Source organism: Doryrhamphus excisus, linkage group LG5 (assembly GCF_037039965.1).
Source record: "Doryrhamphus excisus strain RoL-2023G ecotype Guam linkage group LG5, RoL_Dexc_Guam_v1.1, whole genome shotgun sequence".
In the NCBI taxonomy this organism is placed as follows: domain Eukaryota; kingdom Metazoa; phylum Chordata; class Actinopteri; order Syngnathiformes; family Syngnathidae; genus Doryrhamphus; species Doryrhamphus excisus.
Genome location: NC_136361.1, coordinates 2,113,108 through 2,243,822, shown reverse-complemented (window position 1 = coordinate 2,243,822; position 130,715 = coordinate 2,113,108). Strand labels below are relative to the sequence as shown.

General features: G+C 41.8%; 3 protein-coding genes, 2 long non-coding RNA genes and 1 other non-coding gene across 12 annotated transcripts; 5 read left to right on the top strand and 1 right to left on the bottom strand.

The window, feature by feature from the left end:
• Positions 1–22,564: 22,564 nt before the first annotated feature.
• On the bottom strand, positions 22,565–22,636 carry trnac-gca (transfer RNA cysteine (anticodon GCA)). The gene has a single exon. It is a non-coding gene; the product is annotated as a tRNA-Cys (tRNA).
• A 131-nt stretch (positions 22,637–22,767) lies between these two features.
• pomp (proteasome maturation protein) lies at positions 22,768–24,232 on the top strand. Its single transcript, XM_058060559.2, has 6 exons — positions 22,768–22,903; positions 23,166–23,263; positions 23,339–23,399; positions 23,598–23,699; positions 23,869–23,962; positions 24,041–24,232. The coding sequence occupies exons 1-6, from the start codon at positions 22,901–22,903 to the stop codon at positions 24,106–24,108; spliced, it is 426 nt and encodes a 141-aa protein (XP_057916542.2). The 5' UTR covers positions 22,768–22,900; the 3' UTR covers positions 24,109–24,232.
• Positions 24,233–27,147: 2,915 nt separating this feature from the next.
• Positions 27,148–29,920, top strand: LOC131109027 (uncharacterized). The gene is made up of 2 exons (XM_058060557.2): positions 27,148–27,624; positions 28,196–29,920. The coding sequence occupies exons 1-2, from the start codon at positions 27,429–27,431 to the stop codon at positions 29,683–29,685; spliced, it is 1,686 nt and encodes a 561-aa protein (XP_057916540.2). The 5' UTR covers positions 27,148–27,428; the 3' UTR covers positions 29,686–29,920.
• Positions 29,921–30,400: 480 nt separating this feature from the next.
• Positions 30,401–46,794, top strand: LOC131109083 (uncharacterized). 2 transcript variants are annotated; one of them, XR_009120638.2, is made up of 4 exons: positions 30,401–30,664; positions 30,774–30,887; positions 32,275–32,325; positions 46,343–46,794. It is a non-coding gene; the product is annotated as an uncharacterized LOC131109083 (long non-coding RNA). The 2 variants fall into 2 exon arrangements; XR_013627338.1 differs by lacking the exon at positions 46,343–46,794 and adding an exon at positions 33,406–34,225.
• Positions 46,795–59,947: 13,153 nt separating this feature from the next.
• Positions 59,948–104,834, top strand: mmp16a (matrix metallopeptidase 16a (membrane-inserted)). 3 transcript variants are annotated; one of them, XM_058060003.2, is made up of 12 exons: positions 59,948–60,203; positions 60,276–60,378; positions 71,658–71,806; positions 73,137–73,151; positions 73,471–73,593; positions 79,247–79,551; positions 88,764–88,925; positions 92,429–92,646; positions 96,509–96,647; positions 100,026–100,176; positions 100,843–100,958; positions 103,497–104,834. In XM_058060003.2, exons 2-12 carry the CDS (start codon positions 60,301–60,303, stop codon positions 103,829–103,831), a joined length of 1,791 nt encoding a protein of 596 aa, XP_057915986.2. In that variant the 5' UTR covers positions 59,948–60,203; positions 60,276–60,300; the 3' UTR covers positions 103,832–104,834. The 3 variants fall into 3 exon arrangements, with proteins under 3 accessions (XP_057915986.2, XP_057915984.2, XP_057915985.2); XM_058060001.2 differs by having other exon boundaries at positions 59,948–60,378; XM_058060002.2 differs by lacking the exon at positions 73,137–73,151 and having other exon boundaries at positions 59,948–60,378.
• Positions 104,835–110,628: 5,794 nt separating this feature from the next.
• Positions 110,629–130,500, top strand: LOC131108519 (uncharacterized). Of its 4 annotated transcripts, none has more exons than XR_013627336.1 (4): positions 110,629–110,705; positions 110,804–110,873; positions 127,971–128,525; positions 130,408–130,500. It is a non-coding gene; the product is annotated as an uncharacterized LOC131108519 (long non-coding RNA). The 4 variants fall into 4 exon arrangements; XR_013627337.1 differs by lacking the exon at positions 130,408–130,500 and adding an exon at positions 127,510–127,744 and having other exon boundaries at positions 127,971–128,808; XR_013627335.1 differs by lacking the exon at positions 130,408–130,500 and adding an exon at positions 127,510–127,790 and having other exon boundaries at positions 127,971–128,808.
• The last annotated feature ends 215 nt before the right edge of the window (positions 130,501–130,715 follow it).

The following is a 130,715-nucleotide window of genomic DNA, read 5'->3' as shown; positions in this document are numbered from 1 at the left end:
TTTGACTGCTTTTTCTTCCGGAATTCTAACAGTCATACGCAAGCGCTGGTAAGTCTTCCTTCTTTCACACGCAGTACATTTGTACTAACTCGGTGGTCCGCTTCAACTCCCTCCTCAGTGATTTACTCGAAAGTCCCAACTGTCCAAAATGAACTGTGGACCCTCAGAAGAAGTCGGTTCTCACAAGTCGCCAAAGCTGACCCCACACAAACACTCAGTTTCCCACAGCAAAAAAAAAAACGCTCTGAAGCACATGACCCAAACAGGACATCCTCCCAATCTTCAAGTTCCCACTCTAGGACTATAGTCCACCCTCCTTCCTACTTTTCTGCTGCGTGAGCACCGGCGGAGGAGCTGGCCGATGCGACAGCAGCTCGGTTATCTTCTCCTCCTTGGTCCAAGAGTGTCCAAACATCATATGAGATGATACTTTTGGGGGGAGAATAATTCAAAGTGTAGAGATTTACAGGTGGCACCATACGACTTCAGTCAGAGCTTTTCTTCCCGTCACTCACACACACCAGTGACCTGCAGAGATGTAGCATGAATGCTATAGAAAAGTGTCTCGCCGCTTCACTGTATGACGGTGTAGTATTCTACGCTGTAATGGTCCTGTAATGTCGGGTGATACACAAGCACCAGACATCATCTCCAAAACTGGCTTTTTTTGCAGGTTGGAATGAGCTCACAACAGGCGCAATAATCCCCAACACGGGCTAATGTTAGCTATAGCAAGCTAAAACTCACCTTTGAATCCCTGATTTCACTTCCTGTCCGCCCCTCACTCAGCTCCCCAAACATGGGAACACATTTACAGCACACACACAAGCACAAGTTCTAAAAACTAGCCTCCAAGTCCTCCAAAAACTAGCTTGATATTAGCGTTCCCCCTCCGATTTCAAATCAACATTTGCAATAAAAGTGACCGTTGTCATCACCGGTTCTGATTCAGCTTCAAAGCTCCCTTCGTCTCTCTTCAATTGCCAAAGTTTGCCAACCCTGCAGGAAAAGCGAGGAAGCACTATCCAGGTTTATGACCTTACGTATGCCTTATAAACTTTATTAAATTTGTGTTTCGGACAAAAAAAAAAATCAGCAAATTTGCTGCGTTCACTGTTTACGTATTTGCCTTCCCCTCCTCCTTTGTCCTTTCCCCCAGTGACCTCTGCAACCTCCTCTGTCGGACTCCCCGGCTCATCACACAGCTGCACTCAGTCATGGCGTAGAAAACAGCAACAAAGTCACATGCACACGAATGTCATCATCTTACTTCAGCTTTTGGATTTTTCACTCTATACTCTGTACTTTGTTTTTTATTTTTAAATGTCAGCTGCTCTATTGAAAATGTCAACATTGCCCTTCTGTATATGCTTCAAAAAAAGATGCTGCCAGAGATGAGATGTCATACATTTCATCGGAAAGCGGGTCATTGCCGTGGAGAATAAGCAAGCACAAAAGAACATGATGCTGTTACTGCTTCATATGTTTGTTCCAATAATTTCATTTAACTCCTTTTGAGTGACATTTATGAGGACAACATGCAAAATTAGGGCGTTTTAAATGTAAAATTAAATAGAATTCAAATTTGTCCTGCATTTACGATTGATTGTGTTCCTTTTATTTGGGTCCATCAGGCCAAGATGGCGCCTTTAAAAACCATGACACTAATGGGCGAAACTTTGACAAAACTTTTATATTTAAATTAGACCATCCATTATTAAGTATTGCCTGTCTTGCTATGACGAGCCTTTTGAGCCTCAGAAGTCGGTTTCACTTTTCCACGATGTCGCTTGTTCTATGACGGGCGTCGCATCCTGCTGCTGCGACTCAAAAGACAAGTTCCCTCCACGGGCTCTTCCTGTTTATGCACACGCCCACATTTGTACACGCGTGCTCCCTTCACATACATCAACCTGCTTCACAAACAAAAGCACACATGAGCGACACGCACCGCCCGCACCATGCGTGACCTCCCACAATGCACCAGTTCAACCGTCTCCATAAACAAGATTTCCTGTGACTTCACCGGTTCCTATTATATGAAGGCACACGGAAAGTGGAGACGTTCCCAGTCAAGGAATGCCAAGTGCTTGATTTATTGGAGCGAGCCAAGTGCTGCTTCGTATTGCACACTCATACCGGGCCCATCGGGGCTCCAGGACGGGGCGGATTAGAATGTAGGAGGGCGGCGAAGGATTAAGATGCAGCACTGCCGCCATGAAAATAAGTCTCGATTGCTTCGAGATTTAGGGAGAGGGGGAAAAAAGCGATGGAGGCGATTTCTTTTACATAACCAGGAAGGGTCAGCTGAGAGTCAAACAGCAAAGTGGAGACGTGGAGGTTCAACCGTCTAATTTCGTAGGAGGCAGTGTTCAATATCCCGCTGTAAATAATGATTATGATGTTGGGTATCGTGGCGATATCGTGATGCCTGGTGACATCATAATATGAAAATGAGACGAGTGAATTTACTTTATTATGATATATTATATTATTTACAGTATGTTGAGAGTCTGATCCAGTGACTAATTATTTCCAAAGAAATTATAATAATGCAAATACATATATCTTATGATTGTCTCACATCCCAACGCCTTAGTCAACTAAGAACGCGGAGACAAAGCACATCCAGCGGCTACTTCACTTGTCTCCCATAAAAGCCTCATAAAGCAAGCAAAACAGATGTCACGCTAAATACCACACAATATGATGTTTACTGTCACTCTGTAAGCTCTTCAAACAAATCCATCAGTGGTAGCGTGTGAGAAGTGTGTGTGTATGTGTGTATGTGTGTGTGTGTACTCTGGTGGCATCACATGTTTAGGCGTATCAAGGTCGTTATGTATGATGAGGAATATACACGAGTAGCCTGCAGCTTTTTTCATATATGATCCCATTAATGGACCGGTCTGCCTTTGTGTGTGTGTGTGTGGTGTGTGTGTGCACAGCAAAGGCACCGTGGTGGCTGTTGCGCAATTAGAGAACAGCCATGACCAACATTGTCTAAATTGCAATGTGGTGTGTCAGTGAATGCATCATTTTGACAATAAAGCTGAAAAGTGTAAAACAGCAAAAAAAAAAAAAGAGGTAGATTTCATCCTCCTGCGGTGTGAGCAGGGGCGTGGTGCATTCAGGCTGGTATTCATTCATACACAGCATAGAAATGTACAGATAATATTGGGTCAAACATGAATCGAAACGAGCGCTTCTCTATCCACGCGGGACTCCGTGTGGGTGTGAGAGTTTGTGTTTTGCCACTGAACAAGAGCTGACAGCTAAATGGACTTACAATGTTCACAAAAAGCCCTCCGCAACTCAGTCGAACAGCTCTGTGAATTATTGAACAGCAAATGCAACACGACTACACATGGAAAAAAAGGAAAAACTACACTTTTTGGGGAAATGTTGCCCGTTATTTACAATTCCTTATGAGACACAAACACATCTCTTGTCCTTCTAAAGATATAAAAACAGCTAAAAAGAGACAGCGAAGAATGCATGTGATGGGACTCACCTATCCTCCAAATATATTCTCCATTTACATCATGTGACGTGCATGTTAACCAATATTTTAATATTAGAACTAATATTTAAAATGACAAAATACGACAAAGTACTCTAAGTATTACATGTTGTGATACAGTAAATGTGCCTGTTGCTACATGCTCTCCAGCATGAAAACCTTGTTGGAGGCGTTTTAATCAAGCTAGGTGTGTCCCATTAATTAGCGGCCTTTTTTGTAGCTGTTTTTAATATTTTACTGTCCTATTTTCTCTTGTTATGTTGACTATATTGGTTAATAGGAGTGTAAATGGGACTATAGGGGTGTTATTTTATGCCTAGAGGGCTCTAATGTATAATATAATTCTATATTCCAATTATAAATTAGGAATCCTGCTTAATTGAAATTCACTTATCACAGTCAGGTCTAGAACCAATTAACTGTGATAAACGAGGGATGAGTAATTACAAACAGAGGTACCACTGCCTACTGATGTTCTTCTGACATTTTCATTTTTCACTCTTGATATTCGCTTGATCGTCACGCCAGCGGGCAGAAATGTCTAAAAATGAAGATAATCTAGATGAGTGTGGCTGTTCAGTAGACTTTAAATTTTAATGTGAGCATTATGCAAAATTTACCGACTGAAACTCAAGCGGTCTGCGTCTGACAAACCTAAAGAGCTTATCGTTCTCACTTTCTCAACTTATGAAACACACCAGACACCATAAACTCACCATCAGCCCGATAATCAAATTTATGGCATTCATAGCGGGAATAGTGGAAAAAAACGATCCTGCGGCCAATAAAGAGCTGCAGGATAAACAAAGAAGTACGCTTAGTAGCCTGAAGATGTCTTTCCTCATGTGATGAATCATATCTGAAGGCATGACGCAGATCCTCCCCTCTGCTGGTGGGGGCGGGGGGTGGCAGGTCATGGATGCTGTTGACCTCTTGTTGGTGACACGGTTGTGTTTATGTTGGATCCTTCTTCCATTTATCATGACTGGGCTCAAGGAAGCTCTTAGTGAATGATAAACACGCTTTTACCCTGCGGCGTATTTCAGTCCGCCTTCAGTCACACGTCTCTAGGAGCTTCTCTGGTCCTGGAACTTATATTTGAAAATACAAACAGGATACAATTTAAAGTTGGGGTGGTTTTTGGGGACACCTAGTGGTTTTTACACACATTTCAAGTATCTTTGACAATATTCTGCCATTTATTGACTTATTTATTATTTACTTTTTTGACATTTATTGATTTATTGTAAGGTTTTCTTGTATACATTTACTTAAAGTGGCACATATCATATTATTTTGTGTCTTTGTTCTTTGTCTTTTTTTTAATTACCGGTTCATTTTTGGAGGATACGATCAATTCTTTCAAGCCAAAATTCCAACCAATTCTGACTGTGAAATACAACATACATGTTCTCATATTGGTCAGCAATATTCTTTTACAGGAGTGGTATCATTTCGCCCATTCTGGCAAGATCCACGGAGCATCTGTTTGCTAACATATCCCATGCCAGATTTCCGAGCCAACAGTTTAGGATGCATAAGGATTTATTACATCAAACTGTGCAGCAGCAAGAAAACACTGAATTACACACTTACGTATCAAAAACTGTTTTTATGCACCTTTGGGATGTGGATTAAAAATAAACTAAATATGACCTTGAATCGAATCGGAGGCCTGCAAATTGGAAGCCAACCTGAGCGTTGTGATCTTCCAGAGGTTATTCCAGTAGGTCCTGGAATTTATCTACACGCATCCATACTTCCGTTCTGATCCTCCCTAGTATAGTACAGTAGTTGGGAAGGATGTTTGGCTGAATCTGGTGTTTGGGCTAAAGCTCCACTGGAGATGTGTGCTGTAAACACCCAGATAATGCTGTTTGCTTTGAGCATCCTGCCCGTGGAGGACTCGACCAGAAGAACACAATGGACCCCTGTGGAGGATCCACGGGGGTCCCACACTGCTTACCAACGCCGACCCCCCCATTCACCAACATAGAGCTGAGCTCGTTTGTGTTGTGTTTTAATGAGGCTACTGTACTGTCGGTTAATGTAATATTCTGAAGAGAATGGGAACGGATTAACGATGCTAACCACGATTATTTCAATGGGAATCTACTTCCAAATGATAGTATCTCCCTATGAGAACTCTTACTGAGGAAGTTCATTAGCAGCGGAACAGTTTAAAAGGTTGTCTCTGCCTCCTGGCATTGGAGGATATTTCCTGCTGAATAGGAGTTGGTGTTTGTTTGCTCTTTGCTCAAATTGAGTGCAAACAATGTCGGCATTGTAAGCGAACATTGTATGCATTGACACTGAGAAGTATGGCGAGCTGCAGTACCCAGGTGTTGCACTCAGCCTAACCTCTATCGGTAATTTCCATCTTGGTGATGAAGCAGAAGAGCAGGGACTGACTCGAGTGCATGTAATGCATAATTAAAAAGCAGAGAAGAAGAAAAAGAGGAAGCGGATAAATATTGCAGTTATTTCAGGCAAGTGCACATTGACAGTAATCAATATGAACACTGTCAAAATTTGCACAACTTCAAGTAGTACATGTGTTCCATAAGTCTAAATCCAGACATTTGCACTGCAGTAAGCATGCCAGGCCAGTAGTTGGTGATGTCGCTTTGCAAAGAAACACTTCCCTGTCTTCCAGGTCTTGCAGTGGAACCTTTGTTAGTGTCTAACCAAAACAAACACTAACCGTTACGTCTGTGTTGGGTCTCGCTGCCACATGGTGTCTTTGGGAACTCTCACATCAAGGATCACTTCTTCAAGTTCAAGGTAAATGCACCCTCTTGTATTCATTTAAATACATGAAGAGTTTGGGAGGACTGACATTAGTAGGCCTCCATGCAAAAATGTAGATCCTTCTTTGAAAATCATCTGATTCATTTTAATTGTTTGTGAAATGGATAAAAATGTTTGTGAAATGGATAAAAATTGTTTGTGAAATGCATGAAAATTTTTTTTTTTCTTTGGAAAAGTGGAAGACTATTAAGCATTATTCTTCCTATATCGAAGAACTTCTTGACAAATGTGCATTCTTGCCTGTTTTTGTCTCTCAATGCTGAACAGGCAGGATGAGAGTTCACTCTGTGCATCGGTCTCAGCACCTTAGCATGCTTGTTCCATAGAACAGCATGAATTACAGTCTCTACAGAGTCTCTACAGTCTCTTACAGAGCGCAGAAAAGTGTAACGTAGTAGAAATTATATTACTTGATGGAATATATTGTTTATATTTTTCATTGTACATTTCATTAAGTAATGTTAAAATGTTATAGTTCATCTGGTCTCATGAACGTGTCTCGTGACGCCCCTACAAAACACAAATATGATCGGAATCATGGATAAAATTGACTCCTGGAATGCACAAAGTAGAAGAAGCCAAGGGCAGGAATACAAAAGAAGCAGATAGCAAAAAGGCAACACGGAGAGGTTGCTGCTTTCCCATGAACATGCAGTATGGTATCCTCATCTACGGGCCCTGTGCAGTATTGGCATTTTGCTAACAGTCAAAATGTGCAGACATGTTCTTTTTCCTTCCTGTTTTGGGGAAGATGCATCAGGATGCAAGCCAGTTCTCCTCCTGGCTTTACGTGTGCCCTGTGCTTCCCTGGTGATCAGATCAGCTGGAAAAGGCTGCAAACCAGCGTTGATCTTGAACAGGATAAGCGCTTAAAAATGAATAAATGAAATAGCAGGAAGGTCAGGTCAGCTGAAAATGTCCTTGAGGGAACGCACCCTCACCCTCCTGCTGTGCGCTCAGCAGCACTTGCGGTTTAAAAATAGTCCGGCGTGATAATCCCGGTGCTCGCCAGTGTCACCTCCGCTTCACGGATCAGAAGGTGAAGTCAGAGATTGTAATCTTTGTAAACCATTGAAATATGAACTGATGGAGTTTGGAAGAGCCAGATCATTGGGAATTGAGTGAGCTTTTGCCAAGGACTCTCACTTAGCGGGGAAAATTAAACCCGCACCAAAGGAACGGGGAGCGGTGAGAAGATGGTTTTGTAACCTAGCAACCGTGAGCACGCGAGAGATAGAAAATGAGGTCGTGGACATAAGCACATCTGGTGCCTTCGTGCAAACAGTCCAAAACGTGGCGTCACCTCAGGAAAAACCCCTCTTGCATCATATTTGCCTTTGATGTGTTTTTTTTTAACATGAGCCCCCGCCCCCCCCACACACCTTAGCATCCATAACCCTCTTCATGGCCCACAACTAATACTATTTCATAGATGCACCAACAACAAACAATCAAATAAATCTGTCCAAATTTTGTCTTGACAGCTTATTATTAATATTCTCTCCTTTTTTTAATGTAATATTAAAAAACATTTATTATTGTGAATTATTTTTCCTCCTAATTTTCAGACTTTCCCCCAAAAATATATTACGAATAGTCTTAAAATAGTCTTTTTAAAATGACGTTTATCTCCTATTAGCATAACTACATCCTCCTGATATCTCAGTTTAAAATTTAATTTCCTTTTTTCTTCCATATTTGCTGTTATTTTGTTACTTTTCCTGTTTCATTTTCTTTCAAAAGTGCTGAGGGCCATTTAAAAAAAAAAACTGCGTTCAGCAAATGGTCCCCGTGCCGCACTTTGGACATCACTGAGTTAAGCTATGAGGTGCCTAAGAAATGCTTCATCCTATTAAATGATGGAGCAGTTCATATCTGTGTACACTTTATGCACCGAAATGCCATTTCTAGATCGGCTTAGCCTCCTGTCCACAAGGTCACGGGTAGCTGGAGTCTATCCCAGCATGTAATAAGGCAAGAGAGATTTACAGCCTGACCAGGTCACCCCTCGTGTGTGTGTTAGAAATAATGATGTCAAGTTGATGGAATTGCAGACTTTAGATGAAATGGTGTGGAGAAAACATTTTGGAAGTCTATGGAAAAATTTAAGCATCAGCTTAAAGCGTGTCAGACATAACGTCCTCAGACATGTCAGTCACGCCAAGTATCGGCACATACTTGGTACATAGTACATTAAGAGTCCGGTTCTTGCTTGTTAAATGTAGCTTTGTGCTACTCCACCTCAACAAGCAATCAGTGGAAATGTTACACGAGCGCCATAAGTCAATAAATCTATTCTGATGTCGTTATAGCCGAGGGAGTTTGGTGTGACGGTGGATTGCAGGATTCCTTGTGACTTGACGGATGTTTTTCTCCATTCAAAGTATCGATGTGGCCGAACGCTTTCTGCCTTCCCTCTATGTTCTGGTTGGTGGTCTTAACAATACATTAGCAATGCAATTGGAACAGGAGTTCTGGCTAAATCAGGGGTGGGCAAACTACAGCCCGGGGGCCACATCCGGCCCGCCAAGTGTTTGAATACGGCCCGCCCAATCTTTCCAAAGTATTTCATTTAAACTCAACATACAACCTGGCATCATGGCCTGAGCCAACCTTTTGATGGTTTTATCAATTTTGTTTTTTGACATGGTCTGTTGTTTACAAAGTGCTCCTGAGAAAAGGGACACAAGCACATAATAATAATAATAATAATAATAATAATAATAATAATAATAATAATAATAATAATAATAATAATAATAATAATAATAATAATAATATTAGTAATATTATTATTATTATTAGATTATTATTAGATTATTATTAGATTATTATTAGATTATTATAATTATTATTAGAACTATTATGGTTGTTATATTATTATATTAATGCTAATTATTATATTAATTATATATACTATTATTGTTATATTTGCATATTTTGCATAATAATAATATAATAATTATTATTTTAATTTTATTGTAATTGTTATAATATTTTATTATTTTTAAAATATTTAAATATAAATATAAAATAATAAATAATAATAGCAGATTGCATGACAATTTTACAGATACAATAATACCAGGTGGACTGTTACGTGTAAAATATATAGTCTGCCCCCCCCCGTAAATTTTGTCATATCAATGCAGCCCGCGAGTCAAAAAGTTTGCCCATCCCTGGGCTAAATAATATAATAATAATATACAGTTCACACTTCACGACGAAGCTGCAGATATCTGCTAGAGAAGAACATGCCATATTGGGTTGGTCCTGCCGCCAAACCAGTTGAGAGCGTGAAGTTGATGTCCGCCAATCGTCTACTTGAAGTGCAGGCCTTGGTGTCCCCGGTCAATAAGTCCCTGATTGTTCCAGTCTTTGCAATTGTGTTCGTCAGAAGGACCATCATCATCATTTTAATGCTGCGTATGAGGTTTTGCTATTAGCGTGTGTCGTCTATAACGTATTTACTCTCCGCCTCTTGTGTGAGGATGCTTTATTGACTTCCCAGACAAATGTGTATCATCTTGTTTATGTGATTAGATCATTTTTTATCAGAGCTGGATGAGCTCCACGGCGATGTCACGCTGTTTTGTAATCAACATCCACCCAGCATACATTACTGCAAGCGACTCGATACACTACCAGAAAAAGTCATTACTCCTTCACAAGTGTATTTAGTGAGCTTAAAAAGTACTTCTACTGTTGAAGGCGAAGCCTGGGAAAGAAAGAGGATGAGTTGTAAAAGTCGGGTTGCCACGAGTCGTTGGTATGCATCGAGCGTCGCCTGCAAGCCGCTGAAACTACTCTGTGGTGTGGAATTGAAATGTCCCATAAATCACCAAAACTTTTCTTTTCAAAGCTGCACACACTTTCTCTCCTGAAAGTGTCTCGTTTGGAATGGAGCGAGGGGGGCGGGGGGGTTAAAGACGTAAACGACAACATCAGTGTGGCTACCGCTTGTCCTTCAATGCATTCACAATCACACTAGACGTCTTTGTTTGTCTTCCAGATGATCTTGGAGTGAGCGCTACGGCAGGGGGAGGTGATCAATAACACCCCCCCCAGACCTATTTTGCTGTGCAGTCTTCTGGCAGAGAGGCAATATGAGCTAATTATTTTCCTGGGCTTTTCCTCAACCCGGTCTTGACCCGAGGTGCTCTCTGAAGCCACATCTTGGCCAGCACAATTACAGCACACAAAGAGCGGAACCTAACAAAGCATCGTTCCTTTTCTTGCCACGCACTTTTGTTACCGGCAAGCCTGACACGTTTTCCGGGAAGCGGGACGATGTTTGGAAGTTGACGTGTTAGACTTAGCTTAATAAAAGATCTTTTGGGATTAATGCCATCAAATCTTTCAAAATGAGGAAAAGTTGTTAAATTGCTAAAAAAGTGTTTCCAAACTTTTTTCTTGAGTCACGATTCATATTTAACGTTACAATTTTTTCATTTACTGTAATATTTTAAGAAAATACTGCATCTCAGCTTTGCTCTTTTTTCATACCTTTGTTTAAAAAAAATTAAAAAGAAATTTTAAGTTGAAAAAATGTATTTAGTATTTAGCATTTTGTCTGAATTTAGTATTTTCCTCTTTAGTATTTTCCTTTTAAATAATCTTTTTTTATATTATGACTTCAATCCGACTGCATGGTGGACAAGTGGTTAGCATGCAGGCCTCACAGCTAGGAGACCCGGGTTCGATTCCACCCTCGGCTATCTCTGTGTGGAGTTTGCATGTTCTCCCCGTGCATGCGTGGGTTTTCTCCGGGTACTCCGGTTTCCTCCCACATTCCAAAAACATGCTAGGTTAATTAGCCACTCCCAATAGTCCATCGGTATGAATGTGAGTGTGAATGGTTGTTTGTCTATATGTGCCCTGTGATTGGCTGGCCACCAGTCCATGTTGTACCTGGACAGCTGTGATAGGCTCCAGCACCCCCACGACCCTCGGGAGGATAAGCGGTAGAAAATGGATCCCATAATAACAGAAGCGGGCCGGCGGAGAGCTGATTCGGTTCGGCATGCTGACCAACCGACAGGCACCCAAAATGTTTGATGTTGTTGCCATGAAGACATCAATCTCGGGCTGCAGTGAAGGAGCCTCAGGCGTACAAAATGATGCATGAAGGGCTGGAGACGTAAAAGTCTAAAAATCTAAACAGTTCCTGCCTCTGATTTGAGAACTACTCCGCCCCCTTAGGACAACTCCTTATATGAAAAGCATCCATCACCAGCAGGCGGAATAATAGTGAGAAATGCAAATTCTTCTCCAGCGCTGTAGTATTATGGCTGCTTATTGCTGTATTCCATCACTGCTTCGTCATTTTCACAGACATTTCTATGTTTTGCTGCATCCAGTCGGGGCGGCGCCGTGCTTTTATAGGGATGCGTCCAAATGTTACGTAAACACAGAAGCACGCAAATATTCAAGAAACGAAAGAGCAGTGAGGCGGGAAAATATTTAGAAATGTCTTTCTAAACAAGCTGCTCTCATGTTCAAGTCCCGAATGTGACTAATATGGTAGTGAATGTTGAAGATGCAATTGAACCTTTTAAAAAAAAAGAGGACACGGCAATGCCGTGTTGCTCCACACGAGTACAGAAGGAAGATGCCTTCCTGGGCAAAAAGCCCTGGAAGACATGATGATCTTGACATCTTTCATCATGAAACCAAGCATGTCACTGGTAATCTGTCAAATGTCCATTTCACGTCCAGGTACAGTATCGGTGCTGCAGGAACGTATCCTGAGGGCATTCGGGACACGTTTCATAATATAAAATGACATCATTAATTAAAAGCAACTTGCTGCTGTTGTTTAAATGAACATATATCATAGTGATAGGTTAGCGTTGTACCCATGTGGATTCTATCCGTAAACAATGGACACATTTACAGCATGGTGGAACCAGACAGCAGCACACAGCAGATAATATCTAAAGCAGGAAAAAGATGCAACATTAAAGATAAAGGGGTCAGAGGCAATACCATGTCCAACGAGGGAAGACATTTTTCTTTTATTTATGATGTCTACTCAGGAGTGTACCAAATTATGTATTTTTCTCCTGTCTGGTGGTCAGAAGCAGACTTATGGGATGCATATTCCTGTTATAACGCCATTAAAATGTACATTTTTGGAAACCTGGAGACCATTAAATATGTGTTACAAACTACTATTATAAACGTGCATCCATTTTATCCTCATTATCAACATTAGATTAGTAAATTTGGGAAAAAAGTTGATTTATATGAGATGATCCGGTGTTAGTTGTATATAATAATATGATGTATAATATTCATAAATATCATATATGCTGTAGATTGGGTTTAAGATGTGTTTCTTGATCATAACAACGCCATAGTGTGTGACGACCATCCCTGTGATGGGGTTGATTGTCACATACTGTAACTCATAAGATGATATAAATCACATAGACAGGAGGCTGAGCTTATGATGTGTTTGCTGATCATAACAACGCCACGGTGTATGACGACCAAATGAACGTACATATACATTATATAAGATATATGTGGTCTTAAGATGCCTTTACGATGATGATAACGCCATAGTGTTATCATGATAATCCATCAGTCCTCCATCTTGGGAGCCTATCTTAGCTGTTTAGGGTCCAGGAGGCGGGGTACACACCGGATTGGTTGCCAGTCAATCACAGGGCTGTCACACAACTCATAGATTCACATATATGACATATAGAGTAGGCGGGGCTTAAAATGTGTATTAAAAATTCCTGGTATGACAACCTCATAGTGTGTGACAGTCATTCCCGTGATGGGATTGGTTGTCACAATGTGTCAGTGCATCTTTAGCAGTTAATTACTTTTTTGTTTGAATGAGTTGGAAAATGATATTTCCATCTTGTGACTTCATATTCATATTCATATAGGAATAACTACTTTGTTTTGATGAGAAATTCGTGCTGGAGCAAAACGTTTGACACCTAATTCCCTTCCTCCTTGATAATTAAGTGACAAAGCACCTTGGACAGCAACATAATGTTTTTGTTTCTTTGCAGGTTTGACCACATTTCACTTCCAAATCTCTTTCTATAAGTGCTGATATTTACTAGGACAGCTTTTCAAAGCCATCTGAATCTGTGTGATTGACTTTCTGTCAATCATAGCTCATTTTCTCCCGTTTCTCCTTGAGGGGAGCCACAAGGTGAAATACTTAGAGGACCATAAGTACAAAGCCTTCTTCCATTATCATCCTGTCTCTAAAGCAAACCTGACCTGATTGATTGCAAGTGACGCCAAGACAAAATAATGTAACTCATCTTTTTTTTACTTAGTTTTAAGAAAACAGACTCGGAGAATAGCGTTATGATGTATGGGAACATAATCCTTAGCAGACATGCTCGCCTCCACTATTTTGTCTTTCACACGTCAGCTTGAGTTGGAGTAGGAGGATTTAAGAGCACCGCTTTAGTCTGAATGTAAACCATCGCTTGCCGTGCGGCTCTGCGGCATCTCAAACTCTTTTCCAGTCAAAGAGTCCCAAACACAAACGGTTCTGAAATCCTGGCATGCTTTAATGGCTTCTTTAGCGGGGGAAGCGCCACCATTCCCATGCACTGTGCACATACAGGGCGCAACCCACTGACCTGGGGATAATAACCACTGGTTCCCTTTTGAGCGAACACCCTTTTTTTCATCTCTGCTCAGATGTGTGCTGATGGGAAAGTACAGTAATGAGACTGAAACAGACTCCTGCCGTTAAGGCATTGCATCCAAGTGTGTGTGTCGGGATGGGCAGTAATGAGTCAAAGTTTACCTGCTGAGTTTAGGTGACCCCTGCATAGCACCCTAGGGTATAGCGATGGAAGAATTAGGTTTTATAATAATAATAATACATTTTATTTGTATAGCGCTTTTCAAAATACTAAAAGACACTTTACAGAAAAATGGAGTTGAATAAAAACAAGTAAACAGAGTAAAAGATACGTTAAAATACAACATTCATTCGTTTATACACAATTAAAACATGAGTAAAAGTGGGGCAAAAAATGGTTGAGCAAGCTTCAAAGACTAGATAGGACAGCTCTAGTCCAAGATCTGAGTATTCTCTAAGGTACAAGTACGCCTGGACTATTTATTATGTTATTTTTAGCGCTTTATTGTTGATTTATGTGATGCATTAACTTGCTGTGGATTTGGTGTGTTTTTGTTTCGTCGCACCGTGAGCAAGTATGGTGATATGCTTGATGCCACCAAATTTTTTAAACCAATGTTGCCCAGCCCTGGTTTAGAACAAATAAATCTGATGCTAACTAATTAGCTCGGTGGTCCGGTGGCATGAAGCATCCTGTCAAGTGATTCCTTCTCAACTGGGCGTGAACTTCTCCTCAGTTGTACTCGCGCCATCGCTCGCCATCTAGTAACGCTTTACTGGAAGTGCAGTCGACTCCCAGTTGTGCACTGATTCGTGTGACGTGTCGCGTTATGACAAGCCAACAATGCCGCTTGCTGTGCCGAGCCCGCGTGTCAGACCTGATTCTTCTTCTTTTGGTGTCCTTTTCGACACATCCATAAATCCACTAGAACTTTGCTGTCTGATGATGGCCTTCAACCAAAATGATGATGAATCATTGGTAGTAATCCTTATATAGTAAACCCTCCTTTATCACAGCGACAAGTGAATTTCTGACAAGTATGTTTTCTTATTTAATATTTTCATGTTTTTTTTTACATTAGAGCCCCCCAGACATTGACTAACACCCCTAAACTCACATCTCTATTCCACCACACGTTCAGTATGTAAACTTAATTAAGAAATGACTCGGAAAAGTGGCATCCGTTATGTTTTACGGATTTTAATCATAAGTTTTGTGACAAAAACCAGCCTCCAACCACCTTCGAGCACTTTTAATTAATGATCATCGTGACGATCAAACCTCCCAGTGGGACTCATCGCTGCTGCATAACAACCTTGGGTGTCGAAATATGATGTGACGTGTCATTAAATCTGTTTTGTTTTGAATAAAAGGTTTGCCCTGACAGCTTTGAACAGGAAGTCTGCTCGCCGATACATTTTGATACTTTTAATTTATTAAAAAGCATGATTATAATTGATCAATTTTTGAATTATTGCATCAGCTCCTGAACTAATCACAATGCATTTTTAACCACAGCTCCCCCCTTGTGACGGCAGCACTCTTGTAGCGCCAGACCATCATACAGTACTTCCACCAGTAATGTAGGCAAGTTCAATTATCTTGCCGCTCCTTGCGTTGTCACCTAGACGATAATGTCTGCACGATTTTGACGCACGACTCCCCCGAAAATCATTAGCATTTTGGCCCATCAAATTTCACCCGCACAGATCAACTGTCTAATCAAATGTGTCCCTGAATGGCCCGCCCACGTCCTCATTTCCTCTGCCATTCTTAATGACAAGGTTAGAAAGTGATAAAAATGTCATGTTTTTCATCGCACCGCTAAAGAAGCTAATATTTTTTTTTGTTATTTATCCAGTGTCTTGTCTGTTGTTATGTCCCCATTATATTGCTGTGGATTGTTTTCGCACTCTAAGACACCGCAGGGACGACACGAGATAACGCCATGTGAAACAAAACAAAGCTTAATTGCAGAAAGAAAAGAAAACAAAGAGAAGGTGAAGATAATTATAGCAGATGGAAATGAGACTGGCGATATGCGGAGAACTTCCATTGACACAAGCTGGGGTTGTTACTGTTAATACATCAAAGTCATCTCTAATGTGTTTAAGCACGGAGGTTATTTGCACACTTTAAATGTGCAAAAGCACGAGACGGGTGTGATATGTCACCTCTTTTGGACTTTACTATGAAATAGCGGCTCATTTTATGGAAATGACACCAAGAGTACAACATCATCCTGCTTGCTTTCTGTGGGAAATACATGAGCTGTTTGGAGAAATTGCGTTTTGGAGTTATCACCTGTTTGCATTGTGACATGCTACATACCATCCATGCAGATTAGTGGCCCATCCATTAACCCCCCCCTGATATAATCCTGCTTTGTCCTCCGCTATGGTGGCGGTGCATTGTTGGGAGAGATTACTATGCAGTATGTTTGATATGATGTGGATATTCTGTTACCTTTCTATGTGCACAAAGGAGACGTGGCCGCATTAGCGGTTCGTATGCACGCTCGCATTGTGCATTGGGCGCCATGCATGCATGTCAGCATCATCAAACCCCTAAACAGTAAAATTGCAGAGCTCAGCTTGGCGTTGGTGTTCTATGGGCATATCAGGATATTTATACGATACGCACAATTTCCTTCACTTTGGACAAAGAATAACACGTAGCAGTCACAGTATTTTGTAATAATGTTTACCAAAGCAGGAGAGAGCACCGTCCGATTTATAGTCTAATATATGCAACGCTTTCTAATGAACCTTTGAGAATCTGAAAGGGCTTTAATCTGGTTCTTTTCTGGGTGAAATGACGGACAGGTTTGCTGACTGTATGCCTCGGGGGGGTCGCTCCCTTCACCGACTCTCCCCTTTCACTCCAAACTCATTAGGTGCAATAAAACTCCATTGAGTGTCCTTCTATTCAATTCCCAATTGGATTTCAGAACCACTTTGACCGCCATACACACACATAAATACACACAATAGGTGCAGGACCAAGGGTAGTGTGACTTTGAACTGTTTCCTTTATGTGTTAGTTCTTTATTTTTTATTTTATTTCACGCCCCGTTCACAAGGGGCGCACACAGTACACAACTGGGGTTCCTTTTTTTATGAATAAATACAGCTTTTAACATCAAAGTAAATGGTAGACCAATTAACATTAGAGCCACCAAGAAATAAAATAACACCCCTACAGTCACCTTTACACTCCTATTACCCAAGACAAATTATATATGCCCTGAACGCGTCTTCTGAATGCCTTATTATTTGTTCATTTAGCCATTTTTATGCTTGAAATTGCTTCATTGAAACAAATACAATTTTCTTAAATAACAGACTTTTGTACTATTATGGGCTGTATTCATAAATAAGGCAGGGCACAGACTCACATGTTAGCATTGGAAGCATTTTACTCCTTGTTCTTGATTGTACTTCCTGTAGTGGCTATAAATGCAACATTACTGACACCTAGTGACAGGTAAAAAATACTACACATCATGTATTTTTGAAAGTCTTCTGAATGCCTTATATTAGTGTTTTACTATGCTTGCAAATACATAAAGTTGGCTTAAATGTGCATATTTTCTATGTAATGGTCGTATTCAACTATGAAACCAAATCATTTATGAATGAATATGTTTTTGGAAATGATAGAGTGAAGCTGTTATTACTGTGCAGCTGTGCCTGGAGCGGCTGTGCCAAAGTGCGTTGGTAGACCTCCCTGACACCTTAAGAGCTGCGCTGGACCGCGATTTGATCCCTGGGCATATGTGGGGGGGCAGGGGGGGACCAGGTGTGCTACAAAATGTATATTCCAGTCAATTTTCCGTTGTTGTTAAAAATAATTGGAAGTGTACTCGTCATTTCCCAGGCCTTTTCCGACGTGACACTTCCTTCCTGTTCATTTGTCAAATCTTGATATTTTTCATTTTATTCTTTATACTTTCACGCAACTTCCCAATTGGTGGCCGTGGAGTGGAAGAAAACATTGTTTGCCGCTCCTGGATGCTGAGGTGACAGATGGACTATTTCTGCTATTTCAGTCGTTATCAAACCTCTCCAGCTTTGAGCAAGGGTGCTGATCTAGAACAATGGAGGAAAGCATGACTCAGGCCGCTAAAAATAACGAGTCTGGCCGCCACAATCTGGATGCCTGCGCTACCGATATGCGTAGATGTGAGGTCATTTTCACGGGGGGTAAAGGTCGATGCAGAAAGGCTGCAGAAAAAAGGAGGAAGCACCTGCCGTTGCTTTGCAAACACACAACATGCTCAAATGTGGAAGACCTCCTTGCCAAGTGTTTCCACTCCACTCTTTATACTGAATGGTTACACTGATGCATGCTGGGAATCCTTGTAAAGGACCGACGCACAATGTGACAACTTCATTTGAATTGAATAGAGAACCTGTTTATGATAAGACAAAATAAGACGTTTTTAACTAAATAAGTTTCTTGTTTTTGTTGTAAAATTACTGACACCTAGTGACCAATGTAAGACACTACATATCATCGTGAATTAAAAATAAAACTTGATTTACTATAAAAATTATATTTTATTAAAATACAAAATATTTAGCATCATCTTATAATAAAATATTGAATGTTTTCATCAGCTAGTGTTTTGTGTTTGTATTCTTCAAAATAAATACGACTTCAAGCTTTAATTTCTTCTTTACTGTGAAACCAAACACAGCTAAAAATAATGACGATAATTAAAATAATGTAAATAAAGGCTACGGCATTAGAGTGAAACATTACAAAAAAAGACTACTATGAATAACGTGGAATAAATAAAAACATGCAAGCAGCTAATGAGGCTACTTTGTTGACTGGCGGATATTTGTTTACATTTAATTACATCCTGCTGCAAAACAGGAAGGCTTTATCTAATGAAGCCCGGAATCCAGACAAGCGATTGTTTAAACGAATTATAAAATGATGAACCTTAAAGCTGCCTCGTCGTCTTCTCTCCACGTGTGTGTGCGTCGACGTAATCACTCTACGCCATGCTTAAAATTCCAAGCTCCCCCTCTTATCCTGATTGCAAACACTCTCTCTGGACTCCTGATGCGAACACAAAGACATGATCAGACACATAAAAGCATCGTTAGCGTGATTGCACTCAACTTGAATGCATGCCGCATGCTGCGATGACACTAATTAACAGGAAATGGCTGCGAAAAATAATAACGCCACGTGCTGTACGCCACCGATCACATTTCAGCAACCGTTTCCGTGACAGTTTTGCTGAAGCTGAACTGAAATGTCGAATGAACGATGAAGTAGCTTGGAAAATTCACTGACCGAGGATCGAACCAGCAACCATCAGGTTGGGAAACACCATTCTCCCTGAGCCATGCCGCCATGCACAGAAGCAGAATATTTTATTTTTACTTTTTAGCAAACAAAACATTTTTTAAATTTGAAAAAAATACATAAATGAGTGAATAAATGAGTACAGTGGGTTCAAGAATCAAAACAACTTCTATATCTTTAGAGCCGTAATGTAAAATGTAAAATGATTTTTCACCTGTAGGGGCCACCATTTCATTTGTCCAATCACATTTAGCAGACAAAAAAACAGATTTTAATTTTTTGGAAAGTTTGCAGAGCGAATATCGAAATGTATAAATAAGTTGAATGAATACAAAGGTGTTGAGCATCAAACCAGCAACCACCGGTAAGGAAACAGGCCGAATGCTTCAGTAATGTAAAGTGTAAAATGAATTCTCACCGCTAGAGGGCGACAAATTGCCTATTCTTTTTCAATGGGAAACCTCACAGAAAATCTGAAATTACAATAAATGTGGAAATTTGTGGGCAGGAGTTAGCGAGCAAGTTAGCGGAAGGAATGTTGAGGTGAATAAAATTCATGTATTGCAAAAACAGCACACATTGTGAAATAATTCACATAATTGATTGAGTAATTACATCCTGGAGCTTTCACAGTAGACACTATTGGGGAATTTACAGAGGAAATCTTCATAAAACACTTCCGGCAGTGTGGAATCGTACACACACTCATGTCATCGGCAAAATTAAAGGAAAAAATACAATGCAATGGTACACTAAACTTAATAGCTTTTCAACACGGACTCAGTCAGCAGTACCTCCAAAAGCTGACATTTTTTAGATACAGTCGCTAGTCAGCCCTGTCAACTTTATTGATTGTACGCTTATTCTATTTACATTTTATTCATCTTGCTGCTTGCTGCTTGTGTTTTTAGCTGTGTAGTTGCCCTCGTGTACAGCTTGTCTTGCCATTACTGCTTTTGTTGAGTTGATTTTACATAAGGCAAAGTGCTAGAATGCCCTGATAATACATGCAGACACTGGTGGTTAGAGGACTGTACCATTTACCCTTTTAAGGTCCTTTATGCCAGTGTTTACCATGGCATAAAAGAAAAACCTTGCCATCAAATGAAAATGGCTTTCACAGCTTCTGCGATGCTTTTGACATTTAACTTGAATCCATTGCTTAGATGTTTACCATGTTGCAAAACCGCAAAAAAAAAGATATAAATCTTAACTCCCAGCCTACTTTCCACTGAGCTTTTGTACACTTTCCCACAAAAATCAAACATGTAGTGCTTTTCTATATTCAAGGTACATCAATGCAGCAGCGGGGCCAAATGGAGTTCAATATCTTGGAGGAAGTCGCCTGCTGTGGCCCAGCAAAGTGGACTATATTCGGACACACAGCCGGTGTGCCGCTACGGATATCAGCAGAAGAGCAGGACGAGCCATCTGGTGTGGCCGAGAAAGGTGCACTGTATTCATGCACATGCACCGAGCACCGCTCTTTTGAAACGCCACAGAGTTGCCGTTTGAGGTGTTTTTTTTTCATCACAGAGCATTTGGTACAACGTATTTCCTCTTAGAGTGCATATTCGTTTACAAGTGAGCTCGGGTGAGGCTCGGGCCGTTAACATCACAGGCGGGAGAAAAAAGAACGCCTCATACGGGTAATCTTTTCTCATTTGAGCCTTTTTAAATGATCTCCATAATTGGTATATGTCATAATTCCTGATAATTATCAGGCACCCCAAGTAAATATGTAAACCGATGGAAGACATAATTAATAAGGACACATGCTCGAACAGGAAACATAATGAATGATTGAAATTACAGAGCGGATAGAGGTGTCATTAAAGGTGAGGAGGCTGTCAAGACACCCCCGCAGTAAGTAAGGTGGTGAAAAGAGGAGTACAATTATCTCTAGTGTGCCCGTTTCATTACTGAATGTGCAGCAGCATATGAATGAGTTGTCAAATTTAACAGAATTGTCTGTGAGGGGGTCCTTTGTATGCTGACTGTCAGTCAAAAATGAGCAGTATTGTCTACTTTATGGAGCCGCAAGTCTAATATATTTGCCAAAAGCTTATTAATTATGGGCATCCCTGATTGTATTGTGTGTTGTGTATTATATTGCCACAAATCTGGTTAATTTAGTGATTTTTTAAAATGTGAAAATCAAAGCCAGGTGAGGACATAATGGCTGCAGCTGATGGCAATTCAAAGCTTTAGCCTGGATTTGGGCCGCAGTAATCATCACATGACAAAAAAGGCAGATTTGCATGAAAAGTGTGCTGTCGTGCACTCGAGCACCACCGCTCTTATGACATGCGCACAACTATTGAATGCAAAATGTGCCTTTACGGGGATAATAATGCTCCGTTTTGATTTTTCTGATACTTTCTGAGATGGTTGAAAACTAAACTAAACTATGGTGCATCTCGTGTGTTAATCACAGTTGCGTGCTATGAAGAGATTGCAAGGAGGTCAGCGGCTCTGCTGGCCTGATTTCATTGGGCAGCTCATTGCTTGGGGTCTGTGCCACCTCTACTTTGCTTTTAATAATTCATTTAGTTGGGGATTATGCAGCAAATAAGCTGAAGGTACAACATGTGTGTTTTTGTGCACATATAAATGCTTCTTAAAACATTCCAGACGATGCAGCCTTTGACGTGCGTGCTCTGAGGTTGAGTGGTACTGTAAATTTTGATACAGTTGATATTGAATTATGTTGTGATTTGCCTTGAATTTGTTGATCATGATTGTGATCACAGTTCCTCTCTATGGAAGGACGACAGTGACAAGCACCTTGCGTGATGTAAACATGGAGAGAATTATTGCAACATGATTTGAGCCTAAATGAAAGAACTATCAGATGCACGACTGGCCATCACTTGCTGGCTCTATTTCACTACCCATCACCTTGTTATTAATCAGCATACTGCTCCACAATCTGCCTGCAGCGTCGCTATCGTGGTACTATGCTGCCCCCTGCTGTTTTGGTCTGTTAAATAACATTTTTGAGGCGCAAGCATCTCTACAAAGATATAAAATGACAAATATCATGTAAGAATAACAAGTTCAACTGTAAGTTTAAAGTTTAAAATCAAATGAGATGTAGAACACATTTAAAAAGTACAATAACTCGCCTAATAGTATTTAATATTGTTGTTTCCATGAGTTTCCTGATTTGCGTCAACAATTGTAATGTTTACATTAAATGTTACATAATATAATACAATTACATGATACAAAAGAAAAAGCAATCATTGAAAAAAGTGATTTGCACAATATGAGGGGGCACCCGGATTTGAACCGGGGACCTCTTGATCTGCAGTCAAATGCTCTACCACTGAGCTATACCCCCATGCCCTGACGTTGTTTGTTCTTAAGTTTAAATACTAGACACTAATACTGTATATCCGAACTAATCGTGCCAAAATGAACATCAACTACTACCAATCATTCATGCTCATCTAACAACAATCTTCGGTTAGACTCTGCCAATCAATTGTGGTCAAACGGGGGTCAAAGCTTGGCGCAAACCAGTGACGTCGTTGCCGGATATGACGTATTGAAACGGCGACACATTTCCGTATATTGAAAAGAAAGCTCGAATCGCCGTACCATAATGGTAATCAAATTCATAGTTTTGCTGCTGATTATTTCAATTAACCTCATCGCTACCCCACTTAACGTGGACTGTATGTTTCAGTGAATTGTTTATGACTCTGCTGTATCTTTCTATCACCTCTGAAGGCATTTTATTGTGAATATGATTAGTCACTGGAGCTAATGCTAGCCAGATAGCATGGAACCTAGCGACTTGGTTTCGATTTATAATACTGCAGCATAATTTAGAAATACTAACAATTTGCTCTTAATTTCCATGTCAGAATTCTCGAGGGGTCCAATCTCATATGAAAGACAGCGTAGCTGTGGAAGGCTTGCGTTCAAAGGGGGATTATGGAGTACATGATACCCTGCGCAGTGGGTAAGTCCGATATACAGGAATTGGACAGATAGTATGCTTAAAGTTGGACATTAACAATTGTGTTTTATTGATTAGCTTCACCAGTGTAAAGAATGACATCATTCCTGCTCACCCACTGGAGCTGGCAGAAAAAAATGTAAGTATACGAATGAAAAATAAGTATTACAATGTCATGTCAAACAATAAAATTGCAAGTTGGTAAGACGTTACAACGGCAAAGCCAAAACATAGCAGTAAAGTCACAATATTCATAGAAAAAAATACTTCAAATAAAAATACAAAAAACAAGAAACAGCAAACATGCATAACCTAAATTGTGTGTAATTTCTTTCAGTTTGAGCTGAACCAGGACAAGATGAATTTCTCCACCCTCAGGAACATCCAGGGTCTTCATGCCCCTCTCAAATTGCAGATGGAGTACAGAGCAGCCAGACAGGTAGCGATGCTTACATTGCGATATTCTGCTGGCAACGCTGCATTGGTCTCGTGTCTACTTGTGCATGTTGATTCCAATCGTGCAGAGTGGCCCCATTACATGCCCATTTTGTTGTAACCAGTGTGCAATGGCAATAATAGCTATTCCATTCTATTTAAATTTCCTCCAGATCCAGCGCCTGCCATTCTTACAGAGCTCTAACATCGCACTGGACACACTCAGAGGAACTGATGAAAACATCGGCTTTGAGGACATCCTCAACGGTGATGAGCACAGCACCTCGTTTGACGTAAATGTCAATGCATTTGTTGCTAAATCCTCTTGACTTTGTTTTCTTGCAGATCCAACACAGAGTGAAATAATGGGTGAGCCACACGTGATGGTGGAATGCAAGCTGGGATTGTTTTAGAATATGATAGATATGTAGGTTCTAATTTGTTTGCTTATTTGCCTGCATCTGGTGAAGCTGAAATGACATCTTTTCTATGATTCCAAACTGGTTGGCAACTGTAATAAACGTCTCTAAAAATGTTTCTTATTTTTTGGATTCAACTTTGTAGATGTAATTCTGTCTTTACACATACACATGACTCTTCGTTTGTTTAATCATATATTGTGTAGGTGATGACGCCAGATGGATACAGTACAGCCATGGCTCAGGCGCCGTCACCCAATTACAGTATAACTGCAAAATCTTACGGTGTACCATTTTACATTGGATGCATTTTCCACATAATATATTTTGTGATGCTAATTATTTACACAGTATTCAGATGGATTAAGCTAAATTATATTTCAGTAAATCACTCAAAAAACAGAAGTGAAACTTGACGGTGTGTTTGTCCCCGTTTTTACCTGATGACAGTATTAGTCTATGATTAATTGCTAAACTAATTGTGCTGCTGCGCTTGCGCATTACGCACTTACTCGGGCGTAAGAAAAAGTAGTTCCCACTGGAACCATTCGCTGTATCATTTAAACGTTATCTCAATAAAAAAAAACTTACTAACCACCGTGTTCCTCTTAATGGTGTTTATTACCTCAAATGGCTGAAGTATTGATATTTTGATTTAAAGAACTTACATTTACACTGGAATCAATCCGCAAGTCACGACTTCCGGGGGTAGCTTAGCATTAATACGCGGAAGTTAGCAACGCATGGCGACGCTCAGGGCTCCAGTGTGTGTGCGTGAAAATGAGTGTAGCTCAAATGTTGAGAATGTTGGTGAATCAGCGACTAACGGCGGCCGTTGAAGAAATATTTGTAGTGTTCGAAAGAACGATAGCAGACTACGAGGAGGAACTTTGTCGAACAAAAGAGGAGCTCGAGCGACAACGACAATTACTGAACGCTTTTTTTCATCCGCCTCAAGTTGTGTTACAAAGAGCAGGTTTGTTTCATTCTTTCTCACACGCTTACTAACTTAATATTCTACTGTTAGAACAATTCCTCAAGACATTGTCTAGAGCAAAGACACTAGAAATGAATAGGACTGTAAACTCGGCTTCCACTTCCGCCACGATGGCCGCCATGATGGTGAGCAGAATCCAAAAACATTGCATTGTAAGCACGTCCTCAGCACACTGTCTAGCTGTTTATTGCTCTAATAGATTGTCCGAAAGACCAGATTTGTCATTTTTCCAGTTACCCCAAAACAAAGACAGATATTTGTCATAAAAATAATGTAGATTCACAACTAATTTGGCGATGACATCACCCTTTCATTCCCCCTTTTAGCACAAAGCCAAAAACTATTCTATTTATTTTTGTTTGCTTTCATTTTTGTAAAGCATGTGTTTGTCCTGTGTCCTGTAGACGTCAATGAAGAACTTCTTCAGCACAAGGAGCCTGAGCCCCCCCACATTAAAAAGGAAGAGGAGCAGCCAGAAGCCCCGCACATTAAAGAGGAAGAGGAGGATCACAGAATCAGTCAGGATGGAGAGCATCTTGGAGGACTGGTGGAGTTTCCAGTGATTGGTGTCTCTGTGAAGAGGGAAGATGAAGACGAAGGTGAGGAGAAGAGAGAGGCGGAGCCTCCAAGTAGCAGCTCAACTGAGCGCATAATAGACCCTGATGGAGACCTCTTTGGAGGATCACAAGCAGACAACATCTCGGCTTTACTATCCGATAGTGACGAGGCAACGTCGCACTCTCCTGACACGGATGACGAAGACTTTAAAGCTGATCAGACGTGTCCTACTGACCACACACACTTGAAACGCTCTCCCTGTGATCAAACTTTTGAGCACATGAGAACACTCGCTGGAGAGAAACCATACATCTGCTCAGTATGCGGTAAAAGATTCTTTGAGAAGGTAGAATTGACAATCCACACAAGAATACACAATAGAGAAAAGCATTTTACCTGTTCTGTATGTGGAATAGGTTTCGGACGAAATTCTGATTTGATAAAACACATGAGAATACACACTGGAGAAAAACCATATTCATGTTCAAGCTGCAGCAAAAGCTTTCGTATCCGAAAAAGCCTTGTACAACACATGCGAGTACACACTGGAGAAAAACCATATTCATGTTTAAGCTGCAACAAAAGCTTTCCTGACCGAGCAAACCTCAAAAGACACATGATAATACACACTGGAGAAAAACCATATTCATGTTCGAGCTGCAGCAGAGGCTTTTGTAAACGAACAAACCTCATACAACACATGAGAATACACACTGGGGAGAAACCATTTTCCTGTTCAGTGTGCGGTGCAGGTTTTGGACAAAATAGTCATTTGAAACAACACATGCGAAGACATACTGGGGAGAAACCATTTTCCTGTTCATTGTGTGGTACAGGTTTTGGACAAAATAGTAGCTTAACGAAACATATGAGAATACACACCGGAGAAAAACCATATACCTGCTCAATCTGCTCAAATAGCTTTTCGCAACGAAAACCACTTTTAGTACACATGAGAACTCACACATGAGAAAGCGTTGAGTTAAAGTAAAGCTGGTTAGAACAACAGCAGTAAATGAAGCTCTAGGACTTCAAATAAATCGGCAAGATTTTGATATCTAACTGTCACCACGCATAACGTGTGTGACATCATTGTTGTGTGTAACCAGGGAACTTTCCAAACATTTGCTGCCTTGAGAACTTCTAACTTCCCCCCTATGTGACACCCCTATGTATAGCACAGCCTTTTTTTAATGTGTTGGTACCATTTAAATGCAATAAAGTTGTTTTTAAAAAGCTGTGAGTGGCAGTCTAGACTATAGAAAATGCTGTTCAAGATAAAACATTACAATTATTTTATCTTGATTAAGTAATGGCCAATTTAAATGAATGAACCAAGTAAACAGAAATTTGAGGAGCCAGTCGAGAGCCGAAAGAGTCGGTTCTCATTAGTGAATCGAGCCAAAAGAAACGTCTCTCTAAAAAGTGTCGGAATTTCCTTCGCTACTGTGCAGTGCGGCTGCGCCTACACAATACGCACATCCGGCGGAAGAAAAAGTAGTTCCCACTGCTGCCAACCGCGCATCAGTTAGACATTATCTTAATAACATACGTACTTTATACTGTGTTCCTTTGAATGGTGTTTATTTTCTCAAATGACTAAAATATCAAAGTATCGATATTGTGGTGTTAAGAACCTACATTTCTGTTCACGATCCGCACAGTTTAGCTCCGCACAGGCTAGCTTAGCTTCGAGACCCGGAAGTTATCATCAACGCAAGACCAGCAGAGATGAAGTGTGAGTGTAAAATGTGTGAAAATGAGCACAGTTCAAATGCTGACACTGTTGGTAAATCAGCGACTAACTGCGGCTGTTGAAGAAATATTCGTAGTGTTTGAAAGAACGATAGCAGAGTACGAGGAGGAACTTTGTCGAACAAAAGAGGAGAACGAGCGACAACGTCAAGAACTGGACGCCGTTTTCAATCAGCCCCGAGTTGTTTTACAAAGAACAGGTTTGTTTCATTCTTACTCACATGTTTGCTAACTTGATATCATACTCTTAGAACTATTTATAAAGAGGTTGTCTACAGCAAGGGCACTGGAAATGATTTGGACTCGCCATGATGGTGAGCAGAATCCAGAAACACTGAGTCGACATCCGTAATCATTTAGCGTCCTTGGTTGGTAGCAGTGCTGCTCAATTATTTTCTGTCACACCACAAGGGACAGACATTTTTTGCCCACCCCCGATTCGAAATACAACATATAAGCGTATTCAAGAGTCAAATTGCATCTAGAATATGATACATTTGTACATGTTGGCACAGGTTCACTCAAATGAAAGCCTCTGGAGTCCTGCGTCCACCAGAGGGAGCCCCACCCCACTATTTGAGAAGGACTGCTCAATAGGAAGTTGCATTGATTAGTGAGGAGTGTGGAACCATGAAAGTGTTGTTGCTGTTGCTTCATTCCCATTAAAACATCCGCATATGAATAGTTGTACGTGATAGGAAGTCTCAGAAAACATAGCTCAATCTGAATTACTGACTCCTTATTGTGAAGCAATCTTTTTGTGTCCTGCAGATGTCCGTGAAGAACATCTTCAGAACAAGAAGCCTCGGCTCGCCCACATTAAAAAGGAGGAGGAGAAGCTGGAAGCCCTTCACATTAAAGAAGAAGAGGAGGATCACAGAATCAGTCGGGATGGAGAGCATCTTGGAGGACTGGTGGAATTTCCGGTGATTGGTGTCCCTGTGAAGAGGGAAGATGAAGACAAAGGTGAGGAGAAGAGAGAGGCGGAGCCTCCAAGTGGCAGCTCAACTTGGCATGTGACAACAGAAGCTGATGGAGGATCACAAGCAGACAACCTCTCGGCTTTACGATCCGACAGTTGCGACGCAACGTCACACTCTCCTGACACGGATGATCAAGACTCTAAAGCTGATCAGACATGTCCTACTGACAACACACTCTTGAAATGCTCTCCGTCCGATCAAACCTTTCACTACATGAACGCACACACTGGAAAGAAACCGTATTCATGTTCTACCTGCAGCAAAAGCTTTCGTAACCGAGCAGTCCTTGAAACACACATTAGAATACACACTGGTGAGAAACCATTTTCCTGCTCAGTGTGCGGTGCAGGTTTTGGACGAAATGATCATTTGAAAAAACATATGAGTATCCACACTGGTGAGAAACCATATCCATGTTCGAGCTGCAGCAAAAGCTTTCATGACCAAGCAAACCTCGAAAGACACACGAGAAAGCACACTGGTGAGAAACCATTTACCTGTTCGGTGTGTGGTGCAGGTTTTGCACGGAATGATCATATGAAAATACACATGAGAATACACACTGGTGAGAAACCATATTCATGTTCGAGCTGCAACAGAGGCTTTCATGACCAAGCAAACCTTGCACAACACATGAGAAGACACACTGGTGAGAAACCATTTACCTGTTCCGTGTGTGGTACAGGCTTTGCACGAAATGACCATTTGAAAAAACACATGACAACGCATACTGGTGAGAAACCATTTACCTGTTTAATGTGTGGTACAGGTTTCGCACGGAGTGATAATTTGAAACAACACGCAAGAATCCACACTGAAGAAAAACCATATTCATGTTCTGGCTGCGACAAAAGCTTTCATGACCGAGCTAACCTGAACACACACATGAGAATACACACTGGAGAAAAACCATATTCATGTTCAAGCTGCAACAGACGCTTTGATCGTCAAACAACCCTTGCACATCACATGCGAATACACACCGGGGAGAAACCATTTTCCTGTTCAGTGTGCGGTACAGGTTTTCGAGAAAATAGTATTTTAAAAAGACACATGCGAATACACACCGGAGAAAAACCATATTCATGTTCAAACTGCAGCAAAAGCTTTCGTAGCCGGACAAACCTTAAAACACACTTGACGATACACAGTGGTGAGAAACCATTTCCCTGCTCAGTGTGTGGTAGAGCTTTTCGAGAAAAATGTGTTTTAAAAAGACACATGAGAACACATGCCGGAGAAAAAGCTGCGACAAAAGCTGTCATGGCCAACACATGAGAATACACACTGATGAGAAACCATTTCCCTGCTCACTATGTGATACAGGTTTTGCATGGATGGTTGTTTGAAAACATACAGAAGAATACACACTGAAAATAAAAAAAAACAATGGTTTGCACTGACATTTCTTACTTTACTTGCCAAGCTGGTCAACTTTTGATACATTTGGTATGTGGTCCTGAGATAGAAATACCCACCAAAGTCATCATCTTAAAGATATAATGTATAAGTGATCATAAGCCATTCTAAACCGTATGGATAGAAACATATTTAGTAATGTATAAAGATATTAGGTAACAGCAATAATAAGATGAATGCAGTGTAATGTTTCTGAAGAACTGTGCGCCAAAACAAACAACAAATTGCATTAAATTTACTTGGTCGATAGCAAAAGGCTGGTCAAGGCCGGCGGTGAGAGTGGGGAGAGAAGAAACGTAAGTTCTGTATTTCACTGTAGCAATTCACTGAAACTTCACTGCCATCGGACCAACCGGCATGGAGAGGCACCCATATATACTTATAGCCGTCATTATAAGAATCTATTTAACTTAGGGTTTAATTATTATTTTTTAATACTCCTTTCTCCATAGCATATTGCTTTGTAACGCTAATAATTTACACATTGCACTAATGGGGAAAGCTAATTAAGTTCCAGAAAATATTTTATCAATGCACAAACATAACCGCAATGAATGCTGGGAAATGACGTCACGGTACCGGAAAAGCTATCAAGTAAGAAAACACGCGGTAATATTCAACACAAAATGCGACCAGATAAACATAAATAATAAGTGTCGTACTTAATGAATCAATCGTTAGGCCTGAGTGTAAACATATAACCGTTTTCAGTGTAGTCAGTTTGCATCCTCTGTTTGTATCGGGAATATTTGCTTGTGTTGTGACTAGCACGTACAAAATAACGACAAAATTCACTATATGGAGCTGAATCAAGGGTCAACAAGTATATTGACAAAAGGTGAGTATTGTTTCAACTTCACGGTGTTGATATTACCTTTTGTAAAATGTTTTTTGTTGGCGTCGTGGCGGTGATACTTTGACGGCGTGTTTGTACCTCTCTCCACCAGATGGCAGTATTGCGCCATGTTGAATTGCTAAGGACTGCACCATAAACAAGTTGATGTTCAGACAGTCACCGCCTCAGGGGACTCAGCTGAGAGGTGCAAAGTCAGTTTTCATGTGTGAGTGGAAAGCAGCTTTACTTTGGATACTGTTTTGGACAACAAATAACATTCTCTCTCGGTCATCTCAAAGCAGAAGTATAATAATGTTCTACCTGGGGTCTCCAACTACTGGGCCGCGATCCAATACGGTTTATTGAACTTGTGCTGTCCTTTGTGCTGGAAGACAGACTGGACTTGTGTTTGTCACAAGTGTGTAGCGGTGTGGTAATTGCTGGACAGATCACAATGACTGCTGGAGGGGGCGGCGAGGCGGCAGACCTCATTGTTGCCATGGCCACGGCCACAGATGTACTTCAACTGGCTAAGAGCGGGATAAGTCTTAATTAACGCTAATGATCAACCAACACACACTCAGTGGCTGGAGCTTAATGATTGCACTTTTTCCTTCATAACAGCAAATCGATATCGCTCCCTTGCTGTGCGCGTTTTTTCTTGTAATATGATGACTTGTTTTCCCCAAATATTCCAACTTTATGTTACAACTTTTTTTCCCTCACTAGATTTTCCTCGTATTATAACTTTTTTTTATAATATTACAACATTATCTGTGTCATTTTAGGATTTTTTTGTGGTAATATTTCATTTTCCTTCTACTAATATAATCTTGGAATTTTTTTCCTCCATCATAATAATTATTTTCATAATATTCTAATTTTTACTGGCAATACTTTGATCTAATGCTCATAATATTCTGCCCTTTTGCATCGTATAACTTTCTTTTAAAATTACAACTTTTTTTGTAATATTATGACTTTCCTGTTTCATGAATTTTTATTAATATTATGAATAATATTGTGAATTGTTACCATAATGTTAGTGTTTATGTTTTTTGTCATAATTTGTCAAAACCTTTTTTTCAAATTTTCCAACTTTATTGCTGTATTGTATTTTTTTTACAATGTTATCAGCCATATTATTTTTAGAGTATCATCAAGACTCCCTCAGTTCAATATTTTCTTGCTAAGTCATAACAAGAATAACTTCTCTTCCCCCTGCCCCTTTTTATTTTACACCGTTTGACACTTGCATCCCACACACACCTTGTAAGCGAAAGCCCCCCCCCCACCCCACCGGCCCACTCTTTCGGCAAATGCCAAACACCCTCCCAGCGTTTTGCTTTTGTTTCCACGCGCCATCTGCCACTCGACACACGTAGGCATCCTCTTGTAGATTAACAAAATGTCATCACCTGCCTCCCGCTCTTTTTGGTTTTGTCTTGCAGGGAGAGAAAGAAATACCATCAATCCGACCCTTCTAACACAACTAATTATTACAGTTTCATTCCTTTTTTTTGCAAGATGAAGGCGCAATGCTTAAGTTTTTTGTGTATGGATATGAGCATATATTCCATGTTAACATTCTTCTTTTGTCCTTTCTCTTCCAGCAATCACTGGCAGCAAGAGAGTGAGCCTGCTACCACCTAATGGAGTGTGAGGTCAGTTGTTTTTAGTATTTCATTGATATTTAAATGCCGTCATCAGTATGCAAAGTGAACTACCGAGCTCCCACAGCGTGGGATGAAACCCGACTGCGAGTTGACTGTGAGCACAAAAATAGCATACTGTATGTACAGTAGTGGCATTTGGCTCACACCGCTAGTGAGAACATTCCCTCCCTGTTTGTAGTTACAGGTGAGATAACATACGGCAGACCAAACACGCAAATAGACATTCACGAGCCACAACATTGGTTCATCCCGCACAAGACGATATGCAAGTTTTACATGATGTGTGGTATAGTTCATCATATGTGTGTTTGTTTTTTATTACTTTGCGCTTCTGTCTGATTTAATTTTAATTTTAATTTTAATTTTAATTTTAATTTTAATTTTAATTTTAATTTTAATTTTAATTTTAATTTTAATTTTAATTTTAATTTTAATTTTAATTTTAATTTTAATTTTAATTTGTCTGTTTTTTTTAAATAAAATGTTTTAATATTTCTAAGAATATTTTTGGGCCAATAAAATAAAATGCAACTGGCCACCAAATTACTGCTCTTTATTATATATATATATATATATATATATATATATATATAATTTCTTTACATTTTTGTTGTCCTAAATATAGAATGTATTTTTTATGATTTTTTAGAATGTGTTTTAGAAAGTGCTGCGGGCCTTTTAAAAAATGTACAGACATTAAATAATACAACTAAATTTAATCCAATTTTAATAACATTTTAATAACATTTTTTACTGAATGCCACAATGTGTATATAAATATATATATTTAATATAAATAGAGCAGTAACTGCTGATAAATGGAATTTCAGAAACAAATATTTATTGTAAAAATGTAAACAGAAATGAAGTAAAAAAATGATTATCAATATTGATGAATATGGCATGCAACTGCACGCCAGACAGCGAGGAAGTGAATATTTATTTACTTATTGAACCATTTTGACCCCAATATTTTCCCTGGAAAGCATTCCCAAAGAGATGGGCTGTCTTATGATGACGTCATCATGAGGTATTTGACCAAACATGAATACTGTATTCATACTAAAGGTACGCTAGGACGGTGATCAACACCCAGCTGCCATTCAAAGTTCACCTCAGGTAAACGTACGTCTCAGCTGCCACTCCTGTTGACGTGGAGCCACCGTGACCTCATTCCCGTCCTCGGATGAACTTCCTGTGAATTGTCAGTGTGTTTCTCCCAGAGTGAACACTCGGATGTTGCTTTGTCTCCGCTGTTTGAAGTGATGCCGCGTCTGCATCGCTGACACGCACCTCGGGGCTGACGACCGTACTTTGCTTTGTGTTGGCTCACCGTCTTAATGCACACTCTCGCTTATGCTTATGCTTGTTCTTAGCATAACATCACATGGCACATATGACATCATTTTTTATCAAATTTTATCAAAAATATTGTTTCAAGGTTGAACACGGTCTGTTATTAGTCAAAAATAACAATAACAATTCTACATTGGTCACTAGGTTGCATTAATGTTATACTGATGAGACAATAGCTGCTGCAGGAAGTACTGTTCATAACAGGAAGTAAAAAAAAAAAACAGGAACTCTCCCAATGCTAATTTGTGTGAATATACTATGTCTTACATGTCTTTTTTTCTCATATTATGTCAACCATATTGGGTAATATGAGTTTAAAGATAACTGTAGGGGTGTTATATCATGTTTACAGGGCTCTAATAATGGGAAAACGTGTATTAAGAAAGTTGTTTTCAGTGCTCTAACTATATGAAAATATTTGATAAACTAATTTTTGTGAATTACTGATTATTAATTCACGGCGTATCTTTTAGTAGTTGCCAGTGTGGCGTTTAACATCCCGAGAAGAAGTTGCGAGCAACCGTGACGTTAAGTTTAATTTCAAGAAATGACTCTAAAACCACAGCTCTTCTTTCTATTTCTTTTTGAAAGCGTCACTCGAGCATCCATCTCCCCACAATGCCATGCTGCCTTGCCCATTGGTCTGGCTGCAGAGCAACACTGCAGTAGGCCTCTCATTATTTCTCCGCTGGCTTTCCTTTTGCAGCAATTAGTGAGGAAGCTCGAAACTCAAACGCGACCAAAGCGTTCCGGTGCACTTTTTCCGCATTTCCGTCCATCCAATGTCACTTTTGTTCAATTTCCCAGTCAAAATCCCCTCTTGGGTCCCTCATTCCGGTTAAAATTGCAGTGCCCGAAGATGTAAACACTCCTCCATCCTGCAGACAAAACCTGCTGCCTTTTTTACCTTTTGGTTATGGTGGCTTATGGTTTCCAACATGCAGCCCCAGTGTGATTCACCGGGGCGATGCGTGACATTATAACTGGTCCAAGTCAAAGTTTCCCATAAAGACCAGTGTGACATGATGGACGTCTGAGGTTTGGGACACTCGCAAAGGAAAAAGCGTTGTGGGTGTTCGTATGTTTTTGTGCGTGGCTGTGTCGTCGCGCGTGGGCATGAATATCGTTTTGGAAGCGGCGCGGATGACATCTTGACAAGTTGACAGCCGGCGCATGAAGCAAATCTGACAGGAATTTAATAATTTAAAAGAAATCATGGCTTGTCTTGATGATGTTGCTGCGAGGGAGCAGCCAAACTCTTGTCCTGTTTTTACAATTCCCGTGTTTTATCCGCTGTATTAAAAAAGCAAAAGAAGAGGTCTCCGTACTAAAATGTGGCACACTTCCACTCCGTAGAGATTTATCCCTCTTCTGGGGCGAGCGAACGTGGGAGTGGTTGTAAAGCTCGAGAGGCCAAAAGAGAAATAAAAGCCATCCTGTTGTGTGTGGGCGTCACCTGTGGGTTGAAAGTTCTTATTTTCATCAGCTCTGACTTACTGCCCGAAAAGTGACTCCCCTAAAATGTACAGTAAGCCGGCCCGGCAGTGTTTGTTTGGAAGGCGGTCGCCGTGTTGATCGATGTGCGAGCTAACCGTCATGACTGGAGTGTAAATCGCAGATGAGAGGACACAGGAGGTTTTTTTTTTTTTCCAGGACTTGTCATCTTGGGCGTTGGGTCCCGTCGAGGCCGAGGCTGTAATTTGTCATCTGCACACCCACTACGAAATAAACACGACTCTTGCTGAGCATGTTTGTGGAGAAAAGTCAGCATGCAGAAATACTGGTCACCTGAACGCACCATGACGCACAGTGTGAGATCCAAAACAGGAGCCGAATAAACAAAATATGCCTTTATAAACATAAGAATATAACATTTACGTGTTTATGTATGTTTCTATCATGTAATGTAGTGCAGGGATTCTAAATTGGGGGTTTAAGGACCCCCCCAAGGGTTCTGCAGAAAAACATTAAGCTATAGCATTTGGTTAAAAAGTGAATAACTAAGGATCGCTTACATTTTTAATGCATAATGCATTTATTTGCCCTAAAAATGGACTACGCCATTGCGATCCAAAACATTCAGTGCCCCCTGCTGGATGTAGTTTGCCCGCTATTGTGCCCTGTGAGTTCTTTCTGTCCTTTCCTCGAGGCGTGGAGGTGCATTCAGGCCACGGCCTTGATTGTGTTTGTCCCGATGACATAGATTGGAGATTCACCACAGGCTCTTCACAGATTAGTCATCACATCAACCCACACCCCACTAAGTGATCCTCTTAATCTTTCCCAAAGGTCTTGATGAGATTGAAGTCCTCACTCCGCTAAATACCACAAGCCTGGGGGAATTGGCAAAAGTTTGAATAAAAGGAGACAGAAAAGGAGAAAGTCAGAATGTATCGATTGCGGATAACACCTGGGAATTGCAGTCCAAGGAAACCTTTGGCTTTTTGGGGACTTGGAGGATAATCCATTAGGAGCAGACTTTCTGTGTTTGTGCTTTTCCTATTCTTGTCTCCGCTCTGTGTTTCCGTGGGATTATTTGTTTTCCAGGCAATTGAGATGGAGCTTTGACACGGTGACCTCTCCTCAGTCTATTCCAGCTACTTTTATTAGATAAGCACATCTGCGTATTCTCCAAGCAGCGGCGCGCGTGTCTTCCAGAACGGACGTGTCGACTGTTTCTGCCTGGGCGCCGTGAGCCCGCGTTCATTAACACGGACTTCTTCCAGCGAGGGCCACATAGGGAAAAATAACAGGATTTAAATTATTAGTATTACGATGTTTAAAAAATATCTTTTTTTTGTAATATTTTAGCTTACTACTACTAAAATAAAATATTTCTTCATTTTATTAACTTACTATTTATTACCATTTATTCTTGTAAAATTCTGTCTTTTTTCTTTGCAAAAATACAATTTTTTAAATTAATATTTAGACTTTTTTTTTAGTTTAGTGAATCTGACAGCTATTTTTCCATTTCTGTTATCTTTTACATTTTCCAATTATTTTCAACTTTCATCTCACAAATGTTATTCTTGTAATTATGACTTAATTTTCGTGCAATTCTTTTTCTGCAACCTAATTTTCCAAATATTGCTACTTCATTTGTTGTTTATATTTTTACATCATTTTATGAAATTTTCTTTAATATTTAATTTAAGTAACAATATGTAATATAATATTTAATATAACATTTAATATGATATTTAATTATATTATAATATTACAACTTTAGAATTTTTTTCCCTGTAATATTTTAACTTTATGCTACTACAATTACGTTATTTTTGTATCATCTTATTAGGATGTCATTCTTGTTAAACTTTTTTTTTTAGTTTAAACATTTTTCAAAATGCTCTTGCATAATTGGCCCCCAGGCCGCACTTTGGATGATAATACTTAGGATGCTGCGCCACAACAGCTGTCCTATCCAGTCATAAATTTGGGGTATCGGAATCGATCCAAATGTTGACATTGATGAGCTTCTTCAGCTAAAAAAATGCCAAAAGAGTACATTGGCTCGTCCCTCCATCCTTTTATAACTTTAACATCAGCGGACCTCCCGGCTCTCTGTCCATCACCCAGATGGCAAATGTGATTGGTTGTGTGTTTCCAGGAACGCTGCACACCCACAGTGAGACGTGGCCATTAGTTGATGCGTCTTGGGGGGGGGGGGGGGGGGGGGGGGTGGATGGAAGGCGTGCAGACACGGTGTCAACAACCATGGTAAGAGGAATAAAGGTGAATTGAATTAGAACAGCACTCGCAAGTCATAACCAGCTTTTGCTCGTATCGGCACTCCCTATTTGTTGGACTGAGTGCGCCTCGGGAGAGGTTTGGTTTACAGAGAGTCGTTTGATTGAAATCGCCCCTGGCAGAGCACACGTCAGTCGGGGAAAGGGAGGGGGGGGGGGCATCGAGGATGCAAACTTGGTGCAAAATAAGCAAAGCTACAAATGCAACATGAGCCGCAACCTCAATGCTCAATGCGCTCTGACTGGACTGTGAGGATTTTCCAAGTAATGTGTGGGCTGCTTTGTTCCGCAGAGTGCAGTACATAATGCAGTTTTACTGCAATCAATATGCTACAAGCCCCTTAAGTAAAGGCATGAAATTACCCTGCTTGGGTTGCCGTCTTATGTGTCGAAAGGGGAGCTATACCTCCCCGGAAACCAGTTCTCATGGTCACTTTTTGCTTTGGGGGTGCAAAATTCAGGGAAGAATGGAACGCGAGATCGCCAAGTGGATTGGCGCGGTGTCCGTGGCAATGCGGACTCTGCATCGGTCCCTTGTGGTGAAGAGGGAGCTGAGCCGAGACGTACGTTCCTACCCTCACCCATGGCCTTTGGGTAGTGACTGAAAGGACAAGGTTACAATTGGCTGGCGACCAGTCCAGGGTGTACCCCGCCTTTCGCCCCAAGTCAGCTGGGATAGGCTCCAGCATACCCTAATGAGGGTTGACGGTTAGGATAAGCGGTAACCGTAAGGAGAAGTGTGAGCAGCACCCAAACGTCACACTAGCTCAAAACAAAACAACACCATTTGAATAAATACGCAACAACACCTAATTGAGGCGTTTGGGTGTTGTTGTTTTTTTTTTCAATTTGTGAATGAGTCTTATCGTCTCCTTCGCTCATTATTATGTTACAGCTATTTTTTTTATTGCCATTGTAATTTGGCCCCAGGGTTGTTTGTGCCAGCCACATTATCCCCTGCAGATAAACATGGATTATTGCCAGCTAATCTAATCAATATTAATTACAGTAGAATGAACCATTCAGGAATGCTCCTTATCGTCCATCAAAGGCAGCATGGAGATTTTCACGTCTTAATTCGTCATCAGGAATGTCGCAGCTGCACAAAAGCGCCTTTTGAAGGCTTTTATATTCTTATTAGTGTCGTTTAATAACCCCATGTTAATAAATTAATGTTGCGTTTTTAGCGTGGCTGCACATGCGGCAGCTTTCATGCATCCTTCTGCCACCTTGGTCAACATTTTTGGTATTTGAGCACAGGTTGGTCAAACCCGCTTCCATATTTACCAGAAAACCTTCAACGTGATTCATTGTCATTCTGACTCATCTTCGGTGCACACAAAATGGATCTTTTTTATTCCAAATATTCCCGAATCTCCTCTCTGACTGACTGTAAACGTGATACGATGACATCATCCGGCTCCTCCCCCTGCAACCCGACACCACAGATGGATTGCGTTCCTGCGGGAAACACAAATCAGCCGCACACACGTCATGTGGCTGACTGTCCCGTGACTGCCCACGGTGATATCACGTTGCTCGCTGTGACTGGACAGCGAATGTCGGGATGCTCGCAGGCGTGCGCTGCATGATATGATGTCACCAGAGAGTTTCTATTGGATGATTGATTACACCACACGTAATAAGATGATACTTGATCGGAAAATGACTGCAACCTGAGAATTCCGAGGTGGCAAACGCGGTGGGAAACAGCAGTAAACACATTAAACATGAAACAGCCTTTTTTACATTGAAACATCATAACAACGGACAAATACCAATACCAAAATCCCCCCAAAACTCAGACACTGTTATTGTTTTTTCCACTCTTTATTTGCAAAAGTCATTTTGGTTTGAATTAATAGCGCCATTTGACACGGGGTTGCCAGCTTTTTATACCCGCTGTTTGAACAGGAGCTGTCAGCACGGGATTAGGATATTTACTTTTAATTAACCACGATGGCGGCTTTCTTTAAATATTATTGAAACTCTAGCCGGGAATGATGATGATGAAAAGGTCAGATCAGGAAGTGCTTTCAATTTTAGCAGGTTTGCGGTTCATAAAGGATGTTGCTGTCAACCAGGTTGACGGCCATTATTGTTTTAATAAGAAATCAGGCGTGTTCGAATTTTATTCCTATAGGATCATTTTTCCCCAACCAAATTTTTCAAAAATTACAACTTTATTTTGTTTTGTTTCTCATAATATTACAACTTTGAAAAATATGATATTATAGTTCAATATTTTTATATTTCAATATTACAACAATGCATTTCTATTGTTGTATTGTGACTTTTTCTTGTTAGAATGCGGCTTTTATTTTAATTCTTTCTTCTTTTTCGAATATTTTTTCAATTTCTGCTGTTTTGTTTTAAAACTATTTCAGTTCTCTTCTTGCGAATTTTTGTCGGAATTATGACTTCACTGACACAATATTTTTACATTATTCTCATAACATATACGTTTTTCCTTCACCAAATCTTTATATGTTGTTTATAATGAATTTAAAAATTTATTATGAATTATTTCTTTAATATTTAAACTTTATGCTATTAAAATTACTTTACATTTCTCATAATATTTTACAGTTATTCTCATAAAATTGCAATTTTTTTCCCTCTTAATGACTTAATGTTTAATATTTAGAGTTTATTGACACGGTCCAGTTTTTTGGATACCCCTGGTCTAGAGCAACCATGCTTAGGTCTAGAACAGGATTCTCAGCTGGTGGGGGTTGAAATAACCCGATGTTTGTGAATGTACCTCGCGTTCTGTTTGTGCTACTGTCTTTTGTGCTACACAGCTGCAGATATCCGCTGGAGAAGAGCGTGCAATGTAAGATATTTAAGTTAAAAAAAATCCAATTTGGGTCGCCACTTGCCACTGAGATGCTGATGGTGGGTCCCGCGGCCAAACCGGGTCCAAGTCCAAACAACCTTGGAGGACAAATGCAGTCCAAACGCTCGTAGATGCGGACAGCCAATTTACATGAAAACCATATGGAAGTTCTTACCTCCTTTTGGTTGTTTTAGCACAGTGAACATCACATGTCAGACTCTCCACAGACATACATATTTAATACGGAGGCATATGGTTGTCATCGGGGGAGGTCAGCGCTCGAGGCAAAGCTGTTGCTGTTTCCTGTGGGCTATGCATCTGCCCTCCACTCTTTTGGACCGCAACTGAGGAAGAAAGATTCCGACGTCGTGAGAGCGCTAAATTGCATACAGAATGCATTCTCAGGCAGCGCATAAACATCCCAAACAGCACGCGCCATAAAGAGTCCAGTCAACAGAATAAAATGTTGATCTGCACATTTCGGTGAGTCACAGATATGCACAATTGCTGCCTACCCATAGCAGCAATATGCTAAAATAAATAATATTCATGGTGAGCATCAGCGCTACACGTTTATGAACACTGTATCCGATGAACTGAATCTTAGGTCCTCAAATGAACTCGCGTAATGTTTTCATTTAAAAACATGGAGGCCGTACTCAAACTGCTGCCATGCAGAATTCACCCGCACATTTTTGGTGCATTAAAAAGTGTTTACATGTTTATGTCTTGATGGTACACTAATGTGTTTTTTATCAAGCCTTTTCAAGGGTGAAAAGTGTAATTTAATTAAGGGTCATCAAGGTTATGGACTCATTGGGAGACTTTCTTTATTCTTTTATTATTTTCTGTTCCTGTTGTGGCTATTGTCTTAATAATGTAGCATTAGTGACACCTAGTGACCAATGTGGAATACTACACATCACTGTATGCCACTCAATGCCTGGTATTTGCGTTTTACATCATTTGGACATTTTTATGCTGGAAAACGCTTAAGTTGGACAAAACATTTATATATAAATATACATTTTCTGATTAATAATTGGTTGTTTTCAAGTATGAAACATTAATTCATTGATAGAGTGAAGCCACCTCATTCAAAGCGCAAAGCAGCGAGGGATTATTCCATCTGTTCATGGATGATTTTACATGGTCATTCATTAGTGATGAGCATGTATACCTTTTATACATTCAAACGTGTTTAATAAGGTCCTAAATACAAACGTAAAACCTCCAGACCGCCGCTCCGGTTGTGCCTGTAAAATCAAATTCGCTTTGAATTGATCGCAGGAGTTGACCGACTCATTCATCTGCGTTTACGGTTGTGTGCTCCTCTTTCTGTTTAGTCATGGCAGCTTGCTGCTCGTGTGGCAGTGCTGGATGAGGCTGATCTTCCTAATGCACCGCCCTCTGCAGAGGACATAAATTAGTCTGAGCTATAGAGCTGATCTACCCCTGCCAACCTCATCTGCAAAGTGAGCGCTGTGAGGCGGAAAGAGGAAGATGCAGTGTCAGGCTGCTCCGGAGACACAAACGTGACATTGTCCTCAAAGTTCCATGACTTTCTCGTCCTTCTGTGACATTATTATTAATTGAACATAGTAAATGACGCACATACAAAATTAAGTAAAAGGGGCTTAATGAGGAGCTGTGGGGTGCACCGCAATTAAAGTTCTCTACTCAAGTTTATTGATCTTCTTTTCCTGCTGTAACATGCTAATTCTATAATTTCACTTAAGGATACATATGAATATTGTGAATATTGACACCAGTTTGTGCTTCAAATTTCACAATTTCCTGTTTTGGTTTCTCAAAAGTGGATTAATTCATAAATTCTTGGTTGAATAATTAATTAATGATACAAAAAATATGCATATTTAAGCACATTTTTGTCTAAATTAAGCATTCACAAGCATATAAATAATAAAGCACTGTGATATGTAGTATTCTACACTGGTCACTAGGGGTCAGCAATGTCACAGTAATATTGAGTAACACCCACACGCAACAGATGATCGCCATTGGAACAACAAGCTTTTATTGCAGGTTTGAATGATAATTGACTAATTGTGGTGATTATAGGGGTGTTATTTCATATCTAGAGGGCTCTAATAATGTTTAAACCCATATTTAGGAGGTTGTAAAAAGGTTTTCTATGCGTTTCCTCTTGCTGGAAAATGTTTGAACACCCTGCTGTAGCAATAGATGGCGTTGTTGCCAGCAGACTTCACCGCGATGTTATCAAAGTTGCCGACCGCTTGGGTATTCTCACCAATAGTATTCATAAAAAAGGTAATAACAGCATTCATAATTTTGCAGAGCTTGTTTCAGCAATCTTTTTCCGGCGTGCGTGACGCCGCTGTCTGCCCGCTGCTGCTGCTGCAGACGCACTTTCGATAATGAATAGCTGCGAGGGGTTGGCGTTCTTTACTGCGGCCCAGCAAACGGCCACGCTGTCTGCACCCACAGGGCGGGAATATATGCGTCGGCGTCTGCTTAGCCCGTTCAAATCAGCACGGTGAATCTTTCGATGTTTTTCAGTGATTTTATCAAGCGGCTTCACGTTTGCCTTCGTGGATAAACCGACTGTGTTTTTTTCGTACTGCCGTCAAAGTAAGATAAGTGTAAACATCAGCGAGGTTCCACACTTGAATATCAACATCCTCCACATGCAGTCCCCAAACTCCCTGAGCATCTCAGTGAGACGCTTAAAGTGGGTCAGAGGACATTTCGGGACGACAGTGTTGTGCTCATCGAGTGGAAGCGTCATCATTTATTGAAAAGCTGTGGTTAGTATGCACGGCACACTTTTTTAGCATTGTTGTGGAGGGAATTAGGCCAATAGGGCAAAACATTGTACGCCATGTTATCCTCTCAGCATCGGCAACTTACTGTAAGCCATTTACATCACAATTCCACAGAGCTGACTACCACTTCCTGTATGCCGTCCCGCGGTTGGAGCGGTTAACGGCTTCCAGACACCATGATAAATATCGGTTTTCATGGTCAGGAAATAATACGATACCAATATTGACGTATGTCACGTGTTTGTACTGATAATTAACAGTATATCAGTAAATTAATGGATTATTACTATTTATTCATTTTCTACCGCTTATCCTCACATGCTGGAGCCTATCCCAGCTGGCGAAAGGCAGGGCCAATCACAGGGCACATATAGACATACAACCATTCACACTCACATTATTACCATATTTTTGTTAATTTTTTTCCCTTTTTCTTTTAATATTTGCAGTTTGTCCTCATAATATTACAGCAGTTTGTTTCCAATTTCTGCAGTTTTTTTAATTCCAACTATTCAAATTTTCCTCTTGTAAATTATTAGAAGTTTTGGACTTTATTTCCAAAATATTTTGACTTTATTCTTGTATCATTATAAATTTTCCGCAACCTAATTTTCTTTGTATTTGTTCGTTAGTATTTTATTTTACAGCTGATTTGACTAGTCTTGCTGTTTTTTTTTCTTGTAAAATTAGATTTTTATGAAATTAAAAAAAAAAGAGGCCCCCGGGCTGCGCTTTGGACACCCCTGTTCTAACCGAACTCAAATTCCCAGATTCTTCATGGGCGAATGAACCCTGCGCGGAACATCTCTCTTTGATTTGACGTTTTTCAGCACCTCCTCGTATCCTGCCCCTATCGCAGATGCACCCCCCCCCCCATGACCTACTTTGCTCCTTGCATACAGGTCAGGCAATGACACACCGTGTCGCGCCGAGGGGGCCGCCACGCTCCTTCATCCTCATTGACAGCGATGAGCGCACCAAAAGCACGAGTGTGTTGCTAGCAGGTGCCATCTGAAAACACACACAAGCAGCCTGGTGCTTACGTACGCTAACACATGTATGGGGTCATGTCACACTTTGGCACACACTTTCAGTCGCCCAAACACACACACGCACACACACACACACACAAGCTGAGCAAAGAGGCCAGATGGGATCCCAGCGTGGGCTGCTGGCCTTTCACGCACTCCGGAGACTTGATTTCTCACTGTTCCTTCTCCTTCAGCGAGCGTTTTCCACCTTTTTTAAAAGTCTAATAAACTCTTTCTTCTGACCTTTTTTTCGGTTCTCCTCGTGGCGAGTCTTTTCATATTGCAAACAATCCCCAACAAGGCCAGGACAAGCCTGACGGCGACCCATTTCCATGGGACTGGAAGAAGAAGCTTAGATCTTCAAGCCCTGGTGTTGGCTGTGCTGTAAATATTGATTCCAGGTTAAAGGCAATTAGAATAATGGAGCAAAGAAGAAATGCAGCTCTGTCTGTTCCTGGCTTTGCTGTGCGGCCCGCAGTGTGATTTACAGAGATGCAGTCTCTGACGGAAATAAGCCCTTAATGCATCTCACAGAATGTGCATTGTACGCCGACCATCAGCATCTGAGCAAGCAAAATCGCTCGCCTATGCCCGCGAGGTGAACTTAAAACGTAGGAAACATTAGAAGAGGAAATAAAGGAATTGACTGCCTGGAGAATGTTAAAGATTTAATCAGAAGAAATAAAGAGCCACTTTTCAGCATTGCTAGTTTTGGGGGTTTGGTACCCCCAAAAGGGGGGATAGTCATTTTACAATCCTAGAAAGCCAACGTTTTTTGTGTTTTGCGTATTTTTCATGTTCCGAACATCACGACTTTGGAGGTTCCACTCTACAGTCGTCGCTTGACACTTTGCACTTTTAATTTTATTGTCTCACTCTATCACATAAAAAAGATGACAAGCTATTTTGTAGTTGAATGCGGCAAAAAAAAAAAAAAGATTTTAAAACACATTTTGCCCTAAAAAATGGCTAACTTAGCAAAAACTCACAAGGCATTCAGAAGAAGACATTGCGATGATATGTACTATTGTACACTGGTCACTAGGTGTCAGTAATGTTACTGTAATGTTGGGTGAGACACACAAGCACCAGACTTGATCGCCACAGGAATAGCCGGTCTTATTTATGTCTTAAATGTCTTTTTTTCTCCTACTATATTAAGTAATACAAGTGTAAAGTAAATTTTAACATTATTAGAACCCTCTAGGTATTAAATAGCACCCCTATAGTCACCTTTACACTCCTATTAGCCAATACAATAGACATAATACAAGAAACTAATCAGTCATATTCACAGTCATTAAGCATTAGGAGAGTTCCTTGTTTACTTTGTGTTCTGTATAGTACTTCCTGTGGTGCCTATCAATGTAACACTACTAGTATTTTACTTCATTTAACCATTTTTATGCTTGAAAATGCTTCATTTAGGCAAAAAAATCTATACAATATGTTTGAATATGCATATTGCTTGATTAATAATGGCCATAGTTAATTATAAAACAGCCTGATTTTATAATTAATACACAATATTTACATGTGAATTTAGCTCTATGTGCTAAAACAGTATCTTCGTGTACATGCAGTATAGAACGATGGTGTAGTTCTATGATCTAGGATACGATCAGAGGCTTTGAAAGATCTGGATAACTGACTTGAGGAAAATTGCTTCCAGCTTTGAAAAGAAAAGCGGAAATACCGCTGAAGTAGCAATGCTAGGCGTCAATGTTAAACATCATGGCCGTTGTTCATGTCTGGACAGTTTAAGCTGAAACACCTGCTCGGGCGGGGGGGATGGGGGGGGGTCTCGCCAAGGTGAAAAACATTCATATCGGAGATATTCATTCTGTCTGGAAACAAGACACGGTCTTAATGGCCTCAGTTAACCCGAGGTGGTTGTTGGACCAAAAGGGGGCGAATCCCTCCACAGACTTGAGGCCCGCCGGAAGATTAAAGATCCAATCACAAGGATTAGTTTGTTTTCAACATGTGCTTCAGTCACATCAGTTTTAGCCGCAGTTAGCTGTGCTTTTTTTGGGTGATGAAAAGTTGTGTAAAAGAATCCCGAAGGAATAGAATCCGAGCCACATGATGCGGGCTCGAAATCAGCCAGCTGCTCCTGGCCGGGTTGTGTTTTGATGATCAATGGACGCCGTGTGACGCCTCAAAGAAAGACATCCTTTTACCACCCACTTCAGCTTATGTTTGATTCATTCTTTGCAGAAATCCATGCGTGGTCACATGATGTGCATGGTCACCGGCCACTCGGGTGCAGACTGCAGGGCCAGATGGATGAAAGCAGAATGTGGAGAGAGGATGATCACGCCGGTCAGATTTGCCAGGCAGGATGTTTTTAAGCTAGTCATTCTTTTTTTTTTTTTTATTTCTTGTCACCAAATGGCCAAGTTGTTTAGTCATTACTCACTGATTCATATGAGGTGACAGAGATGACGCCGCACATTCTTCTTCCTAAGCCGAAATGCAAGCATGACCGAAGAATTGGATGTGCACTTCATGAAAATGGTACAAAACATACTCGTGACGTTCATTTGCATAGCTCAGGTTAACGATGATCAAATATATGAACCTGCTCGCCGTTTCTTGCTGAGCACAAACTACTTAGCAAGTTCCGTGTCAGAGTACTCCAAAATATTAGTTTCCTGAGATATAATAAATAGTAAATAATAGTAATAATAGTATTTTGAGATAGTAGGGGTCTAAATAATAGTATTTCCAGATAGTAGTGGTACAAATAATAGTATTATGATATAGTAGTGGTCCAAATAATAGTATTTCGAGATAGTAGTGGTCCAAATAATAGTATTTTGAGATAGTAGTGGTCCAAATAATAGTATTACGAGATAGTAATGGTCCAAATAATAGTATTTCAAGATAGTAGTGGTTCAAATAATAGTATTCTGAGATAATAGTGGTCCAAACAATAATATTCTGAGATAGTACTGGTCCAAATAATAGTATTTCAAGATAGTAGTGGTTCAAATAATAGTATTCTGAGATAATAGTGGTCCAAATAATAGTATTTCAAGATAGTAGTGGTCCAAATAATAGTACCCCAAGATAGTAATGGTCCAAATATTAGTATTTCGAGACAGTAGTGGTCCAAATAATAGTACTTTGGGATAGTATTGGTCCAAATAATAGTATTCTGAGATAATAGTGGTCCAAATAATAGTATTCTGAGATAGTACTGGTCCAAATAATAGTATTATGAGATAGTAGCGGCCCAAATAATAGTATTCTGAGATAATAATGGTCCAAATAATAGTATTATGAGATAGTAGTGGTCCAAATAATAGTATTTCAAGATAGTAGTGGTCCAAATAATAGTACCCCAAGACAGTAATGGTCCAAATATTAGTATTTCGAGACAGTAGTAGTCCAAATAATAGTATTTTGGGATAGTATTGGTCCAAATAATAGTATTCTGAGATAATAGTGGTCCAAATAATAGTATTCTGAGATAGTACTGGTCCAAATAATAGTATTATGAGATAGTAGCGGCCCAAATAATAGTATTCTGAGATAATAATGGTCCAAATAATAGTATTATGAGATAGTAGTGGTCCAAATAATAGTATTTCAAGATAGTAATGGTCCAAATAATAGTACCCCAAGATAGTAATGGTCCAAATATTAGTATTTCGAGACAGTAGTGGTCCAAATAATAGTATTCTGAGATAGTACTGGTCCAAATAATAGTATTATGAGATAGTAGCGGCCCAAATAATAGTATTCTGAGATAATAATGGTCCAAATAATAGTATTATGAGATAGTAGTGGTCCAAATAATAGTATTCTGAGATAATAATGGTCCAAATAATAGTATTATGAGATAGTAGTGGTCCAAATAATAGTATTATGAGATAGTAGTGATCCAAATAATAGTATTATGAGATAGTAGTGATCCAAATAATAGTATTCTGAGATAGTAGTGATCCAAATAATAGTATTCTGAGATAGTAGCGGTCCAATTCTAATTTCAAAAGAAGCGATGATGACCCCCCAGGAATGATGAGGCAATTGGCGGACCCTGGACTTTTATAAGATGCAAACGGGTAATCATAAGATGCAAACGGATGATGAGGATGCAGCTCTTCCAGTTTGGTGAGCTGAGCTGGAAATGTGCTGAGATGTTACCCATCAGTCAATGACAGCCTTGCCAGAGATAGAACAGATCCAAGTCAGATTCAGGACACAGCTGGAGTTTAGATTTACACCTTCCTCGGCTTGAACAAGCATCGTTATAACGTCGCTACGACAGGACCGGCCCCTCCTCGGACTTTGTGCTGAGTTCAGTGCCAATCGATCCAAGCGGTCTCCCCCGGCCCCCGTCTGAGGGCCGTGCTTGTTGAATCCAAGTCCATACGCAATTACTTTCTCCTATAAGAGCACCGCGACCTCAGTGAAAATATACAGTGCCGCAGGGCAAGGAGGAGCGGAGCTAAGATGGACTCATTCTGACAGCCTCCAGCAGAGAGTCCAGGCTTTATAACACCAATAACCCCCCCCAGTGTGGGTCCAATTTTGAAAAGGATTTTGCAGGGAGTGGACATAAAAACACCAACGCAATGCAACGGCGCCAGCTTGAAGCGTGTTTTCATGACGTTTGTCCTCTCATCGTGCGCACGAGTCCTGCAGTAATGCATAATAGGCCTGTTTATCTCGTCACTTGCCAGTTATCTTTTCCTGCAGACACATTTAAGTGCAATCATGCGACAGGCGGTCTTATGTTTTATATTGGAGTGGATTCCTAATCCGAGTATCATTCCTTCGTTTGATTATTCTTTTTTTTAAACCAACCCGAACAACAAATAACGACGTGTTTTTTTTCCATAGTTAGTTTGGAACTAATAAACAGCCAAAGTAGTTTATTAATTTAATCTAAAAAAAAGCAGAAAATATGGAAAAATCAGCTGTAATTTTATAAGAACAAGTCAAAATGGAAAACTCATAATTTTATGGCATGTCTTCATTTAAAAAAAAGTTTGTTTTAATATTGGTTCAAAGAAACAAACAAATGATACACGGTTTTAATCCGAACTTCTTCCGTCTCCTAAGGCGGCATGAATGATATTCATGTGGAGTTAGCCGGGGGGGATAACTATAGCAACCAGTTGTTTTATGATCCTAATCATATTTGTCAGACATTTTGGAGACTTTCAGCTCTCGGTATTTTGCATTGTGTTGTGGCTGTAGGCGAGCACTTTATTGCCTAATATATTTTAATGCAAAACAAATATATCCTTATATATATTTATTCTTTTTACAAGGCCATACTGGAAATGAAAGTGGCAAAAGCCCAGACTTGACAGGCGTGTGGCTCAAATACATTTCTTCAATCTTTCTGCTCTTTCAAACTCTTTCCTCGGGTTATCCGGCTCTCTCTTGGGCGTAGAGTTCACGTGCTGAATTTGAGACGGACAAGATAAGCCATAAAGGTCGTTCCTTTGACACTTGTCCTCCAGGTGCTTCAAAAAGTACATCAAGCGCACCTTGCAGACAGCAAATCAAATATAGACTCTCGACAAAAGTTGGCTTTAAAAATCATGACTGGAAGACGGATGTGAGGAAACGGGACCTCGGTTTGCATACGCTCCGGTTTTGTAGCATCAGGAAATTGTGACCAGAAGGCGGTCTTGGTTTTCATACAATTTACGTATATACATTTGTGTTGACGACTCAGTTAGTGGTTCTTTTAGACTTGGGACACTATAGACAGATTCATCTTTATCATGTTTGTGGTTTATTTGTTCATAGAGCGCACACAGAACAATGAACAACTCCACATGGCATTGAGCACCCTGTACCGATGGGGCGTTCAAGCGCACTGCGGATTTCCGAGTGACAGTCTTTGCTTTTTTTTACTGAGTGCGGCTGCAAAAAAGTACCAGGATAAGGAAGGTGGGAAACACTACTGAGTCTGTTTTAATGAGGTTTTAATGTAAAGGTTCCTAGTTAACACTGGTTGCAGGGGGGACGGTTTAAGGGAAACACATAACAGATATCGATGATTGTTTCATTTTTGATTGATTCCAGCGATTAATTAATGTATTTATTGAGTTGTTTACAGCGTATCAGAAAGCTAACAGGCTACTAACAAAGACGTTTTATGTACACTAACCAAAAAATGTACGCAAACTGAGGTAAAATTGTGGTGTAAATTTTCCATGTTAACCGCAAAACATGCTAACCGAGGTGTACGCTAACCAAGGTTCCACTGTGATCAAAAGCATTTCGTGTTAATTTTTTTGGATATCTGGAATGGATTAATCGCATTTGCATTATTTTGGGGGGAAAATATTGATTTGGTTTTCACACAAACCTTTTGAAAAGGAATAATAACAGAAAAACAAGGTTCCACTTTACAATAACAGAAATAATTAAAGTCATAATTTGACTAACCTGTGGACTTACACATGTCATTTTCAGTTTATTATTGTTATTATTACATTTTTTTCTCAAACTACGAGACCAAGTATGACCTTTTTGGGGGTATAACGAGCTTAGTTATAGAAAGTTTTTGGATGATACTCTTGAGAAGTTCCGTTTTCTTCTTTGTCCTCCAGATGACTGCTGATTAAAGGACATAATTCAGGCAAAGGATTTTTTTTTTATATTGAAATTTCAATGGGCGAGCGTCAAAGCCAGGTGCGTTGCCAGAGGGCGACAACTGAATGGCTCCCCAAATTTCCTCCTTGGTGGAGCGAACATTTTGCTGCTCATTTTCTGACACAGCAGGGTGACACTTCCTGTCCAAGCACGCTATTAAATTCCTCCCGGAGCTGTGATTTCCCATGGCGATGGAGAAAAATTTACATAAATCATCATACGCTGTATTAAAGACATACATTATTTCATAACAATGTATTTACTACAGTATGATAAGCAGTAATGACGTTTCTGTTTGGATACTAAAATAATTATTAAGAAAGTTGATGTTTGCACCAGTCCTGAACGAGGAAGTATTGGAAGTATTTACTGTATTATGACGCTTATAATATTTAACCATATTTGCATGTTATGTTCATTTCCTGCATCAGAAGCCTTTTCAGCACTAACAGGTGATAAGTCGATATCATAGAAACTCACTCGCATAAAAAAAACAATATTCCGGATAACGTTATGTCCTGAAAACATGACCTAAATTCCCGGTGATTCACAATCATGCTCAAAATACCAAACGCTTTCACGCTTCATAAATTCGACATCTCACATTCAGAGATGCTTTTGTCACCGTGTCCATCGTTAAAGATGATGCAAGGAAGCGGCAATTATCAAAACAAATACTGCATACCACGTTGGTATCAGTTGCACTGCACATCTTTGTGTGCCGTGCTACCTGGGTTTTCACTCTGAGAGGAAAACTTTGCAACCAGTTTGCACTAACTTTCGAACGTGCGTCAAGCATTACATCACGCCCTCTTCCTGCTCTAAGCACGGAAGCCACGCCCCACGTAACATATTAGTCATGGATGCTAATGATAGCGATTTGTCAAAGTTTAGCTACTAATGTTTGGCTATGCATTGAATAATATAATAACAACATGAGCGTATATTGTTGACAGCCATCAACACCACAAAAGTGATACCGATATTGACTTTGATATCGTTTATCACTTGGTGGATATACAAATGAGAATATCCACCGATACTGACAGTTTGTTACCGATGCCAATATCAACTGATACCAATTATTTAGCCGTCACACTCAATTAAAAAAAATGCACAGTGAGTCAGGTGTACCTGTGCAATAAAATGTGGGATTTCATTCACAATATCAATCAAATCAAGCATTTCCATACTGTGTCATATCTTTGGAAGATACATTATGCAAAGTTTTATTAACTTCATGACTTGGATCACAAGTCTTGCTGTCCAAGGATCTGTTATTTTTAAATGTCTTTGCCCCGCAGAAGGCCTCCCTGCAGAAAACTAGGCTTCACGGCGAAAGCTTCTTTTGCCTCCAACAATGCCATCTGGACACCAATTATGAGTTGGAGAACGGAGGTGGGCGGAGAGACGAGGTGACCGCTGTCCCTCCCCAATGTCGGCTGTGCAACAGATACAGATTGCAGTGGGAGGGCCGTGTCCCATTTCTGAGTAATACTGAAGGCACATGACCAAAAAAAAAAAAAAAAATCCCACTCAGAGGTGAGGAACACAACAGATAGAGATTGTGACGCAGAGCCAAGTGTGTCGATGTCATCAACACAAAAACAACACTCCCATAATGCCAGGTTTACAGCAATCACTAATACATTCGCATGTGATTCAGTTACTGATGCTGTTATCAATCGATATTGATATTGTCCAGCACTTTGTTACTGATGCCGATATCAACCCGATACCGATATTGTCCAGCACTTTGCTACTGATGCCGATATCAACCGATACCGATATTGTCCAGCACTTTGTTACTGATGCCGATATCAACCCGATACCGATATTGTCCAGCACTTTGCTACTGATGCCGATATCAACCGATACCGATATTGTCCAGCACTTTGTTACTGATGTCGATATCAACCGATACCGATATTGTCTAGCACTTTGTTACTGATGCCGATATCAACCGATACCGATATTGTCCAGCACTTTGTTACTGATGCCGATATCAACCGATACCGATATTGTCTAGCACTTTGTTACTGATGCCGATATCAACCGATACCGATATTGTCGATATTGTCTGCCGGTGCAGATATCAGCTGGTACTGATATTGTTGAACACTTCATTACCAATGTTGATACTGTCCAACACTTCATTACCGATTATGATATCAACCGATATCAAAATTATCCAGCACTTGATTATCGATGGCAATACCGACATTGTCCAACAATGTGTTACCAATAGCAATATCAACCGATATTGTCCAATACGGTGTTACCGATGCTGATATCAACTGATACTAATATTGTCCAACACGATACCAATGTTGTCCAATACTTGGCTACCAAAGCCGATATCAACCGATACCGATGTTGGCACATAAGTCAACAGTGCAATGCAATAAATGTGTTGCTCCTGTCGCCAGTTATAAATGATAACCACCACCTTACTGCATAGAAACAAATGTAAACAAGACTGAAAAATCTGATTTTGATCTGTTTGAATCTGGCTCGGTTGAGTGAAATGACACTTACTCAAAATAATACTTTTGTTGTTCAAGGTTGTCAGGATTTGGTTTGTATTCGAAGTATTTGAAGGACACGTTCCGTCTAATGGAGTTCAGTGTCCTCAGTGCCAAATAAACTTAAGGCTAGAACATCGGTTGGTACATCCTCTCTCGCCGCGTGCTCCGGAGGTTCCTGCGTCGTGATTGCACCATTCACTCTTGGACCATCTTGCCTGCAGCTGTCTTCCACCCACAATAGCTATGCAGACTACCCGTAAATGACCCAATGAGATAACCCGATTTCACCTGTCAGTTCAAATGGAGCGGATGAGCCGCCCGGGTGCTTATTAGCCTTTGATTACACCTCTCGCTGTGATTGCCCATCACGCTTTTAGATGCAGCTTTGAGCTCCCGCGTGTAGCAATCTCATACTGGGCCAAACGGGGGAGATGGCCTGTAGCAATGTTCACCGCTGATGAAAAAGATAGCATGGCGGCACGTGCCACCAGTGGAGGAGCACATCTGCTGGATTCATTACAAAACAGAACCAGCGTAATTAGGAACGGTCACCGGCAGATATTACTGTTTGCTTTCTGTAATGGGGATTAATGGCGATAATGAACACAGTGTGGCTCAAAGCCTTCCAGTGGACGGCATGTTGATGATATGGAGTAGAGAAAAGTACAGAAGGATTGTATTTGTTGTATAAATATGCGTACCTTCTTTATAGTCTCCTTTCTTTCTTTTCTATTAGGAAATAATGGAAGAAACATTCATCCCGCCGGGCTTAACTGACTGTAACGTATGTTTATTTGTTCACTGTCTGGACAACCTCTTGCTTGAAAATATTCAATTCACGGATAATGACATTTTGCAAATATCTTCAGCTGTCTGCCGGAGACAAAGCTGACCTTTCCAATGAATACATCTTCTTCTCCGCTTGATAGATTTGTTTGTCGTGCCGAATGCCAACCGTGGCGCTTCCTCTGGCATTTTGATAGGCTGCGAGGTGTTCATCAAGAGCAGCTCATCGTCCTTCCGAGGGATATTGCTGACGTGCAACGCGCACTCCAGACAACCCAAACGTGATAAAAGACGGCTTTCCCACCTGCGCTCAACGGTACTCATCTCATCCACAAAGCCTGTCTGCTGCTGGAAGTTTACTATCCGAGTGGTGGGGGGGGGCGGGGGGGGGCTGATGGAGACATCAACTTTTACACACAAACCGCATTCATTTAACAACGGCAACAACCTTTTGAGTATTGCATCATAGTTTGCAGCATTGTAAAACAACGGCACGTCATACTGGATGGCGTTTATGCACTCATTTGCCCATAAATGTGCATAAATGTGAATAAATGCGCATAAATGTGCCCTAAACAGCCAAACTGCTAGAAAACTTGCCGCTAGAAAAATTGGAAATGCAACTGAAACGGAACATTGACCTACAGTACATAATCTACTGATAGACGGGTGAGCACAGCAGCTTTAGAAAAATTATCATTAAAATTAAATTAAAATTGTCATTAAAGGCATAATTTTTCTATTTAATTTACTACATTTTCCCCCATTTATTATAATTTATGTTGTTTTAATTGATGCTAGTTTTCATGTTTGGTTTATTTACGGCTCTGTTTTTATTTTTGTTTGTTACCGGGAAAGGGGCCTGTGAAAATATATCACTATTATTATTTAATAATTATTTAATATTTAATAATTACATAGAAAATAAAATATATAGTATTTTTATATTTAATTCATTTATTAAATCATTTTCTGACGCTTATCCTCACGAGGGTCACGGGCATGCTGGAGCCTATCCCAGCTGTCTTCGGGGGAGAGGCGGGGTACACCCTGGATTGGTGGCCAGCCAATCACAGGGCACATATAGACTATAAAAATATAGCGGTAGAAAACGAATTAATGAATTAACATACTATATCTCACATTTTCATCCATATTGCTTCAAATAACCAAATTGGTGAAATATATTTAAAAAAATGCAACATTAGTCATGAAAAACAAGTTTCTTTTTTCAATGAACAACACCAAGGCGTAGGAGCATGTAACATTTTAAACACAATGAGGGGGGGGGGCCATAATTAGAATTTGGGGTGTGATAAAAAGCAAATATGACAAGTACGGATTGTTTCCACACATGCATTATTCATAATTTGTGTCAACAGTTGTGGTGAGAGAAGTACAGAATGTCATGCACACACACACACACACACACACACACATAAGGGAGAGTGATGTTTGCCAAGTGATTAATAATTCACCAGAAAGGGTGCAACTGTATCGCAACTCCTGGTCTTAAATGTCAATGTATGTGTAGTGGAGGAATGAGGAAATGAGGGAATGAGGGAATGAGGGTGTGAATCCGACCTATCACTCAACACAAACATGATGTTGTGTGATACACGATCTTCTTTGCAACGTTTTAATAGCTGTGATGTCATAGCGGGAATACTCTCCGTGATGGATAGTCCTCATGCGCTCACTTCCTGTCCACCTGGAAGTGCCGCAGAATGAGAGGCTGAACGCTGCGGTGGGAACGCCGCAGCTGAAAGATGAGCAATGCACTTATCACCCACCTCTGTGCAATTATGATTGATTACGGCTCCCGCCAGCCATTCACACGGCCCATTCCTCCGTGCACCCAAAGTGGTTCTTGGCTTTGGGTGAACACTTTAAAGCTCTACTGTTGCACTCGGTGGATTATGTTTTTATTTTCAAGTGACTGGAGCAACACGGCTTTGGCCAAGTCTTGACTTTGACTGAAAAGCGGGATGCGAAAACATGACAGCTGGTGGAAACCCAAGCAGCTAAGTGGATGAATGCTGAGAAGTAGTTTTCCCCTCGTTGAAAATGAACACATGTGGCTCAAAGCGGTCATCTCCCATCCTGGTGGTTGCTGGTTCGATCCTCACTCGGTGAACAGTTAATAGAAAATTCACCTGAAGTGATCTAGTTCTCGAAGTCATAGAAAGTTATTTACTGTAAATAGTACAAAATAAACTTTGGTTCCTGTCAGTGGTGTCATTAGGCCTATTTTAGGGGGACTTCAGCCCCCTAAAATGTTCTTGAGCCCTCTAAATAATTTTATATTTTTATAGATTTTTTAATATATTTTTATTGATTTTAAAAAATTTTACAAAAAAAATAAACTTTGGTTCCTGTCAGTGGCGTCATTAGGCCTATTTTATGGGGACTTCAGCCCCCTAAAATGTTCTTGAGCCCTCTAAATAATTTTATATTTTTATAGATTTTTTAATATATTTTTATTGATTAAAAAAAATGTACAAAAAAAATAAACTTTGGCTAGGAGACCAGGGTTCAATTCCCACCCTCGGCCATCTCTGTGTGGAGTTTGCATGTTCTCCCTGTGCATGCGTGGGTTTTCTCCGGGTACTCCGGTTTCCTCCCACATTCCAAAAACATGCTAGGTTAATTGGCGACTCCAAATTGTCCATAGGTATGAATATGAATGTGTATGAATGGAGTGTGAATGGTTGTTTGTCTATATGTGCCCTGTGATTGGCTGGCGACCAGTCCAGGGTGTACCCCGCCTCTTGCCCGAAGAAAGCTGGGATAGGCTCCAGCACCCCCCGCGACCCTCGTGAGGAAAAAGCGGTAGAAAATGAATGAATGAATGAATGAATAAACTTTGGTTCCTGTCAGTGGCGTCATTAGGCCTATTTTATGGGGACTTCAGCCCCCGAAAATGTTCTTGAACACCCCAAAATAATGTTATATTTTTTATAGATTTTTTTTTATTGATTTAAAAAAAATTTTTTTACAAAAAATCTCTGACAAAGTTGATATAATAGGACAAAAGCAGGCTAATAAGCAATCCAATAAGCAGGCTAATACTAGCCTACTCGTAGTAGTAATAATCAGAAGAAGAATAATGCTGATAGTAATAATAATAGGCTAATGAATAATATAATAATGATTATTATATCATTGATCACTGTCCACTGGAAAGAATGGTTGCAGAGCTTTCTTGTTCCTTGTTTGTTTTTTAGATTGTTGGATTTTTTGAATTTTTTTGAATGTCTACTACATTCATTCATATCCTGTGCATCTCCAAGGGGGCCCCCTTGTCCTCAGAACCTATTGACGCCCCTGGTTCCTGTAGAAGTACACTTCCTGAGATATTCTAACCAGTTTCAGATCGCCCCGTTTGCATTCATCAGCGATCAATGAAATATGTCATTTCTATAAAATATAAGGTCTACTGTGTAGTGTAAAAATAAAATCGCCTGTATTGCAGGGTAACTGAGGCATGCATGTGACAGCCCACATTGACCCTGACTCATAAGACAAGCTGTTGGGAGGTCGCTCGATGCCCAGTGTGTGTTTGTGCATTGCCATGGCTTGCATCATCTCTTATTTTTCTGTATGTTTAGTTCATGAACGCATCCTCCAATGTGAGGGTTAGAGTGTCCACTTTTGTATTATATCTCTTGCATGCTTTTGGGACTTACTGTGTCCAATTTTTGAGGCAATTTAATGCAGATAAGAATGACTTTTGTTTTTAAATGGGGTCAATTTAGTTTTTCAAAAGGGAGGGCGGCAGAAGAGCAGTAAAGAAGTAATGATCCAGTTAATACCACGACAGCGTGGACATATTGTTAGATCTGATTGGCTCGGTTAAGGCGTCCGTCTGCCTTATTTTTCCTCTCACAAGTTGGACAAACAAACTGTTGGCGGCTCCGAGTCAGGCTAAAGGAGTCAGAGAGTTGGCCGACAGTGCCAAAGGACCCGGTTCCGGGTTCACTCCAACTCCTTATAGAAGGTTTTTCCAGGAAAGTGGAGGTGATCAAGCAGTCAAAGTCTAAAAAATGAAAACATAATGAAGTAATATGCAGTCTGTGGGCAGTGACGGCGACCATGAAGTTATTTTTACACCGGAATGACCCATTTCTGCTGTTGGTGTCCAAAGTTTAAACAAACTGATGACAGGGACACTGCACGGCGCCGTGGCTCGCTTTAATAGAGCAGTTTTTGTCCAAAGGTCCTGGAAGGAAATACAGTTATTCAGTGTCAGGGAACCAGATGCGTTTCTGTGCTGCTCAGTTGGTTCAGTCTTATGTTCTGTTGGGTCTCATGATGGGATGTACGCATATTAAACAGGGCGGGGAATACCAGTACTGCACACATGTAGCCTTGGATGTTTCTGTCTGAAATAGTGGAATTAAATCTCCAATTTGACACAACAGAGACTGGGTGTAATCCTGCCAAATCTCCATGTATTAGCTCGGTTCAAATTTCAAAAGCAACATTAATTAATCTGAAATCCGTGCTCCTTTTTTGTCAGATGCAAGTACAAGCACGGTGATGGCAGTTAGACACATCGCCGAACTCCCATCCTCTTTTTTTTTCCCCCTCCTTATTCCTCCAAACGGAGACAGACGGGAGACTTAGTTTCTCGCCGCCAGGAGCCCCAGGAGGTCTGACCAGGAGCAGATGCAGCAGTTATGAGACGGAGTCATGTTTGGAGAGGCTTTGACAGTCTTGGCAAAGCTCCTTGCCGGTGGGTGGACCAGTTGGAACGGGCCAGAACCTTTCCAAAAGGGTATTCAAGATTATTGAGTGTGAGAGGAAATCATTAAGGAGAACGAGAAGGAAGACGCGGAACAGAGAGGATGAGAGAAGGCAAATCAACAGAAGAAGAAACAAAGTAGGACATTACTCCATTTTATTTATTCACTCCTTAGTGCAATAAAGTCAAGTCTTTCTTTAGTCACATATAAATGCAAATGAGCGTTGTGATGTCTGTAAAGCCCACAGATGTTTCCTGGAATAAAACTCGCATGCATAAAGATGCCGTTTTGTAGGCCGGATCGTAAAAAGAGTAGAATGATGCATATATTGTCAGATGGGGGTTTCACTCTAAACTATAAACGCTCTGCCTAAGACGGCACGTGTGCGCCGTTAATACGTTTTACTGCCTTTCAACATCAAACGTGTAGACTAAATGTTTGGATTCTAGCATGTTGTAGGAATCAGAATAGGGTTAGGCAGACACTTAAAGCAACAGGGAAATCATCGCTCAGGAGGCTCAGGAGGCAGCATGCTTCCTGGAATGGAGATGTAACCACCATATAAACCCAAATATGAGATGACATCTTCCCATGTATCAGCGAACCTCAAGTCTTCCTTGAGCACCCAGGAATCCTTGCGGAGCTAATGGAACCCTGCAACTGTCTCTAATTACCTGGGACAGGTAATGTCAGTGATGTAATTTCAGTTTAAGTGAATGTAGTTCAGAATTGCTTGATTTAAAAAGAGCCCATCGTTACCCTCTAGTGGACATATGGGGGATTGCAACAAACACAATTGAAACGGTACTGTAAGACTCCAAAATGAGCTGCTTTTTACTGTTTAATAGAAAAAAAGATATGAAGAATAATTCTATGTTTTCTCATATTTTGTTGTAGTTTTTGTAGTAGTATAAACACATGACAAATAAATTGTATAATTTTTGATATTGTAACTAAACAGACTACTATTATAGAGTCACCGTATATACAGTATATAAGTAACGTACTATTTTATGTACTATTTATGTGTTATTTGTTTATTTTGACGTTTAACACAATTTGGATGTTGAATGGGGAGGAGCGGATGTGGGGCGGGGCGCATGCGCAGTGGCTCCGAAGCGCAATTGAAAACGAGCAGCTATGCCGCGGGAGGCAGAATATCGTCCGGAGGCTGGGAGCGACAGCCGAGGCACCGGAGGACGGACCCGGGGACGGCGGCACCGGGGGGCGGCTGGCAGACGTTAGCAGCTTACCTTCCCCTCGACCTCTCAACCCGACATCGATCTGGCACTGGGGGGGTTTTGGACCACACATAGTCGCTTCCGGAGCGACGCCGCCGTAATAATGTTGCTGCTCGCCGTCTGAGGATTTATGCCTCCCGGTTCTTTCTTTGTGAGTGAAACTTGAAGCCAGACGATAAGCGACAGCAGCGGCGCTCACTATGGTTTTGTTGGCGGTCCGCAGCAGGAGATGTCTGGATCGCTGCTGGATGGGGACGCTGTGCCTTCAGTTGTTGCTGTGGATTTTATGTGCCGTGAACGGAGAGGAGCAGCCGTTCAGCGTGGAGGTAAGAAGAAATCACCCCGTGTCAAGAAACGACGCTGTTCCTGCAAGGAAATGTCTAAAACGGCAACTTTTGCCTGCTTCCAGGTCTATTTTAACACTTGGGTCATTGTGTTGGCTCAAACAATGGACTCTTTGTGAGATGGACCATCCTGTTCTCCACTTCTGAGCCGCATAATTGACATTATTGTGCACCCAAAAGCACTTTCTGACCTTAGGAGCTGATCTCCTCACACTGGAAAATGCAATTTTTTCCTTTTCAAAAATGCATGTGACCGCTCATCCTAAGCGAAAGAAGCATCACAACGTACCATAGCATCAATCAGAAAAACACAATTGACGGTTGCATATCTTTGCCTTTCAAATCAGCAGAAAAAACGGCACATTTGTTCAGTCACAAGTGTTGGAATGCAAAACTAAAGCACCTTTTCAACGATTATTCACGATTATTTTCTAACTCGATTAATTTGAAGCTTATTATGATAAATGGAGTCATCTGTTTGGCCCAAGAGGGACCAAATCATTAAGAACCACACAATTAATTGAATGCAAATATAGTTGATGAGTTGGATAATCGATTAATATGAATTAATCGATTAATTGTTGCAGTTTGACTATAGATCCCCACATTTAAGAGGCAAGAATCAGAGGATAGTTTATTTTTTTTTAATTAAAAAGGATTAATCAAACACCAAGATAGTTAACTGAAAAATCAATTGATCGCCGATTAATTTTTCCAGTTCTAAATTCATTACCAGAACAAAACTTACATGTTAAAATATCCAAAATATGAGATTGACATTCCCGTTTGTTTATTTGATGAACTGAAATGCAACAGTGTTTTATGGCCTTATAATGAGTGTAAGCTGCACAATAGCATGGGGGGGGGGGGGGGGGGGGGGGGTCAGGAGTGAGTGTTTTCAATGCACTTTTACCAGACATGACCTCGCGAGAGTCACATCCCATGGGCGAGGATGCTTCCAAACCGAGCTGTTAATCAGATGTGCGGCTTTAATGGCTTGCAAAAAGCCTCTCTTGCTCTCCGTGCCAATAAATTAACACCGGATCCCCATTAAAAAAGGAATCGATGCACTATTTATATTGTCTGCTTTCATTTCTCCAAAGTTTCAGTATGGCTGAATTACTGCCGTACTCGCAGGGTTTTATTTAATCAGGGATGCATCAGTCTTTTTACAAATCAGGCTTGGCTGCGTCCACGCGAGTTCACATGGATTTCTGGCATGTCTGCTGAGGCTCATTGAAGTCGTGCATCAACATATCCACATGATTTGCGAGTTTGGCATGCCACTGTGGTCTCTGCTGAGAGGCAGACGTGAGATTTGGTCCAGATGCTGCAGGTTATCCACTTAAACGCTTACAATACATAAAGAAGAAGAAGTACAACCCCGCCCCCACCCCCTGACACCATCCCCCCAAATCTGCACTGCTTCCTGTCCGAGTCAGAGCTCAGTCGACACTAATTCTCCCAGACAGAGTTACGCTATGTTTATGGTTTCTCTGCTCCTGTTTTTTTTTCTGACCAATCCTATCTTTGCTTTCCTTATTTGTCTTTTAGACACAATGCTACAATGGGGAGCTTTTTACAATTTCTAGGGATTTGTGCAGCCATTTAGACAGACATACATTCCCATTAAAGGGTCTTTCACTTTCGCTTTCCTACCTCAAGCTGAAAGTTTCTGGGTCGATCATCCTTCCTTTCAACCTGAAGGTTGCTGGTTCAATCCTCCGTCATCCACGGACATGTCAAAGTATCCTTCACCAAGATACTGAAACCACAGAAAGATCAGAGGGTCGAACCAGCAACTTTCAAGTTGATGGAGGATTGAACCCGAGCTGCTGGTTCCATCCTCCTATCCATATTCCATCGAACCGGAAACCATCAGGTTGATAGAGGATTGAAACCAAGCTGAAGAGTCATCTTCCCAATTGTAGAGTTGCTGGTTCTATCCTCTGTCATCCCATGACTGTGTTGAAGTATCCTTCTCCAAGATACCGAACCACCAGTAACATTGGAAGAATGAACCAACAACCTTCAGGTTGATGGAGGATTAAACCCAAGCTGCTGGTTCCATCCTCCTACCCATATTCCATCGAACCAGCAACCATCAGGTTGATAGAGGATTGAAACCAACAGTCATCTTCCATATTCCCAACTGCAGAGTTGCTGGTTCTATCCTCTGTCCTCCCATGAACCGTGTCAAAGTATCCTTCTCCAAGATACAAAACCTCCAGTGACATCGGAAGAATGAACCAGCCACTTTCAAGTTGACGGAGGATTGAATCCAAATTGAAAAGTGCTGCTTCGAGCCACCATCTTCCCAACTGTAGAGTTGCTGGTTCTATCCTCTGTCCTCCCATGACCCGTGTCAAAGTATCCTTCTCCAAGATACCGAACCCCCAGTAACATGGGAAGAATGAACCAGCAACCATCAGGTTGATAGAGGATTGAAACCAACAGTCATCTTCCATATTCCCAACTGCAGAGTTGCTGGTTCTATCCTCTGTCCTCCCATGAACCGTGTCAAAGTATCCTTCTCCAAGATACAAAACCCCCAGTGACATCGGAAGAATGAACCAGCAACTTTCAAGTTGACGGAGGATTGAATCCAAGTTGAAAAGTGCTGCTTTGAGCCACCATCTTCCCAACTGTAGAGTTGCTGGTTCTATCCTCTGTCCTGCCATGACCCGTGTCAAAGTATCCTTCTCCAAGATACCGAACCCCCAGTAACATGGGAAGAATGAACCAGCAACCACCAGGTTGATAGAGGATTGAAACCAACAGTCATCTTCCATATTCCCAACTGCAGAGTTGCTGGTTCTATCCTCTGTCCTCCCATGAACCGTGTCAAAGTATCCTTCTCCAAGATACAAAACCCCCAGTGACATCGGAAGAATGAACCAGCAACTTTCAAGTTGACGAAGGATTGAATCCAAGTTGAAAAGTGCTGCTTCGAGCCACCATCTTCCCAACTGTAGAGTTGCTGGTTCTATCCTCTGTCCTCCCATGACCCGTGTCAAAGTATCCTTCTCCAAGATACCGAACCCCCAGTAACATGGGAAGAATGAACCAGCAACCATCAGGTTGATAGAGGATTGAAACCAACAGTCATCTTCCATATTCCCAACTGCAGAGTTGCTGGTTCTATCCTCTGTCCTCCCATGAACCGTGTCAAAGTATCCTTCTCCAAGATACAAAACCCCCAGTGACATCGGAAGAATGAACCAGCAACTTTCAAGTTGACGAAGGATTGAATCCAAGTTGAAAAGTGCTGCTTCGAGCCACCATCTTCCCAACTGTAGAGTTGCTGGTTCTATCCTCTGTCCTCCCATGACCCGTGTCAAAGTATCCTTCTCCAAGATACCGAACCCCCAGTAACATGGGAAGAATGAACCAGCAACCTTCAGGTTGACGGGGGATTGAACCCACGCTGACGGCTGCTGGTTTGACATATGGCGGATCTGTGACAGAAGCAAGTTCATTTGTGTTTGATTCCGCGTTTCGGGTTTTCTTTTCATGTTTTGTCACGGCTAATTATGCAAATTAGACAATGTTGTCATGTAGCCGCCGCCTCAACCCATCACGACCGATATATTCCAGTCCCGTGGGAAGCACTGATGTAGTCAGTTGAGTGTCACTCAAATGTGTTTCCCTCATAAGAATATTTATTATGAAAATGTATTATTTTGGGAAATATGTATCATCCAAACATCTTCAGTATGTTCTATAGAGATATGATATGAAAGCATCTTACAGCTACCATATGGGTGACTAATGGTGCTGTGACGCTGCTTTGGAAAGATGCTCTGTTTGTCTCGCAGTCGACAATACATCTCGAGTTATGGCAGGTATTAATGGCACAGAAAGAGCGGGTATCTCTGCCACATAACAAGTATGGTTTGATGGCCTGGGCCGAGCTGAGCCTGCACTGTAATTGCTGGTCACTGAGAACGCGTAACCTTTCCGCTTGGTTGACTTCCTGGATTTGATCGGTCGTGCTACCATTGCCTTTGTTCTCCTGCAATATTCCTCTTTTTTTTTTTATATTTCTACAGAAAGCACAGCCTGTTGTTGCCTGATAAAATAGTCATTAATACTTGCTCCACATCACTCCAGCAGTATAGATCCGCCATGCTTTGCTCAACATTTTCTGAAAGCTACTTGGCTTTTGTTCAGCCTTTCAAAGGCCGTCCCTGAAATAAAGTTATTACATTGGCATACTCTTATCTCTTTGGGAGTTTTACTGTGTGCTTGACTACAATTTGACGGCAAAGATTAACAGTTGCATGTTCGGCCAAGCAATGCCAAATTTCTCAGGAAGTCGATACTAGGGATGGGCTTTTGGAACATTTCCATGGAGAATTTAAATGCTTGTTGCAACAGTTGGCATCATCAAGACGCCGAGTAACATCACTTGGAAGAAAAATTGTATAAAATGCGCCGTTCAGACATTCAAGCCGTCCTTCAGATTGTCAGGAAGCAGCTTTTTGTGCACTTGTTAACAGCGACGGGGAGGCAGTTGTCATTGTTCACAGCACAATGACAATAGAAATATGCTCGTATACGCCGCGTATATATTTCCTAAGAAAATATCACAGCTATAAGAAATTGGAAGGTTTAGGCTACTTAATGTTTTTAACAACGTTACATGGAAAACCTTTGTGTTTGTGTTCAAAAACCCAACCTCTGATGTCATTTCTCAGAGCCTAAGCATGCATCACCTCTATTTTACACAGAGGCACCAGGTGCAGCGTCTTGCTCCGTTTCACACTCCATGTTTTGGACCACGACGAGCGTTCCCGCTAGAGACACGGCAAAGTTGCATGCGCAGGCGAAACGCATCGCAAGGGGAGGAGTTGCCGCGGTGCAATGTCATCTGTTAACACGCCCCTTTGGCGAGATGGATGGATGACTGAATGATACCTGCTGTGGCTTGGATAGGACGAAAGCGTGCAATCTTGACCTTAATGGAAAGTGGCCTGATACGGAGTCTATTAGTACACTTTATGTATTTATTTCTAAACAGAAATATATGAAAAATGAGGCAACGTTGTTTGTATTCCTGTTGTAGGTCATGTTGCCAGGTGACACGCTTACACTCGCAGTGACATGCAAACATTGGATATCAACACATCTTTCGTTATATTTGTTTATTTATTAACAGTGCTTCTGATGGATTCATCAATCTGCAGCGATTCTTTTGTTTGTGAATATATTCTCAATTAATACGATTTCCATGGCCTTTAACACCGATACTAGTCATTTTTACCCCCCGCCCAATAAAGACCAAGTATTTTTTCTCCTGGGAAGCCTCTTGTTAGCTTTAGTGTTTTTGTTCCGACTCCATATCAACAGAGATTGTTCCTATGAGACTCGTGCTGCGGTCACAGTTTACCGAGCAGGTACATTTTTAACGCACCTGACACCCGAAACACGAGCCGGTGGCACCAGGGTGTCTCGCATGCGAGGGTGTCCATCACCGCGTTGTCTGCACATGTACTTTAGTTACATTTGTACTGATGGTGCAAATTGTGAGCCTAACCCCAAAAGGCTACGCTCTCAAAAGGTAGCGTTGTGATCAGTATGTAGGATCAGACTGTGACATTTCTGGGTGACATTTTTGTGACATTTTGTCCAAATGGGGCCACTGAGGTATGCGTGGCGTGCTCTACATTTGTGTATGTCAGAGAGGGGGACCGGGCTTTTACAGTGTCCAGCATGCGTCGCTTCACAAAGTTAAACTCAGGTTTTGTTAGAAGTCACGCTGGCTCTGTGGAGTCTTATGCAGATTTCAGTGGGAGCAGTTAGATTCACTGTTGATGTGTGGGTTTGGGGTCACCGGTGTGGGCAGGAAGGCCGTGGTTTCCTTGACAACCCTGGCACACTTACCAGCGGTTGCTGGTGTGATGAATAATTTAGAGTGGTCAGATCTGGCAGGCTTTGCTCGTGGGCCTTGGATTTCGTTCCGATAGGTCACCTGCTCGGAGAGCTCCAGCCATCCTGGTGTTCAACAAATCTGCCGAGAAGATCGGAGACTCAAAGCAAGTAGACGTGATGACAGCAAGGAGTCCGCAATCTACGATCTCTATGCCGGAGCTTATTTTTCACATCATTCCCGACTTTCCTGACATGGTACCTTCCGTCCCCGCAAGTAAATTGAGAGTCCTGTAAAAATGGCTATTTTTGACACAGGGCTTCCTGTCCGTCTCCCGCCAAACCCAGCTAGCTCAGAGGTGCCCAAACTTACTACAGCGAGAGCCATGTATTACAAATGAAAGGATGCAAGGGTTACTTTGATATTTTTTTATTGAAGTACGTGAAGAAGTACAAACTGCATCCCAGCTTTGTGATAAAGGGAAAAAGCCTATTATTATTATTAACTTCAATCTGTGCTCCTTTTTAAAAAAAATTTTTTTTTTCATAAAATTATGAATTTTTCTTGTAAGATCATAACTTTTTTCTCTTACTATTTTGACTTGACTTTTGTAAAATTACTGCTGATTTTTCAATTTTTTTTATATTGTTTTGTAGAATTTTGTAGAATTATATTTTTTTAATATGCCTTTAGGGTATTAATAAATAAAGAAATTAAAAATAAATCCAAGGATATTTAAAATGGAAAAAAAATATCCACCAAATACCAAAATAGCTGTCAATTAATTATTGATTATTAATCATTTTCCAATGCATGAATGAATTTTAAAGTTTATTTACCATTTTAAAGCCCCTTTTTTTTTAATCTGTCACATCCTCAACTCTCCTAAACAATTCCTACACATCGGAGCCACAGTCAAACATCCCTAGCTTGTCCCCGCTTGATCCGTCGGAAGTGGCAACATCAACAGGCGCCACGTGCCGCAAGTGTGTTGCCATGCCAACCGGGCTCCCCGACACTCATCTCATCCATAATGGAGTAATTCCATCGCCTCACACGTTGGCCTTTTGATGGCACCCGCCGTCTAATTAGGCCACCTTCTGCTTGTCAGGTAGACGTCTGAGTCGGGGAGGGAGAGCGGGTTGGTCCGGGGACACGAACGATGCGAGTTCACGTCAGCTCTCGTCCTTTGTGACGCATCTGGAGGGGACGTAGCATCTGTCACTGCCGTCTTTTGCTCTTCCTTTCAACTGAACTTTTATATTCCCCTGCTACTGCGATGACCCAAAGCGGTTGGAGAATTTGCAAGACACCAAGTGCTGTTTTCTGTAACTGTTCCTTGTAAAACCACAAGCTATTTTTTCTTATTGTGTAACACCGGAGGAGGGAAAAACACAGCGTGGAAATAAATGCAGAGGAGTAAGGCGAGGCTGAACTCTTCTTAAATTGTGAATTCTGCTTCTCAGTGGAGTGAACTCAAGTGTGGAGAACCCAGAAATAGGCACTGATGCAATTCAGACCTTTTAGGCTTCAGCTGCTTCTGCTTTCGCTCTTTCTTACTGTAAAAAGTGAAAGGGGAATTCTTCACTCGTACTTTGACTCTGCTCTTTCCGGAAGCCGTGCCACAGGCCCTGCAACATATAATATAGTCAGGTGGGACTTGCATATCATTTAGTAAAGTGGGCTAGTGGTTGGTTTTTGGCGACACCTGGTGGCCGCAATAATTCATTCAGTTGTGCTTGTCATGCAGTTGGGCACTTAAACTCAACGATACAGAGAATACCGGCGAAATGGTGTAAGTATTACATGAATGTACCCGTCGCTGCATGGATATAAGGCCATGAAACATTATTGGAGGTTTTTTAATAGTGGGATTTTTCTGCAGAATAGGTGCGTAGCGTTACATGCATTAACTCGCTGCCTTTTTGTAGCTGTTTTTAAACGTTTAGAACACTCAGAAAACCGAAAGATGTCTCACTTAAGGATTGTGGATGATGACCAACATTTTAAAAAGTGCAGTTTTCCTTTTTTTAATCACTTTCCTGACCTATACATGTTGTATTCTGGTGTTAAATGATGCCAAAGTGTCACTTAAGGAGGTTTTTGCTAACGGCGAGTTCTACTGATGTTAATGCAATCCGGACTTCCTAATATGGGCGACAGATTGCTGCAGTCCTCAGGGGCACTCCGGAGTGTGACCAATCACAGTGGAGTGGGCGTACCCAGAGGAGTAAATGGAAGTTCATGAAAATACTGCAGAATCTGGAAGATCTAGAAAGCTTTCTGTGTGGTTATTGTGTGTAGCTGCTCTATAGGAGTCCACAACTCCATACAAAGCGACAGGAATGGGGGGGGATAATACGTCCCCCACAAAATATTCTACACATGGGGATTTGGATTTGGGGGCGGGGCAAAGGTGAGCCAAGCCTACAGAACGCTTGTTAATGTTTGATGGGCATCAGAAGAGTAGCAATGATGCTATCTAGCTCTCAGCAAGGAATAAATACGCGTTTTTACTACGTTGTAAACCGGGCTACTTTTTAATTTTGTTTATTTCTGCATCACAGTTGGTAGAAATCCAGTTGTTTTTGAAACTGAAGTAAAATGATCAGGCAGCGCCGAGGGATCGCAGCAGAAACAACCATCAGGCTTCCTTCCATAGAACATCTCATGAACAATTCATGGAGCTTTCCTCTCAACTCTTATCCAACACTCATTGATCCACACCAAGCGAGGATGTTAGTCCTGTTCACCGCTTGTCTTTGTAGTTGGGAACGTCGGCCGTTGGCTCCGTGAGGTCGTTGTAATGCGGCACATGGAGCAAAGTTGCCATCCCCTCTCATTATTATTACAGCAGCACGGAGCTCTATTGACCCCCCCCCCCCCAGTTCCTCCCGTCTATGCTTACAAGCTCCTGTAACACCGTTTGTGTAGGGAAGGCGCAGAGGAATTTGTGTTTCATTGAATTAAGGAAGCCGTCCAGCTTGGAGGGATCCTCGCATCGGCACGGAGGGAAGGAATCAATGAACGCACGGACAACAGGGGGAGGATTAAAAAAGGAAGTGAAAGAAATAACGAGGGGGAAAGATGGTGATAAAAGCCGGAAGAAGCAAAGACCTTGGACCCGATTAAGCCAAACATCTTTGGAATTGACCCTTGATTATTAGCAGAGGTTGGCCTTCCATTAAAACGCTGGCGGACGGCCACACCCGCTAAAGGGAAGAGCCGGAATTAGAACCGCACGTCCATTTTGGCACAACTACATTTATTCTACTGCTGCCTGGAGAATTTATGTCCGTCGGTATCCTGCAAACCCCGGTCACTAAGTTTCATGTTTTCCGAGGAGTTGCTACATCCAAAGCCACGTTCCCACCGAGCAGTGAAGAAGAATCCAGTGGGAAACACATTTTTTCTGGATGTTAATTATCCGACAAATTATTGCCGATAAACAATATTATTGTCGGGGACTGTTTTTTTAATTGTAATATATGTCATAATATAGTAGAATGTATTAGTATTAGTATTAGTATAAGTATTTAGCCCTTTAAGCGGAAGTGATGATGATCTCCAGTGGATCTGAAATATTGATTGATTTATTAATTATCGTGACAGGCCTAGTATCCCGCAACGACGACAGCAGACGCCCCCGTCCCGCCTTCGAAGTTCCACCCCCTTTCTGGATCGTTGCACTTTGAAATGAACCAAACACGATGACACAACCAGCCCAGTGTTTTTGGATTGATTGACGCTCAGTGACCCCGACCACTATCACCCTGTGATTGACTGACTGATACGGATTCTATTTAAAAATGGGGGGGCAGCCTTGTGATGTATTTTTTATTTGGCCTTTTTTTTCTCATGCATCAGAAGTTTCTTCACCGGGCTTGTGGTCGAAAAGAGCCAAAAGTGGCTGCCATTTTGAAAGACGAGACTTCAGGGAAGAACAGATTACAGGACAAGAAAAGGCAAAGTGTGTATTAGAGGTCAAACCAGTGGTTTTATAAAGTTATATTTATATTCTTGCAGTATATTGAGCAAAAGGCACTATCAGGGCTTTACATGGTATTGGCAAGAATTACCAGTACGCCAATATTGTCCAATACGGATCCATCAGGTCAGGATTCCTTGGTCTTTGGTGATATTACACTATTTGACTTTATAACGTTAGCTGGCTAGTACTGCTGGTTGCTTCTAATCATTATTATAATCGTAATATTACTAAAATATGTAATATTACAAGTGTAGCTTGTAAAATTCTGACTTTTTTTCTTGATAAAATATGACTTTTTTTCCTTTTTATTCTGGTAAAATTAATGCGGTATTTTCCATTTCTTTTTTTTTTTTTTTTCCAAATATTTAAACTCATAATTGTGACTTTATTCCCATAAAATTGACTATATTCTTGTCAAATAAATAACCTAATTTTCCAAACATGCCAACAAGTTATTTTTTTTATTTTGTACACTATCACTACTTGGAGAAATTATGGCAGATTTTTAAAATATTTTTTTTAAATGTATCCTACCCAAATGTCTTGTGTTGTTGTATCACGGTGCTCATGTTTTTCCCGAAGAGCTTTCCAGAATGACGGCAAAGTGTGGAAATTTGCGGCCTGTTTGTGCTTCCCATCTCCATACTTCAAACTATAGAATTTATTGTCTCTTTTATGGGTTGCTTTCACGAAAACAGACGTCGGACGCTCTGTTTACCGTTTTGATGATGAGGAAAACAGAGCGTCTGGGACGAGCCAAATCCCTAAAGCTCTTCCGTGGGAAAGCCCAGTCGAACCCCCCCCCCCCCCCCCCCACTTCATCCAGGCTTGTCCCGAGATCTGAGCCGTGATTCCCTTTGGCAGGATTTTATAGGGGACACTGAGAGCTCTATTACAGCAAATCCTTTTTCCGACAAGCCAAACAACACCATAAAAGATTGCATTCTGCTCTATGAACATAGAAATACTGTAGATGAAACATGGTTTTTTATCTCTGCTGCCATATATTAATAATAAAAATAATACATTTTGATGCGGGGTGTACAGGATCTTGACTATTATTCACGGCAAATCTGAGTCCGTGACAGTGTAGTAGGTTCAGTTTGTGTTATCGAATGCCAGCTCACCCGTATAACCGAACAGAGGAAGTAGTATAGAAAAGTGCACGGATGATACCACGGCTCCATTTTTTTGGGGGTGCAATCCACAACATTGTTTCCGACAAATGCTGTTTCTGCTTCGGTATGCTAAAGCAGAGCAAAGATACTAATCTGCTGATTCATTGAACTCTCTGCATGTGAGTAAATAAGCCTGTTTCTCAACGGCCGGTCTATTAGCCTCTGACCAGAACGCCTGATGTGTAACCCCCCCCCCTGTCTTGTGTTTCTTCGCCCACAGGCATGGCTCCAAAGGTATGGCTACCTCCCCCCTGCAGACCCCAGAATGTCAGTGCTGCGTTCTGCCCGAGTCATGCAGTCTGCTATTGCTGCCATGCAGCGCCGCTACGGCCTCAATGTTACAGGGACTCTGGACAGCAGCACCATAGAGTGAGTCGCGTATGAAATATGCTTATGAAATACCCCGCAAATAACACACCGTGCATTTCTGCCAAGGCACCCACACAAAGGTCGACTATTTTAAATCTGCGCGTATTAAATGGATGCATTGTATGTGTATTTCAGGCGCACCAAATGAGCTGCATGACTAATTTGCTAATTAGCTGACTGACAATAACACTGTCCTAATTATCAACGCTGATGACAAAAATACCACGTTTCTTAATCCACACAGATATCTCATTATAGTTGCACATTACTTACAGAAACCTAGTCGCAGAGCCACATAGAGAGGCAATTTGTCACCTGCAGCACATTCCAAAAATCTAACTTCATAAGACATAAACAAAAAAACTATAATAACAGCAAAAAAGGAAAAATCTGCAGTAATTTTACAAGCATAAAGTCAAAATATTATGTAAAAAGTCAAGATTTTATGTGAAAAAAACTACAATATTATGAGGGGAAAATGTCATTTTAATAGCATAAAGTTGAAATATTTTTAAAAAATACACAATTTTATTAACTCGTAATATTATGAAAAACAAACCAAGCAAAATATTCTGGGAATAAAGTCAAAATATTATAGGAATAAAATTAAAAAATATTTACGAGGAAAGTTGAATTGTTAAAGGAAAAATGAGAAACAAAACAAAAAGTTGTATTGTGGAAAATGAGGTGAAAATATGGGAATAAAGTCAAAATATTATAGGAATAAAATTAAAAATATTTACCAGAAAAATTTAATTATTAAAGGAAAAATTTGAAACAAAACAAAACGTTGTACTCTTGGAAAATGAGATGAAAATATTATGGGAATAAAGTTAACACGAAGTGAATAAAGTCATAAAAACTACAAAAAGAAAATGTATAAAAATGAAGGACAAAGCTGAAATATTAGGAGAAAAAAAGAGCTACATTGATCCTAATAACAAGCCTTTTCACTGAAATCACAAATTTGAAATATCGAACAGCAATATTAGAATAAAGGCTAAAGGAAAAAGGAAATATCCTCTTCAGAGTTAAATCATCCATTTAGACGGCGACATCGATCCTTGACACTTTCTAAGATGGCTTTCTACCTGCTCATAACCAAAACAGTGTTCAGTGACATTTGTCCCCGTCAACGCTGAAATGCCATCCGTGCTCCGAATGGCGATGAGCTCGATTTGGCCGCTGAACCGTAACGCGGTAACGTGTCGGCCCGGCCGTGAGAGAGCTAGCTCGCTAGCCGGCACCGTGGACCCAAACCGGGTGTGATGTGATGAGCTAACGATGTGCCTGTTTTTCTATCCCCCCCCCACTGCTTCCCTCCATGCAGCAATAACACGCTAAGGTGAGGTGCCCTTTCAATGGAATATTAATATCATTTCAATAATGCATACTTGTCTGGTGTGGTCACCATGATGTTGTGGACTCATGCTGGGGGTGTCATCTCTGTTACACATGAAGATGCGTCGTTTTGGGGATGGGCATAATGACCTTTTAGTTAATTAACTGAGCAAAGTCGACCAACTTTGGTCAAATCCTGCTTTTTGTACCCCCTCCCGTTTTCGTTTTTGTACAGTATCGCCTGTATTGTGCTGTCCTGTCTATCAATTTCTATAAAATGTACTTATTTTTGTTAATATAGTTTTGTAATATTAATCCCGCAGGTGGATGAAGAAGCCCCGATGTGGCGTTCCTGACCAGATGGCAGGTGTAACCAAATTCAGCGTCAGGAAACGGCGGTACGCCCTCACGGGACAAAAGTGGCAACACAAACATATCACTTACAGGTGAGTTCTTTTGAACGCTCCTTCCATCAAAGTATAGAATTCAGCGTACATCTTTTGAAACTTGTTGTGCTGCTCCTCGCGTCGGCACCAAAGAGCATGTGATGGGAAGAGATAAGTCAACTTCCAGGCGGAAAGTAGAAAACACGGAGGTCACTGGAAGTTCAGTGTTGCTCTAAGCTGAGATTTACTTTCAGGTTACTAGACCACCGTTTGTAAAATCTCTTCTGGCTCTAATGTGGCTTAGTCTCTGGCTTTGTGTTTTATGGGACAATCCTTAATAGTTGGACTGTTTGCTTTGAGGATGAATGCGTGGGGACTGTTAGATTAGACATGCCGCTGTTTTGCAGCTGAAGTGCTCAGGCTGCTGGTTTCTGCGTTTCTCATCTGACGGAATTACACCAGGGATTTTAGTCGGGAATATCACGAGACCTTGGTTACGTTGAATGGTCAGTCAAGTGTGCAAGGGTGCAAGGAGGCCATGGGGGCGGCTGTCCCACCCATCGCTGCATGCATGTACATGACCTCATCTGCATGACACCCGGACATTGACCAAGTGTACCAGGGATTTACCAGCTCTTCTTAAACCAGAGTTGGAATTTTACAATATAATAACATCATAATGTTGGGGAAAAGTACATTTTTTAAGTAGAAATATTAACATCATAATTGAATATATATATATATATGATAATATATTTATTATTTATTATTTATTATTTATTATTTATTATTTATTATTTATTATTTATTATTTATTATTTATTATTTATTATTTATTATTTATTATTTATTATTTATTATTTATTATTATTATTTATTAATTATTATTATTATTATTATTATTATTATTATTATTATTATTATTATTATTATTTATTATTTATTTATTATACATATGAAAAATAAACCAATAAAGTTGTTATTTTTAGAATATGAACATTTGAAAACATCAAAATGGAAACAAAAAGTTAAGATTGTAACATAAGCAATACACAAAACAAAGTTGTAATTTATCAAAAGGGAAAAAGTTATAATATGGGAATAAAGTCAAAATATTCCATCCATCCATCAGTTTTCTATGCCGCTTATCTTCAGTAGTGCTGCTGGAGCCTATCCCAGCTGTCTTCCATTACACTCTGGACTGGTCGCCAGCCAATATTATGGGACTAAAATAAAATTTATGAAGAGAGTTAAAATTTTGAGGGGAAAAAAATCAGCAAAAATGGGAAAAAGTGTAGAGTTGATCCTAATTTTACGAAGCTGAAACGCAGTTTTTGCCTTGAAATATACGATATGTAACTTCTCAGCATATTGAGTAATATATGGCAAAATTGCATCCTTTCATTTTTCACTTCCTGGAAAAAGTTTGGACACCCCCGTAGTAAACTTTAGCAGCTGGTACGCCAGTCAAAACATTTGGGTAGGTTCACAGCCTTTGACAATGGGAACACGGAAAAATATCATGGTGTTCCGATGGAAGCGGAGCTGAAGGGTACACAGTAAATCTCAGCTTGGGTCTTTGTCATGTCGTGTTTGTCACTTGGAGAAGGATGGAGATCATTTAGAAACAAAAGTGATTCGATCTTAAAACCCGAATTCATGACAGTCCCATATTTTGAATCACAGCAGGGGGCACCAAGAAACAGAATAGAAGGTCATGGTGCCGTAGATATTTTATTTATTATCTTTCATTAGCTAAAGTGGATCTAACATTCTGTCGGATCAATAGGACAGACCTGTTGATCAATAAAGGCAGGTAATAAATGCAATGACACGTTCCCGCAACTGAATCCTTCACGTCCTTCCAGGCGTTCCAATCTTCTTCATTCCAGCTTTGGTCACATGGTCCCCCCATTAAAATATCCATCTTTCTCCATCAAATCGGTTAAATAATCATCAGAAAACAAAGGCGGCATTTGGAAAGGCATAATTAATGCACGGGCACCCAGCGTGCGCTCCTTTCCGCATTGCCGCATACAGTCGGTGCTGTTGGGAGGCCCTAATTAGCTTTGGCATCCCTACTGTTTTTCCCTGCGTGCACGTGCTATTATAGCGTAGCAGTCGCATCCACAGTAATTATCACCTCGCAACATGGAGTTCAATCATTGATATGGCCTCGGAGAAGGTTTGAATTCTTTCATTCGTCAATTTGGAGCTGCTCCCCGTGTGTGTGTGTGTATTTGTGTGTGTGTTTTGCACTTTAATCAATGTTTGCCCTTGAAATAGGATGCGCATACGCTTACGGGATCAGCTCAAGCAACTACCTGTCCTCACAGCAAAAGTTCACTTTCTTTGGAATCATCCACAATCCTTATGGGAGACTGGGACGGACATCTTTGTCATTTCTGTGCATTCTAAAGAAAAAAAAATATTTAAAAAAATGCTGTAAAGAGGACGCTAAGAATGCACGTAATGGACGCACCTATTGCGGTTGTAACCTTCTGAAAAATAGCTTGTAACTGAATAATTACGTTATTTTTATTTCATTCATTCATTTTCTACCGCTTATCCTCACGAGGGTCGCGGGGGTGCTGGAGCCTATCCCAGCTGTCTTCGGATGAGAGGTGGGGTCCACCCTGGACTGGTTCCCAGCCAATCACAGGGCACATATAGACAAACAACCATTCACACTCACATTCATACCTATGGACAATTTGGAGTCGCCAATTATCGCCAATCATGTTTTTGGAATGTGGGAAGATGCATGCAAAACTTCACACGGAGATGGCCAAGGGTGGAATTGAACCCTAGTCTCCTTGCTGTGAGGTCTGCGCGCTAACCACTCGACCACCGTGCCACCCGTTATTTGTATTTATAAAATAATATTCATTCATTCATTTTCTACCGCTTTTCCTCACGAGGGTCGCGGGGGTGCGGGAGCCTATCCCAGCTGTCTTCGGATGAGAGGTGGGGTCCACCCTGGACTGGTTCCCAGCCAATCACAGGGCACATACAGTGAAGAAAATAAGTATTTGAACACCCTGCTATTTTGCTATTTCTCCCACTTAGAAATCATGGAGGGGTCTGAAATTTTCATCGTAGGTGCATGTCCACTGTGAGAGAGATAAACTAAAAAGAAAAATCCAGAAATCACAATGCATGATTTTTTAACAATTTATTTGTGTGATACAGCTGCAAATAAGTATTTGAACACCTGAGAAAATGAATGTTAATATTTGGTACAGTAGCCTTTGTTTGCTATTACAGAGGTCAAACGTTTCCTGTAGTTTTTCACCAGGTTTGCACACACTGCAGGAGGGATCTTGGCCCACTCCTCCACACAGATCTTCTCTAGATCAGTCAGGTTTCTGGGCTGTCGCTGAGAAACACGGAGTTTGAGCTCCCTCCAAAGATTTTCGATTGGGTTCAGGTCTGGAGACTGGCTGGGCCATGCTAGAACCTTGATATGCTTCTTACGGAGCCACTCCTTGGTTTTCCTGGCTGTGTGCTTCGGGTCGTTGTCGTGTTGGAAGACCCAGCCACGACCCATCTTCAATGCTCTGACAGAGGAAAGGAGGTTGTTCCCCAAAATCTCACAATACACGGCCCCAGTCATCCTCTCTTTAATGCAGTGCACTCGTCCTGTCCCATGTGCAGAAAAACACCCCCAAAGCATGATGCTACCACCCCCATGCTTCACAGTAGGGATGGTGTTCTTCGGATTGTACTCTTCATTCTTCTTCCTCCAAACACGCTTATTGGAATTATGACCAAAAAGTTCTATTTTGGTCTCATCTGACCATAAAACTTTCTCCCATGACTCCTCTGTATCATCCAAATGGTCATATGCAAACTTAAGACGGGCCTTGACGTGCTGGTTTAAGCAGGGGAACCTTTCGTGCCATGCATGATTTCACATCATGACGTCTTAGTGTATTACCTACAGTAACCTTGGAAACGGTGGTCCCAGCTCTTTTCAGGTCATTGACCAAGTCCTGTCGTGTAGTTCTGGGCTGATTCCTCACCTTTCTTAGAATCATTGAGACCCCACGAGGTGATATCTTGCATGGGGCTCCACTCCGATTGAGATTGACCGTCATGTTTAGCTTCTTCCATTTTCTAATGATAGCTCCAACAGTGGACCTTTTTTCACCAAGCTGCTTGGTAATTGCTCCGTAGCCCTTTCCAGCCTTGTGGAGGTGTACAATTTTGTCTCTGGTGTCTTTGGACAGCTCTTTGGTCTTCGCCATGTTACAAGTTAAAGTCTTACTGATTGTATGGGGTGGACAGGTGTCTTTATGCAGCTAACGACCTCAAACAGGTGCATCTGATTCAGGATGATACATGGAGTGCAGGTGGACTTCTAATGGGCAGACTAACAGGTCTTTCAGGGTCAGAATTCTAGATGATACACAGGTGTTCAAATACTTATTTGCAGCTGTATCACACAAATAAATTGTTAAAAAATCATGCATTGTGATTTCTGGATTTTTCTTTTTAGTTTATCTCTCTCACAGTGGACATGCACCTACGATGAAAATTTCAGACCCCTCCATGATTTCTAAGTGGGAGAAATAGCAAAATAGCAGGGTGTTCAAATACTTATTTTCTTCACTGTATAGACAAACAACCATTCACACTCACATTCATACCTATGGACAATTTGGAGTCGCCAATTATCGCCAATCATGTTTTTGGAATGTGGGAAGATGCATGCAAAACTCCACACGGAGATGACCAAGGGTGGAATTGAACCCTAGTCTCCTTGCTGTGAGGTCTGCGCGCTAACCACTCCACCACCATGCCGCACGTTATTTTTATTTATAAAATATGATTCCACGTTAAATTAAATTATGGCTTTTTCTTTTTATATTAAATAAACTTTTTTCTTTTAATTTTTGGACTTTTAAAAAATAAAATTACAGCAGATTTTTTTTTCCATGTTTGCAAAAAAAGGCCGCCCTAAATGCACTACCGGCAGCACTCATGCACTCAGTGTGATGAAACAGTAAAGCGAATATTTTGAGTGGAAGTCCTGATGGAATGCGTTTAAATACTTTCAACAAGAAATTCGAGATGCAGTTTTTGCATCCACATTTCTGCTTGCCTATCGTTTATTTCGCCGCATTATGACATTTTTAACTGCCGTGGTCTTTCAATAAGGTTTACAAACACTCAATGTTGCCTTCATGCGAAGATGATGCGGCTGTGTAATGTAATGTCAAAAAGTGATGTTTGCGGCAAGCTTTGCAGATTTCACAGCCCACAATTTTTCATGTTTTACCGCCCATGTAATCTCTGCCTGCGCCGCGACTTTAAAAAAAAAAAACAAAAAAAAACGCAGCTCCATCAGAAGGCACTCGTGCAGCGGTTGGTTGATGCAGATGTTCTCCTATGCGGCAACAAAACCTAAATTTAAGACCACCGGATATTTTCAGAGCAAATAAATCCAAGAGACGTTTCCCCGCCATGACCAAGCAGACTCAGCGGGCTGTTGATAATCCTTAATTAGAAAGTAGCAAGAAAAGCGTCCAATCCTCTCCACACCTGCAACGTATCACAACTTCCAGGGTTGGACTCGACTGCCCTCGCTCAGGAACGGCTCCATTGAGTTGTGGAAGCGAGTCGCAATAAGCGCGGGAAACGGCAGCGTGCAGGAAGAGCTTATTTTCCACAGTTCGATGACTACTTTGCGCGTGTGGTATCTCCGCAGCATAAAGAACGTGACACCCAAAGTCGGCGCCGAGGAGACCCACGATGCCATCAGACGAGCCTTCGACGTGTGGCAAAACGTGACGCCGCTGCGCTTCGAGGCCGTGCCCTACAGCGAACTGGAGCGCACCAAGAAGGACGTGGACATCACCATCATCTTCGCCTCCGGTTTCCACGGTGACAGCTCTCCGTTTGACGGTGAAGGCGGATTCCTGGCCCACGCCTACTTCCCGGGTCCGGGCATCGGAGGAGACACGCACTTTGACTCGGACGAGCCGTGGACACTCGGCAACCCCAACCATGATGGTAAGCACTGAGAATGGCTCGGGTTGGTTAGCTTAGTTACTTTGACTTGTGTATTTTGGGGAATCAGGCTTGTTGGGGCGATGAAAGCCGGAATAGCTCAACAGATTCCAAAGGGACCCTTCCCGTGGTCCACAGAGGCAACTCATGAGTCCAAACAACGACACAGATTACCCAACAGGAAGCACGGCAGAAAAGACGGAGACAAATGAGATTTAAAAGACTAGACGAGAAAGCAGAAGGGAAGGATAACAGGAGAGTGGCGGTGTATCTCCAAACAAATATTGGAGCCTGAAGAGCTCACAGGAGAGATAGGCGGTAAGGGAAGCAGTATTGCAAGAAGTAAAGAAAATATTTGAAGAGGAAATGGGCGAGAGCGCAGGAGATGTGTGGGAGCTGCGGAGCACAATGCCAATGAAGGAGAAGCGAGGAAGTTTCTGTCGAAAACACAATCCTGATCTTTCAAGGCTCGGGTAACGGCTATATTTCGGGAGTTTGATGAATGTGGCTCAAATTCCTCCCTCAAGTTGAGTAACAATGGCAGACATGATAATAATCCTGTTTGGCCTTGTGGTCCACTCCGAGAACGGAAAGCCTTTACGTAAATGTGCAGGTAAAGACATCAAGCGCGCCTTCATGTGCTGCCTGCGAGGAAATGGAGGCACCCGTCATTGACGGCTGTGATTCGGTGTCTTCAACTCAACATGCAGATACTCCGTCTACTTCAGTGTAACATCATTCATTACACGTTGAAACACACAGAAGATGCTGGTCCACAGTGCCACACTTCCGATTTCCACCTTGCGGCAGCGAGTTCCTTTTTAAATTCCCCGTAAAACCGCCGCCGCGACTCTTCACCATGCCTGGTACCTGCTTGTACTTTGATCAGGTCAAAATACGTCCACAAAGTATTCTTTTCACAGTTGAGCTGTCACCATTCAAAACTCCATAAAGGAAATTGTTAATTTAGCATGGCTACAACCACTGTCGACATGATCGATTAACAGCCGTCTTTTGAAAACGACCGTATTACTTAAGTTTATATTATAGACGACTTTTTCACCTCAAGGCGTAGTGTCTGAAGAACATTTATTTGTTTTTAGTTTTGCCCGTTTATTGCGTTCTGGGTACATTTTTAAATTGGATGCCCAAGTGCTTTGGTAGTTTTGAATTGACTTCCCAACAACATTCAATTAGAAACGCTGCTTTGATATAATGAAGTTTCAATGTTTGTTTTGAATGGAATTCAGTCTGTGGGTGGTTTGTAGAGCACATTGGACTGTGTGAGAAATTTCAAGTCAGTCCAACTTCGGGGGTTAAATATGTCTTCACTAAACCATGCATACCTTGCAAAGATAGCTGATATTGGCATAAAATATGTTTTTTTCTACCAATAATGATATGACATCCATCCATCTTCTTCTGCCATTTATTACTAGGATTACTGGGATGATATGACATATGAAATTGTAATTGCAATCTACGATGATAAATGATAATGGTATCGGAAATGAAATGCTGGATAATATCGGGATATGGGATATTGGTAAGAAAGCCAATATGGCGTCTTTCATTCCCTGCACCTTACCGAAGGGTAAAAACATCTCGGGCTGGAAATTGTTTTATTTTAGTCTCCACACTCCACAAACACGCCAGTGATGAGGTCCTGTCAGAGTCAGTCATACCTAATCCCTCGCAGCGCTTAGGCGAAGGATCAGTTGTCGCAGCGGCCGCCGTTGGCCGCATCGCACCGTGGATGTTGCACTTGTTGTTTTGGATGATGACGCCACAGATGAACACTGGAGAATTAATCCCCTGTCTGCGTGGAGATAAGCATCCATGCAGCTCAGCATCTCGCATCGCCGCTTCGTGTTCACACGCACGGTTTTGTCTGCACTTTCACCCAGCAACGCCGGCACGTGCGAGGCGAGGATTACTCAAAAGTAGCATTCAGCGACGAGGTCATTTGCATGGCACGCTGTAGAATGGGCTTCGTATTAGGATTAGTTAGCGGCCTTTTCAGAGCGGTGGAGTGTAATTAGCTTTTAGCAGCTCAAGGATAAAGTCAGAAAATATCTGCAATTGCAAAGGGGAACAAATGGACATTCTCAGTGTCATTTCTTTGTAAATATGACAGCATGCTAAGCGTTTTTATGAATAAATTGAGAGTCTAAAGTGCTGGACATTCTGTGTTCAAGGATCCTTGTATTCTTCCAGGAAAAAACTGGAACGCTGGAATAAAACCTCAGACTTGAAGAGACATTAGACCGGAGCTCTTGTTTTAATTGCCCCATGGCACTTTCTAAAAGTAACAGCTAACAAGAGTAAGGTCAAGCAAACAAAACTAAAACATTTGTCATTTTTACAAAATTAATTTGGGAAATTTGAATACTATAGGAATAAATCCAAATATTATGGGAATAAATTTGAATATTATAAAGAACATTTCTCAGGACTACAGACATTTTTTTAAATTTGTTTTTTAAGTTAGAATATAATAATAATTGCGAATAAAATACAAATATTGTGGGAATACTTTTTTATATATTTTATATATATTTTTTTATTTTTATAATAATTATTTGAGAAAAATGTTTAAATTATTGGAAAATGTATTTCAAAGAACAGCAAAAATGGGGGGAAGAGGAAGGAATAATACTAGGAATGATACTAGGAATGATATTAATAATACATCACAGAGCAGCGATGTAGTTTTTTTTCCTTTAAATACCAAAGCGTCCTTGCATCCTTTCATTTTTCACAATGTTTGGACACTGCATTATGGACTCTTATTATAGACTCTTATTATAGACTCTCCCTCCAAGTGTTGATGCCTTTAAGCTAAGAACAGCGTTAGTCCCGAAGAAAAAACGCCTTTTCATTCTCATGTTATATTAACGCTCATATCCTCTCACTGTCGGTGATTGTCACGTTGAGAAAGCAAATTATAGCCAAGAAGATAGTCAGGGGGTGGACGACAGGACAGTATCTCCATCGACAGTCGGACATCCTGGCAAAACAAGAGGAGCGATGGTGCAACTCCCACAGCCGCACGGCTTTCCGAGTGTGCTTGCTGTGATCCATCAATAGATGAAAGACGTATCATAAAGGCATCATAGGATGAGACGGGCACGAGTCGCAGTCCTGAGAATAACATTATGAAGTATGGCGGTGGAACAACAAAGCCAATATATTTGGATGGCTTGTCCACGGGATAACAAGAAGAAAACTCGGGGATGGCTCGGTTGTTTTTGGATCCGGGGTATTGGATCTTGACATGCTACAACCACTTAGGCTGATAGCGGACAGTTTTCTATTTCTGCACAGTTGTGTTTGCAAACAAGCAAGCAGCCATACTGGCCTTATCCTAAGGTCATCTTGTTGGACTGAAGCTGGAAAAAATGGAAAAATCAAAGTGATGCAGGCTGGGATAGATAAAACGCGTCCAATTTTCACTGGAAGTCAAACTCAAGCTGATTGGATTTTGCAGGAAAACAAAGTTGGCAGCAGAAAATAAATCAATCACTGGCTCGCAGTTCCTGAAAAGACAACTATACTGTCTTATAAATTCTTAATTCTTAAATTCTTACTTCTTTATGATGTACGCTTTCCCCAAATATCAACCAAAAAGCTTAGCAATTTTAACCCAGCTTTGACAGTATAGATTTTTTTTTTTTTTACTAATAACAGAACTTGGTGATAGCGTTAAAATGAGAAATTCAGGATTGCTATACCGTAATTTCCAGATGTCACACTTTTTGAAAATAATTTCTCTGGCCTGTCATCACATGACAACACCAACAACAATCACAAGAGGGCGTTGTCGGGTACGGACACAAATGGTGAAGAATTTGTTGGATTCAGTGAAGTGGATTGAGATCGAGAGCTCGGTGAACTTGCTTACCGGTAACTTTCTCTTTGCACTCGCCTATTCAGCCTCCCAGATATGTTCCTTATGGTCCTGTGGAGCTGAATAACGTTAGCGTGTTGTGTTGACATAGCGGACATCTAGACTATAACTTAATAAGTTATAGTCCGGTGTGACTTATATGTATATTTTCCTCTACATGATGCATTTTTCTGACTGATGCAACTGAACATATAGACTGGAAAACTATTTAGTTAGATGGATGGAACGATCGTTCCTTTTTGCAGAAACAAAGAAAAACTTAATTGTCGAAAAGTTGCACATATTTCTGCATGTTTTGTTAAAACTGTATGTGCCAAAAACATCATCAGGAGGGATTGAAGACAGAAAGCATTTGTTACACATGATATCAGCCACTAAATATCCCAATCCTGACGTTAATTTATCACTTAATAAATTGCGCCATTGGATACAAGTGTCGGCATATACCACAGTAGATAAAGCTTTTATTGCACTCTTTTATTGCGTGTGAAATGATCTTCGCAGGTTATGCATCAATTTCCAATTATGAATGTCACTTTCAAGGAGAACGCAGGCGTTTTTGCTTTGCCATTCACACGCTTGGAAGGAAATCATGGGGAAAGGGAAGCGGAGACGTCAGCGCGTGTTCCTGCCCACCAGGCTGCCACTAGAAATAGACGGCCACCTACTGACTGCGGCATCAACTTCCACACGGGCGACGGAGCTCTCTTCCGCCCACACACACACACACACACATACACACACGCATACGCACACACACAAATCAGGCAGAGCTGCCAACGCTTCCCAATCCTGGGGAAGACTCTCAGAAATTGCCGCGTACGACATCCCGGCTGAGCTCCCAAATCTCCCAGATTGTGATGTTGTTTGTGTATCTCAAATACTGTTTTTGCCTGGACGTCTGTCAGACCCCCATGAGGAGGTGTCCGCCCCTTCTAGTCCTGACAAGATTGGACCAAAAGTGTCAGAAAGTGTCAACAATCCTATGATATGAATTTATGTTACTTATTCCTTCCAAAAGGAAATAATGTAACTCCTATTACAGTATTAATCGTTTATGGCGGTTAGTGGCTTCCAACTGTTGTTAGTGAATTTATAAATTGAATATTTTTATAGTTGGTGACTAGAAAACGTGGTCATGCTTTTCAACATTATTAGAGCCCTCTAGACATGAAATAACACCCCTATATTCACCTCTACACTCTCATTACCCAATATAGTAGACATCATAAGAGAAAATTACACCTATAAGACATAATATACACTCGCATGTTAGCATTGGGAGACTTCCTGGGCAGTACTTCCTGTTGTTGAGACTGTGTTATCTCATCAGTGTAACATTACTGACACCTAGTGGCCAGTGTAGAATACTACCCATCATTGCAATGTCTATGAATGTGTCTTCTGAATGCCTTTATATTTGTATTTTACTATATTTAGCAATTTTTATGCTTGAAAATGCTTAATTTTGAGAAAAATATAAAAGATTTGCTTAAATTCTGACTAATAGGTCATATATGATTTATTGATGAATATATTTTTGAAAGCCATGCTAAAGTGAAGCAGCAAAAATGGATATGATTGCTGTAATCTGTCCCGACACCATTAATATTATTAAAAAATATATTTCTAATCTGAATAATTATACTTTTACAAACATAAAGTGATGGGAAATAACTCTACAATCTGCAATGTATGACGAGTACCCTGCACGAAAACCCAGGCAAAATTTGTGTGAATGTTTGACGAAAACCGAACCATAAAAGAACTGTTTGTGTACGGCCATTTTGGAATATTAGAATAAAACAGTCATATTAGAATAAAGTCATTGCCAGGCTGTCGCTGCTCGTTTGCCTGAAATTCAGCATGACTTTCAGAAGTGCGCTGACTTTCCAGTCTCGGTGACGGAAGAAAAATACTTTCCGAGCGTTTTGCAGCCTAATTGAAAATGATGTGTACAGACTATCGCTTATAAACGGAGTTTTCACCAGCATTATTATGGTTTGGGGTTTCCAAGGACACATTTAGGGACATTTTTTTTGTTGAAAGCCCATGCGCCTGGAAATGCATTATTAATGATGAATGATCACAATATAAATGTACACCAATCCCCTGTCTTACTCACAGGTGCAGCACAGAGATAAACATGACAAGAATAAAGGATGTCCTTTCCCTGGCAGCATTAATTATATTCTCTCTGCTGGTTTATTTACCTCAAGTCCACGGGAGCGGCTGATATTCCAATCCCTGGCAATATTCCAAAGTCAGAATCTCACTCAGTAGCAGTTTGTGTAAATAGATAATTACTAGAGTGCAGAGTACACACGGTATGTTGCCTGTGGTTTGCTCTCGGAAAAGAATTTAGTAGCAAAGGTGCATCACCCGTTCAAAAAAAAAAAACAAAAATAGAAAACTCAGCACAATTTGGCTTTTTTGTTTCACTCACTTGTCGCCGCTGGACAGAAAATGATGTTTGACAGAGCAGAATAATGACGTTTAATGGTGCATGGTGTGTCATTACAACACCAGATATTACCGTACTTGGTCGGCGCGCTAAAAAGTACTGCATTGTTTTTAATATTTTTACTTTCATTTTTAATTTCAACTTCTTTTTGAATTTATTGTCGCATTTTCAGTGTATTCTCATAACGTATGAGAGAAAATGAGAGAACAAGAGGAGGGGGGAGGAGACTGGCAAAAAAAATAAGCACACTTTACAAAAGAAGAACTTGAAGACTTGCACCACGGGAGGAGAAAATGGTGGAGGTGTACCAGCACAGGCCAGCAACCTATTATATTTATTTATCAAAAATATGTATTATATTTAAATTCTATTTTTAGAAAGTGCCGTGAGCCAATAAAAAAACAGCCGCGGGCAGCAAATGGCCCCTGGGTCACACTCTGAGCACAACTGGCATCGCTGAACTTCTTTTAAAGTCTCCTTTAAAAAATATTCTGAGGTGCCATGACAGGCTGAAGGAAGCGCCATCCGTTGGTTAGAGCTCTATCTGCTGACAACTTCCCTCTTTTCCTCTCCCCCATTTTGGGGATTTCAGGCAATGTTAGGAAGTGTGTAACACGATACAACAGTCTTATTGACTTTCCGCGTATCCTTTAGTTGGACGCCGTTACGTGAAGGCGAAGCATTAAGTGTTCTGTCGTATAGCTTCACTATCATGGTGGAAACAGCTTTCTCTAGTATTTCCAGAAAACAACACTGGAAATGCAATTACCGGCCGCCATCTTGGTGAGCATGTGGCTACTATGTGGCCACCGCTAGATGCAAACTACAACATTGAGAACAATTACCATTCCCCTGAGACAGAAGTGGGTTTAATTCCTATATTTGATGTCCTTCGTGTGTCACGTTCTTGTAGCTCCGACATGGAGCGGATTGCCGTGCCTCGTTAACGGAGGGTTACAGGCCCCTGGAGCCTTGCACTGACAACACTGAACTATTACCGCAATCGGACAGACGGCGTCGTCCGGAGCCCCGTATCTGATTTGTGGTGTTTATCCTGGGTGTGGAAAGCTTGAATTCCCACGTCACTTGTGCCCCCGGCAGGCAGATGGGGCTGCCGCTGCAGCAGCAGCATGGGCAGGGAGCTCGTAAATTATGAAGGAGCAGGTCGCAGTTTCTAATCTCTGTTTGCGTTACTACAAACACGGAGAAGGAAGACGGAACGCAAAGCAGGATCGTCCATCTTGTGTTAACTTGCCATCGTTCTTTGTGTCTTTATTTCTATCTTTAATATGAAATGGTCACGTTATGACTGAAGGTCATGCCGTAAACGCCAAGGTTGTTGGATTGTGGTAACCGACTGTATCTTCTTGATAAGTAACTACTTGGAGTCAAACCTTAACTTACCTCATCCTTTTTATATTTTCAACCGTCGACTTCCTGTTTATCTGGTATCCATCCTCCACCCGTCTTGTGTTCCATCAAGTTTATTTTGGTGTGGATTTTTGACTTTTTCCAGCCAGGACACCAACATCTACGGTATCTCGTGGAGCAAACATAGCTTACCAGTCCATCCTGCAATTAGCAATGTCAATTAGATGAACTAACTGGCAACAAGTGATGAAAAAGTAGCATATTTTGCTAAAAAAAAACATCTCTAAAAGACTGGCGGTCTTATATTTATTCAAACCAAGCGACACTTTCTATCACACACACCTGTAACCCGGGGAGATGCCGTTTTGTGTTTGAATACCAAATGAGTAAATATACATATTTGGACTAATAAAAGGCTGTAGGCAACTGTCAAACAGCGAGGGATCGCGATATGATATTTTCTAACACGTATATTTGGAAATAGACTTAAGCAGTGAAAAGTGAAAGTCATAGCGAGACGTGCCTCGGTATTATCTTTTTCTTTGTCGGTAACGTTGTGTCACGTTCAGATTAAAACCCCGAGCGCCCTTAACCTTCCGTTTCTACTGCCATCCTCACAAATGGCCTCAAGAATTGTCTTTTGGCAGCGCGGCGCCGAAACGTTTCCTGCATAGCTGATTCTAAAATCACTCAGCCATTTCTCCTTTCTCTTTATCTTCTCCCTCTTTCTCTCTTTTTCTCTCTCTCTGTCAGTCTCTAGCGCACACTCATCTTTCTTTATTTGCTTTAAAGCTAATCCCCAGACACTTGTTGGGTCTTACAAGCTTGCATACATTTTTCCTCAATTTTGCTATAAAATCACAACTTTCTTTGGGACGGATGCCAAGCCTTTTTGGTGAAATATGAGCTCTTGGTTATTTATCCTGTTGGACTTGACAGGAATCATCCAAAGATAATCATCGGCTTTTGTGATGTTCCAAATAAGGCGTTTGTCTGTGATGATCTGTTCTCCGTGTGACGATGCATCATTCATGGGAACAATTTGTCTTGCTGTAGGAACTCTTGCTTCAATGAGAGGGAACGTTCAGTCGGGAATGGGGGAGGCACCGGGAAGGCAACCTTAAAGCTACAAATAGTCCCGCTTACAGAATCGGCGGCTTTGGAAGTTGACTAATACGCTTCTGTGTCGAGATGAACGTATCCTTTTATGGTGGCTTCTGTGTGATGACCGTCGAGGGGCCACGCTTGGCAGGGGCGGCTAAGAAATCCAAATGATACGTGTGGAAGTTAGCTGTTAACCACAAAGCCAAAAGTTCAGACCCGTGTCGGTTAACCGCGACCACACACTAATTACATTGTGAGAGTGTGCGCCGTGCGGTTGTCCTCCCTGCGTACCGCTCTCCGTTAATGACCGGCTTGCTACGTCATCCGTGTCTGAACACCCCTTCTATTTTTTTTATTTTTTTCTAGGTAATGATTTGTTCCTGGTGGCGGTACATGAGCTTGGCCACGCTCTTGGACTGGAGCACTCCAACGACCCCACGGCCATCATGGCTCCCTTCTACCAGTACATGGACACCGAGAACTTCAAACTACCTATGGACGACCTGCTGGGCATCCAGAAGATTTATGGTGAGGGATCTCAATGCTTAACCCCCTAAAAGCGTCTAAACCAGGGGTCTCAAACACGCGGCCCGCGGGCCAAATGTGGCCCGCAGGACACTAGTTTGAGGCCCCCGCCTTGATATGAAAGTTTAATGTTAGTGCGGCCACACAAGTTTTAATATGGATGCTGTATGGTATCATGTACCCAGAAAAAATTATTACGTTTGATTAATGTTCATGTTAAAGGTTAAATAACTGTTAATAGTTATCCTCCCGATCCATGTGGAAGTGGTAAGTTTTTGGCTATTTAAGTTTAAAGGAAATAACTCGAAGGCTACCGTTTAGGTCGCCAGCTCTCTAGTTTGCGAGTTAGCATGTGTCTCAAGACCCTGCAGTTGCGCAATATGTTGTAAATAAAAAGAGTATAAATGTGACTATAGTCGTGTTTTGTCATGTCTACAGGGCTCTAATAATGCTTTGTTCATTTTAATCTGAAAAAAATAATTTGTCTACCCGCCAACTATATGTGGTTTCTTAAGTTTTTATTATTTGCCGTTTTATTATTATTATTATTATATTTATTTATTACTGAGTGATAGATTTTCTTTATTCTTGATTTGTTTATTTATTTTTCATCTTATTTTGTGTAGAAAAATAAAAATTAAGATATTTGAGAACAGTGGAATGTTTTATCAGAGCTTTTATTGTGGAAAATCGGAACCAAAGCAAAGTTTATTCATTTTTCTGTTTTTAATAAATGCGTTTTTTTTTTTTTTTTTGAAAACCCGATGCGGCCCAGCCTCACCCAGACCCTAGCTCCAGTGGCCCCCAGGTAAATTGAGTTTGAGACCCCTGGTCTAAACGGTCCCCACTTGGATCCCGGGGTTCCTTAAACTCATACAGGCACCACCGTAGACATTTTGGATGGAGTTTTTTCATCTCTTCCGCTCGTGATTCATTTAGTAGCTTCTATCGGATGATGCATTTCACTTTTTTGTCATCTCGTACTCAGTTTGTCACGCTAGGACACGAGTCGGTGGGACGTAGCAGAGTTGCGCTTTGTAGCTGCTGAGACTGTAAACCAGTTACACTCCACTGAGATGACAGTGGGTTGTCATCCGAATGGCTGCACACACACCTACACACACACACACACACACAAGAACCTGCCATCTGTTTACATGGCCAGGGTACGTACCTCTGGGAGTGACAGACCTGGGCAAGCGATCAAATCTCTCCTCATCCCTCCTGTGTTTTACTCCTCTCCCTCCACCTCTCTCTTGTACTCCTGAGTTGAAGGGCAGGACAAGTGACAGCAGCTTCTGTCACAGCCATCCTTCTCCGTTCCCCCAACAATTGGCCCCTTTCCCTTTTTTTTTTCTCCCACGTGGCAACATTCCATGCAGAATCTAAATAAGGTCTGTGGCACGACCTTCAGAGTTTAGATCAATGGGAAGTTGAGGTTGAGTGGGAAAGCTTGTTGTGTTTAAGGTGAGATGGGCGACAAGGAGAGTCAGATGGAAGGAAACGGAGATAGTTGACTAGAAGAACCGAAGCTGGATCACGGTTGGACCAGCTAAGACCCGTGTGGGTTCAATGGTTTTTATTGATTTTGCATCTCAGATTCACAATTGATTGTTTTCCTCTCATAGACAGTTCTCTGCTTTTCATGTTGTTTTTACCTCTAAATGCAGTCAACACAGGCAAAATGTATTCTACCAAAAGGCATAAATGAATGAACAAATCTATGGTTATGGCCCGCATTGAACTGTGTCGTGACGCGATTACTTCATGAACGCCATAAAAAAACAAAACCACAATCCTTCATTAAGATACTTGAGGCCAGACTTCCATTGTGATTGGCTCTCTCGGCGCCGCATGACCTCATTCAGCGCTGAAAAATGTAGCCCAGCATGTGTAAAGGTCACTTCACTCCCAGCCTCGCTAATGTTACCACGATTACCAATAACTCTTCTCTTGCCAAGTGTGGCAGAGAATTAGCCGACTTTCAAGCTTCAATGATTTGCTTCTCCTAAGCTGTCATGTAATCCACTTGTAATGTGGGGGCAATATAGATATACAGCCCATTTTAATACCACGTTGACGCGTGAGGACCTATGGATTGGATGTCAACACGCTACATGTTAATACCAAGTGCAATTAAGACCTAAGCACTTTTGTCACACAAAGCGTTCCGAACGCGACATTGTGGCCTCCGGCTTGCCATCCTTCTCATGCTTCTTGCTGCCAATATGAAGTAGCACGCAGTAGTCAAGATCACATGATTTAGTCCAAGCGGATGTTGTGCCTGAAAAGGGTTCAAGTCCCATCGGCCCTGTTTCATCGTCACACCACTCCCAGCTTGATCGTGTATTCTGATCGTAGATCCGACTCCGACAATTCAATACTCTGTTTTATTCATCCGTTGTCGGTTTCCGCCTTTTAATGTTCATCTCTACGTCCGACTGACTGTGATCCCCCCCCCCCCGTGTGTGCTTACATAACCACAGAGGGCTTTGCCTGCACTAATCTGGGATGTATTTCACAGGATTTAAGTCTGTCATTGAACGGAATCCCTTCGGTGTAAAGACCAGCTGATCAGTTTTGTGGACGGGAAGAAGTCTGCGCTCCCCGATCAGTCATTTAATTACCTCCATGCTTCCTGTGTCTTTGTTAGATTCCCTTAAACAACTGCTCTTTCCCTTCCTTAAGCAGCTTTACATTCACTCTGGAATAATAATTGGAGTCATTAAAGCATTGGACATTCCCTCTGAGCGCGTACGGTCACGGTATCGCCAATTAATGACGGTTGCGTGTTATGACGAGGGGTTGAAGTGGGGGTTACTTGTCACATTTGCATCCTCCGTCCTCTATTCATCTATTCCTACATCTGTTGGACCCAATCAGCACACGGCAAGCCGTATCCTCCTTTTCCCCGGTCGTACCGTATGTTATCCGGGTGTACCGTCATCTGCTCAATTATTTATACGTGCAACCCACTCATGTTCCTTTTTTCTACCTCACTCGCTGTACTCCCCTGATTTATGTTCCTCAGCCTCTCGCTCTCATGTTAGTCATGAATGTTGAATGATGCCAAGGCTCTGATGCCAGTTTGTTGTCGTTCTGCTTATGTATACACGCACTTTGGTTCTTAGTCCTCGTCAGTATAACGTATGCATTGATGGCCTCCAGTGGAGGTGGATTGTGCATCTGGTCAGATGTTAGTCAGTGTTCAGGGAACGTCGGACCAGCAGGAAGCCCCAGGAAGACCCAGGTCTGTGAAGGCATCGGGATCTGCCGGGGAGATAGTCCGCTTAGGCTGCTGCCCCCGCAACCTGACCCCGGATAAGCAAAAGAAGATAGAACTTGGACTGTCATTCAGGCTTAGGTGGCAAAGCGTTTCATTCATCCATTCCTAAAAGTCGGAAGTCTCGTCGAGTAGACAATTTTCCAGGCTTATTCCTCCTCCTGATCCCCCCTCCCCCCAATGTTTTCATTGTTTTTCTGATGATATGACTTACTTTCTGCAGGGCCTCCTGATAAGATTCCACAGCCCACCAAGCCTTTGCCAACGGTGCCCCCCGCACGCTCCCACCCACCGTCGGACCCACGCAAACCAGACAGGCAGACCAGACCCCCAAGACTTCCACCCGGGGACAGACCCTCCCACCCCAATTCCAAACCTAACATCTGCGATGGAAGCTTCAACACCCTGGCCATCCTAAGAAGAGAGATGTTTGTCTTTAAGGTAAGCAGGTAGCTAGCAGTCCTTCTCAGTTTCCTGTACGTTCCTGGACTGGAGGTACAGTATGTCCGAACGTGAGGCAGTCCGTGGGTCCAAAAAGCCTCCATGCAACCCTATCCTTGGTCCGCATGCGAGCGCAGCACCATGGCGTACGTAACAGAGGAAAACCTTGGGCCGCCACACAAAGCAGCCTTGTGTTGTGCACACAGAGGATAAAGACTTCCTCTCATGCTTTATGCGAGTGTGTTTGCGTTTTGGGCAGTTATAAATAGTATTAATTGTTTAAATAAAGAGTGGTGGAGCGAGAGGGAAGAGAAGACGTTCTGTCTTGGCTCTCCTTTCTAAGTCGGTGTTTTTATGGGCCGAGATAATAAATCTGACTTGGAGTCAGTGTTGTGGCTATAACGGCGTAACATTGTCACTATTCGCCGGGCTGAAGTGATATCTTCCTGTCACAGTTGCTTGCATGGTGTCTGCGCTCCCCCACACCCTTGGGTGGCAACTTCAGCTCTGATTGGGTGATGAAGATCATGGGACTTCTGCACAGCTCAGTTGCTTTTGAAAGAGAAAAAAAAAAAAAGAAAGCGGCGGGATGAGAAAAGCTGAATGCACACTGGGATATGATGCAACATTGCTTTCCGCAAATTGTACTTTAATGCTCACTTTTATACGAGACCGTGCTGCAGAAGGAAAGCACGGCGCTCCATAAAAGCTGCTTCTCCAGATGTGCTTGTTATTTTGGTTTGTGAAAGTCTACGGTACTTTGCAGAAGTCTTAAGCCAGCATTGGATGCCTCGCCTCAGCAACTTTGTGCAACCTGCATGTCCAAAACTAATCAAGACCGAATATTTGAAACGTTTTTTCAACTAAGTGTCACATCATATTTGGGTTAACTCTAAACACATTACAAAACAAGTGCCACAAAGTATGCTGGGAAGAAGGAAACACTCACAGCCATGGTTGTGATGCCCCGCTCCCAGCATGCCTTGCGGCACCTTTTTGCAAATATTTGCTGCCGTGATCATGTCGACGTATCCTTGGGCAAGATACTGAATCCCGGTCGACCCCGATGCTGAACCCTGATCGCCCCCTATGCTGAACCCCCGTCGCCCCCGACGCTGAATCCCGGTCGCCCCCGACGCTGAATCCCGGTCGCCCCCGACGCTGAACCTCGGTCGCCCCTGAGGCTGAACCCCGGTCGCCCCCTGACGCTGAAACCCGGTTGCCCCCTGACGCTGAAACCCGGTTGCCCCCTGACGCTGAAACCCGGTTGCCCCCTGACGCTGAAACCCGGTCGCCCCCTGACGCTGAAACCCGGTCGCCCCCTGACGCTGAAACCCGGTCGCCCCCTGACGCTGAAACCCGGTCGCCCCTTGACGCTGAAACCCGGTTGCCCCCTGATGCTGAAACCCCGGTCGCCCCTTGACACTGAACCCCGGTCGCCCCCTAACGCTTGAACCCCGGTCGGCCCCGACGCTGAACCCCGGTCGGCCCCGACGCTGAACCCCGGTCGCCCCCTGACGCTGAACCCCTGTCGCCCCCGACGCTGAACCCCTGTCGCCCCCGACGCTGAACCCTGGTCGCCCCCTAACGCTTGAACCCCGGTCGCCCCCTAACGCTTGAACCCCGGTCGCCCCCTAACGCTTGAACCCCGGTCGCCCCCTGACGCTGAACCCCGGTCGCCCCCTGACGCTGAACCCCGGTCGCCCCCTGACGCTGAACCCCGGTCGCCCCCTGACGCTGAACCCCGGTCGCCCCCTGACGCTGAACCCCGGTCGCCCCCTGACGCTGAACCCCGGTCACCCCCTAACGCTTGAACCCCGGTCGCCCCCGACGCTGAACCCCAGTCGCCCCCGACGCTGAACCCCAGTCGCCCCCGACGCTGAACCCTGGTCACCCCCTAACGCTTGAACCCCGGTCACCCCCGACGCTGAACCCAGGTCGCCCCCGACGCTGAATCCCTGTCGCCCCCGACGCTGAATCCCTGTCGCCCCCAATGCTGCGTCATCAGTCGGTAAATGTGCTAACTGTGTCAAAGCGCTTTGAGTGCCTTGGAGGTGGATTCCATTAATATCCTCTCTGAAAACGGCGTATATTATATGTATTATATTCAGCGAATTTGCAAGTGCATCTATAGCAGCCATGCATGAAGGTGCAACCCATCAACGTGACCCCCGACGGGCGGTTAATTGGCTAGTTAAAGTAGAAAGCTAGGTAAGGAGTGGATCCTTTTCCCAGTTTGCTGGGGTTGTGGAGGGTCATGTAAGGTTCACAGATGATGGAATGCAATCAAGTGTTACCTGTTACTTTCCACAAACCTCCAGAGAACCTATTGATTTAATTCTGCCCCGGCTTTAACTTTTGCTGATTATATATTCCCTTCCTGCTGCAATGTTTTGTAAGAATCGGCTGCTTGACTGAGCTTTCTTTTCCGAGTGGGAGTATAGGATGTTAGGGTGTGTGTGGGGCGGTGGGGGATGGAAAGCACTTTTTCCTCTTTTATTAAGTCAAGAACATTCAGAAAGGTCAGATTTCAGAGTTAAATGTGTTTTCCATTACTTGGCGTTTCCTTATACAGAAGAACATGTGGAACAGTTGCAATCTATGGAGGCTGTCGGCCGAAAGCGAGCGAGGCTGTCGGAGCGGGGAAGGTTAAGCTGAGAGATATGGAAGGTTAAAAGCAGAGAAAGCGGAGAGAGTCCAGAAAGAGTCCAGGCGGAGTCCCAGAGAAACAATTGGATTAGCCGCAGAGAGAGTTTGTGAAATTAGTTGATGTGTGAGGAAACGGGATGATGGGATGATGTGTTCTAACCCCCACCCTCTCCTTTCTCTCTCGACATCTCATTTCGTCCTCAATACGCGATGAAGCGATGAGATGCTGAGGCTGCGTGTTGCCAAAGGGCGGGGTTCTCCTCACGGAGTCCAAATGGCTTTCACAGCTGGGTCTCTTTGCGGCGTCGGGTTTCATCCCTCATCACAAAGACACACCTTCCACTCCGAAAGGAACTGTGAGATTCCTTGGACTCGCTCTTAACCTACGACTTGATGCTTCCCCTGCGTGTTCTTCAGCGTTCGGTGATCAGATGTGCTTTCCAGGAAAGCCAAGAATCCTGGCGTAGAGCCTAAGTGGACTTTGATGTAGAATGGAGAATAAAAAAAAACAGTATTGCATTTTTTTTCCATCTGTATGGAAAGAAAACACTCACTGAGAGCTGCGACTATTAATTAGCTATCCAATCAACTACTTTGTTGTTCAATTAATTATTATTTTTATACTTTAAACTGTAAATATCTTCTGCCTTTGCCAGAGCTTTTATCTCTTATCATTTAGCAAGATATAGACAACAAAAATTACAAAATTCAGCAGTAATTTTGCAAGAATGAAGTGAAAATATTAAGAGAAAATGTGGTGAGGAAATATGAGATATAATAACATTGCTTTATAGCATAAAGTTGAAATATTAAAAAGACAAAACAAAACAATGCGTGTACTTGATATTTTGGGAATTATGTAATATTATAAGGCAAAATATCATCAATTTAGCAGCATACAGTTGAAATGTAAAAAATAAGAATCTTTATTATGAGAAACATTATACATTTTGGAAAATGTATTTGTTGAAAAAGTAATAATATTGTGGGAATAAAGTCAAAATATTATGGGAATAAATTTATAGTCCGGTGTATCTTACATGTTTTTTTTCCTCTCCAAGACTCTGTTTTTGACTGCTATGTGTACGCCACGGTAGCAAACATGCAGCTGGAAAATGTTGAGTGAATTGACTGCAGATAGCGCCATCATAATGCCTTCTATAGGCGGGGATGTACTGTAACCTGTAAAGGTAACCTCCCGTTTGTCTTTTAGGACCACTGGTTCTGGCGAGTCCGAGACAACTCGGTTATGCCCGGGTACCCCATGCTCATCAGCGTTTTCTGGAGGGGTCTGCCACCCAAGATCGATGCCGTCTACGAGAACAGCGAAGGAAAGTTTGTTTTTTTTAAAGGTAAGACTTTTACTCTGTTCCTCTGAGTTTTAACACAACGTTACTCACAGACCATTTGCTGCTCTATTCTTAAAAAGCAGCACACACTCGCTGAGGGAACCCCTTTGATCTTATTTCACTGTAAATCTTTGCAAGATTAAAGCAATGTTTTGCTCACTTGGTTGGAAAATCCACACTAATCCTCCGGCTTGGACTTTTAATAATGTTGATACTGAGTTTAGCTGCGGTGGTATTAATACGTTTCTGGCTAGAATTAATCACAAAGTCTTGGAAATGTCACGGCAGTTCTATTGTTTTTTGTCTTATCTCCATCGGGATGCATGATGTGGCTTCGCGTACGATACCGTAGGTAGGCAATGAGAGCACGCCGGCGTCCAAACCGCAAATCTTAACTCAAGCCCGTTTCTATTTTCAAAAGCCAACAATTCGTGGAAATGCACACGACTTTCTCCGGTGTGCGCCAAGATCTTTTGTGCGTTTTCTCCACCCTGCTATCTTCTCAGGCGGCCTAACAACAGGATTGCTACATTTAATACCAGCGTGTCCTTTATTCACTGGGAAAAAAGCAGTTGATTTCCCTGGAGTCCGTCTTCTGGCTGTCCTGGTTTGGACTAAGAGTTCTGCCAGAAAGCAAAACCTAAGCCTTTAAATCCTAACATTGACAGGACGTTGAACATTGTAAATATTGTTTTTGATACTTAAACTAAACGCAAGGACACCCAGACTGTGACAGATGACTGAAAAAGAATTACAAGAAGCAAACATTAACTCCTTTTCTGGAACTTTTAGCTTGTGCTAATAAGGTGAAATGGTACAGGTAGTCCGCGATACGATCCGTCCATCCAACTTCTTCCGCTTATCCGAGGTCGGGTCGCGGGGCAGCCCTGGGAAGCTGCTTCATCCCGCTCCGAGGCTTGACATCATATCCTGGCTCTTCCCTGAGGCCTCCTACTGGTCAGACGTGCCCTGAACGCCTCCCCAGGGAGGCAGGCGTCTGGAAGGCATGCTTCCATCCCGAGTTTCTCCCGGATGACAGTGCTTCTCATCTTATCTCCAAGAGCGAGCCCAGCCACCCGACAGGGAAAACTCATTTGTGGCCGCCATCTTGTTCTTTCGCTACCCAAAGCCCATGACCATGGTTAGGGTGGGATTGAACATGGAGAGCTTTGCCTTTCAGCTCAGCTCCGTCTTCACCACAACAGATGGATGCAGACGGTATGGTCGCTCCCCTCATATTTGGGGTCCGGATTTGGTACCTCATTTGTGCGTAAATAGAACAACTTTTTCCCCCTGAAAAATAAACGTGTACATCAAAGACGCTAACACCAATGTGATGTAGGTCGGTTTGCCAAACTCAGAAATTCCAACCTTGAAGACATTTGCCCGACTATTTGAGAAGCGCCGACCCAGGTTAAGCGGAAAACTCAAACTCGGCCCCAGAAAATCTTCTAGTCCCCAACCCTTTTATGTTGTCTGAGAGGCTCAGTGTCAGACCTTGAAAAGCCTGACTTCGCCAACAACTGCTGACACTTTAAAGCAGGGACTTGTATGTTATTCCATTGTTTTTTAGTCATTTTCATAAAAAAATGACCAATTGGTAATGGATGAAGTGGTTCATGGATGAAGTCCTTAACCTTGTATGTTAATAAATACAATATTTTGTAGCTTTGAGCATAAAAAACCTGTTTTTGACTTTGAAAATACATTTTTTAATATTAGAGCCCTACAGTCATGAAATAGCACCCCTATAGTCACCACAACACTCCTATTATTTATTTTTTACACCAGATTGCGCAACTATTATGCTACAGGGACGCCTCCGAGCTATGAAACGGCAAGGCAAACAACATCTCTGTCGTTCTTCTTCGAGGCAGGGTGTGGTCAGGGCCACAGGAAGTGTGACATTGATTGTATGGGTTAAATGAATTTCCTCTCCAAAAGGAGGCTGGTCTCTACTCCATACGACATCCTCATTTAGTCCTGGAAAAATGCCACTAATTATTGACATCCCGCATGCCCCTTTGCATTTCAAATATACATGGGCTCTGTAATGAATGTCCTTCATGAAGTATGGCACCGAATGCATCACTGCAGCCATTCATCAGACCAAACAGTCATCGAGACAATTATCTTCCCCATCTTTTATTAATTCCGCTCCCTACCGTCATGAATCAACTTCCCTTTCTCTTGGACCGCCATTTCCCCTCCCCCACTTCCTCCCGGTCCACCCACCACCTCCTAGAGTGACGGAGAAAAGCGCTTCCTGAGGTCAGACTGTGTCAAAAGTGTGCAGTTTCACCTAATTACTCCCCAGGAAGGAGGTGCAGCACATGACCAGAGAGAAAGTGCATGTTGTCGAGTAGATAGCAGATACCGAGAGGCGTATTTCCATACGAGTCATGAATGCGTCACTGGTTCAATGGAGTTCATTCACATGTCCTACAGTCCTCTAGTTGCTGTAAATCTATATCACAAATGCTGTTTTCTCAAATGTTTTAGTCTAATTTATGTACGATTTAAGACCATTAATGCCTTAGTAAACTGTTTAAAGGTAATAAATGCAGACTCAGCAACATGCTTACTGGTGATTGACGCTGTTTTTAAACCTTCTTGCCAACCTTAACACGCCAACAGCAGTGCTTTCATTTCACATTGGTGAATTTATTCCTTAGTTATCTTTTTATTTATATTATTTAAGTATTTAAATGGCTATTCTGTTCAGCTTGCCTGTCACTAAATCAGTGCTTTAAATTATTATTATTTATTCAAAATTATTTAAATTATTTGTGCAATTTACTGTCAGTTTATTTACTGCCAGGCAACAACATTTCGTTGGCAATTTCACTGCTGTGTTATTGCGCAATGACAATAAAGAAAGTCTATCTATTTGCTTTTGGCGAAGACGTAGGTCGGCGTCACCAAATGTGGACATGTGATTGGAAAAGAGACAGGAGTCGAGATTAGCAGACTCAGCCGTTTGCTCTCTACTGAATAACAGCACATGACCCACCGGCGGAAGTGAAACGCTCCGGTTTAAAAGTACCAGATACTGATTTAGCATCGCTAGAAGATGCAAGATGGAAACGATACCTTTTCGGATTCTTGGAAACTGAAAAGACACATTATTTATGTCTTTATTATCGATATATCATCTAAAAGCTGAGTTTGCCAGCCATTCCCAGGGAGCCTCAAAGCAAGGACAAGCAGAACCTCGGACTGGTGGGTGTGTCCTGGTTGAAACGAGGCAAACATGGAGTCCACTGCAACTGCTGTCCTTGGATATCTGCCCCCCCTTCCGTGTTTCACCTGGAGGGCAAGCCGTGATCTTCCTTGCCCTTCCTTGTCTCAGGATGTTCCTTATTTTCTTGCGATGCATAGGGAAGCAGTTCTGGGTGTTCAAGGACACGGTGTTGCAGTCGGGGTACCCAAAGGACATCAGCCAGTTCGGCCACGGCATGCCCACTCAGAGCATCGAGACGGCCGTGTGGTGGGAGGATGTGGCCAAGACCTACTTCTTCAAAGGGGACAGGTAACGCGGGATATCCCTACTATGTTACACTCGCTCTTTCAAATATCTCATCATTCCACCCAACCGACAAGTGTGTCCAAAGTGTGGGCTGGGGGCCATTTTAGCCAGTTTTTAAAGGAAAACTGCAAAAAATCACAACAAAAATGGAAAAATCTGCACTAATAATACAGGAATAAAGTCAAAATCTAGAGTCATAGTTTTACAAGAATATCATCATAATATTATAAGGAAAAATAATGTCATTTTAGGAGACACAAAACAAAATAACGTAATAATAATAATCGGCTTTTTGACATCTAATCACAAAGCACACAAACTCTTTATGACGACTTTGACTCTATTCTATTCTATTCTCGACTTTATTCTACTTTGTGAGGTTCTTTGTCTCCTCTACTACTACTCTGCTGTTGGAAGCGTGTTGCTAAGCAACCGATGAAAACAGCATCAATAGCAGCATGTTTTTTAGCAAGTGTCCTTCAAAACGTGAGCAAAGACCTGCAGGAACACCAACTGAAGACTTTCAGCTCTCAGAGAAAGACCGATAAGACAACACAATATTTTTTCAATATCATCACATCATATTCTGGAATAAATACGACCCTGTGTGGGCGAAGGGACAGGAGAAACACGTCAGGGACATTCATTCACCATTTTGTGTTTTTTCAGGTACTGGCGCTACAATGAGGAAATGAGGACCATGGACCCCGGCTACCCCAAACCCATCACCGTGTGGAGAGGTGTGCCTGAATCGCCACAGGGGGCCTTTGTGGATAAAGCCAATGGTATGACTTGTCCTCCCCGATACTCTCATTTGGCAGCGGCGCTGCTGTTCATGTGCCAGCCGTTATTGATTCCCGCTGGTCACCGGTTCACGCGACAGGAGGGAAAGCAGGGTGGCATCGATTTGAAATTCGCTCCAGTTATTTAGCGATGTGTTGTGGCAGGCGGCGTCTTCTTCACTTGCTCCACGTAGACCGGGGGTGCCCAAGCTTTTTCCAGGGGGGCCACCTAATGAACACTAAAAAGATGCGATGGCCACTTTGGAAAAGAATATTATTACTATCAACCTTGGTCTTTTTTTTTCCTTCTAGGAATTTTTATTTTTGTAATTTTGACTTTTATGTTTATGAAAACCTTTCCTCGCTGAGCCAGGTGGGCCCGGACCCGCTTTTGGCAGCACCTGGGTCGGAAAAGCAGGCCAGGTGGCGCCCAACGCTCGGCGCCATCTGCGCTGAATATCAGCTGCCAGATTCAACGTTCCGATATTTCGGGCGGGGCGTGCGTCAACCTGAGCGTGCAATCTTGGAGTGACTGTGGGAGTGGGAGTGGGAGTGGGCCCTCACGCTCATGACCTTCATTTCCATGCATGTCAACCTGCTGCCAACGTATTTTTGAAGCAGGTTGGTGTCGAGTCACATGCTCCTAGCATCGACCCAGATAACAGCGCATCATTTAGCATGTATCCATGCTGTCCGTGTGTGTGTGTGTGTGCGTGCTTGCGTGAGGCAACACATTTCAGATTAGGGTGCCCCAGAGCGATGTTGTCCTGGCAGGAACCCACCTTAGCGCCGCCTGTCTCACCACCTTTTTCATATTCACGCTGCATATTTTTATATCTTTCAATCAATTGCAGCGACATGTGAGAAGCTCACAGGTTGTATTTGTCAGTAAATGGCTGGAGGAGTGTGTGTGTGTGGGGGGGGGGGGTAAAGAGATGGAACGTCAGGAACGTTCTACTTTCCAATTTTCTCAAATACAAGCTTAATAATCCAGTATTTATGAGAATAAACAGTTAGTGTTTACAGCCCATTTTGTAAACAGTGACAAATGTATTAGAATACCCCCACCACTTTGCTCTTCCAAAATATGTTAGTATTAACTAATAAATCATAATATGATCATATTATGCATATTTTCACACAATTTTTAAGCATTCCTTGTCTAAATGAAGCATTTTCAAGCATAAAAATGAAGTAAAATACAAATATAAGGCATTCAGAAGATGCATTCAAGGGTGTGGTATTCTCCATTGGTCACTAGGTGTCAGTAATGTAAAGTAAAATGTTGGGTGCCAGACTTTCACTTCCTGTCCATGCCACATTTAAAGTAACACACACATCTTAAATGTCTCATTTTATCTTATTATATCTTCTATTCTGGCTAATAGTCATGTAAAGGTGACTATAGGGGTGCTATTTCTTGTCTAGAGGGCTCTAAGGTTAAAAACCATATTTAGAAGGTGTGAATGTTTGTTTGCAAGTGATCTCGGGAAGTCACGACAGAAAAAAAGGAGCGTTTGGTTTGCTCACCCGCACAGTATAGGTAATCTTGCTTCATTGAACGTCACAATTCCGGGTCCAATAATTCTAATTTTTATGATTTTTATGATGAAGAGTACAAAGAGGCCGCAACGCACAACTAAAGGACGATCCCAATCCTCATTTATTAGCTTGTTTACACCACAAATAAACGATAATAATCCTGGTGAGAAAGGACCTACTTGGCACACGTACTCTATTTACCTTTACAATATTTCCCTCCGCGTTTTTCCCGAAACAGCAGGCATGAATAATCAATCAATCAGGGTGTATTTTAAGGGGCAGTTCAACTTGAGACTAAACTTGATGTCCTGAAGTCACAGCATCTTCGTTATTGAAAGGCGCGGAAATGAATATTTCAACATTTTATCTTCACTCAACATTTGCATTGCTGTTCTGGCAAATAATCCCGCGGAGGGACAAGTCTTTCCAAGTGAATTCTTCCCCGGGGGGGGTTGGAATCAAACGGCAACACTGACTCGTTGTGACTTTCTTGTTTGCGTGACATGGCGACAATCGGCCGTGTCTTTGCTCTTTCAAAAACCCACCAGAGTGGCTCCTTTTCTGGATGACATTTATTGTGCTATGCTGTTATGTTAGCTCTGGGATGTCACTCTTTTTTCTTGTTTTTAATGAGCCTTTATAATTAATCTCCGGAGACGATGCAGCTCAACAACTTCCTTTGCTAACAAGTGCTCCGATGCAAAGTCACACAGTTCACTTTTTAGAAAACTCTTTCAATATTCAAGATACTTGACCTCAAAGCTACCGCTATTTTTACTAATTAATATTATATTTATCTTAGTCTGCTTATAGCAGCCTTTTTAGGGAGGGCAATTACGGTACCTCACAAAAGTACAGTCAAACCTCAGTTAGTGTACGTCCCGGTTAGCAGTTTTTTTGATTTCTGCAAAAAAAAATATTGAGTTATCAACAGCGCCCGAGTACTGCACCCGGTCACAGGGATCTCCTTCCTGATCCTGATCTCCTTCCCACATTCAGGTTTCACCTACTTCTACAAGGGGAAGGAGTACTGGAAGTTCAACAACCAGTTCCTGCGAGTGGAGCCGGGCTACCCGCGCTCCATCCTCAAGGACTTCATGGGCTGCGACCTGATGCCGGCCGACCCGGGGCGCCCGCCCTCCGACGACGGCGGCACAGACGTGGTGATCGAGCTGGACAACGAGGCCAACACGGTGAAGGCGGTGGCCATCGTCATCCCCTGCGTGCTGGCGCTGTGCCTGCTGGTGCTGGTCTACACCGTGGTGCAGTTCAAGAGGAAGGGAACGCCGCGCCACATACTTTACTGCAAACGCTCCATGCAGGAATGGGTGTGAGCGCTTTCCCGGTGGACGTCTTAAGCCACGCCCCTCGCAAACGGCCTGACAATCGGCCCCCAAAGCCCCCCTAAGGCGTGACCTCGGGACTAGTTGACTGCGGAGTCGGCCTTCTTTGCTAACGGGCGGAGCGGAGGAACACTTTGAAGGAACGTCCTTCAGAAAAAAAAAAAAACACGCGAGGTCGATTTCCTTTTGTATCTTTTTGCCGGACAGCTCTTAATCAGCGGGAGGACTCGGGGCGGGACACTCTCCCACAGGCGAGTCGTTGTCATCTGTCATATCAGGTGTTTGGGGCGGGATCTATTTTCCCATCCCTCACGTCGCAGGGGTGTCCAAAGTGCAGCACAGAGGCCCTATTCAGTACGCACTTCATTTTTTACCGGACATTTTTATGTAATTTCATTTCATTATTTTTTAAATGTAATAATTAAACTATTTCATTAATGTTTTTTATCCACTTTTTTGCTTTGTCAACATTGACATAAGCGGGTTGTCGACATAAGATGGTTCCACTGTTTTTATTTTTTTTAATTAAAAAAATGAATACAATTAATTCAGTAATTATTATCATGAAATTAACTAATTAGTTATTATACTAGATTGCTTTGTCATCAACATAAGCCGGTTCCACTGTTTTTATTCATTAATTTGATTAGTTTTTCTATTTAATTATTTGAAAAATTAATTACATTAATGTAATATATAATTGTAATCATTTCTAAAATAATCAAATAATTTTTTATTACAATATTACATTATTTGACTTTGTTGTCTTTGACATAAGCGAGTTGTTATCACTTTTTTTACTTAATTTAAATATTAAAATTGATACAATGATGTTTACTTTTTAATCATTCATTTCTAAAATAAAGAAATGAATATTTCCTATCATATTTTACTAATTAGCCTAGTCGGCTACAGCACAGATGCATAGGTCAGCTGCTGATGTTTTAGCCAAGCGTAGACTGACCTCCATTGGATCGGTTTTTCCGACGTGTGCCTCAGTTTGGACACCCCTGGTCTTCAGCTACAAAAAAACACAACGATCACACTTTCTTTCCACTTTTTCCCCCTCATTTGCATCCTTTTAATTCGGAAAGGAAATCCTCACTGTTCCCTTTAAAAGGTTAACAAAACCAAATAAAATCTCTCCAAAGAGGATCACCTTTTATTCTGGAATCCATGGTCTGGTCCCTGGTCTGGAGCTCCGACTGTTGCGTGAGACACAGTGGCCAAAACCTTCTGCAATATTTGAAACTCGCCTTAATTATACGTACTCGTGCTTGGTTTCGCCGTACTGTTGTGTTTTTTTCTATACCGCTCGTGTTGGTTTTACTGGACGCAGCTTTAAAAGCTTCTTGTGGATTTTATTCCTCGGGATTCTCAGCACTGGCTCCCCGAGACAGATCGTCCTGTGATTCCGGAGTCAAACCACTATTTAGTCTTTTCTATTTGTTGATGATTTCTCTTTGGTTCCATATGGAGTGTGCACCCAAACGTCATTCTCTGTGGTATTCTGTCGATGGGCGGATGGCTTTTCTACTTCTACTGCCTTGTTTTGAGCACTCAACATCCCAGAATGCTGTCGTCTTTCTGCCCCCCAAAATGGAGATCAGTGCCTGTGTCATCAGCATGCATGCAAGCTCTTACAACCACACGCATCTTCTCAATGCAGCTCCGAAACAACATGGAGGACTTTTAGTTCATGGTTTTTTTCATGCCCCCCCCCCCCCCCCCCCCAACCCAATTACTGTAATGCTACATCCACACAAAGATCAACAAATACTTGGAGGTTTTACTTTTTCATGTCCTCTCTGAATGTCTGTTTTCATGACACTTTGGCACAAACGGAACATCTCAGTCGTGGAAGACTTTGAGGACAACGGAGCAAAATGTCCTGACAGAATGAATAAATTGATCAATACATGATTAAGAGCTGCCTTCAAACCGTCTCTTCATCTTTTTTTTTTTTTTGAGAACCAGTTTAGTCCGGGTTTAAAGTAGGACCGCAATCGCTTCATTGACAAGCAAGTCATAAGCTGATTGATACTTTTAGGGGTGGAATCCTCACCACGTACTCACCATTGTCTCATGTATGGACGTAGTCCATAGTTAGATGTCAAAAGGAAAGCCTAGATGCTTGGGGGTCTCAGAAACCCCCCACAAATAAATCATTTGCCTCAAAATTAAAAATAGTCATTTGTGCTGTGGTGTGCCGGAAGAATGATCGATTGTTTTTTTTTTTTAGTTATTAAGCAAATATTAACTCATTTCACCCAACCATCATTTGTGCCAAAATTAACCAAAAATAGTCAGTCGTTTGTGCTGTAAAATGATCAATTGTGCTTCTTTAGTGATAAAGCTTATTGCAAACGTTTGCGCAAATATTGACCAGAATTATCCAAAAATAGTCACAATCATTTGTGCTTTTTAAATGATTGTGTTTTTTTAGTTATTAAGCTTCCCGCAAATGTCAATCAACGTTCACCCAGATCCTCATTGCCTCCAAACTGAAACAAAAAGCACAATCGTTTGTGCCCCTTTGTGGTGTAAAAGCGAACGATTGTACTTTTTTCAAGATTGATTGCAAATGTCAAACTAGACCCCCATTTGCTGCAAAATTAACCAAATATCAATCAAATCGTAATCGTTTGTGCTATAAAAATGATTCATTGGGCTTGTTTTTAGTTATTAAGCTTCCTGCAAATTTAGTAAAAAAATTCACCAAAAAAGTCACCAAAAGAGTCACAATCGTAAAAACGGTCCCAGTCATTTGTGCTGGTTTGTGCCGTATAAATGATGGATTGTGCTGCGACCCGCTGGCGTTATTAAAGATTGTTTCTGATGATGGCGTCATCCCAGCCTCCAATGAAACCAAAATAGCCCCATTTTTTACCGCTGAGTTTGTGCTGTAAAAATGATGGATTGTGCTTTTGAGGTTTTAACGATATTCCAGGATTTCTCCGGCGATGACGACGGCACTCATACATAATGCACACGCCTGAAACCGCCACGGCGATGTTGCGATTGCACCGATTGTAATTCACATCCTCGCTTCCTCGTTTACGTCGACAGAAATGTCGGCTTGTGATGATAAGATCTGGTTGGTTTGGTTCTATCCACTTTATGTGAGCGCTACCATGTGGCCCAAATCTGCTATTTTGGTCTCCTCCTCCCGCCGCAGCTGCTGTCATTGGCTGAAAAAGTGAGTGATTAGAAGAGGAAGTGAAGGAATACATTTTCATTTAACCCAAGCCCTCACGGCGCCCTGCTTAATGGCCCCCTCTTAGGTTAAGGACCATTTCTCCTGCCGGTGCTTATTAGCGCAGCTCAGAGCTGTGATGAAGGTTAGCTGAGGTCAAGCCTTGGCCTGGAAGAAACAACAAAGGAGCAAATCCACAACGAGGGGGGCACTAAACGGTTGTTTGCGTGCGTGTTGTCAACAGCTAGGAAGCTGGGAGATCATCCTTCACGTGGCTTCCCACCCCTGCATGAGTACGGGGGCATTCCACAGCCATGCAGTGGATCCATGAGTACAAACCGTAGGGAACTGGCGTCCATGTTTGTTTTCACCGCGCAGAATATTTGGTCTGTTTGGCACGTTTTGCACATTAAAGACACAAAAGCCCCAATTAAACATATGCAAAGTGGTTCTCAACCAGTGGGTCGGTATCCATTCTGGGTGGCTCACAGACAGCAAAAAGATTTAAATTTTTTTATTTCGAAGTAAAATAAAATGTTTTTGTCATTTTTCGTGCAATTTTGATATTTAATTTTAATTTAAGCATTTACATTTTAAACATATTTTGAAGTTAAATATTTTTTCATACATTTTTTAAATATTTAATTTTAATTTATGTGTATTTTGAAGTACACTAAAATTTTGTGGTCTTTTTTGTGCAATTTCATTATGCATATGTTGATATTCAATTTATGCGTATTTCTAAGTATACAGAATATTGTGGTCTTTTTTCATGTAATTTCAATATTTTATTTTGTGCATATTTTCAACTTTAGTGGTCTTTTTGTGCAATTTTGATATTTTATTTAAATTCATCTCCATGTCCTTAATAAAATAGTTAAATAGTAAAAACATTAATACATTTACTTCAAAATTTCCACATTTTTTCCATAAAATTCCAGAAATTTTGGGAAATAAAGTATTGGAATTAATGAGAATGAAATGTGGAATTTTAAAGGTCATTTTTATCAAACAACAATAACATACATTTTGATTAAAATATAGCACATATTTTGTACATTTCCAAATAATTTAATTAGAATTTTTTTTTTTTTAATTAAGAGCTGTTAAAAACAGCAGATTCTTAAAAAAAATGTTGGTTAGAACATCTGAGTTCCGTCAGCTAAGCTGCCCAACATTATTATGACTTCATTTTGTGATAAAGAGCAGCGTGGTGGTCTTATATTTGTGTCAATACGATCTAACTAAACTCTTCCTTGGCTGAGCATGTCTCCTGCATGTAAACGTCCTCGACAGTGTCTTATTTGTCCTTCATTCAACATTTTGGAAAGGTTTGCATGCACTCTGGTCCTGCTTCACCGCACGCTAAACGTATCCTGACAGGAACATGAGAGAGTTCTCATTCAGGACGTGACGATACGGAGCATTGTTTCGTCTTTTGTGTGAAGAAATTGCCTGGTGATTGTCACTTTATGGAGTGTGACAGATGAAAGGCGTCTTCGTGGCGCGTAATAGACCGTCTTTGTATTCCTGCAGCCGTAATGCACCTCGGAAAAGCCTGCGGAGTGAAGCATCACACTTTGCATGCTGAACGATACCGAGTGCAATCATGTAACAGTCTGATAATGTGCCGCTTTGGGGTTATTCGTCCATTTGGTGCTAATGCTCGGAATAACGCTCCGGTGCGTAGAAAAACATACCAAGGGTGGCTGCTACATTCCAGACAAGGAATTTCTCCACCAACAGTATTAGATCTTTCTACTCCAAATGCTGACACTTTGTTTAGCCTCGCTGCCATGTTTGGACTGAAAGCTTTCCTGCCGCGCCGTCATGTGCGCTTTGTTCACACCAGCAGTGGTCTGGCTCCCATGAATGCAGACGGAAAGCAAGGGGCGCTTTAAGCCCACGACAGAACAAAAAGTTCTTTGGCTGCCGGGAAAGATGTTTTGACAATCTCCAATCAGGATGATGATTTATTTGACTTGGGATGAATTGAAGTGAAATGTTCAACTCCAACGCACTCTACGTGGACGCGCTGGTCTGATGGGAACTTAGATGAAAACACATCAGTGTTTTATTTCATCATAGGTAGCAACATGAATGAAAACAAAAGTACAATGAAAATGCTGTTATTCATGGAGTGGTACTACTGTCTGGAGTAATGATTTGATAGTACTCATTGCCAAAAATACAGTCAACAACATCTCTAGGACCGTTGGGGAAAGTTTGGGATAGTTTTGGGATATTCTGTCACGCTCTGTGTTCCCTTTTTATGCCTTTATTTTGGTGAGACTTCCTGCTTTTCCTGCTTTGTGTCTTCCTTAATCATGCACGCCTGTTGCTAATTTCACTCATTTGACTTCTCCCTCCAGTTCAGGTGCGTTCCTCTTAGGTTGTCTTTGCTGAGATTGCAGCTATGATGGAAACAAACGTTTTCTCTGCATTTGGTTCCTGGTTTCTGCATCCATGTTCCACCGTTTCTCTTAGGATGGGGGGGCAGCAGCCTAAGCAGGGAAACCCAGACTTCCTTCTCCCCGGCCACCGGGCCAGTTGAGAGACGTCAGCGCTCCAATGTGTCCTGGGTCTTCGCAAGGTCCCCTACTGTCCTCCCACCCTGAACACCTCCCAGAGCGGCGTCCAGGTACTTCAATTCCCCTATTTATTTAGTTTTATTGTATTTATTTAATTGGAAAAGTATCATAAAATTGTTTAATTTTAATGTATAATGCCAGAAGAGATGAGAATTCAACCAAAAATCCAGTCAGTTTAATATAAGACACTAAAGACTGTTGGGTTGACGCTACAGGATTTAGAAAACAAGCATTCATTTTTTAAAAAGCACATTTTATTAAGTCAAACTTTTGCTCTATTGGCTCAGGTGAAAATGGTTTAAAGGTGCATGAAAGCCTCAAAAGCTTTTTGTGGCTCAAGGTTGAAATAATGGGAGCCCCCCACCCCTCAACCCCCCCAAAGGTAAATACTACAGTCTTTAGGAAGTGAAAGAAATGTGGTGGCTCAGCAGTTTGCACTGAAAACCCAAACCAGCTGACTTTTACAGTCACTCCCACTAAATTATCCTCAGAGGGTGAAAAGTTCATATTCAGTCAGGGTGGTGCTGAACCCCCCCCCCCCCCCCCCAAATAATAATGTAATCAAAAGTATTGGGACAGATTGCAACTTGTTTTGAGAGCAGGATGCTATGGAAGCGGAACGGAAGGTCACCACTGAGGACTCTGATAGCATCTCTCCTCTGCAGGCTGCGGTTCCTCAGGACCAGCTTTTACCTTCCTGCGTCTGGGGGCTCCTCCATGAGAAGCAAACACATTAGCCACCCCGATTGCCATCTTGACGAGAGCAAGGAGGAGACGGAGGTGACGGAGAGGAGGAGGTAATGATCCAAAGGGCCCTGGTCAAATTAGCTCCATTTATCACAACCATTGATTGGTGTTGGGCGAGGAAGTCTTGTCTTTCTGTCCACAATGTGGTTAACTAAATATTTGCTTGTAACAAATGTCGTCTTGTAAATTTTATTTTTGTTTGTTTTATGCGAGAATCATAAAATAATAGAATAACATTAATATTCTAAATCATCGCAGTGACTGATAGAAACCGGAAGTGGATGGGGAATTAGATTAACGTGACACACCTGTGCCTCCAGGCTGCTGCAAGGTAAAATGAAACATTTTGGGGGTTTGGGGACACACATAGCAAACTCGTAATGTAAATTTAATCAAATGTACTTTCATTCCATGCCGTATTTTGGGAAGAAATCGCCAATTTATCCTTGGGTGTGTTTGGACGCTGTTATGTCTGCATTTGAATCTTCCGCCAACGAAGGTGAGTTTTTTTTGGTGAGTTCTTTTTAAATTATTTTTTAATGTCTACGTGCTTTGAAAATGCTTGTTTGAATTCAAGCCAATCCCTCAAACGATTGACACAGATTTGCTCTTAAACTCAATTTGCGTTTGTGAATCTCCACCCCACGTAGCTGCGTAGGTGTTTAAAACAAGCACCCTATTCGCAATGTATTTGTCCTATTCATAACTTCCAGCAATAAACAAGCTCAACTTGAGGATCACGTAGCTTCAAGACGCACCTCTTCCCTATTGATTGCTTGCTTTTTTATATTTTGCAGTTCTATTTTCTGTTGGAGAATTAAAGTATTTCCAGATTATATATAAACTCTCAGCACAGAAGCTGAGGCTGTTGATCCTTCACCGAGGTGGATCCGTCTTAGAGCGTGGGAACATCAGAGGAACCAAAAATATATAAATAAATGTTTATTTTTTCCTGGCCTGATTTCGCAGCTTCCTGTTCCACTGATAATGTTTTATCAGCAGGAGACATTGGACACCATTTTTTTCTTTTTTAAAGGGCTGCAGCAACAAATCTGCTATATCAACACAACCCAGACAGTCCAGCTTCTTTTATGCTTTGTTGATGGTTTCTGTGACTGGTAAAAAAAAAAAAAAAAGCATTTCCAACAGTGTGGAGAGGCTCTACTTTTATTTTGGTTCAATAGTTTAGTGGAGATGAACATCTGGTCTAGACAATCTGCTTCCTGTGCTCATGGCGATCCTAACTGCAGCATACGGCCGTTTGTTTTTCTTACACGAGTAATAGGATGGGAATATGGCAACTTGTGCCAATGTTTACATTGAATTTAATATATTAAACATAACTGCATTATATGCAGCTCCTTTTTCCCACCTAAAGATGGCGCTGTTGGCCCACTGACATCACTAATATTGCTAATTTTGCTGACGATAAATGTCCGACCGATTTTAATTATTGCGTTGACACACTGCAGCTCGCTTAAGCACGCGGACGTGCGTCTGACCACGCGGTTTCGTGTATCCACATCACTTCCTGGAAGCTTTTCGTTGACATTAACAAGTTGCTTTTATTTCGGTACTTGTAATGTGAAAATCGTACTTTAACCAAAAAAAGAATTGGGACGCCACTTTAAGCGACAAATGTCACCCCCTCCCTCCATGGACGTGGAATTCTGCTCTTCACCTTGTGGCATGTTTCCCCGTCCAAGCAAAACCCGCCACTGTCATGAGCAGGCGTTGACAGGTTTGAGTCTCGGTGGAATGTGTAAAAAGCAGAAAGTGAGGTGTGGGATGGGGGGGGCTAAGTCAGATGACAGCAGTCCAGCCTTGTGAGAACAAGCCAAAGCTCCAAGTCGTCAACGTGACATGGATGTCTTTTTAACGCGGCGTGGCCTTGTAAAGCAAAGAGCATGGCGTGTGAGATCGTAAAGGAAGTGGCGGGCAATGAAGCGTACGTCCACATGACTCCTCACAGGATGTGTGGTCGGTGGCCTGCATGGCCTGTGTGGTGCTGCGGTGTAGTACTAGAAACATCTGTCAGTATGTTCGAGTACATTGTACACAACCACAGCCACTCAAGCCATCGCGCATCATGGATCTCTTCTGTTCCTGAAGCGACGCATCCAAAAGGGTCAACTTTGATGCGTACACTCCTGTGTTGCCTGTGCACTATTGTTAAAGTCTGACCCCCCCCCCCCAGCACTTGAATGAATCTATTGCACATTTGAAGTGTTGTATTGTTCATTGCAAATCCTGGAGACTTGAAAGTGTCATGTTTTAATAGCTATAATAATGTCGTTTTCATGTTTGGCAGCCATCCTTTTTGGAGGGGAAATGTCCATGTGTCTAAAAGTCGTCACCTCCGCCTGCTAGACGCCAACCAGGGCACGTTCTGTGCAAATGTGCAGCCTGAGTAGACGCTCTATATTTCTAGGAAGTGGCCGCGTTAACGCTGTGATTCCCTGACAGTTACTCACCCAGCCCCGTGGCCTCCAACCCCCCCACGATCCCACTCCTCGCCCTCCTCCCCCCTTTCCAACCAAGTCATTATAAAAGTGGATTATACGCGACAGCGGAATCTCATTCCCAAACCTCTCAGGAAGCGCAAGGCTGAAACATTTGGATTAAAAATACTCATGCAGTTCAAATAGGAAACATACATTTTGCGCTTTCATGTGTAGCTCTGAGGCTTGTACTTGCTTGTACAAAAAATGACGTGTATTTTTCCATGCGAGGACTTCACCTTGGACTAAAACTCTGCACGCTTATACTTAAAATTGCCTGAGGTTTGGTCCTGCGACTTGTATATGGAAATAATTCAAGTGGTGTGGGGGTTGGCTTTTTGGTGACACCTGGTGGCCGCAATAATTAATTGCATTGAACTGATGACTTTTATTTTATTTATTTAATTGGCCCATATCACATTCTAAAAAATCCAGCTGTAATTTTACAAGAATAAATTCAAAATATTATGAGTTTACAAGAATAAACTTATTTAAAAAAAAGCAATTTTGGCAGCAGGGTTGAAATATGAATAAATATAATACAATTACATCCATATAAGGAAATGAATGTTGTAATTTTTGGAAATTGGGTTGGACCAAAAGTCGTCTTATAGGAATAAAGTCCAAATATAAAGTGACGAAAGCCATAATGTTCCAAAAGGAGTCCAGTGTGGCGTTCCTCTACGTGTCGTGTTTTATGACGGCTGCTTTACTGGCAAACGGCAACACAGCGTTATTTTTAACGTCATTACTTGCAGCGCTGAAATCAATATTGGAGCGCAGCAACATTAACACAACACCTTGATTAATCCTCATTATGGAGCACTTCTGAGGCAGAGTGAACAGAAGCGCACTCCGGCCCAGAGTGTGAATTATTAAAGCGTTGGAGGAATGGGAGCATGGAAGTGAACATGCTGTTCAGGGATGGAATTATACCTTCTTCCGATGAGAGACCTTTTAAGACGGATGCTGTGGCTTTGGAAAGAAGGCCGCTATATTGTGATTATTTCTGACAGCTTATCTTCCCCGCAACATTTAATGAGGATAATGTTTGTCATGTGACGCTTGTGTTGACAGCGGCGCTGCTAAGTAGCGGCAAAGAGACTTTCAGGAGGTTTGAAGTGAAGTCAAAATGGCCTCCCCGCGAGGAGGCGGTGCTGACTGGCACTTAGATGCTGCTTCCTCTTCCACTATTCATCACACTAATTAAACTGACTGGGGAACAAAAGCCAACTTAGTAGCCTTAATTGCTTTTGACGCAATGCGTAGATTGTCAGAGATAGCGATAGTAAGCGTTAGTGTGATTTTTAATTAGCCTCTTTCATATGGAGGTGATTTTGATGACGGGACGGAGGGAGTGTGGCGCCTTTTTTTTTCTTTTTTTGTGAGGCGCTCAGGGGAGCATTCAAGAGAAGGAATGGCCTGATTTTGATGGAGACGCTTTCATTATTGCTACACGGAGCAACGCCGCAATTAAAAATAGTGGAGGATAAAACAAGTTTCTCTTCTGTGGAATGAATCGCAGCGCAGTTATTCATCAAACTTTTTTTTCAATTAAATTGTACAAAGTCATACAATTTTAGCTGGTACTTTTTGTAATCACGTCTGAAAGCGTCTTTGTTGCCGACGTGAAAGGAGTTGAAGCTCTTCTGATGATTACGACACGATCACGTACGAAACCCGCGTCGGAAATTAGGGAATTAAACCCTTCCACCACCAAACTGTCCCGTCATAAAATATTCTGTGCAAATGCAAAGCTTTTTTCCCCCACCAGAATCCTGCTCAAACTTTACCGGGTTCTTAAATTTATTTTTGATGATTATTCCGCTAATTCATGGGTGTCCTAAGTGTGGCCCGAGTTCCATTTGTCATTTAATTTCATCTAAAAACTAAACTAGTATTGTAAACGGCACTGGTCACGGTCCATAATCTGGGACACACAAGCACCAGACTTGATGGCTGGAAAAATAGCTTTTTATTGCAGGTTTGAATTATGCAAAAAATGTTCTGACTTCCATAACAATTTGGCGTGCATGAAAGTAGAACCCCTACATGCTGGTTTATTAAGTACTACATTAAGTACTACATTGTTACATTAAAGTGATCATCAGCAGCCTGCTGAGCTCCTTGTAAACGGCAACATGCGCGAGTCCTGAGTAGAAGTAGACTATTATATACTACTAAGTAGACTGAATAGATCCTGACTATTCATGATAAAATTGGCCTGTTCATTTTTGGCTAATTCTCGTAAAAGCGAGTATTCGAGTATTTTGTAATCTGACCTACTTCTGCTGTCACTCCTCGATGGATTCCAGCATCCTATTCACATCCTGCAGGCACCGTTGTCAAGCAACCTAGAGAGAATCTTATGGGAACCTTTTTAGGATGCCGTGTTTCCACGAGGCTAGTACCAGCCGACACCTTTCAACGGCACGCCGTAGATTGAGGCAGTCCACGCTTTCACTCGCCCAGCATCGTCATGCCACGCACGTCGCCATTTCCATCACATTGGAAGGAAAGTCTACTTCTCCCGCACTTATGTCACCTCCCCCCCCCCCCACACAAGGTCCTAAGAACACCACTTCCTATCCCACGGGGGGAGGAAGCATCTATTTTAGTCCCTCTTGTTAAATGATGCAGCGTGCCCTAAAAATGAAAGCCCGCCTTGAGTGCTAGTAACCACGCCATTAGATCTCGTCTCATCAGAGAGGAAAACGCGTACAATCATAGCGATACACTTCAACTGCACATTTTGGGGTGGCCATGTTGTCAGGTGAGGCTGATTATGAGTTATGAACACTCGCTAACATTCTCACAGATTTAGACACATGGCCTTTTGTGTAAACTGATGCATTTATATTTTAGTATATGTACCGTCTGTCATCTCGTGAAAGAGCATTTCATTGTCCTGCCTGCCTCTTTGCGTCTCTGGCATCCATACCGTGGATGAGGAAAGATGCATTATCGGTTTTCCACCTCCAAGGAAGTCAAAGCGCTCTGACACTGTTGGCACGTTGACCTACTGTGGGGTTCAGGAACTTGCCCAAGGGTACTTCCGCATGACCACGGCAGGATCAAACCCTTCCTTAATTCAACTATATGCCACATTTTCTCACAATATTAAACGTTTAGTCACAAATTATCAGAATATTTTTTTCTGTAAAATTTGTTTTCCAACTAATTTAACTTTTTTACTCCCATAAAAATGACAAATTTAATCAAATTTTCTTTAATGTTAAATGTAAATATTTTTCTGTAATAGCTCAACTTTATGCTACATTATTTATATATCATGTTGGTCTCATAAAAATCCATTTTGTTGTTAGATTACTGCTTTTATTTTCTCAATATTTTGGCTTTATTATAAACTTAATGCTGATTTTTCCATTTTTGTAGAATAGCCACAGGCGCAAATAGCCCTCGGGCCGCACATTGGACATCCCGTTCAGATTTAATTTCCGTGAACACAAATATAGACATATATGCTAAAGCAGTTGTGTATTTTATTGAGTATTTGTACTTGATTGGCCTCCAGTGTGAAACAATGCTTGCAGACTGAATGAATGAATGTCCAACGTGTGCGCTTTCACGCACGCACGCACACACACACGCACGTGCAGTGACAGACAGCTGGCATTCTCCCACATTAGACGCACACGCCTTCCCGCTTCCTGTCCATCCAGCCTCGCCCACCAGGTCAACCACAATCTAAATTTCAATTAAAGTGGAAAATGTGTCCGATGGAGATGGAATTAACGTTGATCCATCAGGTTTCAGCAGCTGCCAAAAAATGAAAAATAAATAAAATAAAAGCGTTTGGCCAATTATTTCATTATCACAAATCCTGCTGACTGGGGGGCGAGGTCGCATCCCTGGCCGAGATTAGCAGCAAGCAATTATTAGAACAATTAGAAACCAGACGGCGGCGCCGGAAGCATGTGGCCGGCGGAGGGAGGGGGGCGGGTGGACTGAATGTCAACTTAAAGAGCCTTAGAACGCTGTGGGTGACGGGAAGACGAGGACAGGAAGTTTGAGGGGTGTGTTCCGTGTCGTGTGCAGGTTTATTATTACAATTATTGCTCTAAACTCTTGGAAAAGTTTACTGAGACCCTAGAATGATGAATCATGCTATGGCACCTGTTGGAAAGCAATAAAATAAGAGTCACTGGCCCAACAAATATTACATCACCACCACTGGCTAGCAAATGTTACCCATATTGGTCCAAAAGTACTAAAAGTACCAAAAACTGTATTTTGTGGGCTCCAGTTGTCTTTTTGTTGTATCGGAGTGTGACTATAGGGGTGTTACTTCATGTCGAGAGGGCTCTAGTAATGTTTATACCATATTTTTAAAGCCATAAACAGGTTTTCTATACTGTACTACTAAAAGTACCAAAAAAATGTATTTTGCGGGCACCAGTTGTCTTTTTGTTGTATAGGACTGTGACTATAGGGGTGTTACTTCATGTTGAGAGGGCTCTAGTAATGTTTATACCATATTTTTAAACCAATAAACAGGTTTTCTATGCTGTAACTACAAAAATACCGCTTTTCTAATCCACTTCATGGAAACTCGCTGATCTCGGTCGGGTCTGTCACCAATTAACCGTACTAAATGAGGGATTGGTGTATCCTGTAACATTCAGGCCCTGTCCACACGGGAACGCTCTTGGAAGAATTGAAAGAAGTCAGCCAACATTGTTCCTCTTCCTCCGTTCTCCTGTTGCATTTTAATGAGCCGCTCAACTCCTCACCAGCCACAGCGCAGCGTTGGAAAAGAATCACTCTGAGGCTGATGATGCTGCAGGTCGCCAGCAATCAACCGCTGACTTCCTGCCTGTCAGACCGAGTTGACCTTCAGCGGGAAGATCTGATCTGAAGATTGAGTGCTTTTTTAGAGGCGGGGGGGGGGTTATTGTAATGCTGAAAACAAGCCATCACAGGTGTAGGGCTGTGGATTTTGTGTTGCTTTAGCCTAGCGTCCAGTCTCTGAGTGGGGTGGGCGATACTTCCACTGTTGGTGTAGCTAGCTAACTCGTACGGATACTTTTTTGCTTGAAATTTGACTTGCCATGAGAGGCGTTTTGTCTCCACCACATGTTGTTCGCCTATTCAAATAGCCCCAGGTGTCTGGGCATGCGAGTCTGCCCTTCACCGTTTCTGTTCCTCACAGGAGGACATCACCCCTCCCCTTGCACATTTAAGCATGAGCAGTCGGACATTTTCTCTACAAGCCGTCTGTATTGTATCTCGTTCATTTGTGCAGTGGTTGCTCTAATGTGTTGACACGCACGGTTCCAGCCAAGAGTAAAAGTTGTGAATGTGTACCATCTGCTGACACGCCACGCACACTCCGCCGCCAGCGCCATTGATTCCACGCGCTTGTGATAATTTCTCGTCCTGCATGTCTCCTATAATGTATTAGCCAGGGTGATAAAGCCGCTTTAGTTTGTCCGAGAATGTGACGCTTTTGATGAGCCATTGTGACTTCACCAGGAAGTCCTCCCTCCTTCCTCTTTTCTCTTTTTTCCCGCCATCAGTCCGTATTGAGGCCGTTGCCCAGGCTCATCACGCAAAGTGCCGCCGGCTGCAGCTGAGCGCGTCTCTGTGGCTTGGCACTGCGAGCCAGGAGAGGGCTGGAGGATACAACTGCCATGACACTAATGCACTGACTCAGAGCTCTGGGCCCAGCCCAGCGGGGGGGGGTTGACACGTCCACTACACTGAGCCACGTGGTTGTCCGTTTTTGGAATGCAAAACAGGCATCAATTAGCTTCCTTTTCCAAGACTTTATCCCTCACTGATGCTAGAAGATGCGGCGTGCAACAGAAAGGCCTTTGGAAACATGCTGTCACTTGGGGGGTTGAGAAAAGCCCACCAGGGAATACCAGGCGTGTTATTCTAACAATGATGCATGTCCCGGGGGTAGGGTGTTGTCTTCTTGGGTGTGTGTGTGTCAAGCGCCTCCCTGAGTAAAACGGTGATAACACCTTTAATGACTTTATCTCATCACGTGCACAACATGTAATGGCTTGCTTCTTGTCAATGGGTGTCACTTCCCATGTCTCCTCCGATCAGTCTCTTCTGCTCTGGTTTCCATTTCCACGTCTTGCTGTGATGAGGCCATCCGTTCTCTTCCTTTCATCCATTACCCAACATTATTAGAGCCATTATTAGACATGAAATAACACACCTGTAATTCATTCTTTACAATGCAGTGCATGCTAACAAGCTAATCAGTTCGCGAGCTAACCACTTCCACACATTAAGGGAGGATAAACAGCCATCAAACAACCAAGGAAGCAGCCATCAAACAGCCGGATTATTGACTGATGAAATATAAAGTATGATTTATCAGACATACGTATAGAATATTATTTTGAAAACTTTTTTTAATTGAAAAAGTATTGACATTATTAAAATGATCGCTCAGATATAAGACATAAACATATGAGCTACATATTTTTAAGTATAAATATCTTTTGGAATATCCAGCATTCCAGCAGTCGGACCATGATGCATTGTGCTTTGGAGGTCCGGCCATCTTTTCCGCCAGCCCATAATGTGTCATTGGCTGCAGCCTGGTGGGGTACAAGGGAACACTGTGAAATGTGAGTGGAAGTCAATGCAAGAGAATGAGTCCTATTGATCCCTGTTGAAATACACCACGGGAGTGCAGACGCCGCCTGCCAAACTGACCCCATTTAACTATAATGTGTATAGGCACACTTATTGAATCCCCCCCCCCATGCCCCCAACCCCCCCAATTGCAAGCCGGTGTGCCAGACTGCAAATCAAACGGCAAGATTTGCATTAAAGAGGCTGCATTATTTTTTTTTGAAATGCCATCATCTGTGCACCAAAGTAATAACAGCCCTGAGAGTGCAGCAGCAGAGGGAGATTATACAATAAAACAAATGTTAACATTGTACATTATTACATCTCCCGCCGTGACAAATAGCTTGTTGGGTTTCGGTTGTGCACGAGTAGTTTGATTCAGTCGCAATGTAATTCTGCTCTGTTTACCCTTCATTCAGCCTTTCATTGGCGCTTTGCGGAGGCATGCTCCTGACTTAACAAAACGAATGAAGACGCTAACACGATGCTGGCGCATTGATTTATTTATCAACACCAAAGTTTGAGTAACCAAGCTATAATAAGAGCAGGGGAGAAACAGAAATAGACAATCAGTTGTATGCATCAATGTGGGAATGCACTAAATTCTACACCATTTTTCATCTATTTCTCGACAATGCATCACGGACAACTGCAGGGGTTCTGAAGACGCACTTTTACTAAAACCTGAGCCAATCCTCATTGTTTATGTGGTTATCTCACCCCCTCCCTTGTCACTCTGCGACACTCTCCGTAGTTATGAAGTCAGTGATTATATATTTAGGTGGCTTCAGTAACGGGGTGTCGAAAATGGTAACGGCGTTATGCTGACAGTAAAAGTAATTGGTTAGATTACCCGTTACTGAAAAAAGTAACAGCGTTAGTAACGCCCCTGTTGTGCAAGGGTAGTGTCATTTCTTTCCGCGACCCAAACGTAGCTGGTCCTATCCTCAATCCACACCAACCATATTTATGCATTTTAACATTCAGCTTGCATTTTTACTTCCAAACATTTCAAATTCAGTAATAAATGGACAAATGAAACAGTGCCCCCTATGGGCGAAAAATCTTTTTCCACCACTACTGGTTGCTGGTTCGGTTCTCGGTTGGAGAATGGATTTGATTTCCAGGATCGGATGAGCTTCAGCATTCCCTGGCAATTTCTACTAAAATTGCTTCACCTCGGTCCACGGAGATTTAATAACGCCGGGCGGACAGTGAAGAGCGGCTTGTTGTGCAGACTCGTGCTGAGATATGATGATTGTCTTTGTTTCTCCGGCCAGTTGCTCGGCTCGGCTGTCTTCGACGACACATGCATCTCTCTCTCCCTAAGCCCGACGCTGCAATCTGAAGAGGCAGATCTGGTTACCTGCGGGGCCTTCCCTGAGCTGTGAGCCCGTATCAAAGCACACACTTGGTAGTCGGGTGGGGTGGGGTGAGGGGGGGTGCTACATCTCAGTCTGGGAAGATAGAATGCAAGGTCTGGTGGTGGTGGGGGGGCGGGGTTGAGTCTGTTTTTCTTTACTTTGGACATAGCTCAGTCACCACAGAGGTGAGGCTTGTTTAAATAAAGAATATCTTCAGTAACTCATAAAAGATGTAGCAAAGACAGGCTGCTAGCACGCTGCTGTAGACTCAGGAAACGACCTTCACGAGGAGGATAATGGGGAGAAATCGGCAGGTGTCGACTGAGATTTGTCATTAATAAACAATGATGAAGCGATGCCGCTGCACGGGGAGCTGCTTTGTTCGTTTCACAGAGGTTCTTTTCTTTCTTCTTTGCATGCGTCCATCGATCTTCTCATCTCATCCATAATGTCATCTCAATAGGACATCGCTTTGCATTGCGCCCAGCATCGTTGGGGAGGCTTTTGGTCATTTTAATTATAGAGTCCTTTGTTTGTCTCCATTGTGGTAACTGATGAACTACAGAGTCAACCGCTGATGATGTCATAGGTGGACCGACAGACTTCAGGTTTCCAGTTAACATGCTAACATGCTAACATACTTGTTTTGTAATAAAGACAAGTAGACAGTGTGTTTTCGTCTGCGGGTAAACAGACTAGTTTGAATTTTTCAAGGTTGCTAGTTCGTTCCTCAGTTCTCCCCTGACGTCAAAGCATCCTTAGGCAAGATACTGACCCCCCCAGTTGCTCCTGATGCTTCATAGGCATGCATGAGTGTCTGTCTAAACCTACGTAGCCCACGTAGTCGACACAGTTTTGGTATTTCCGCCTTCCCTACCCATAACGTTTGCCTCATCTTCCTCGCTTTCATTTCCTCTGATCTAGTCCACATTAGGCTTCCCTGAGCCATCTGTTGAGGACCGATCCACAGGGGGGTCATCAGAGGACCGAGATATGTTCCATTAAAGAAAAAAAAAACATTTCAGAAGAATTTCCCTTCCAGCAAGCGGTGTAAGAAAGGAGCGGAGTTGAACACGTTGAGTGCTTCGCCACCAAAACAGCAGCTGGTGTGCATTTCATAGCCCATTTGTTCCCGAGGTGTATTTCAATCCCCAGAGCAATCAGGGTGGGTGGCAAAAGAAAACAGCATCATTTTTGAATACATTGAAACGTACACCGACATAAACACTGCCTGAGTAGTACCGGGTTCCTTCAGGAATGGACCACCTCATTCAGGAGAAACGCACTGTACGTAATGTTGTGGAACAAACTCCTTCTAGGTAGAGACTGGCAGCCATTTTTTCTGCTCAATCTTGCCGTCAAATGCTGACAATGAGATGAATGAGAGGGGAAAAAGGCAGCCATGAGCTTTGGGTAAACAATGGAAGTCATAAGATAAGAACTTTTCTACTTTTAAGGTACAAAAAGAATCAATTCTACATGGGTGTGTCCAAAATGTCTCACAAAACATCAGCACTAGCTGGAAGGGACTGTTGTAGGATTGAGGAACAAGGCAGCGCAACAATAAACCAAGAGGACAGTTTGATAGCACACCTTTCAGGATGTTAGAACGGCGTATAAAAATGAACACTCATTTCCCCTCCTGGAGCAATCCCTCTCACTTTTATTCCTTTACCAGATGTGAATGGATGGTCGCCGACGTCGTACAAAAGAACCAGCCAGGATGTACGTTACATTACACAGTCCGTCTTAATAGAGACCAGACATTAAACTACGACACTTATTTCCTGACTGTACCACCCAACTGAGTCAAGACTCTCTTGGCGATATAAAAACTCGTTCGTCATCTCAGTAGGGTCCAACTTATCCTCGCGATTGGTCCTTTTGGAATCATGGCTGTTTCACTGAACGGCTGGAATTTCCTGACGACTTGAAATATTTGCTAAAAGCACGGATACCACAGTGAGGTTATCTGTGTGGACCATAGCGTAAACATACTGGGGGTCGGCGGTCGCAGTGGCGGTGATGGGAACTTCAATTCCAGAGACCCCAGTATAGATCGCCCTGTTTTCCAAATCTACTGTGCAAAGCAAGGCATCTGAGGTGGACTGCATGAAACGATATTGACTGAAAGCGCACGCTGTGTTAAGAAGCGCCAATTGAATTTTTAATGGTGATTGCAGGCTGAAGGCACCCAAAAAGCCCTGCTAGTAGCCGCTGTACATTCAGGAATCATGCAAGGTTAGTTCCTTGGTAACCAATTTTCACATACGTACGTTTTAGTGCAGATCCAGATAAAGGTGCAGTCCAAAACTGGTACCGATAATTAACACTGTGCGTTAATGACAGTAAAAATGGTAATGTAATGAACGACCTGTACTTTTCACTGCATTTCCCGCTTGTTCCAATCACATTCTTGCATTCCACTTGTGTTCTCCCAGCTGTGTCCTTTTCACTCTGCTCTTCCGTTCAAGTGTCAGCCAATCAGTTTCACCCCCTCCTCGTTAGTCAGCCTCAAGTTTATCAGCCTTTGTGTTTGTTGTTCTCTTCCTGTCACCGTGCCAAATAATTTATCACTCTTGCCTGTTTTTCCTCACCGTGTTACATCGCCGTTATGAAGTAAACAGAATTTGCCTTTTTGCAGTTTTGGGTTCTCTTCCACTAACCGTTTTAGGCTAAAAAAGAGCATGATATTACGCTTATTATTTTTATTTGGAAGCCCATGCTGTTTTTGTATGTGTGCATCAAGTGGCTGTTCTGGGTGCAGGCAGATAATGTTTGCTTAAAGCAGCATTATCTTTTTTTTTTTAATGTTGCCGGCGACGTGAAGCCATTGAAAGCAAACAATATCATCTATGGATGTAATATAATCCTCTGCTCTTTTCTGGATGAGAGCAGTAAATAAACTCAAGGCAATGCAAGGTAAACGTTTGCAGAAGGCTTTTCTTTTACTCCCATTAAGCCATGAATGGATGCTGACGCTCATTTGCATTTAGATGCGGCAGTGCAACTTAAACAGGTGTGGAAACATTTGATGGACTCCTTCGGCCTTCGTAGTAAAGAGGGCTTTATTCGGGAAGAAGTCACATGTTTCCCTTAAGCAAATGTGAAGTTGAGCTGTAGCTTGCGTTGCTGGCTCAGATGGGAGCAGATTTACCGTGGAAAAGTTTCAGCCCTCTGCTTTGGCTCAAAGTTGCGGTCAAAGCAGGTGCATGGACGATTTCAAACAATAGTTCTGACATACTGTCGGATGAAATTGCGGTGCAGATCAAGTTCAAGCGCCAGATGCATGACTTTTTTTTGGCTCCTCTGCTGGAGTCCAAATGAGGCATAGCGCAGACAGTAAAAGGTGATTGCAGGAAATATGGCTCTTAGGGGGAAGTGGCAGTTTTAGAAGCACAATTCCCCCGGAGAATTGGTGAACTGACGGATGGATGAAAATGTCAGACTCTCACAAGTCGAGTGAGGTTTGGGTCTCGTCCTCTGCCAATGTTTCATAACCAATAAACCTCAAAGTTTAACGACTAAAATACCCGAACAAAAGCATCATTGGGTTAGGGCTGCAACCAATGAACTGAAGCTTTTTGTTTTGATTTCGGAAAAAAAGATGCAAGGGCCACTTTGGAAAGCAACACATGCATCTCAGCTTTGGAATATCTGAGAAAAAGCCTATTAACGCCAACTTCAGTTTTACTCTTTTCCTCCCCAGTTTGACATTTTTAAACATCCCAAATAACTTTCATTTTTTTCACAATTTTGTTTCTAGAATTCCAACTTTGTATTTTTTTTAGATATTGTATTGAAATTAAATTTTTCCTCATATTACAAGTTTATTGTTGTAAAATTGCGATTTCAGCTTTTCCTCTCATAATTATGACTTGATTGCCCCACTATTTTAACTTAATGTTACCTCTGATAAAGTCACTGACTTTTTAAAATGTTTTTATTTTACCAATTTCCTGTTAAATTACATTTTCAGAATGTGCTGCGGCCCAATAAATAGCTGTGGGTTACAGATTTGCCCCCCGGGCTGCACTTTGGACACCGCTGCCCTACACAGTCCTAATCCTTATGCACCACAGACAAACGGCCAAAAAAACATGAATTAACAACTGAAATAGTTGTCGATTAATTGATTATCCAATTAATCATTAAGTCATCATTATAGCTGACGATTGCACAGACGGCACATATTCATTTTTGGGTGGGTACGACCATCTGGACCATACTTGGGTAGAACTGGGTCAGGGATATTTTGGGGAAGGACTTTAAAGGTTCATGAGGTCCAAGTGAAGACAGCCTAATATGATTTCCCTGCTTGCTAATTATAGCATGAATAATTTCTAGTACTCCACTTTGGCGGGTGGGGGGGGACAAAGGAAAGGGGAATGAAGAACTTGAAGTAAAAAAAAAAAAAAAGCTCAGTCAATGTGAGAGAGGAGGTGTGCGTGGAGGGGACAAGGTTACTGAGGTTCCAGCAGGCTAAAAGGGGCCATAAAAGACGGGCCGCCCACTCGGCGGAGGGTGATAATAAGACGAGATAATGCATGGCTTTCAAACGGAACCTTTATGAGATTGAATCTACTGGAGCCCTCGGTGTCAACTTCATTCCATTTGGCGCTGAAATGCAAATGACCTGAATAAGACTCACTTTGAGACGTTTTCTCTAAATACTGCAAATGCTGTTGTTCATTGCACGTCCTCTTCCCACTGCAATGTTTTTCACTTCAGGTGCTTTTTGGATTTATAGTGGAACACCTGCTTTTTGAGGAAATCATTACCGCAAATGTCTGTCTATAGTTGGGACTCTATAGACCGATTCCACCCAGGGAATCCCTTAATCAACTTTATTCTGTGTTTATTTTTTTTTTTTCTTTTAGGACCACTGCAATTCCTATTTCGCGTTTTGATTCGGTCTATTGACGTGCAAATTTTAAATTTTTTAGAATGGGGAAATATATAAAATTGTGTTATTTGTGGGTGTCTGGAAGGGATGAATTGGATTCACATTTCTTATGGGGAAAATTTATTATTTTTTACGTTTTGGTTTCTGTCAGACTGTTTGGAACGCATTAATGATTTGAGGTTCTGCTGTGAAGTGAAATAAATTTGGTTGCTAGGCAGACTTCACTGTCCTCTTCCCCTTGAATAAAGGTGGAATAATTAGCAAATACATGTCAGAATTCTGCTAATTACTGATGAATTGCATCCTGAAGCAACTGAGGGAAAACGGTGCACGACTAAACTGTGACCAGCAGAGGTGCTGTTGAGTAATGTGGTCTCAGCCATGATGACGCAGCTCCTCCATCATTCCGCTCCATGCATCGGAAACAGAAGTCCAGAACATTCAGAGAAATTCTCCTAAAAAGAACCACTTTTAAACTGATCCAGCAAATGTAAAAAAACATCAGTTAAAGTTAATAAAGGTTTGTTTTGGTGGCGGGGTGAATCATCAGACTGAGAGCAGCAGAACTCGGGAGGCGAATCTGAGGCGTGAGAGACAGCTCCAACTTTGTCGTCGTCCCTTTGGGTGTTTTTGAACACGGTTGCTGACACGGTACAATTTGTTCCCTTTTTCATTTTGCCATCCATCAAAAGGCTCCTTCTGCGTCTTGTTGTTTCCTGTAATTGGTTTGCCAGGTGGCTTTGTTTCCTGCATCCATGACAGTTGTGCAACACGTGGCGAAGATGAATGGAAAGCGTCTGCTCAATCCCGTCTTTCACTCTTCCACTTTGAGGCCTTTTAGTGAGAAGCTTGGGGTTTCTACCCCAAATCTGCTCTTTGAGGATCTTAGACCGGTGATCTGGCGGTCGGGCGAGGATCTTTAACTCATGTTATTGTCGTAGGTCTTCACAAAAACAATGGAGTACTGCTGTCAAATAGAGGATCTTTGACTAGCAGTTTTGCAGATGGGCTTTACAAAACAGAGCACCGATCATTTTTTGCACTAGGCACAACACTCCTGCCATATTGAGGATCTTTGACTAGTGTCTTGACAAAAACAGCAGAGCGCTCTTGTTGTGTAAAGGATCTTTGACTGGTGTTTTTGTATTTTGGTTTGTCTTTACATGAACAGGGCGCCCCTCTTTTATACTGTTATTTACTTAGTATATAATGATCTTTGACTAGCTGTAGTTCCCTTAAAAACAAGCACAGGGCCCCTGATAGTGTATAGAAAATATTTGACTAGCGTTTTTGCAGTTGGGATTTACGATTTCCCAAAACACAGCATTCTGCTTATATACATCTTTGACTAGTTTCACAGTAGGTCTTTAAAAACAGCACAGCGCTTTATAGAAAGGAGAAGAAGGCCGTGGTAATGTATATGATCTTTGACTGTTCTCGTTTCCTATTTGAAGAGATGACATTACGTTATTGTGACATTGCAATCTTCTGGGAATCGTCTTTGACTCCTTTTCAGTTTCTTACCCTTGCAGTTGGAGCAATTGGGCTCTTGTAAGGTGCCAGAGTTAATAGAGTAGCGCTCCGTTTCTATTTCTGCTTCCCATTCTGCTATTGTAGCACATGCTTCAGATGCACAATGAAATGTTCCACTTGAGCATTAAACTTTGTACAATTTGAGTGGCAGCGTCCCGGGAGGGTTTATTACCAAAACGTATCATCCTTTCCTGTTTGCATGCTGTGGAGCAGCCGATGTCTTTATCTGTCTGAGATTGGCGGCCAAAAGTGACAGATAAACGAAGCGAGCATCGGATGGCAGAGGTAGACGAGATGAGGGCTAAGAGACTGGAAAGTTGGAGACGGCGATGGCGTGGGGGAAGCCTGACAGCCCCTCAGGAGAACAGGCAGGCCATTGAGGGAACGAGGAGGACGTCTCGCTCATGATGAGATGTGTGGTGAAGCGAGCATCACTGATGACACTCTGGTAAAGAGGGATGCGGCGGATGAGACGAGAACGCGGGCCTATTCTGGTAGATTAACGTACAGCGAGGAGAACTTGTCATCTGGCTTGGAAGCAGATCAACACAGTTTCGCTATGCTAACACATAAAGACCACATGAAATGTAGCTTTTTGATTTTAATTACAAATCCCTCACACGCCACAGCTGAAACTGGCAATAACTAAAAAAAACATCTAATATTTCCTTCAGGCTCGGACGTACAAAAGCAAAGCATTTCCATCAATCCCAGACACACCTGCAGATGTTACGCAACACTCTCCACCTGCCTCCGCGTGTCTGCCAAATGGATCTGTGTGAGGAGATGAGTTTGGGATGAATTCATCTCGGATGGATGAGGAACAGCTCCCATATGTTGGCCCTGCTGGGATGCTGAGAGACGGATACTTATTTCCCCCGAGGTGGCGGTTGGTGGAACTAAATGGAGTGGAGATAGGGGACATTTATCTGTGGAGACGACTGAGGACACACACACGCGCACACACACACACACACACACACGGCAAGCAGCAGTTCATATCCTTATCGTGACCCATTTCTCCTTACGTTACCTGGTGTTATGAAAGCTTCTTATCGTCCACGCACCAAGACGAGGTCATCTATACGGAGGAAGATTAGCTGGAGTTCAGACCAACGGGAGCAGAACAAAGCAGCAGACAATGTTCCAGCAGAAAAACATCAAATTGGATGGCGCACATCTTTTCCGTCCTTCTGATTCGCCATCACTTTTACGTACATTAGTGTCGGGTAAGCTTGAAAACATAAAAGTTTAATTAAACCAAGTTGTGGGGTGGGGGGATAATGGAAATGATGTCATGTTTTCTTACGAGTGGCTCAACCTGAAGTCCAAACATCTGGCTGAGGCTAAACCGTATCGGGTATTCAGGCCATAATCACCTTTCTCTAACTGTAAACATGGAATTTTAACAACCTTTAACATAACAGGTGCCGCAAAGCATGCTGGGAACCACTCCTAGTATGCATGGCATTGTATACATATTTCAGAAAAAAACTTTTTTTCCCAAATATTTAAACTTTCTTCTCAAATCTTTGTAATATTATAACTTTATTCCCATAATAGTTTGACTTTATTCACCAAACTATTTTTTCCAAAAGTTGCTTTATTTGGTTTTGTTTCTCAGAATATTCATACAATATGTTTTCTAATGTGTTTTTCCTCTTACAATTGTTTTTAATATTTTGCCTTTTTTTAAATGGCAGCTTTTTTCTAATTTTTGTTTTATTTTGCAACTTTTTCAACTTTTCTCAAATTATAACTTGTTTATCATAACATCACAATTTAAAAATATTTTTTCTTTAGTATTTCAACTCTAAGCAACAAAATTTCATGTTTTTTTCCATTGTTGCTGTTTTCTTAGTTTTTGAAATCACACAAATACATTTTTATAATATACGTATTTAATAAATACAATTTTTAGAACATGTCAGGGGCCAACAAAAAAAACGTGACCCCTGGGCCCCACTTATGTCGCGTTTCCACTGTAATTGTATAACAAGTCAGTCAGTTGGTTGGGTACTTTCAGGGTCCTGAGCACTGTCGTAGTGCCCTCCAGCAAGGCACTCACTCCCATTCCCAACCAACTCAGTCTGTCATCTGTGAAAGGCACTTTTAATGCTTTTTGACGCATTTCCAGTGTCAGAATGTTTACATCAACACACACAAACAATGTCAGCGTTACTGCAGCGACTGGAGTGCTGAAAGGGAACTGTGGCCCAGCTGTTGACAGCAGCTGTATTTTACGTGTGCTAACAGCCCAATCAAACACCCTGCAGCCATCAGTGACAATTACTAGCCTCCGTATAACTAATATGGCTGCTTGAGGCGGGGTAAAAGCTGAAAGCACTGAGCACACCCAAGTTGTAGCGTAAATCTCCAGCACTTCCAATAGAGTGCTTTGGAAAGTCCCTTCAATCTTTGCTAACTTAAACACACACACACAATGTTTATTACGTGAGCCTGATGTCATTTGTTATAGAAAAAGGCAAAAAAAAAACCCTCGTCAAGATGTATAAATGAGTTTGTCAGTACTTAAAAAAGCAAAGAAAATGCAAAGGCTGGGAATGAAATCATCCAAAGTCACGTCTGGTTATGCTCAACATCTTGCAAGCATATGGAAGATATCTTCTGCTTGCTTTGACATGAACGCAATTTGTCTTCAACTCTATACTCCCCTTGCAATTCATCTCATATCTATTTTGATCAAACTGTCATATTTTTACGATTTAGGCCAAGGTTCATTTCACCTTTTTTTAAATTCTCAGCTTTGAGCGTTCACACAAAGACATCGTATGATGTTTGCTGTGGACGTGAAGAATAACTGCAAGTGTGTACGTAGCCGCAGTGAGACTAAACAAAAGCTAAGTTTGTCATATACGTACATATTATGCTACGACTTCAGCTAACAAGACAGGAAATTAAATGTACCAGGGCCAAACAAATGAGTGACTTTTGTTAGTAATCCCTTCTGAAAAGAAGAAAACCAAAATGTATGACAACTGGAGCACATTTTGGGGGGTGAGGGGTGGTATTTGTTGGAAGGGGAATCCCACCCCAGAAGGAATTAACATCTTTGATTTGTTTTGTTCAACTTCCCTTTTTGATATGAAGTTGTATGACATCCCCATCAGCAGCGATTCAACCCCACTTGGTCCCCGAAGTCCAGTTCTGGTCAGACTTCAGTGAGGAAGAACGTAGTTCCAGGTAGTCGCTGGTGTTGGTTACACAAGTAAGTACACAAGTCACAAAGTATAGTTCTCTCCCGTTGTATCCCTCCACACTGCCGCCTGTCCTTTCTTCTCCATGTGACAAAGACGCTCTCCTATTCTGCAACAGAGTGCAGCGGCCATCTTGATGACGTGTGTGTTCCACAGTGGAAGAAGATGCTTGTGCAACCCCAGCGACTACCTGGAACTACG

Excerpts from the sequence above, each read along its gene's own strand:
- pomp (XM_058060559.2), top strand. Across the intron at positions 23,400-23,597 it reads TGGAGCTGGCAGAAAAAAAT|TTTGAGCTGAACCAGGACAA; the intron begins GTAAGTATACGA and ends AATTTCTTTCAG. Across the intron at positions 23,700-23,868 it reads AGTACAGAGCAGCCAGACAG|ATCCAGCGCCTGCCATTCTT; the intron begins GTAGCGATGCTT and ends AATTTCCTCCAG.
- LOC131109027 (XM_058060557.2), top strand. The coding sequence starts at position 27,429 with ATGAGCACAGTTCAAATGCTGACACTGTTGGTAAATCAGCGACTAACT. Across the intron at positions 27,625-28,195 it reads AGTTGTTTTACAAAGAACAG|ATGTCCGTGAAGAACATCTT; the intron begins GTTTGTTTCATT and ends TGTGTCCTGCAG.
- mmp16a (XM_058060001.2), top strand. The coding sequence starts at position 60,253 with ATGGTTTTGTTGGCGGTCCGCAGCAGGAGATGTCTGGATCGCTGCTGG. Across the intron at positions 79,552-88,763 it reads CGGCAACCCCAACCATGATG|GTAATGATTTGTTCCTGGTG; the intron begins GTAAGCACTGAG and ends ATTTTTTTCTAG. Across the intron at positions 92,647-96,508 it reads GAGAGATGTTTGTCTTTAAG|GACCACTGGTTCTGGCGAGT; the intron begins GTAAGCAGGTAG and ends TTTGTCTTTTAG.